General features: G+C 36.5%; 11 protein-coding genes across 18 annotated transcripts; 5 read left to right on the top strand and 6 right to left on the bottom strand.

Moving 5' to 3' along the window:
• Positions 1-14,476: 14,476 nt before the first annotated feature.
• Positions 14,477-16,516, bottom strand: LOC132040885 (L-ascorbate oxidase homolog). Its single transcript, XM_059431577.1, has one exon. It carries the CDS (start codon positions 16,356-16,358, stop codon positions 14,682-14,684), a length of 1,677 nt encoding a protein of 558 aa, XP_059287560.1. The 5' UTR covers positions 16,359-16,516; the 3' UTR covers positions 14,477-14,681.
• Positions 16,517-21,820: 5,304 nt separating this feature from the next.
• LOC132041116 (calpain-type cysteine protease DEK1) lies at positions 21,821-52,198 on the top strand. Of its 2 annotated transcripts, XR_009410907.1 has the most exons (32): positions 21,821-22,060; positions 22,131-22,275; positions 23,901-24,151; positions 30,867-31,049; positions 31,280-31,415; positions 33,019-33,149; positions 33,260-33,374; positions 33,508-34,486; positions 34,614-34,724; positions 36,257-36,315; positions 38,957-39,119; positions 39,581-39,854; positions 39,992-40,142; positions 40,247-40,358; positions 40,456-40,621; positions 40,723-40,793; positions 41,272-41,363; positions 41,572-41,734; positions 41,983-42,054; positions 42,873-43,247; positions 43,358-43,473; positions 43,563-43,860; positions 44,491-44,807; positions 45,073-45,424; positions 45,706-46,026; positions 46,129-46,233; positions 46,388-46,516; positions 48,036-48,416; positions 48,506-48,643; positions 50,860-51,096; positions 51,191-51,635; positions 51,744-52,198. XR_009410907.1 is itself a non-coding variant. In XM_059431909.1 (31 exons), the coding sequence occupies exons 2-31, from the start codon at positions 22,151-22,153 to the stop codon at positions 51,494-51,496; spliced, it is 6,429 nt and encodes a 2,142-aa protein (XP_059287892.1). In that variant the 5' UTR covers positions 21,821-22,060; positions 22,131-22,150; the 3' UTR covers positions 51,497-51,636. The 2 variants fall into 2 exon arrangements, 1 of the variants encoding a protein (XP_059287892.1); XM_059431909.1 differs by lacking the exon at positions 51,744-52,198 and having other exon boundaries at positions 51,191-51,636.
• A 3,536-nt stretch (positions 52,199-55,734) lies between these two features.
• LOC132040370 (tubulin alpha-5 chain) lies at positions 55,735-58,089 on the top strand. Its single transcript, XM_059431001.1, has 5 exons — positions 55,735-55,926; positions 56,303-56,517; positions 56,605-56,804; positions 56,982-57,490; positions 57,608-58,089. The coding sequence occupies exons 1-5, from the start codon at positions 55,814-55,816 to the stop codon at positions 57,918-57,920; spliced, it is 1,350 nt and encodes a 449-aa protein (XP_059286984.1). The 5' UTR covers positions 55,735-55,813; the 3' UTR covers positions 57,921-58,089.
• Positions 58,090-58,618: 529 nt separating this feature from the next.
• Positions 58,619-70,165, bottom strand: LOC132040371 (uncharacterized). Of its 4 annotated transcripts, none has more exons than XM_059431005.1 (8): positions 69,870-70,165; positions 64,909-65,089; positions 62,003-62,108; positions 61,628-61,823; positions 60,819-61,192; positions 60,618-60,704; positions 60,470-60,550; positions 58,619-58,963 (listed from the first exon to the last, which is right to left on the bottom strand). In XM_059431005.1, the coding sequence occupies exons 2-7, from the start codon at positions 64,954-64,956 to the stop codon at positions 60,486-60,488; spliced, it is 876 nt and encodes a 291-aa protein (XP_059286988.1). In that variant the 5' UTR covers positions 64,957-65,089; positions 69,870-70,165; the 3' UTR covers positions 58,619-58,963; positions 60,470-60,485. The 4 variants fall into 4 exon arrangements, with proteins under 4 accessions (XP_059286988.1, XP_059286986.1, XP_059286987.1 ...); XM_059431003.1 differs by having other exon boundaries at positions 60,478-60,550; positions 60,819-61,304; positions 61,692-61,823; XM_059431004.1 differs by having other exon boundaries at positions 60,819-61,274; positions 61,692-61,823.
• Positions 70,166-77,598: 7,433 nt separating this feature from the next.
• LOC132040455 (uncharacterized) lies at positions 77,599-88,997 on the bottom strand. The gene is made up of 20 exons (XM_059431094.1): positions 87,626-88,997; positions 86,028-86,231; positions 84,749-84,853; positions 84,592-84,657; positions 84,343-84,507; positions 84,054-84,128; positions 83,797-83,951; positions 83,166-83,301; positions 83,001-83,070; positions 82,782-82,909; positions 82,566-82,622; positions 80,771-80,956; positions 80,577-80,669; positions 80,393-80,478; positions 80,238-80,304; positions 80,083-80,149; positions 79,812-79,948; positions 79,353-79,444; positions 78,547-78,613; positions 77,599-78,185 (listed from the first exon to the last, which is right to left on the bottom strand). The coding sequence occupies exons 1-20, from the start codon at positions 88,841-88,843 to the stop codon at positions 78,021-78,023; spliced, it is 3,339 nt and encodes a 1,112-aa protein (XP_059287077.1). The 5' UTR covers positions 88,844-88,997; the 3' UTR covers positions 77,599-78,020.
• Positions 88,998-94,063: 5,066 nt separating this feature from the next.
• Positions 94,064-101,796, top strand: LOC132040517 (peptidyl-tRNA hydrolase, mitochondrial-like). 2 transcript variants are annotated; one of them, XM_059431172.1, is made up of 11 exons: positions 94,066-94,310; positions 94,704-94,778; positions 95,959-96,075; positions 96,199-96,283; positions 96,393-96,460; positions 97,945-97,995; positions 98,090-98,163; positions 98,580-98,638; positions 98,726-98,802; positions 100,375-100,520; positions 101,049-101,796. In XM_059431172.1, exons 2-10 carry the CDS (start codon positions 94,770-94,772, stop codon positions 100,504-100,506), a joined length of 672 nt encoding a protein of 223 aa, XP_059287155.1. In that variant the 5' UTR covers positions 94,066-94,310; positions 94,704-94,769; the 3' UTR covers positions 100,507-100,520; positions 101,049-101,796. The 2 variants fall into 2 exon arrangements, with proteins under 2 accessions (XP_059287156.1, XP_059287155.1); XM_059431173.1 differs by lacking the exon at positions 94,704-94,778 and having other exon boundaries at positions 94,064-94,310.
• A 781-nt stretch (positions 101,797-102,577) lies between these two features.
• On the bottom strand, positions 102,578-105,204 carry LOC132040516 (uncharacterized). The gene is made up of 2 exons (XM_059431171.1): positions 102,967-105,204; positions 102,578-102,796 (listed from the first exon to the last, which is right to left on the bottom strand). Exon 1 carries the CDS (start codon positions 104,694-104,696, stop codon positions 103,062-103,064), a length of 1,635 nt encoding a protein of 544 aa, XP_059287154.1. The 5' UTR covers positions 104,697-105,204; the 3' UTR covers positions 102,578-102,796; positions 102,967-103,061.
• A 3,192-nt stretch (positions 105,205-108,396) lies between these two features.
• LOC132038916 (serine/arginine-rich SC35-like splicing factor SCL30A) lies at positions 108,397-112,120 on the top strand. The gene is made up of 5 exons (XM_059429408.1): positions 108,397-108,554; positions 108,961-109,038; positions 110,020-110,184; positions 110,589-110,720; positions 111,544-112,120. The coding sequence occupies exons 1-5, from the start codon at positions 108,397-108,399 to the stop codon at positions 111,860-111,862; spliced, it is 852 nt and encodes a 283-aa protein (XP_059285391.1). The 3' UTR covers positions 111,863-112,120.
• Positions 112,121-113,022: 902 nt separating this feature from the next.
• LOC132039928 (probable CoA ligase CCL12) lies at positions 113,023-119,674 on the top strand. Of its 2 annotated transcripts, XM_059430486.1 has the most exons (14): positions 113,023-113,636; positions 114,630-114,759; positions 114,880-115,139; positions 115,410-115,611; positions 116,168-116,208; positions 116,487-116,615; positions 116,900-116,973; positions 117,066-117,286; positions 117,431-117,525; positions 117,600-117,816; positions 117,999-118,124; positions 118,642-118,740; positions 119,010-119,216; positions 119,403-119,674. In XM_059430486.1, the coding sequence occupies exons 1-14, from the start codon at positions 113,374-113,376 to the stop codon at positions 119,514-119,516; spliced, it is 2,178 nt and encodes a 725-aa protein (XP_059286469.1). In that variant the 5' UTR covers positions 113,023-113,373; the 3' UTR covers positions 119,517-119,674. The 2 variants fall into 2 exon arrangements, with proteins under 2 accessions (XP_059286469.1, XP_059286471.1); XM_059430488.1 differs by lacking the exons at positions 113,023-113,636; positions 114,630-114,759 and having other exon boundaries at positions 114,996-115,134.
• A 10,613-nt stretch (positions 119,675-130,287) lies between these two features.
• On the bottom strand, positions 130,288-134,328 carry LOC132040471 (vesicle transport protein GOT1-like). 2 transcript variants are annotated; one of them, XM_059431114.1, is made up of 7 exons: positions 134,051-134,328; positions 133,300-133,368; positions 132,381-132,472; positions 132,187-132,267; positions 131,951-132,048; positions 131,789-131,870; positions 130,288-130,493 (listed from the first exon to the last, which is right to left on the bottom strand). In XM_059431114.1, exons 2-7 carry the CDS (start codon positions 133,328-133,330, stop codon positions 130,455-130,457), a joined length of 423 nt encoding a protein of 140 aa, XP_059287097.1. In that variant the 5' UTR covers positions 133,331-133,368; positions 134,051-134,328; the 3' UTR covers positions 130,288-130,454. The 2 variants fall into 2 exon arrangements, with proteins under 2 accessions (XP_059287097.1, XP_059287096.1); XM_059431113.1 differs by having other exon boundaries at positions 134,180-134,326.
• Positions 134,329-135,690: 1,362 nt separating this feature from the next.
• On the bottom strand, positions 135,691-139,262 carry LOC132038938 (spermidine coumaroyl-CoA acyltransferase-like). Its single transcript, XM_059429437.1, has 3 exons — positions 138,891-139,262; positions 137,083-137,579; positions 135,691-136,456 (listed from the first exon to the last, which is right to left on the bottom strand). The coding sequence occupies exons 1-3, from the start codon at positions 139,200-139,202 to the stop codon at positions 135,931-135,933; spliced, it is 1,335 nt and encodes a 444-aa protein (XP_059285420.1). The 5' UTR covers positions 139,203-139,262; the 3' UTR covers positions 135,691-135,930.
• Positions 139,263-142,663: the final 3,401 nt, after the last annotated feature.

Here is a 142,663-nt window from a genome sequence, read left to right as displayed (position 1 = left end):
TTATAGATTTGACGAGATCTGATGACCGACTCTATTTGCCCTGAAATCCACCGGTCCTTACCAAATGGGCTGGGGACATATACGGATTGATTACACAAGCACGACGAATCTTATTTTTTTATTTATTTGGTCCAAACACCGAGGACTCTTTTTGGAGGCTCGTCGTGTGTATTAGCTCATAGATTTGATGAGATTTGATGACCGGCTCTGTTTGCCCTGAAAATTCACCGGTCCTTACCAAACGGGCTAGGGATATATACGGATTGGTCGTACGAGAACGGCGTAGCTTATTTTTTCATTTATTAGGTCCAAACACCGAGAACCCTCGTTTAGAGAGCCGTCGTGTGTATTAGCTCATAGATTTGGCCAGATTTATTGATCGGCTCTGTTTGTCCTGAAAATCCGTCAGTCCTTACCAAATGGTATGGGGACATATACGGATTGCTTACACGAGCACGGTGGAGCTTATTTTTTTATTTATTTGGTCCAAATACCGAGGACCCTTGTTTGGAGACCCGTTGTGTGCATAACCTCATAGATTTTGCGAGATTTTATGATTTGCTCTGTTTGCCCTGAAAATCCACCGGTCCTTACCAAACGGGTTGGGGACATATACGGATTGGTCGTACGAGAACGGCGTAGCTTATTTTTTTATTTATTTGGTCCAAACACCAAGGACCCTCGTTTGGAGGGCCGTCGTGTGTATTAGCTCATAGATTTAGCGAGATCTGATAACCTGCTCGGTTTGCCGTAAATATCCACCGGTCCTTACTAAATGGGCTGGGGACATGTACGGATTGCTTACACGAGTACGGCGAAGCTTATTTTTTTATTTATTTCGTCCAAATACCGAAGACCCTTGTTTGTAGACCCGTCGTGTGTAAATGGAATCGCTTCTAATATTATATCAAAAAAATCGAATTGAAAAAACCGAAACCGAACCGAACCAAACTTCAAAAAATTAAAATTTTCAGTTTCAGTTTCAGTATTTTATTGCTTTAGTTGCTTTACATACCAGTACAATTCAAATGTGCTGATGTCTCTTTTTATTGCTTGGGGGCCTGCATCTCGCGATGCAGGCAACGATATACAGGTTGACGACTGGCACTTTGGCCTTTTTTATTGTCTGGCTTCATCTTGATCTCCTCCTGCCTATAGACATTTTATGCAAGAACCTAGTAGGAGTAAATACATCTAGGAGGATCATGTGTAGGGGCAATTCGTAGTCTAAACTTGCCCCAAAGTGTATGCTTGTCCCTGTTTGCTTCCTCAATTCCCTTCTGTTTACTTTGTGTTGTGGATCTTTGATCATTTGATATGACTTGGTTTGTCTTAATGTCAAGTTTGTGTCTAGCATAACATAGATATGCATGTATACATTGGTATACCTATTAGTTAACACACTAATGGGGAAGTCCAATTGGCCAAAGGGATCAAGCTTGAGCCTCTCCCAATGTTTGCCATGCCTAGGGTTCATGAAACCCTTTGGATCTTGTGCGGCATTGGGTACAAAGAGGTAAAAGCTTTCCTTTTTTAGCCCTATGGGAATCCTCCAAGATGTATATGCTTAGTATATTAAGGAAGTATATGCATATATGCTTGAGTCTTCTTTTTAATATGAGATGTAGTTGAATCTGTTAGAATAAGTTTCATTTGAAGATTGGTTTTGGTTGATCAATTCATCATTTGTTATGCTCCTTGCCTACCTAATGTGTATACATGGTATTAATTTTTATCTTCTCTATGTGGGACACTTTCTTGAATTTCTGGTTTATTGCATCGCCAATACAAGGGTTAGGCTGAGGCCCAAGCCCATTTTCTGACCGAGTCCAGTTCATGTTTGGAAAGGGAAGCAAATATTGTTTGAAGGCCCAGCTATGGATGAAAATAGCACTAATGGGGCGGGTAACCCATTAGTAAAGTGATCCTTTTCCTCCCCCTTTGGTCTAATTTATTTGTATGATTTTGTAAAAATGTGAACCTTATTATTAACAAAAACCTTGGTGGATATAGAATTAGGATTGTCACCTAGTTTAATTTAGGTAACCAAGATAAAATAAGTTCAAGATGTCGCAAAGTTCAGTTTCCCATAATTGATGTCTAAGAGGAATATTTCTCAAATATCACGAGTTTGGGGCAGGAACAACGAGCTGGCCTTTTTAAAAATGGAACTCACGTATTTCTTCAATGATAGAGTCGTCCATAAATTTTGTATGAGCAAAAATCATTTGGGAACTAAAATGGATTAGTGCCCTTTTTTCAGAAAAGAAAATAATGACCCGCTTTGTGATAAATTTTTGAGATAAAAGAGTATTGGACCTGGAAGTCCTCTAAAAAAAAAAACTGGACCAAATCAATCATTTTTTTATCCTTTGAAAGAATACATTTTCTAGACAATGTTTCATTGGGAAAACTGGTGGCGTATTTGAAAACTTTGGACTTAATGAGTTTGGGCCGATAAATGGACTCTACCTATGGGCTGAAATTGGAAATTGAGATTTTACATGGATAAAAAATGACATTTTGAAGTTAGCCTTTCTTGGGCTAAAACCTCGAACTCTGATCCAGAAAGACTTTTTCTCGGTTAGAAAAACTCTTTAAACTCGATTTTTCCTAATTTTCCTTTGCTGAATAAATTAGGTGGCGACTCTTAAAAATATAAAATCCAATTAGAGCACTAACAACTTCGTAGTAACTTTTATACCTGAACCCACGTAAAAGCGAACCGTAACAGTAACTAAAAACCAATTTCAATAAATAGAACAATTTTCACAAAGCTCCATTGTAACGACCCTTCCGGTCGTTATGGGAATTTAGGACTCCATTGGGAATTTCGAGGCCGCAGGTGGATTTGTAAGGCGTCTTTTTGTATGTATTCTCTTGGGGCCGCTGTGGCCGGCCGTTGCCCGCTACGGTGATGTCGCTATAGTGGGGTGGTGACCACTATAGCGGTGAGTGGATTTATCTTAGGTCCGCTATAGCGAGACCACTGCAGCGGCGTAGTGACCGCTGCAGCGGCGTAGTGACCGCTGCAGCGGTTGACGGGAAGGAAGAATCGGGTTTTTAATGCCTTAGTTTTATATTTTCATTCATAGCACACCAACACACTTTCCCACAAGCACCTAGAGAGGATTTTCAAGCTAGGGCAAGTTAACCTTGAGAGGTAAGTCTCTTTGCTTTCCATTCTACCATTCCATTCCCTCCGTTATTGTAATCATCTTCATGGGGTCTTTAATGGTGAAAGTAAAGTAGGAACCCTAGAATATCAATAAACCTTCTAAACTTGATGGGTTGGGATTATTAACGCGTATTTATCATTTAAATGGATTGATTAGTTGCTATTTGTCATAAATTGAACATTTACAATAGTAAACTAAGTGATTGAGACCTAGGGTTCTATAAAAATGGTGTCTTTGCCATAGAAAACTGTTCGTAATGGGAATGTTTGATAGAATGTGGTATAAACTGATGGTTATGAATATTAGGGGCTTTGATAGGTTATTTATCACCTAGAAAATCATCCACCCTTAGAATGGGGAGAGGGAAGGGTATTTCTTGCTTTGGTATTTGCAAATTAAGCAATGTGACTCATTAAGCCTTCTATTTTTAGACCGTGAACGTATTAAGGCTTTGAGGAAAGGAAAGGTTGTAGCAGAGTGACAGGCATTGTTCCAGCTCTACTTTGAGGTAGGTTACGGTTTACTTAAGTTAGACTTTGGTTAGTTGATTGTATGTTTGTGATTTCCTTAGGACAAAACATGTCTAGTTTCATGCAAGACATTGTGTGGCTAAACTCTTATGTGAATGCGATTTGAGTGTTTGTGTAGGCTTCATGCCATTATTCCTGTGTGATTGAATCTGCAGTGATGTGTTGTGATGAGAAGCTAATCTAATCTTCTCGATGGTATTGTAATATGAAATGATGAGTTGAGTATTGATACTGAAAGGTAAGAAACACTATTATGTAAGAGGTATAAAAAGGCACACATGTGACCTAGATTATGGGCTCGTGGTCCAAGGATAGTTCCGAAAACGAGAGGTACATTGATTTGTCCTGCGTCCGAGGTTCGTTCCGGAGCGGAGGTTTGCACTCGGGTCCGAGTAGTATTTCGGAACGAGTGGTACATGGACACCATGGGTCACCTGCAGGTCATGACTACTGAGCTAAGACATTAGCTAGCATGTATGTGAAGTGCGTGTGGTTATTGTGGTAAATTTGTTCCCGTTGCTGACTTACGTGATTGTGATGCTCGATATCTTGGTGATTGATTGTGATTGTTCTTGGTTGAATTGTTGTGATTTACTGACGTTCCTGACCGTTGACTGGCGTGTTTTATTCTATTGATTTTACGAAATATGCATGATACTAATCTTAGTCGGCCTATGATATCTACCGGTATATAGTGTTTGTACAGATACTACCTTGTTGCATTCTTTGAGTGCAGATTTTGATACGGAGACTGTTGCTCGTCCTCACATTTAGCGTGGAGGATAATTGTTGACAGATTTTAGGGTAAGCTTCTTCCCATGCCAAGCCGCCCTAAGATCTTCTTGCTATGATGTCTTTTCGTACTCTGGACATTATGGATTACTAAATTGTACTTCAGATTCTTAGACATGTTTTTAGCTTAGAGTCCTATACGATGACTTTCGGATTTTGGGAAATTTGTAATAGTTAGACTTCCGCACTTGTTTTAGTATTTTATGGCATGACTTACTTTGTCTATTTTGATGCGTGAATGAGTACAATCGTTTGACTTGTTTAATATAAAATCAGACTTGAATGAATAGAGATCTTATGTGTTGGTTCGCCCACTAGGATTTAGTTGGGTGCCAGTCATGGCGGGTTGGGTCGTGACATCCATGTTTTCCACATAGTGAAATATTACCTGAATAAATAGCTCGAAATCGACATCTTCGTCCAAGTTTGGCTACGAATCTCTCAGAAATGATTCTCTTTCTTGCTCGGTAAGATTCTCCCGATGTGTTTTATTCTCGCCATTTTTTCTCTTTGTCGCATTGAACTACAAAAAAAAATCCTTAGAAGTCCGAACCGCTTTTGATCAGTCGATCAATACATTAAAGCAAACCACTACAGTCTTTTAAGCGATAAAATTGCAAATAATTATTTTGATATCTATGAATTCTTAGATTTTACAGTCAACTAATGAAGTTCTTTCTCCAGCGACGCATCGTTCGATTTGCGGAACTGAAGAATAAATTCATACCAAAATAATAGCAAATCTAACAAATTATGTGTATGTTTATGAGAAATCAAAATGAAATTATGGGGGGGGGGGGGGGGGGAACTTAATTATCAAGCCCTAATTCGGTTGAGGATCGATCAGGTGATTCTTCGGAGCTAAACCGTTGAAGTGTTACGATAGTTTTTTTGTGATAAAAGAGGGAAAGGTTCGGCCAAAAAAGGGGAAAGGTGGGACGTTTTGCTGCCTTGATTTTTGGCTAAAAGAATGAGAAATAATTAAAAATAATTTTATGCAACAAAGCAAATAAGATGTTGACAAAATTAAGAGTTTTACCAACGATGTAGTTATTTTTGGCAACAACGAAAGTATATTGTTGCCAATTCAATTATATTTTAAATTAATTATTTTGTCCATTGTTATAAATATTATACTAATATTGTGATGTCTATCTTTAGGAGGAATTTTAGGGTTTGTGACTTTGGCACCAAGTCAATTCTCTCCTATAAATAGAGAGGTTCTCTTCATTGTATTTCATCCCTCATAAGAAATAAGAGCTCTCTTCTCTCTTGTTCTACAAACATTCTTGCTTTAGTTTATTATTTTATAACACGTTATCAGCACGAGTCTCTAATCTTTTTATTAAAGTTTAGTTCCGCATCAATACAACCTTATCAGGAAACTTAAGAGAAATCTAGGAAAATTAAATTGATGCTATATTCGTCACGGGCGGAAGATCTGTTGTATTAACATATTACTCACTGGAGGAGAACGTACGCTTCGGTGTATGGTTTGAAGTCCGCTTGCACTTCGAGGTATGTATCCTTAGTAAATCATATTTTACGGTGGCTTGGTATTCCTTTCTAGCATACTGTTTCCTTTCTAAGTTAACAAAGTAACATGATTCCATTATTGGCTGAAACTAAGCAAAGGATATGAGAATTCTAAAGTTTTGCACTTTCAGATATTTTCAACTCTAATTATTAGTTGAATTGAGCAAATAAAAATCTGTAGCGATAAATCAGAGAATGAATTGTGGTTGGTATTGCTTTTATATTGGATGTCTTTGTCTTCTACTACTAATGATATCCACTTTGTTTGGTTTATCGTATTTGAGGGAACCTAATTGGTTCTGAATTATTTATGCCTCAAATTTGTTCCTGAAGAACAATAATGTTAAGAGGGATTATGATGTTAATTTCATATTTCTTAATGGCTAAATGAGAATTTGGAAGAAATAAATAACCACCAGAAGTGGCAATATTTCTAAAGGCTTGTGATTATGATTGAAGATATGTTTGAGAAGGATTCTCTATATTATATGCCCCGATTTGTTTCAGAAGTAACAATATTTTAAAAGAGATTATAAGAGATCATAATTTTATATGATTAGGGCACATTCACATGATTATATATGTTTCCTTCTCGAAGAACGGACGCTTTTGATGAACCGTAAAAATACATATTCAATCCCTGAAGTGAATGAGAGCACGTAGTAAGGCTTATAACTACGGACTTTTGGTTGTGAAGTTATAATGACCCATCTCCAGAAGAGATGAAAAAGAAAAAATAACCTTTCACTACCAAGTATGAACGGTTTTTCCTGTGCAAGGATAATAACGTGACTTGCTGGATACTTTCAATTCTTTAATTAGTTCAAATTATACCTTATACAAATACACATGACTATATTTTGCTGAATTAATTCTCTATGTTTAGTTTACTGGTTGTGCTCATATCTCATCTATCTACATGGCTTATGTTTTACACACATATTTATGTGTTTGAGTAGAATAGTGTTAAATCAAAACTACTCTGATGTTTTTTTTTCTCTGCCATCAATTTCTAATATCACCCAACTATATGAACTACTAATGATAATTTTAAAATCATATACCTTTTGGTGTCCTGATAGCAAAATTCATGCCTAGTTAACTGAGACATTTTTTTTTCTGTCAATCAAAATATGCTTGAGCATATTAAATTGAATATACACTTTCTGATGGGTTTTTGTGGATACCTAAAGTAATAAATCTAGAAGTATTTGGTATGACTTTTGACAAGCTGAAAAAGGTTTGAGAAATATATTGAGTGGTATTTTCTTGTGGTTGAGAGAAATAATGAGCTATTGAAAATTATGGATAAAGTTCATCTAAATGAGTCAAGTTTCATTCCCCGAAGTGAATGAAGAAATACCACAACATACCTCCTGAAGAGATAAAATAGCAAAAGATATAGATGTTATTTTGTGGTATGAAGGTCGTTGCTGCACATACCTGTCGTACGTTAAATTATCTTGGATACTTTTATTACATATCATTCCAAGGCAAATGAAAAAGATTTTATAGAATATTTTCTATTATAACCACATTGATAGCATGATTAGTTGTTATTGATTTCCCTGAAGGAAATAACAAATTCATGTATTTTTTTTATCAAGGATGTAATATTTCTCTGGTCACCGCTAAGATACAAAATATTCAGACGTTAATAGCAAATCTCCCTGAAGGAGATGTTTGAAATACTGAAGTTTAGAACTTAATCTTTAATCATTTATAAATTGTATTGTCTTTAGATGTCCAATTAATTATTATTTATTTCATGACATCAGCAGTGTCTAACTAAAACTCTTTTATGATACCAAGAAGATTCGAGCAATATTTGGTAGTTAAAAATTAATGATCAAGGTCCAAGAGCCTAATCATTTGTCTACAAGTATCATGACACCAAAAGAGTGTCCGAACAATATGTGATTATGGAGAATAAATTAAAGGCTCCTGAAGAGCTTATATACTATTATGTCATTCATTCTAGATTGTAATATTTGAAGGTGTGATGATCGAAACCAAGTTCTAGTAAACCCGAAGTTTACTAAAGTAAATGACTATCATATTGAAGATTTAAATGATTGGAGGACTAAATATCTTCAAAATATCATAGTGGAAAAGAAATATGAATATGAAAGGTTACCTGATTTGTACTACAAATATAAGCATGATGAATTGCATGCCACAATAAACCAGAAGTTTATTGGTACAAAAATAATTCATGTCATAGTAAACCAGAAGTTTACTAAAACAAATAGCACATGACATGATAAACCTGAAGTCTACTAGTATAGATAATTTTATTAGTCGGTATGAGCGGTTTGGCCATCCTAATTCAAAAATGATGTGTAACTTGAGTATTTGACATATATTGAAGAACTAGAAGATTCTGCAAGAATTTATTTTTGTTGCTTGTTCTCATGATAAATTGATTATACTGGCTAATGTTGGGATTGAGTTCCCTAAATTCTGAAAAAATATAAAAGATGAATATGGGCCCGTTCACCTGTTATGTGATGTCTTAGATAGATGCATCGATAGGATGGTCACATGTGCGTTTATTGTCAACCCGCAGCTTGACATATGCAGAGTTACTTGCTCAAAATAATTAAGTTGAGAGCACAATTTTCAGATTATGTAATCAAGATAATTCATCTTGTTAATGCTGGTTTATATCAAAGTTGGTTTGGCGTTGAATGCCTCCGATAAATAGCTAAACCATTGCTTATGAGAACAAAGCTTCATGTGCAGGTCTGAGATATTATATATTGTATACAACATCACTTGTATGCTTCAAACCAATAAATTATGATAAATTCCCCCCTCACAATTGGTTCAGGGTTAGGAACCAGATATTTCCATCTAACAGTTTTTATGTGTAGTATACGATTAATTAATCTACCATGATGCACAAAGATGGATTCCCCCAAAGAAGATGGGATATATGTTAGTTTTTCTAACATAAGGGGGAAAGAATAAGCAGCTAATGAATATGTTATGAATTATCATTAGTATGATCCTCATTCAAAAGATAATTAAACTCAAATGCTAGAAGCATTTGCTGACCCAAAATTAATTTCTAATTTCCACCGCAAAATGCTCCTATTAAATTCATGTCCCTCGAAGGATGAGTCTACAACATACATGAAGTGTGATAGACTAATCGGTTCCAAACGCAATAACCATTGAAAAGAAAGAGAAGCAAATGATCAATGATCATTATAAGGAGGCAATGTGCTTTTGAAGAGCCTACGACATAACACTTCATGAAACCTCATGAGAGGTTTAGGTACCTATAAAAATAATGGAAGTGATGAGATCTCAATAAGTTATGTTACATTGCGAACCGAGACAAATAATATATATAGTTGACGATATCTTTGGTACAATATAGCGCAATATTGTAAAAGACCATGAGGATCTAAATTCTACGTCTATTAAAGCATGGTAACGTAGAAATTATTATCAAGTGAAATGACACATCTTGGTTAGCGTAAAGCTTATTGGACCTGCTGTCCAGACACCAGAAGATGTCACATACTTAAATAGAAATAGATTTTGTCACGGCCTATATGAATTACTTGACAAAATTATATGAAAATTCCTGAAGAATTTTAAATGCTTGAAGTATATACAAGTTGTAGAAATTTGTTCATAATTCTCATATAAATTAAGTGAAGCAAGGTGAACGCGATTTTATCACCTTAATGAATATTTACTGACTAAGGGCACAAATGACTCTATTTATCCTTATGACTTTGTGAAAATCAAAATCTATCGTATTGTTGGTGCAAGTTGATTACTTGAATATTATTGAAACTCTTGAAGAGTTCTCAAAAGCAATTTATTATCTGTTAAAAGAAGTTGAAATGAGAAACTTGCAGAATTTTTTGGTCATGAAGTGCCATATCTTTATGCGCATTGATGCATTTATATATTTTGCTATGACTATGAAGGATTGTGGTCCTACGATGTTGTTTTACATGACAGTCAAATCATATAAAGATAACATCTGTTTATAAAGCAAGTCAGGAATGCACTTGGAGTGATTTCAACAATATTATATGCTAATGCAACTCTATCCAAAGACTGAAGATAGTCCAACTAAAGAGTGGATTCATAAAAGGACAAAGCTCATTTCACCAAAGTTGTTCTTCACAAACGAGCTCCAAAAGAATGATGATACCAAGGTGCAACAAATTGCTCGAGTGATAATATGACTGATTTATTCACTAAGTCTATACCAACTGCAACTCTCGAGTGAAGATGTGAAGATTCAACTTTTTGGATTAAAGTTCTCATCAGGGGGAGTTAATACGCGTTGTACTCTTTTTCCCTTTCAAGGTTTTTGTCCCAATGGGTTTTTCCTTGTAAGGTTTTTAATGAGGCAACTAAATAGCATATTATTAGAAATGTGTACTCTTTTTCCTTCACTAGATTTTTTCCCCACTGGATTTTTCTAGTAAGGTTTTAATGAGGCATATTATCTATCGAAATAGACATCAAGGGGGAGTGTTATAAATATTATTATAATATTGTGATGTCTATGTTTAGGAGAAATTTTAGGGTTTGTGACTGTCACGATCTAACCCCGTAGGCCATGACTAGTGCCCGATCTGGGCACCCAAACACTTCCTCAGATAATATCAAACACATCTAGGTATATAACGGAAGCCGACAAGGCTGTGTTTCAAATATATACAGATTTCCAAAAAAAAATTTCGGCAGAGTTTCCTTTGTTTTACTGACTATCCAAAATAACCCTGCGCACAGAAAATACCCACAAAGGCCACACGGGGCCAACGAGCAACATATATACATATGCGGGCCGGGGGGGCGCGCGGCGAATGGAATCGCCCAAGCACAACATATACAAACACAACCGTACAGAAGTAGGCACAACCCACAAACATGTCCACAGACCTCTAAACAGACAGACAGAATCATATGACGGGACAGGGCCCCGCCGTACCCCTGAACGAATATATACAATGCACGAACAAATATATATACCAAAAATATAAGCTCCGGAATGAGAGGAGCACTCCAAATAGCAGAAGAGGGTGTCCTAAACAGATGGATCACCAAACTGTGCATCTGTACCTGCGGGCATGAAACGCAGCCCCCGAAGAAAGGGGTCGAGACGAAATATGTACCGAGTATGCAAAGCGAGAAATGTAGTATACAAATGCGAGTTCAAATCGAAATAGAGATACGAAAGTAAATGCATTTCCAAAATATCAAAATGTTACTTCAAAATATAAATCATGCATAGGGCACGGGAAATATGGTCGCGCTTTGTCGATGGCACCATAACACAAAGATAACACCGAAAGTTTCAAATCTCCGAATCTCCGTCACATATCATACACGCGCATATCGCCATACACAAGATCACACCAAATATAAGTGGAACCCGGCCCTCGAGCGAGGGACTCGGTGAACCATGAACACAGCATAACACCGGAGTATATCATAATGCACACGACAACAGAACCGGCCCGGGAACCGGTGAACGATATCATAGTAGGCACGAGCAGAGTAGTGCGGAAACCATATGCATATAAATAAATAAATAAATAAATTTCTTTCAAACTCAATAGCCAAATATTTTTACAGACATCGAAGGCTCAAAAAATAAAATTCGGTCAATTGGAATTAGTATAAGAGAGTTACAAACTTTCGAAATACGGAATCCGAAAATATTTCATAAGTCGTATTTAGAAATTCGAGTACCATTTATATTAAGAAGATTTCAAATAACATTATGGAGCACTTCCAAGGGAGCTTTAGAATCATACGCGCATCTCCAAAATATACACATCCAAACTTTGGCCATATCAAATATTTTTCGGACATCATTGTGGATCACATATTCATACTAATAAACTTGCGGATAACGTTATGGATCAAATCAAATGGGGACTTTAAGACCATGTTTTCATATCGAAATATTCATCAAAGGCTTTAGTCTTCTCGTTTTCTTTCGAACAACATCTAGAACATAATAAATAGAATATTTGAACATCTTAAAATATGTACCCAGCCATATGGAATAGCTTATGGAGGTCAAAGATGTTAGCCATCCTAGTGGCTCCAAGAATAGGATCTTTTTTTTTATAAGCATACATATACATTTTGTTTCTCCCAAAACGGATCATGTCAAAAAGAAGGAACGATAGGCTTTACATACCTCGATCGCTCGCTAATCAATTTCCGAATCAAGTCTCGGTCTCTCCAATATCTACAATAATATTATCAATTACCCATAAATTAGCTACTAGTACTTAGAATTTTAAATCCCAACTAGCACTTGTCTGTTTAAATTTCACATTTATATATATTCGCCTATCAGAATTTTCAATTGTTCTCCGTTGACACAGAAATACCAACAATAACATATGGACACAACCATATCTTCAATTCTTTTATTTCAACAAGAACAACAACATATCAAAACAGCCCCCAACTATAACATAGCGATGCCGAAATTCTAACGAACACTTACAATACACCAAGCAGCCCATATACACTTCTTATACCTTATTCCATGCAATCTTTTCAGCAAAGTTTAATGAAATACTACAGCAGCTACACCACAACTACATCATCTATCCATATGCAAGTAAATCACATTATTATCATTATAATCCCTACAACAACCCACAACAAATTTAACTCCAACTCTAACCATTAAATTCCTTCATTCTCATCACATAATCCATGATAACAACAACAATAATCATATGAACATAATCATACCCTCAATCCTTTCAATTCAAAGACAAGGATAACAACATGTCCATAAAACAACACAACTTTAAATTTAACCATCTAATTCCTCCATAATGCTACTAAAATCAATTCATCATTCTTACTCGAAACACCCCCCTTACACGGCTCAATTTATAATTCAACATCAACATACATAACCCTTTTGTATTTAACACACATCTACCAAGCTATACAAGTCTAAACTACCTCCAAAACATGTAGAAAAGAATTAAATCTTACCTTAGAGACAAGCTCTAATTTTCACCATGTAATGTCTTCAAGAAAGCCATGACCTCCATATTTTTCCTCCTCTTGATCTTCAAATCTCTCCAATTAATTGTGTAGAAGGGGGCAAAAATGGGCTGGCCGTGAACGGTGGGCGCCGTGAACGAGGTGCCGTGAACGGTGGCGCGCGTGAAAAGATGGCCGTGAACTTCTCTCTCTTTAAGTTCGAGAGCTTCTCTCACTAAGACCTAACTTGCAAGATTAATTTGTGGTATAAGTGATGACTTAGTCATCACTTATGCTTATATATCATCTTTGAAAGTGGACATGTGTCAACTTTTTATTCAACCACCAATCAAATTCGGCCATGTGTTGTGGGCCCACTTGATCCCACTAATGACTTAATAATCTAATCATGGTAAATTAATCTCAAATTTCCATTAATATTTTCATACCAAATAAAATTGCAAGCAAGTCGTGCACTTACTAAAATCAGGGATTAAAATCCTTGTCTCATATCCAACAATAATCTTGTCATTGGATTTATGTTGATTTACTTACGAATAATCCGTGGTATAAAAATACGGGGTCTAACAGTGACTTTGGCACCAAGTCAATTCTCTCCTATAAATAGAGAGGTTCTCTTCATTGCATTTCATCCCTCATAAGAAATAAGAACTCTCTTCTCTCTTGTTCTACAAATATTCTTGCTTTAGTTTATTATTTTATAACAGCCATAATATTTTGGCAACAAGATTCAAATATATCCCAACAAGAAAAAACTTGTGGCTAAAAGTTTTATGTTATAACAGCAATTAAATGAAGTTGTTGCCATTTCTTGGTATTTGTCAACAATATCACTATTGTTGGGAAAACATTGTTGCTAATTATACACTTTCTTGAAGTGATCGTATTCACGAATTTCAATTTTTTTAATGTTACTTTATAACTTGACACGTTTTTAGTTGTATTTATGTGATTTATATATATATATAAATAAAACTGCTTGTAATTGCTTAACTCGTGAATAAGAATTCCCTCGGCCATCTGTTGATTAAATAAATAAAACTGCACACATCTTAATCAAGAACGAACCACCAAACATTTTAATGTTTCTCTTTTCTTTTGCTTGCAAAGTAACATTTTATTTTGGCGATGTGCAAAGAAACTCCATCTTTAATGTTTTTTTTTGACTTTTTAGTTGGCTTGAGATTTTAAAACTATAATAAACACGACAATACGTCAACAACAAAAAAAGAGGAATAAAGTGTTGAGCAGTTCAAGCAATCTGAATATAAAACTTTAAATAGAAATCGGACTTACAAGTGAGTTAATAAATGCATGAAGGTTCAAATAGCTTTATGCATGTCATAATTAATTAAAATGATATTGGATAATTAACTAAAAAAAATAAAGAGGTAAAGGGAAAGAATGAAAGAAGCAATAGAATATCCAAATTTTAAAAGAAAAGAGCATTAATTTCATTCGTCAAAATAAATTGTGGAGAAGGGAGAGAAACAGTACAAAACCTTTTTTTTTATCTTCTTGTCTTATTATATTTTGAAAGGAAGACAAGTGCATCAATTTAAGAATTCAAGCTCATTTCTTTCCATCCCTCCTCTCTGATGCTAATTAATTATCATATTACACTCTATGGTGTGTATGGAGCTGGCATGGGCATACTCTTGACAATACCACAAAGAGGTTGATTGTCTGGAAGGTTATACTCATCCCTTAAGGAGCGTGAAGGGGAGAGGATGCTAAAGTATAATTGCTGTCCTAAGTAGAACCTCTCCCACATCTCTGATCGCAAGTTCCACATTCCTGCATTGTCCAAGGTTGTCATCACAGCTGCCCACGAGTTTGGATAGACTTGGATGCTATGTCTGCTCACTGCGTCCACTAAGTTGTAGTTCTTCCTCTTCTCAGGACTCCACTTCCCGGGCTCGATGGCCACAGCAAAAAAGGAATACCCATCCAAGTGATAAGTCTGGATAGTCTTCTCTTGGTTCTCAAAGATAATCTCCACGAAATTACGGAAGGTAGCATTCTTTACATTCGGGGCAATGGTCACTTTGCTCAAGTCACTTGGGGGCTCATCAGCCATCAGATCATACCTGAATGTCTTTTCAGGGACTCCAAAGAATTCAACTAACTTGAATGGTGTGTCAGTATCCATATGGGAGATACCATTCAAGCTGAATCGAAGCTTGCTGCCTACTTGGCTCCTGGAGTTGACGATCTTGATGGTGCGAGTGATGTTGATTTTTCCGTAGTGGTAGGATCCCTGAGGGTTGGGACGGGCAGCGCTAGCAGTGAGGTTCCATCTGAATGAGCGGAATTGGTTCATGGACCATGCAATACCTTCAGTGTTATTCGGTGGAGGTGCTGGTAGCTCGGATGATGCCGCACCCATACCATTTGCATAACGAAGGATAGCTACGGAGGAGATGGCCTGCTTCAAAAACCTGCTAGAAACAACCATGTAATAGTCCTTAGGCTCCTGATCAGCAGTGACCAAGACCGAAAGACACTGACCAACGTGGATGTCAAGGGAGTCATAGATATTCTGCACGGTATGGGATCCCTCCATCTCTACCAGTTTCATGGCATGGCCTTGGATCCTGACATTAACTGAGGTTCTCATGCCAACATTGCACATCCTGTACCTGTAGGTCTTGCCAGGCTCCATGGTGAATAGTGGCTCTGTTGCTTTGTCACCAACCTTGTTGGACTTTCCATTAATGTGAATTCCATCAGGCCTCCCAATGGTGCGCCCTCCATCTAAGATCTTCTTTAAGGTTTTATGTCCCTTATTATACCAATCGCCCAAAAAAACGTTGTACTCATCGGCGGGTTTGTCAAAGGGAACGGGAATAAGGTTACGACTATGGACATCGAGGGCACCAAAGCCACCGGCTGCACGATGCAAGCCTGTGGTAGGGAAGTAGAAGAAGCTACCAATTTGGTCCTTCACTTGGAAATGGTATGTAAAGTTTGTGCCAGGCATGATGGGGCACATGGTTCCTGGGGTACCATCCTGCCACGAGTTCTTCCTCTGTTGGATACCATTCCAAGTAAGGAGCAAAGGCTCATCCAGGTTATTATAGACATTGACAACGATGTTATTGTTTGATGTGCAATTGATCCTGGGCCCTGGAAGTTGTCCGTTGATAAGGATTCCTTGTTGGGGGACACCCAACGGAGCAATTGTTCCATAGGTGACATTCCACTCGAAGAAGAGGTAAGGGTCCTCAGCTTTTACCACTATAGCTCCAATGGAGAGGCAAAGTAGCAAAGCCATAATTTTTACACTGGCTCTCTCCATGCCTCCTCTCTCTCTCTTCACAATTCCAAATCTCACTTTTTTTTTTGGAATTTTCTTAGATATTTTTTTTGGGAATTTTATTATATATATATTTTTTTTTTACTAAGAAGAAGAGGGGAATGTCTTCTTCTCCTTCCTGCTATAGCTTGCATTCTTACCCATCTCCCTGAGACCTTTTATAGCAAAAATTTCTTCTCTTGGAACCATTCATTAACTCCCGTAATGATATCTGTGGCTCACTTTTTATGATTGCCCCCATTAATGCGTTTCCTCTAATTGTGTTTTGCTTCTCCTTTTGTTTCTCACTTTTCTGCCTCCCTTTTCCTCGCATTCTAATTCTCGTTTTCGGACCTTGACTTATTCTTTATAGAATTTGAGAAATGTTCCAAGGACACTATATATATAGTTTAAATTTCTCCTTATCAATTAACGTAATAAATTAAAGTATCTTGTTTTTTCTTTCATCGAAAATCCTGCAAAAATGTTGACATATAAATAGACTTGTTCAAGATAAAAGCATGTTTTTTCATTAATGTCTTTTGTAGTTATTTTTATTATTATATTTTCTTTTATGGGAAACTTAGTAAAATTTTCATATTAACTTAACTATTTATTACTATCATGAAACAAAATGCTAACCTCTAAATTTGCAGCTAAATAATTATATATTCTCAGACAAAGAATGCACTGCACGTTATGATTATTTTTTTTCTACTAGCATTTAAGACTATAACATAGTTCAACAAACTAAGTACTATAATAAAAATAAAGAGTATGATAACTTGTCTAAAAATCACACATTGTATGATAACTAAAATATGTTCTTCTTTTAAAACATTTAATATGGTTATCAAGTTCGTGAATTATTAGGTGGTAAGGAACTATTTTCTATTGACCTAACTGTCTTAGTGGTTATACGGTCCTGAAGAATATAATTAAGTGCATAAAATACATTGTAATCTTTTGTAAGATTGTCGAAAATATTTAATTTTTGTTGTTAATTTGTCGCTTAAATTGGTTGGTCATTTTAAAGTATAAGAATATTCTTAGTGGGATTAACCCATTATATAAGTGTATAATACCCATTATTTAACGGGAATGAGACTACTCAAACTGTAATATAGTAAATGAAAGTATTCCAAGTGTCGAACCCACAGGGAGCAAAATGTAAACGGGGGTTGTTACCTTCTTAACCTAAATCAAATAAATAAAGAGTTGATTGTTAATTAAGACTAATTTAATTGATTGGATAGTAATCAATAATTTAAAGATAATCGAGGTCATTAATCTTCATAACTATGGATAATTAATATGTGTTGTCGTGAATCCCCTCAGGTTATAATCTCAACACCTACTTAACTGAATCACATTTTCGGCTTGTTGTAATATTCTTTCGTAACTCAGTTTGTTGTTAAGATGTATTTTAATTAGCCTAATCTTGTTGTAGACAACTGTGTTACCGCTCGACCTCAACTAAGTTGCCTGTCAATTACTTCTCTACTAGTGCACGTGCCCGCGCGGCTTGAATTTACAGAATAAATTTTCATCTCTGATGTCCGAAAAGCATCAAATAAGTCAAATTTCTTAACAAATTTTATATGATTTTTCTATTGTACGTGTAATATTCTAACATAGATTTTTTTCCATTAAGGAGTTTAGTTTGAATTGATAACTTTCCTCTTGTTTTATTTATGCAATATTGGATTGAGATAAACTTAAAAAGAGTTACTTTGTTTGTCTTTGAAGCAAAACTATTATTGTTGTTACTTTGTTTTTTAATTGCAGTTGTTGTTGTTTAAAACTAAAAATAAGTTAAAAGACAAAAAACAAAAATAAAGAAGCACGGAAAAGGGGAAAGTTTTGTAGTCCTCACAAAACTTTCCAAAAAATATCAAACTTTTTAATTAATTACTTGTAGGTCCTGATCTTATTTTTTAAAGTCAAATTTATTTTTTGTTCTTATGGTTTACGTTTTAAAAGCTATTGAACATTCTGCCTTATTTACCTATTTTCTATCCGGTACGCGTATTGGAGCTCGCCTAATCCAGATTCGCGTCGCATAGGGCCCAATCGGGGGAAGCGCTCCCTACCAAGGATTTTTTCATACTCAGGCTTGAACCTGAGACCCCTGATTAATGGAGGAACAGCCCCATCCGCTGCACTTTATTTTCCCTGTTGCTTTCTTCTATTAACCTAAAAAATAGTCAATTCTTCACTAGATATTCTTGCTTCTTGTTGCTCTTTGTTTTCTTCTTTTTCATTTGTTGCTTATTATAGATTTTTCATGTAAGCATTTCTTTTACTTTATATTTGTATTATGAAATTTGAGAATTTCTGAAAATTCTTTTACTCATATGTAGGCATTTCTTTTACTTTATATTTATACTTTAATGAGCTCATATGTGTTTACCAAGATTAGTACAAAAATAATTTTCAGATAGTTTTAAAAATTATTAAATGATGCCATATAATGTTGAAAATGAAGACAATATTATCAGTCAAGATCGGGTTATCTTTAAAATCTCTTGTTTGGTTAACTAAAATTAATCTTTTAAACATAAAATGAGTTTGAAGTAGGGCGGAATTAGAGTGTCAGCTACCGATTTGATCGGATTCGGTAGCACTTTGGTTCAAATTCTGTATTTGTCTTAAAAGTTCATTAAATATGTACAAATTATTAATTTAGAACTAAATAACTTAAAAAATTAGGATTCGAAACTCATATATTTCAAATTATGGCTCCGCATTTAATTTGAAGCAAAATAATTCATCAAAATGAAAGTTAAAATATTAAAGGAGTGAAATGAAAGTTTTGCTTTTGTATATTGAAAATATACTTATTTGAAGTTTAATTATTACCAACATAAATTATATTTCTTTAATTAAAATATTACTTTTTATATCTGGAGTGGGGCCCGAGCTTAGCACGGGTCTCGTGAGACTAGCTAGGTATATGTAGGAAAACAAGAATAATAGCTCTTAAAGTTCAACACAAGAACGATTACATTGATTTAATTCATAATAAGGTTCATCAATCCATAAATTATAGAGTCCTATAACCATAGCACAACATAAGAACACGTGAAATATATAACGGAACAACATGATTAAAGAGAATAGAAAGAATTACTCCAACCCAAAAATACTAGACTTCTTCCACGGTCTACTCCAAAGTACAGTGAATGTAATTATCTACTCAAACTGGTAAATAAATTGTAGAACGAATTACTTACGTGAGAGAAAATAAAAATGACAAAGTTATGTAACTACTCTATTATATTTTGTCATACGTACCTCTACTTGTTTCCCTCTATTTTCCCACTGAAAAATGTGATATAATCAACATTTATGTGTAAGGGTTAAAATTTGGGCTTTAGATTAACTTGGGTCGAAACTGCTGCAACATACAGGACCATGCATGCAATCATAGTGTGCGATTTAGACGCACGCATGGGTCTTGAGTCTTCTAGATTTGGATGTAACAACTCAACTCCCCCCCCCCCCTCTTTTTTGTATATTTACGTCTTATTACATGACTTGAGGCTTCACATATGTATATTATTTTTTTGGACTTGTTGGCATGCTCTGGGTGGAACCCGAGGAGCTCAGTGATGTTTCAATACCATCAGAACCATGTTTGAAATTGTAGATTTTCTGGTATTGATAGTTTCTTCGTGAACGCGGTGCTGATGGCTGCGACACGCAACCCTTCCCTAAGTCCAAAAATGCTAATTTTCTTCGTTCTTCTCATTTCCAAGTCTCTCCAACATCTCCAATTAGTTATATGACGTCTCACATGCCTGTTGACACGTCTTGAAGGTGTCCTTAACTCCAAATGGACTTCTATAATTGCATTCATGCAATGTTTTAAAATTATCTAAGTCATAACTAATCCAAGATACATTAAGAAACTTACGGAGTCTTTTGAACAAGGGTTCTAAAATATCGGTGAAATGAACTTGAACTGTAGCTGTTGGAAGAAAAACCTCAATCGTGACCACAAATCATCAACTATGACCTGCTTTCAAACGAACACATTTAAAGAACATGAACAACATTTGGAGTTCAACTGCGGTTATGGTTACCGAATCGTTGCCATGCCTTAGACGGATAACGTTTCAAAGAATGTCTGAAGTGTTAAGATAGTACACAAGCAAGCACCCGACGAGAGTGTCGTCATAGTTTATCAATCACTGTCATGCATTGACGCGAAATTTGGACAACCGAACGTAGGAAGAAAGAGACGAATCATTGCCATAGATGGCCCGATATGAGCATTTTTGTAGATATTAAAGTATAAGTAATATTTTAAGGTTATTTTTAGCAGCTTATTGGTGCAATGAACACTAGCATTATCATCTTGAGGAGTTTTTGAGGATTCCCTACCATCGTGTTTAGATTTTCTTACTCCCTACTATCGTGTTTAGATTTTCTTACTCTTTGTGCCTTTTTTATGTCTAGTGGTCTAATTTTCATAATAATTTCTTTCTTTATTATGGGTAGCTAAGTATATTAATACCAATCTTAGGTTGTGAACCTTATAGGTTATGTTTATATGATTGTTTATAACTGACTTTAATGAGATTTATTTTGTTTCATATTTTTATTGAGAATTGGTGGTTGCAAATATTATTCTAGCCTTATTTATCTTGATTTTCACTTGAGAAAGTGAATTTAAGAGTGAGTAAATAAGATAACAAGAATTTATCATCTTGGCCACTAATCAATTGTGTACATGTAATCTTATTTACTTTAGAAAGTTCTAATGGGATTAAACCATTCAATACACAATCCTAGGTCTTTAATCGAATTGAAAATAACTTAATTTTATTTCTCGCATCCTAAGTGTTTGAGTAATCACTACTAGTCTTAATAATCATTCACCTATTACTAGGAGAATAAATTTAGTTAGGTAATCTCAGGTACATTACTTTAGTCTTGACGTTTTAACTTTCTTTGGATTTGATCCCAACTGATTAAATAAATCATAATATTTGCATATGTGAGCGATATACCAATTAATTAACACATTCATTTCGCCTCCTAAAAGAAGAATATCTTTTTCAATTGCCTTCAGTCTAACTACGGAGTAAAGGTGCTTCCATTTTTCTCCTCAACGGATTTTTACCCTAAATAAAATAAAGAAAAGTGAAGTAATTGCACATAAATAGTTTAAGTAATACTAATAGTTATTAATCATGTATATAGTAGAAAAATACTAGGGAGAAATTCTTAACTAGCAAAGCATGTCTTTTTATCCTCAGGCAAGTTAGAGAATAATCTCACACTCCTGTCCGGAAAATAATTTCCCTCCCACTCCCGAAACATATTAAGTGATACCACGCGCACGCAGAAGGAAAACAGGATTGGTACGTGATGTTACCCTCGCAGTATAAGCGAGCCAGGAAATAATCTTATAAGACAAAAAACCCAGCTGTTATTTTATTATTTACAACCACTGACGTTTCGGAGTTTTATATCCACACTCACTTGTACCTTTACTCTTCTCTCCAAGAAGACTTGTTAGGGTTTTGATTTTTCTTCAACAATTTTGACCCACATGACAAGATAGATTGGTAATTTTTGGGCACAAGGAAGAAATCGTAGCCGTACTCTTTACTATGGTCTGCCAAACCCTAGTTTTCGGAAGATGAATTCTGTGTGGGAATGTATCACTGTTAGTTTTGGAGGCTTCTGTTGAGGTATGTAAAACGTTCAACTTTGATTCTTCATCATTTTAGCTGAATGCATGAACGGAATTATTGGATGCAGTTGACAGAGAAAGGAGGAAAATGGAAGGAAATGAGCATGAATTGATGTTGGCATGTGTGATTTCGGGGACCCTTTTCTCTGTGCTGGGTTCTGCTTCTTTTGCTATACTTTGGGCTGTTAATTGGCGCCCATGGCGGATTTATAGGTAATTTACTTCATTTGTGATATGTCTTTCTTATTCCTTTTTTTCATATACTATATAGTAAGCATTCAACTGCGCATCCTGGCACTCGCAGAAGTTTATCTTTCTGCTTATTTTAAATGTGGCTCAAATGTGAGTAATGAAGGTCATCTATACGGTTCTTAGTGCTGTAGAAAACTGTATTTCTATTTTTTTTTTTTTGGTGCTTTGTAGCTAAAACTGCAGCACCAGGAGAGAACCTGCGAGGAGGAATAATAATGCCACCTAGAACCTAGAAGAGGAGGGAAAATAATTAGAACACATATACAATATTTTTTTGTAAATGTGCAAAAGTGGGTATCAAAGAGCACGTACCTGCTAAGCGAAGATGAATGCCTAACATTTAGAACCCAAAATATTTTTAATAGTTCCTGGTTTTTAGATGTAAGACAATATTTATTCTATAACTCTGGTTCCCTAACTAGCTTACAAACATCTTGATTAATTCACCGGGCAGTCTATCTAGCCCATAATACAGGTTGTTAAGGTAATCCCTGCACGCTTATGCTGGAGGTCTGCAAGTTGTTACTCCCATGCCTCAGCTTTCAGGAAATCCCCTCGTGGACAATATTGTAGTGATTTGAGATGAATAATAGGACTTGCATCTGCTGCTTTTGAACCTTGGCATTTGTTTTATATGCTGCCCTACAATCTTTTTAATGTAATAGACGCTTACAGTGTCTCCCCTGTTTTTGTGTTCCTAAATCTATCTCTGGTCAGTCTCAAGTCCAAATATGTATCCATTTGTGGTGCTGAAGAAGTTGAAGTTCAAGCTACATCATCTTTGCTTTTATGCTCCACATTAGCACTTTGCAATCAATAGGCTTCCCGTGCTGTCGCCTAATTATTTTGAGAAATTTTAAACCACAAGTTCGCAGTTATGTCACGTGACACTTGTTGGGTTTGCAACCCCATAGGCTTAGTATGAGTTACGTACTCTGTGAGTAATTTAAGTTACCTTATTATTGGTCATTGTGAGAAACTTTATTGTAAGGTAGCATTCATTCTTTGTCTTTTCCAAAGTGTCCAATCCCTTGTTAGAGAAATAACTCTAAAAGGTGTTTCACATATCTAGATATTCCTGTTCAGTTCAGAGGAAAATCCTTTTAATTTCTGGTCTTTTATTTTAATTGGTTAACAAAATTAGCCTGAGGTCTTACCCTTCTAAAGGAATATATGTATCCATTGCTGTATGTATAGTTCTAGAGGACCTCTGTGGCCATAAACTTTTTAGATTTAGTATCTCGGGCATCATTCTATACTCTGTTTTACATGGGATGTGACCTATGACACTTTCTAATAACAGTACTACATATTAAAGGCTTCAAAACAAAGATATGCTGTTTAACTGCAGTGTTTGGTGTTTTCTTTGATTGCCTTTGGTACCTCATCCATGAGACTGTCTATTCACCCAATTTTGCTGTCCAACTATATTTGTTTTTTTATTGTTTGATTTGACAGATCTGTCTAGCTACTTCTATACCATACATTATAGTTCATGTATCTGTTCAGATATATCAATGAATTGCCTTTCATGGATGAAAAATGTGCTTCTTTGTTGCTAATATCTCTATTTTTTGCTCTTACAGTTGGATCTTTGCTCGAAAATGGCCGGGATTCTTACAAGGGCCCCAGCTGGGAATTATATGTAGTTTCTTCTCGCTGTCTGCATGGATAATTGTGATCTCTCCGGTTGTGGTTCTTGTTACATGGGGATGCTGGTTAATGTTGATATTGGGGCGAGATATAGTTGGTCTAGCTGTAATAATGGCTGGAAGTTCTCTGCTTTTGGCATTCTACTCAATAATGCTTTGGTGGAGAACTCAGTGGCAAAGTTCAAGTATGTATTACTTCTTTACTGCTGGGAGAAAAAACCTATTTTTCCGTGAGGAAGAAAAAGAATGCACTCAATCATGTTGGTTACACACACACATATACATTTACATAATATTTCAACTACCATCATATGTCTAAGCTTAAGAAATTTTTCTGTCGAAACTGGCATGGGCGAAGACACTTATTTTGTGTTTTTTTAACTATTCAATTACCATCATCCCGGTTGAGAAGATAATAGAAATTAGTTAACTTTGGGGATTCACAACTGATTTTGATCTGTAAGTCAAATTTCTTTGCCGGTGATCTTGTACACTTGAATAGAATCAAATTTGAGCAGATTTATGATTTCAAGATTCATCAACACATTACTCAGACTTATTGAGGTTTGGTTGCTACATATTTTGGGATCTGAAATGATTGAAATTTGTTTATTACCGTCTTAGTGGGAAGAGAATTCTTGATAAGTTGACATTAGACGGGAAGAGCATCCTTGTAGATTCTCTACTTCTTAATATGCTTCTTGTATATTGGAATTTCTCGCCATAATAATATTACATATCCAAATTACACCAAAAAGAAATTAAAAGGAGACAATGACTTTCAGTAGGGAACTCTCTTGTCCTTTGAAAATTCGACTGTTGCTCTCGTTCCAATAGGGGTGTGCATAATGTGGTATATACTGAATTATTGAGCCAAAACCAAAAATTTCAGTATTCAGTACAATGTTTTGTATTTAGATAAAAAGAACCAAAATACCGATACTATCTTGTATGGGCAGGGTATACCGGACAATAGATTGGATGTATGGAGACGGAGAGAGAGTAGAGATGGTTTATTCACTCTTAAATCTTGCTACAAGAGTTTATTAAGGAGAGATGAATGTATTTTCTTTGGAGGTTGCCATCATACCCTAAATGCCGAGGAATACAAGGTTACCAATTTAAACAATAAGGAGAGTTGGAAGTTATTTTCTCTGATTGCTCTATCTGGGTTCGTGGGGATTTGAAGGTTTGTTTCTTTGCGTGGTTGACATCAATGAGAGTTATCTTGACGGTGGAATTCTTATTTGTAAATGATCATTTCCTATAGGGTTAATCGATTTTGGAGGGTGATTCTCAACTGGTTTGGGTTGCAATGGGTGATGCTGAGCGCGGTGAAGGAGGCATTGTATAACTGGGCTTACAGGAGGGGAAAGAGAAGTCCAAGGACATGTAACGTTGCCCCTTTAGCAAATATGTGGGTTATTTGGAAAAAGAGAAATAGGAGGGCGTTTGAAGGGATTAAACAATATATTACTAAACTGCAAAGCAGTCTTTTGTTTCTAGTTTTCTTTTGGTGTTCCCATGTGATCCCTGTTTGTATAGAAGATTGGGTTTATTTTGTTGAGAACCATATGTTAATGTAGGTTTTTTGGTATACTGCCTGTGTCACGACCCAAATTACCCCTTAGTTGTGAGTGACACCCAATAATCCTATTATTCGTTGGGAGAACCAAACAACAGGAAAGAATAGCAAATATCACCCAAAAAAATATGATGGAGTCTCAAATAACCCATGTCATAGATAACAAAGTTAGTGGAAATAGTTAAAGAGGAAATATCTCAACAACTCAACTAAAGCCAAAATAAACATAGTCCAAAGCGTTTATAAGAATCAGGACAAGTATCTGGTGCCGGGTGTGCAAATCCCATTAAACCTAAGAAAATAAGAAGATAGATAGACGGGTGGCCTCTGTGGATCTGGCGGATGACTTACCTCAAAGATGGTAAGGACTCAGTGTTAGACTCACTCGTTAATCGAAGTGTCAGCTAAAACAACTGCATGTGTATCGGATGGGGTTAGTCACAAAGACCAAGTAAGGTCTAGATCCGCTCACCAGAAGAGAGATACAAGTCATGTCAAGAAAGATGAGATGATAATATGCTAACTGGCATATTTCTGTAATACACAACAATCTTTGCAGAGGGTAACTTTGGGCCAATCGTCTTACCATTTCGGCTTCGAAGGGTGGCTATGGTCCGACGTCTTATGCGGAGTCTCATCGGGATGAAGAGGGGGGCTCTAGCCAAACCGTCTTGTACGCCTGAGGACAAGAACATACAGTGTAGTCCCATAAGTGGGGTCTGGAAGGGTAGTATGTACACTGACCTTACCCCTACCTTAGTAGGTAGAGAGGCTATTTCCGCTAGTCCTTAGGCTCAAAGAAAGCCATGGCAAATACTAAGGAAAGCATGACAAAGCACGTGCAAAAGAGACAATAACAACAACAAAAGAATATGATAACCGTAGTACAAGAAACAACCGATAGTAGCAAAAATTATACATCTGAGGACAACATGTGAAATCAAGTAAATACACCACAAGGCTAAATAGCCATAAATAATTATACAATGCGAGTAACATTCGAACTATGGCGTATCTTGAAGATATCACCACCAAATCTCAGAAAAGTAAAGGAATTATGATATTAACAAGTGGAATTATGATATTAACAAGTCTGTTAGCACATACTCACTTCACACATGCGCAAGAATAGTCGAAAATAAATATGCAAGCAAAGGTCAGTCAAGCTCAGAATAGCGGCATTCAGAAGTTAAGATCTTTCCTTACCTGGATTCGCGGTACAAGTAAGCTTAACAACAACATACCCAGTGAAATTTCACATAGTGGGTTCTGGGGAGGGTAGAGTGTACGCAGACCTTACCCCTACCTTGGGAGGTAGGGAGGCTGTTTCTAGTAGACCCTTGGCACAAGGACAAGCAGTTCAAAGCAGTATAAAAGATATGAAAAAATACTGTAAAGAGCATGAAAAAGAAGCAGCAATAACTACCACAAAATAATACAATAATCAAATTACAAGAAAAAACAGATAGTAGCAGAAATCGAACGACAAAAGAACTATAAGAATACTACTACGGCTAAGTAGGACAACGCTCAACTACCTGCTAGCCTTCCACCCTAATCCGTGTCCTCCATAACCTCCTATCTAAGGTCATGTCCTCGGTAAGCTGGAACTGCTCCATATCCTGTCTAATCACCTCTTCCCAATACTTTTTAGACCTACCTCTGCCTCTCATAAAACCATCCATAGCCAACTTCACACTTCCGCACTGGGACATCCGTGCGTCTCCTCTGCACATGCCCGAACCATCTTAGCCTCGATTCCCACATCTTATCCTCTACCGAGGCCACTCCCACCTTCTCCCTAATATCCTCATTTCTAATCCTATCTCTCCTAGTATGACCACACATCCATCCAACATGCTCATCTCCGCAACCTTCATCTTCTGAACGTGAGAATTCTTGACTGGCCAAAACTCCTCCCCATACAACATAGTTGGTCTAACCACCACTCACTCTGTAGAATTTGCCTTTAAGTTTTGGTGGCACCTTCTTATCACACAAGACTCCGGATGCGAGTTTCCGTTTCATCCACCCTGCACCAATATGGCGTGTGGCATCCTCGTCAATCTCACCATTTCCTTGGATAATAAACCCAAGATACTTGAAACTTCTTTTCCTTTGGATTGGATGACCTGAGTATCAAGCCTCACTTCCACACCATTTTCTTTGGTACAAGTAAGCTCACACTATCCAAAACTGTGTTCTCAGGCCTCCAAAGCAACTGTATCTACGCGAAAACATCAATAAGGGGAAACTAATCCCATAATTTTATGACACCCCGGAATCAAAGTCAACTCTTCGTCAACTCAAACTTGTCCCTCGAGTCAGCCATCCGAAATCCGAAATTGATTGTATGAACCTGTTACCCATAAATGTTAGAGTCCATTTTTATAATCAAGTTTCAATCTTGAGGTCAATTCATGGGTCAAATCTCATGTAACCTAAATTTCAAGCTTATAACTAAATCTCAATTTCTTTTGAGCCGAGGGTCTTTCGGAAACAGCCTCCCTACCTTCCAAGGTGGGGGTAAGGTCTGCGTACACTTTACCCTCTCCAGACCCCACATTGTGGGATTCAACTGGGTATGTTGTTGTTGTTGTAAATAAATCTCAACGTTCTATACGTTAACCCATGAATTTAAAGGTGAAAACATATCCCAATACCAACTTAATGATTCAGTATCATACCAATATATTAATATTCACATCCCAAACATATTAAACAAAGAATTAATGCACCTTCATATAAGAAGGGGCCGATAATATTAAAGTTGAATCAACAATTATTACATGAATTGAGTTTATTTGAAATTATAAAGAATGGATCTTGGGCCTAACTCAACCTCAAAAGCCAGATCATGAAGGGAAGATTGTCCAAGACCATATAAGGAGACCAAGTAACTTATCCACAACCGATGTTGGAGAATCAACCCCACCGCACGCCCAAGACTAAACATCTGGAGCATGGACAATATAAGATGGGGCCCAGCATCAGGTTAAACAAGAATTGGGTGGGCCTGAGTTTGATACCATGTAAAGAACGGATCTTGGGCCTAACTCAACTCCAAAATCTTGGGCCTAACTCAACTCCAAAAGCTAGCTCATGAGGGGAGGATTGTCCAAGACTATATAAAGATACCAAGTAACCCATCCACAACCGATGTGAGAGAATCAATAAAAATCACATTCCAAGTCTTCACTAATTAAGCAATGATTGCCCCATGATTTGCCCCTGTCATTACCTCATCAATGATTCATCATATTCTTATTCTAATCCCTAATACTTGACAAGGTATATTTACAATATCACTTAAAGTATGGAATAAAATTTTCAATACTTGATGCGTTCTTCACCGTGCTACTCTTCTTTGAGATGCCACCTTTCCTCTCTTTTCCGCCCCCTTCCGTTCTTTCTTTAAGTTAGAAATATGATTTCCTTGTTTCCAACATTTGTCCTACCCTTCTCTAGATGCGAACAAGTAAATGTTGGGCTTGGCCCATTAACTACACCTTAAATAGCCACAAAGGTCCGACTAATTATCAATTATCATACCATCCTATGTAGTGAGAGCTTGGCCCACAACTTCATCCTCTAGTTACCCACTTCGATGTGTCATCTATGAAAATTAGTGAACTACAATCAAAGGAATAATTCCAAAGTCCACTTTGAAAAAATAATAAAATAAACCGGGTTGTTACAGCTTGTATACGGGATTTCCCCCAATTATTAATAAAATTATTCACCTTTTAAACAAAAAATGCAAATCTTCGAATTCTCTTAGCAATGTCTTCTCATCAGCAACAGCAACAACAACAACATACCCAGTGTAATCCTACACTACAGAGTGGGGTCTGGGGAGGGTAGAGTGCCTCTACCTTGGGAGGTAGAGAGGCGGTTTCCAATAGACCCTCAGCACAAGGACAAGCAACTCAAAGCAGTATAGAATGTCAGGGCAAAATACTATAAATTATAAAAGAATGATAAGGCAGTATGAAAAAAAAAAAAGCAGTAGCTATTACAAATTAATACGATAATCAAAATACAAGAAACAACATAAAGTAGCCGAAATCAAAGGACAAGAAACTATAAGAGTAATACTACGATTACAAATCATATTTTAACTCATGAACGATTACACTGCTCACCAGTCTGGAGAGATGGAAACAGAGCTTCCTTAGATGTTGAACTCTTGTGTTACCGAGTATTCGTATGGTTGTTATTTGATTCCATTTCTTGTACTCCCTCCGTCCCGATTTAAGTGTCTTACTTTCCTTTTTGGTATGTCCAAAAAAGTGTCTCTTTTTATATTTAGTAAGTTGACAATTCAAACATCCTACATGACAAGTTTATAACCACACGATTCAAAAGTCATTATACAAATCTTTAATTTATGACCAGAAGATGCAAAAGCCTCTCTTTATTTCTTAAACTTTGTATCTAGTCAAACTAAGGCACCTTTTTGTGTGGGAACCCGTAGCGGCTATCCTTCAGGTGCTCACAGGGTAAACTTCGCTTCTATGTAATAGCCCGCAAACCACATAGGTGAGATAACCCGCACTAGGCAAGCCCTGTGCGATGAGCTCAACCCAAAAGGCAAATCTCCTGCCGTCATAGATAGGGGGTTTCGAATTTGAGACCTCCATTATGGAAGCCCCATGCTCAACCAACTGAGCCACCCTTGCGGGTTCTAGTCAAACTAAGACACTTAAATTGGGACGGAGGGAGTATTTGTAAAATGTGCTCTATGAAGCTGCTAACTCATTTGACATCCCCACAGTAGCATCCTTCTGTGCTCAAGTTTCCCGCGACTGGTGTTACTGTTGGATTGATATACTACTCGAATATGTGCATTTAAATTTGGCCTCTGTGCTTTATAGATGAATTTATTATGATCTTAAAATCTTTTACCTTTTAGTAAAGTTTAAGCCAGAACACAGATGATTTCTTGTTAAAGGATGATAATTTTTTTTCTTCTAAAAAAAAAGGATGATAATTTTAGCAATTAAAATTTAACACTATGGTCATTGTTTTGTCAATCGAAAACAACTTCTCTACCCCACACAAGGGGTTAGGTATGCGTACACTCCACCCTCCCCAAACCCCACTTGTAGGATCACACTGGGTATGTTGTTGTTGTTGTTGCTGCTGCTATGGTCATTGCTTTTGTATGTAAGGACTAAGTAGAAGTCCTTATGTATGGATCTATAGCTGAAAAAAGAGAAAGAAGCTTCTTTTACATCTGTTCTCTTGCTTATCTTGAAGTTCTTTCACTCCCTTCACTTCACGTTTGAATCGTCATGTTATGTATGCTGCAGGGGCTGTAGCTGTTCTCCTCCTACTAGCTGTTGGATTGCTTTGCGCATATGAACTTTGTGCTGTGTATGTCACAGCTGGTGCTAGGGCATCTGAAAGATACTCACCTTCAGGGTTCTTTTTTGGTGTGTCGGCAATCTCCCTGGCAATTAATATGCTATTTATTTGCAGGATGGTCTTCAATGGTATGATGATGTGTTTCTTTGTCATGATTTCTATATGTGTTTTTTGAAGGTTGATCAGCAAATTGTCGTGAGCATCTTTGCTCTATCTTCTGGCTCAACGTAGGACAGATATTTAGAGAATTTTGTTGGTTATTGTTTCCCATTCAGGGTCCATTGAAATCTCTACAGAACTCTTGTTCTCCTTGTGTTTTTTTCTCCTTTCAAAATTCTTGTTCTACCAATCCTGGCAGGTAACGGCTTAGATGTTGATGAGTACGTACGGAGGGCATATAAATTTGCTTATTCTGATTGTATTGAAGTGGGTCCCGTTGCTTGCTTGCAAGAGCCACCTGATCCCAATGAGTTATATCCTCGACAATCTAGAAGGTAAGCTATACATAGCTTGCTATAAAGTCATGCTGCTTCATTGTAGCTATTGTTTTTTGTATTATAATTCTTTCTCTTCTGGGAGCTTTTAAATCTTATGATTAACCCCCTCATAAGTAGGATAATTTATTGGATTTCCAGCAACAAGAGAATGCTGGTAGGCATTTACAGCAAAAATAAAGCAGCATTACATGTCATGCAATGTTTACAAAGAATCAACCATGGCCTCTATCATTAACTGTAGCCATATTGCACCACAAAAATAACAAAGCAATACATTTGCATTTGTCATTTATTACAGATTCTTTTTTGTTCTCAATAGTTGTATTCTCCTCCCACCACTCCCACCCCCCCCCCCCCCCCCCCACAAACACACACTCTTCCCCCTCCATATGGACCACCAGATCGCTGCTGGGATGGAGTTCTGGACCTACACATGTTGTTTCCTTAGGCCCTTCATGTGCCAACACTGTAATAAGTTCATTGTTGATTATGGAATTGTTCAGCTGATCCGGTAATATTTAAGAGATGATTCCAAAGCTGTGAAGCGAAGGTGCAATCCAAAGGAAGATGATTGACATCTTCTCTGTAATCATTGTTTGGATCCTTATATTTTATGACTATCTCATCTAAATGCTTGAGCGGCTAGAGAGAGCATACATTTATTTACTTAATTATGTTCGTTTTACGGCGCTCACGTGCGGGCTTAATTTTTTTCAATGAGCCAAATACGTGGATTTTTTTTTCTTTTTTGATAATGAGGGTAAACCTAGGACCTCTGCCTGCACTAATATCATGTTTTGTGTTACTATAGCATCTAAAAGGTTAAGCTGTTAGAGAGAGCTCCATTTTACTTACTTAATTATGTTATAACAATTTCGGGGGTCTATCGAAAACAGCCTCTCTACCCTACAAAGGTAGGAGTAAGGTTTGCGTACGTACATCTTACCCTCCCTAGACTCCACACTTGCGATTATACTGGGTATATTGTTATTGTTTTGTTGTTGTAATTATGTTATAACAATGTTTGTACACAACTTCCATGAACCACTGCAAACATATCCGACCATCTAAAAGGTTTCAGACACGAAATTATTGAGACCGAGACCCCTTACTCTTTAGGATGCTCCAAACAGACCAAAACAAAGAAGACACTCTTTCCCCATCTCATCAAAGGAATTCATGAATATGAGTCATTCTTGTTGGCTCTATATAAAAGGACATGATGACCAATATGACTTCTTCTCGTTTTTTTTTTTTGGTTGGGGAGGAGGGGGACAACATTATTGTTATAACAGATGGAAGAATATGAAGAGAGGCCAAGGTCTTAACTAAACAATTGGTGTAACTCAAATCTCTTTGAATAGAAGGAATACTAACTCTGAGAGAATAAAGCACGCTCTCCAGTAAATAGAGTAGATCTAAAATCCACTGTTAATCAAATAAAATTAAATGCTACTTTAGTTTAGAACATTATCCTGTTATATCATGTGATCAGTAGGTTCTCATCTATACTGCTCATCATATTTCCAGAACTATGTTCTCAACATATTCTCTGAAACCAATAATTTAATCATCGTCATGCTGAACTTGGGCTCTGCAGGGCTCTGCATCTTGGACTTCTCTATGTTGGTTCACTTGTAGTACTTCTTGTGTATTCTATCCTGTATGGTCTGACAGCAAAGGAATCAAACTGGCTTGGGGCTACAACATCAGCTGCTGTGATAATCCTTGGTAGTTCATTTCCTGCGTATATCTTTCTCCTTTTCTGATTCCGTAATGGGAAATAGTTTAAAATTTCTCTGTGGTAAGTAATGAATTCACTAGCTTTTCATTCTAATCAGATTGGAACTTGGGAGCATGCTTGTATGGCTTTCGACTTCTGAAAAGTCGAGTCGTTGTGCTTTTTGTTGCTGGTACATCTCGGGTGTTCCTGATCTGTTTTGGAGTTCATTACTGGTTTGTTGTTAACCTTTGCTAATTAATTTCCTTCCTTAATCAAGTCTTCTTATACTTGTGGGCAAATATATACCTTTTAATATAATTGATAGAATAGAACTTTTAATCTTTTACTGCAACAACTTCATTTCAGGTACCTTGGACATTGTATTAGTTATGCAGTTGTAGCATCTGTGCTGTTGGGCGCTGCTGTTTCACGGCATTTATCAGTTACAGACCCATTAGCTGCTAGGCGAGATGCCTTACAGAGCACAGTTATCCGCCTTCGAGAAGGTTTCCGTAGAAAAGACCAAAATAGCTCTGCAAGCTCTTCTGAGGGTTGTGGCTCAAGTGTGAAACGCAGTAGTAGTGCTGATGCTGGTCATCTTGGTAATGCAACTGTGCCTTGCACTGGTGATGGCAGTACCTGGCATAACATTGAGGGGATTAATAGTGATAAGAGCATAGACAGTGGAAGGCCAAGTTTAGCTCTGCGTAGTAGTTCCTGTCGTTCAGTAGTTCAAGAGCCTGAAGTAGGATCGTCTTATGTTGACAGAAATTTAGAGCATAATAGTTCATTGGTTGTATGTTCTAGTAGTGGCCTTGAAAGCCAAGGCGGTGATTCTAGTACATCCACTTCTGCAAATCAACAGATATTGGACTTGAATTTGGCACTTGCATTTCAAGAAAAGTTGAGTGATCCCAGGATTACATCTATGTTAAAGAGGAAAGGAAGACACAGAGATCGTGAATTAGCTAATTTGTTGCAAGATAAAGGGCTTGATCCTAATTTTGCTGTGATGCTGAAGGAGAATGGACTGGACCCAATGATTCTAGCCTTGTTGCAGAGAAGTAGTTTGGACGCTGATCGAGAACATCGTGACAATAACCCTCCTGTCACTGATTCAAACGATGTTGACAATGTGTTACCTAATCAAATTTCATTCTCGGAAGAACTTAGACTCCAAGGACTGGGAAGGTGGCTTCAACGTTGTAGAGTAATGTTGCATCATATAGCAGGAACTCCAGAGCGAGCATGGCTTCTTTTCAGTTTAGTGTTCATACTTGAAACCGTCATTGTGGCTATCTTCCGACCAAATACAATAAAACTTTTGAATGCTACACACCAACAGGTAAGAAATGCATTGGTACTTTAAAAGTTTAGTTTATAGTGTACTTGGAGTACGATGCAGCTAAAATATTCTCCACATAGTTGTATTTTCCATTTTCTAACAAAATTTGGTTAACGATTGTCTGCAGTTTGAATTTGGCATCGCGGTTCTCCTTTTGTCTCCTGTTGTCTGTTCTATTTTGGCCTTCCTTCGGTCTTTGCAAGCTGAAGATTTATCCATGACTTCAAAACCCCGGAAGGTACTTATTTTTGGTTCTTTGCCTACGAGTATCTGTTTCTATTTGTTTTTTCCACTAAGTATGTTGTTGCTATTTGAGGTTTTGGTTTTGATAACTTTACGCCATTGTTACTGCTGGTATTTTGTCGTTTCATCACTTATTTGCCTGGAGATCTTGTTTTCAAGTGTATTGTTGTCTCCGTGCAGTGTTCTAATGTTCGTTGATGTCGATTTTCAAAGCTCTTGTATATTTTGATGCTATCTACGTTGGTTTCTATGGTATTAAGTTTGTGGCTCAGCCTCTTTTCTTCTGCAAGGGTGATTTTCTTTAGGTACTGGGGTTTCAGCACTAGTCCAGTTCCTCTCTCTCTGTCTCTCTCTCTCTCGCATTCTAAATATTCATCTTAATTCTTTATGTGTTCACCTGTGATGTGAGGGCCAATGTTTTGTTCTATGGTTAGGTACTGGGGTTTCAGCACTAGTCCGGCTCCTCTCTCTCTGTGTCTCTCTCTCTCGCATTCTAAATATTCATCTTAATTCTTTATGTGTTCACCTGTGATGTGAGGGCCAATGTTTTGTTCTATGGTTTTCATTGCACAAGAATGATAAGGCCGCTAGAACCCAGACCAAAGGTTTTTGTGCCAGCCAATCTTTTGAATCCAGTTAATGGGGTAGGTTCTGCTGGGACCTGTTAAGCAATTGAATTATGGATACAATAACATACCCAGTGAAATCCCAAAGTGAAGGGTAGAGTGTACGCAGACCTTACCCCTACCTTGGGAGGTAGAGAGGCTGTTTCCGGTAGACCCTCGGCACAAGAACAAGCAGTTCAAAGTAGTACGAAAAAAGAAATAATGGAAACGAATAAGACATGTCAAATTCTTTAAAAAGCATGATAAAGCAGTCTGTAAAAAGGAGCAGAACTACCACAAATCAATAAGATAATTGAAGTGCAAGAAACATCAGGTTGTAGCATAAATAATTGAATTATGGGTATAGCTTCAAATAAATGTTCAAGGTCAGCTGATGTTATTCCTGACAGAGGTCAGGTGAAATAAGAGAAGACGAGATGTTAATAGTACCAGTTAAAAAAAAAAAAAAAAAAAAAAAAAGAAGAAGAAGAGGAGATGCTTTGATAATTTGACAATTGATGATTCCTCACGTTTATAGTTATCAAACACAAGAAACATATGATATTTGTCTAATATGGGACAATATCTCACTTAAGAACTTAGCACTTCAGATATTCTAACGTCTAACATAACACTTCATGTTCTTGCAGTGACCTTTATCTCTGTGCACATAAATATGTTCTCTCTAGTATAGCTGTCTGACTAGTGGACATACAATTTTTACTTAATGATGGATTTACCATTATTAACTAGTGGACATCCAATTTTCTTTTTGATGGATTTACCAGCGTAGCACTATAAAAATTGAGATGCACTTTGGCATAGCACCTTCAGAAGGCAATCTGACCTGTCATCTCCTTGAATTAGATGCTCAGTGTTTCCACTCTTAATTTTTTGGCTAAAATTTGCTATGTTCTTGCAGTATGGCTTTATCGCTTGGATGCTGAGCACTTGTGTTGGTCTGCTGCTTTCATTCTTGAGGTAAATCCTTCTTTATTATAAACTTTTAAGTTTCAATCTCAGTTAAGTTTCGAAAGAAACATATATTGCATATATTCTATCAAAGGGAACTCATTGCAAACATTTAGAATAGTGTGAAGAAGCTTCCTTAAGACACACCAAGTCCAGTTTGTGAGTGTCACGACTCAAATCTCCTAAGACATGATGGCACCTAACCCTACCAATCAGGCGAGCCAATCTAAAAGTAACCACGATATCAAGAACTAGTGGAACTTTCACTACAACCCGCAAGAACTAGTGTCGCAAGTCATGAGCTACTGTGAGTGAAAAAATACAACTTTGAGTATGAAAGGTACAAAATTTGTTTGGAAAACAACAAAAGACTCTAAGCTTCCAAGAACTAAATGGCAACTCAACTCTAGAATGCTGGTATGATCTCCTATGCTCTTCCACGAATACCGCAACAGTTCAACTCAAACCTGTACGTAAAGGTTCAGCAAGTGTAGCATGAGCACAAAATCAACGTATGCTCAATAATTATCACTAACTGACCCTAACAAGGTAGTGGCGAGGGTTGACTTTCAAAACACCTATCTTAACCTGAACAGTTAATATGTTGATCAACAGAAGGAAATAAAAGTACAAGTAAATCAATCAAATCAACACCCAATGGTGTGGGCAATGAAGTGGGTTGAGCACTGTTGGGAGGTGGCAGGTATCCCTTGGAATTAGTTGAGGTGCGCGCAAGCTGGCCCAGACACCACGGTTATTAAAAAAAAAAAAAAAATCAATCAAATCAAGATAGTAATTTATGCACAAATAATGCATATGCAGTGATATGCATAGATAGAGCACTATCTCAACAGGTCAAATATTGCACGTAAAGAATGCACCAAAAACAACATTTATAATGATAAGCATATAAGTCAATGAATCAAATGCACATGATGCTGATTCTCAAATATCAGTACCTCCAACACAACCGTGCACAAACTGTCCTGCTAGGGTTGCTTGAACAATGGCACATGGGGGGCCACTGTGTTGTCCATGTGCCGCACGGAATGTCTCATCGTGCCATAACCATATCAATCCGCACAGAGTGTTCCATCGTGCCATAACCATATCAATCCACACGGAATGTCTCGTCGTGCCATAACCTCAGTCTATATCAGAGTATCCACTACATATCTCATAACCGCTCGCACTCAAGTCCGTAGACTCATCAACACATATATCATAACCACTAACACCCAAGTCCTTAGACTCATCTACGTATCTCGTGAAATAAGCTTGAATCACGTATGCAGTCAATGTCATATAAACAGTGCATGAATGGAATCTACACAACCTATGTAGTATGAAGTACATGAAACATTCGAGATGGAAAATCGTAGCATGTGAATCAAAACTAACAATATGCTCTTAAGCTGTAAAGCATACTCAGGAAATCTTGTATCCAATAGTCAAGAATCATAGAAGAAAACAACATGACAACTATTTACCTCAACATGTCAGCCATTACCCACACAAATGCTCATCACCTCCCCTATACGATACCCCCCTATATTTAGGTTTCAATTATCATTTAGTTGGGAAAAATTACCCATCGAAACCAAAATCTTGAGTTACCTCGGTCCGAAGCCTCTTAACCACCACTAACGGCCTTTGCTTTCCTCAAAGCCTTTGAATACGCCCAACTTACTCAAAAGTGTATTCTACAAGGATAAACGAGAACAATACCCATAATGCAATATGAAATGAGATTGGACCAAAAGTGAAACAAAAAGTCAAACTCGAGCCCCCCGCTCAAAATCTAAAATTTAATATAATTTCATGTTACCCATAACCTTCCGAGTCCAAATTCATAATTAGATTTCCAATCCGAGTTCAATTTGGTATTAAATCACCAAAATACACTTCCTTGAGTTAAGGTCTAGAACGCCCAATTTCACCTCTTTAATCCGCGTTTAGGTGTTAAAAAATCCATGGATAATCAAGATATCACCGAAGTCAAGTGTAGATTACTTACTCGTACCCTCAAGATGTAGGAGAAGACCCTGTCCAAAATCGCCTCAATCTGAGCCCCCAAGCTCCAAAAATGGAAGAAAATAACATGCTGTCCTGAAAACCTGATGTTTATACCTGATGCTTTATCGCTACGCAATGGCGAAGCATTGCCAGGACATGCCTACGCGACTGTGACCAAGGCCACACGACCGCGAAGGTTACTCACCAGACTTGCCTCTCGCGGTAAAGCTTGCACCAGCAGAAATAACCCAAGTGCGCTGAAATACACCCGAGCCCCTCGGGTCCAATGCAAACATGCCCGCAAGTCCCAAAACATAATACCAACCTGTAGGAAGTCTCGAAACATGAAAAGGAGCGTAAAATCTCCAAACCAGGGGTTGGGTTGTTACAATGATCCATTCCTTATGTATGTTTTATCTCTTATTTGTATATTAAATACAACATCCATATCTTCTACTGGTTTCTGTTTCTTGAATGCTTGATCATTGCCTTGTTTAGTCGGTTAAATCCTTGGCACCAGGCAACACGATATGCTCTTGGCTGGATTCGGGTTCTTTTACATCCTTAATTATGTAATATGTTCTTTCCTTAAAAACTTTTGGTTGATAGTTCAGTTGTCATAATGGATTTGCAGCAAATCATCAGTTCTTCTGGGATTATCATTGACAGTACCCTTAATGGTAGCGTGCCTATCTATTGCAATTCCTATATGGATTCGTAATGGGTACCAGTTTTGGTCTTCAAGAGCTGAGAATGCAGGCCGTGCAGGAAGCCATCTAACACTGGGGATGAAAGAGGTTAGTGTGTTTCGTAATTTTCTCCTATTTGTATACTGTTAATATCGCTGTGGTCCTCCGCACTTTCGCTGTTTATTTGGATCTGCTTTTTCTTAATTTTTTTTAAGCATTACATTTGCCGATCAATTTTTTGTTGTCTGTCAAACTCCAACTTCAACTAGTTTGAATTGTGGTGTTTGATTGACTGAGCAGTGAGCTGTACACTTTTATGCTTGAGGAGATGTATTTCTATCGTTGAAGTCAATTCCCTAACTTTCTCATTACATCACTGGTTTTAGATGTAAGAACCAAAAGACTCTCGTATGTGTAGGCATTGTAGTTGATAGGATTTCTTTTTATTGCACCTTTCCTCTCTAGGACCTCATCTATATGAGGGATGTGACATTACTTGCAAAGGATTCACGCTTATACATTCTTCTATGACTTGCTATAAGAATCATAATGGCCAATTCTGTTTCCAGGGTGTTATTCTTTTCATTTCCATCTCCTTATTTGCTGGGTCCATTTTAGCTCTTGGAGCAATAGTGTCTGCAAAGCCTTTGGATGATTTAGATTATAGGGGGTGGACTGGTGGTCGGAATGGTGTTACATCTCCTTATGCATCATCTGTTTACCTTGGCTGGGCAATGGCTTCTGCAATTGCTTTGGTAGTTACTGGTGTGCTGCCAATTATATCCTGGTTCGCAACTTATCGGTTTTCTGTCTCATCTGCTATTTGTATTGCCATATTTGCAGGTAATCCTTCCACTTTAATCTCTCCTCTTCCCTTTCTTAAACTACGAAATACACTACTGGTTTGCAATTTCTTTTTTGGTAGTTCATTCTCTATGACAAGCCTTTCACTAATAATTTCTTCTCTTTCATCTTCGAAGCTGTTATTGTGGCCTTTTGTAGCGTATCCTACTTTGAAGTTGTTGGCTCTAGAACCGACCAGATTCCAACAAAAGCTGATTTCCTCGCTTCTTTGCTTCCATTGATATGCATTCCAGCAGTATTGTCTCTTGGTGCCGGTTTGTTCAAGTGGTATGTGATATTTATTTAGAAACTGCTTATGCATTTTTAGAAATGCTGTCTTATAGATGATCAGTGTTTTTTTTTCAGAATCATAATATCTGTAACATTTTCAGGAAAGATGACAATTGGAAGCTCTCTCGAGGTGCTTATATGTTCATAATCATTGGTCTTCTTCTTTTGCTTGGAGCCATTTCAGCTATTATAGTTACAATTAAACCCTGGGCGGTAAGTGATCATCCCATGTGCTGTAGTTTCCGTTTTCAAAACACTTATTTGACATTGTTTGTATGTTTTTCTTTTTTCCTTTGTTGTGTTTCAACAGATAGGGGCTGCATTCCTTCTGGTGCTTCTCCTGCTTGTTCTAGCTATTGGTGTTATTCACTATTGGGCGTCAAATAATTTTTATTTGACAAGGATACAAATGTTACTTGTTTGTTTTCTTGCATTCCTTTTAGCTCTAGCAGCATTTCTTGTTGGATGGTTTCAGGGTAAATACGCTTCTCCTGTCTTAAGATGCTCAGATAGTTTAATCTAATGTATCATATCGTGGTTCTTGATAATTGATGTCAAATGCTTGTTTCTGTTTCAGATAAGGCTTTTGTGGGTGCATCTGTTGGTTATTTCTCGTTTCTTTTTCTGGTAGCTGGAAGGGCATTAACAGTAAGTTATACTTAATAACGACAAATGAAGTATTTAAGCGTGTTAGAGAAATTTGTGCTTTTAGGCCCTAGTATATTGACAAATTCTGATTTTGATCCATGTGATATCTGGCTAAGCATATTTAACATTCAATTAATTGAAATGTACACTTTTGATCCATCTGCTTGTGAGTCCACAAATTTGACAAATTATTAATTATTGAACTATTTGAAGGTAACACAGTTCTATGATTAATCTAAATATTAAATATTTTCAATTAAGGTACCAAAGACACACATTTCTATTAATTCAAGGTTAAATATGCTTAGTGAGATATCAGAAGGACGAACCATAATAACTAATGATTGAGGGATAAAAGGAGCAATTGTCCCAAGCGTGTTATATATGTTTATTGTTTGTTGATTAGAGTTGTTTTATCTTTGCTTGTTGTCTTGCTTGCTTGTAATCGTCTTTTGTTCCCAACACCCTTTTCTTTCAGGTCCTTCTTTCACCTCCTATAGTAGTTTATTCCCCAAGGGTGTTGCCTGTTTATGTTTATGATGCTCACGCGGACTCTGGCAAAAATGTCAGGTTTGTCAATTTCCTCTACTTGTTTAAGATTTACAGTGTGTATAGCAGCTTGAAATGCATAGTTAAAGTAAATTGTCTACTCTTTAACTTTAGAGGTAAACCAGTTCCTTTCCGATGTAATTTTATTTATAAGCATTTCATCGTTCAAGTTTCTATCTGAAGTTGCACGACTTGACATCTAATTCTACCTGAAATCATTTGTTGACAGTGCTGCATTTCTTGTGCTCTATGGCATCGCGTTGGCTATTGAGGGCTGGGGTGTGGTTGCCAGTTTGAAAATTTATCCACCATTTGCTGGTGCGGCTATATCAGCAATTACACTCGTTGTGGCCTTTGGCTTTGCTGTCTCTCGTCCATGTTTAACACTTGAGGTTTGCTTCTGTATCTTGGAATAGATATTCGATTGAGCTGTATAGACTTCCTCTTTTTGTGTATTTGGTGTCTTTATGATGAACTCTCTACACTATAGTCAATGTGATAACTTTGGAGATGAGTTTTCATAAAAAACTTGTGCTTGAAATCTCATTAAAAAGTTTATTATCAAAAACAAAAAACACTTCTGCTTGAACTACTTCCTAAAATATTCTGCTTTACTTTCTAACATTTTATCTAAAATTAGATGGTGGAAGATGCTGTTCATTTTCTTAGCAAAGAAACCACAGTCCAGGCAATTGCTCGATCTGCCACGAAGGTACGATCACTTTTTATTACAGCTGGCAGCTCTTTCATTGCTTGTTTTTGCTCCTAGGTTACTTAGTGTTCTTTGTTTCAACTGTCGTTTACTGTCTCAACCTATCTGAAGGTGATCCTTGTTTGCAATTGAAAACAAATAACGTTGTGCCACTTAAGTGGTGAGTGACTTATCGCAATGGCCCCACCTTCATAAGAATTGGATGTGGAAGCCCTATACTGGCTTAAAAATAATATGGTGCTGTTAGAATGATGTACTATTTGAACCTAAATCTTGGAAATATTGGTGATTTCTATTTTTTGTTCGCGATTTTAAAATTCTAAATCTCGAATTTGCAATTCCCTTTTGTACCGTTATTCATGTCATCGACGTGTTATGTATTTCAGTTTGATAAGTGTTCTGGGGTTGTTCTTTCTTATCTTGCTTGAATGCATCAGTGCTTTACAGGTTTTTCATTCCATTCATATTGTATTTTAGTTATCAATTATTTCTCATTAAAGTTTTGTGTTATCTGGCTGGTTCCAATTGTAAATGTCAAATGGCCCCAATGCATCCAAAGAGGTCTGCATATAGAGAGACGTTAATATCGTCTAGACACTACATGAACTTCGATGTGCTTAATGGTATATAAGCATTAACACAAGGTTCGCTTGTTTTGGTGATAGTTTAAATTGGTCTTGAGAGTAATAATGATATAAATCAAGAAACTTCAATGGTGATTGGTGTCTTCTGACTCTTCTACCTGTAAATTCTAGATAAACTTCTTGTTTTATTATTGATTTTCTCATTGAATCTCAATTCTGTTAATGGTTGCTCAGACCAGAAATGCTTTATCTGGAACATACTCTGCCCCCCAGAGGTCGGCTAGCTCAGCTGCTCTATTGGTTGGTGATCCAACAATGATGAGGGATAGGGGAGGCAATTTTGTGCTTCCACGAGCTGATGTCATGAAATTAAGAGATCGTCTCAGAAATGAAGAACTGGCCGCTGGGTCAATTTTCTGCAGATTAAGACATAGGACACTGAGGCATGAAGCAACTAGTGATGTAGGTCACCGAAGAGAAATGTGTGCTCATGCTCGAATTCTGGCTTTAGAGGAAGCAATTGATACTGAATGGGTTTACATGTGGGACAAGTTCGGTGGTTACTTGCTTCTTTTGCTTGGTTTGACGGCTAAAGCTGAGAGGGTACAGGTAATTATACGTTACAAACTACTCGTCTGCTTTAAAGCTTCTCTATTTTCTTCTTCTCGTTTTTCTCTTTTCTTTTCCCCCCTTATCCTGAACATAGCGTGCTTTTCCAGGATGAGGTTCGTCTCCGACTTTTCCTTGACAGCATAGGGTTTTCGGATCTTAGTGCCAAAGACATAAAAAAATGGCTCCCAGAAGATCGTAGACGATTTGAAATCATACAGGAGAGGTAAACGTATTCTCAGAACTGTTCTGGTAATTCTGGTGCACTTATGAGAGTTAGAGCTCTTCTAAATTTTGTTTAATTGGTGCTTGCAGTTATATGAGGGAGAAGGAGATGGAAGAGGAAATCCTGATGCAGAGACGTGAAGAGGAGGGAAGGGGTAAAGAAAGGAGGAAAGCTCTCCTTGAGAAGGAGGAGCGTAAATGGAAGGAAATAGAGGCGTCGCTAATATCATCTATTCCTAATGCTGGGAATAGAGAGGCAGCGGCGATGGCAGCTGCAGTCCGTGCAGTGGGAGGAGATTCTGTTCTTGATGACTCTTTTGCACGGGAAAGAGTTTCAAGCATTGCACGTCGTATTCGTGCTGCTCAACTATCTCGTCGGGCACTTCAGGTCATCCCTATACTCTATTTAAAGCGCAACTGACAGCACGAAATATGATGCTGAAATTCTACCTTATGCCTTAACCAAGTTTGTCACGACCTAAACTAGGGAGCCGTGACCGGTGCCCGCCTGTTCCTAGCACCTACCAACGGCCCTAACTCTGTCGTAATAACCATCAGTAAAACATGTGTTGGGCGGCCCTTTGCCATCATTCAGTTCTTTAATAAAAAACATCAAATACCATGCAAAGGCCCAAATGCATAACATGTCTAAAATAAGTATCAACGCGAGGCATCATTACATTTCGAAACTGTATATACTTATCCACAGTGAGTCCTTGGAGCTTCTATGAGATACATTACATATATAGAAATGGGAAATAACCTGACATGTGATAATAACGGAAGAAAATGACAAGGGAAACCTCTGGAACTCTAATATGCGCTTACCACCTTAAGTTATGAAACCCCCTCTAGTATCTGCTAGAATAGGTCTGAAACTGAATTTATCTTCTTCCTGTTACTCTTTTTATGATGATCCATCAAAGCAATCACAAGCTTATCCACAGTTTTTTTTTGATAGGTACTTAACCCAAATTCCTGTATGTTGATTTTCCTGCTTTTAAATATTCTGTTGTAGACTGGACTTGCTGGTGCTGTGTGTATACTTGATGATGAACCCACCACTAGTGGCAGACAGTGCGGTCAGATTGATCCCACTGTATGTCAACGTCAAAAAATTAGCTGCTCCCTTGCTGTAATGGTCCAGCCTGAATCTGGACCTGTTTGTTTGTTCGGCACTGAATTCCAGAAGAATATTTGCTGGGAATTTCTTGTGGCTGGCGCTGAGCAAGGCATTGAAGCAGGACAAGTTGGGCTTAGATTAATTACTAAAACTGACAAGCAGACTACTGTAAAGGAGTGGAGTATAAGTGCCACCAGTATCGCAGATGGAAGGTGTGTGAGCTTTTCCTCTTTATTTCGTGTGAATTGCTGTGTAAACATGGTTGCTGTAGTTGCTTAGGACTTCTGTCTTGTTCTTCTTTTCTGATAAATCAATGTAAATTTTATTAGCACACACCAAGATGATGTTAAATATGCAAGAAACAATTCCCTAAAATAAAAATAGAGGCGTCTGTCTTATTTCTTGCCTGTCCACTTCATTCTTGAGTCTTTAGTGGAATCAGATGGGTGTCTCACATGTAAATGCATTATTTTGCAGGTGGCATATCATAACATTGACTATTGATGCTGAATTGGGTGAAGCAACTTGCTACCTAGATGGAAATTTTGATGGCTACCAGACTGGGCTACCACTAAGAGTGGCTGGTTGCATATGGGAGCTGGGAACGGATGTTTGGGTGGGCATAAGGCCACCTATTGATGTTGATTCATTTGGGAGATCCGATAGTGAAGGAGCTGAATCAAAGGTGCTCATAATGGATGTATTTCTTTGGGGAAGGTGCTTGACAGAAGATGAGATTGCGGCTCTTCCCGCGGCTATGGGTTCTGCTGAGTACAGCATGATTGATCTGCCGGATGATAATTGGCAATGGGCAGATTCTCCAACTAGGGTCTGTGTTTTTTAGTTCAAATGATTTGTTTCCAGCAATACATCTAATAGTAGTCATTTGTAGATAAAATGGTCTGTAGGTCTTTGTCCTTTTATTTTGTAGATGCTCAAGTTCTAGATATTTTAAGGAGATCTTACTATCAAATTGTTTAAGAAACAGGATTGATGGAGTTGATTGATAGTTCGCTGTTACTAATTCAACATATCAGGCAAACATAAAAGGAATAGTTGCTTGTCTTTTGGAATTTGTCTCATGGTTGCTACTTGGTTCTTCTTGCTTAGGTTGATGGGTGGGACAGTGATCCTGCGGATGTAGATCTTTATGACAGAGATGATGTAGATTGGGATGGGCAGTATTCAAGTGGGAGGAAGAGAAGGTCAGAACGTGATGGGGTTGTGTTGGACGTGGATTCTTTTACTCGAAGGTTGAGGAAGCCTCGAGTAGACACACAGAAGGAAATCAATCAACACATGCTTTCAGTGGAAATGGCTGTGAAGGAGGCTCTCTTAGCAAGAGGAGAATCACACTTTACTGATCAAGAGTTTCCTCCCATTGACCGCTCATTATTTATGGATCCCGACAATCCCCCATCTAAATTGCAGGTGAGTCCATCGGCAGCGCTTTGCTCATAGTTATATTGGTCGTCTGGTTCTCTAGGTTCAATTATGATGTGTGGTACATTAGTTGATATTAGTTCATCCCAGGTTGTTTCTGAATGGATGAGGCCTACTGATATAGTGAAAGAGAAGCATCTGGATTCTCACCCATGCTTATTTTCTGGAGTAGCAAATTCTTCAGATGTTTGTCAGGTTGTGCTACTCTTGCTTCATACTGTTTGCTCAAAGTGTCCCCTCCCGCCTCCTCTTTTCTTTTGCTTTTTTTGGGGAGGCAGGCCTCAAGTTGGTAGCTAGAATTGTTTTTAAAGATCCAGTTGCTCACTGTGATGCTGTACTATTTAATCAGGGACGACTGGGTGATTGTTGGTTTCTAAGTGCTGTTGCTGTGCTAACTGAGGTTTCACGAATATCAGAAGTCATAATTACACCAGAATACAATCAAGAAGGAATATATACAGTTCGCTTCTGCATTCAGGTTAGGCTCTTTATTTGTATAGTTACTTGTGCCTGCAATATGTTATTCAAAAGGGAATTGAATCATCTTAGTGCCCTCCAGACATGAACATGCTGAATTTTTTCAATTGATCAAATAAGTTTTTTAAGGTGTCTCTAGAAATCTGAACGGAAAGGAACATTAGAGCAATACCTTGGAAGCAATACATTTCCTGTGTTCAAAATTTAGGATCTATGAATTGATAGAGATGAACCACTAGTCACTATGATTATGGAGGGGTAAATCATCAGAAGAAAAAGAAAGAGAACATTTGGAAGTGGAGAGTGGGAGACATTGGACTTCTTCATTAACTCTTTTTTTTTTTTTTTGGTTAAACTGGTAAATTTGTAGTCCTCGGCATTAAGGATATGCTGGCTACCTCCAAAAAGTTACAGAGCTCCTAAAAAACCTACAATTTGATCTAGATCTTCTATACGTTGTTTACACCAAGAAAATCAAGATATAATACAATTCTATTTAACTTTTTGGATGGAATTGGATTTTATCTTAAAAGCATCTTCCATTTCTCTCCTTCCACACTGTCCACCAGATGCATGAAGGACTTTTGCATTAATTTGCTGCTCTCTCTAGTAGATCATGAATTATTCCAAGATCAGTAAACATCTGCACCAAATAGTGTGCATGTATTGGCATTTTCTCTGATAGAATCTAGATCTTTCCAAATTGGCTCTATTTTACTGGTGTGCTTAGGATATAAGTTATGGATATAGGGTCCTTTTGGTGCAGTTTCTGCCACAAAAGGTGATGTAGAAGGTGAACCAAAGTGCTCATATTCATGCTTCCCCTTTGAGTTAATTTATGTCATCTACGTTTGATTCTTTTGTTAGTCAGTATTATGGTGTTTTGGAATTTTAACCTCTTCCTTTCCTTTTTTTGGGGAAAAAATTAAAAACTTCGTCAGTCAATTAGGATGACAAGGACTAAATTTTTTGCCTTCTTCTTTCCTGGATCCAGAGTGATCCTTCCTGTGCATAATTCTGGATATGGGACTCAATCTGGCCATTGCCCTAAATTTCCATTTTCCTTACTTTTTATACATTGTACACCTACGTGAAAAATCATTTTTCCCTCCTTAGAATTGCAAGTATGTAACTAATAGTGTCATTAAATTCAGCAATAACTAATAGTGTCATTAAATTCAGCAATACTGCAACTTTTATTTATTACTGCTGCTGGGCTTGGGGAAAAGCACAACTATTTCCAGAGTCATGACTTCTCCCATCAATTGTGCAATGAATCCATGTACAGTATTTTCCACTGAATTTTGTACTTGGCATGTTGACGTCAAAGTCATGCTCGATTAAATTTCCAGATGGAATAATGCTGTCTTTCTATATTAATCTCGTTGAAGTTGTATTCTGAACTGATGAGAGGATCTCAGTCGTTTTATGTACTGGTTCCTGTGAGAAGCAAAAATATGATTGCCTTTTCTGTAATAGATCATTAAATCAAGTTAATCCTGTGGCTGTATTTATTATAGGGGGAATGGGTCCCTGTTGTGGTAGATGATTGGATTCCATGCGAGTCACCTGGTAAACCAGCATTTGCCACCAGTAGGAAGGGTAATGAAATGTGGGTCTCCTTGTTAGAAAAAGCTTATGCGAAGCTTCATGGCTCATATGAGGCATTAGAGGGTGGACTTGTGCAAGATGCTCTTGTAGACCTCACTGGAGGTGCTGGTGAGGAGATTGACATGAGAAGTGCTGAAGCACAGATTGATCTTGCAAGTGGAAGACTCTGGTCTCAGCTGCTGCGCTTCAAACAAGAGGGTTTCTTACTAGGTGCTGGTAGCCCTTCAGGTTCAGATGTACATATCTCTTCCAGTGGTATTGTCCAAGGTCATGCCTACTCGATATTACAGGTAGAAATCCAATCCTTATATCTTATGACTTATAACCAGCGAAGAAAAATTCAGTCACGTGATCATCTTTTGCATGATGTACTGCTCAGGTACGAGAAGTTGATGGCCACAAGCTTGTTCAGATCCGGAATCCATGGGCAAATGAAGTTGAATGGAATGGCCCTTGGTCAGATCCATCACCTGAATGGACCGACAGGATGAGATACAAGCTTAAGCACGTCCCACAGGTTGCTCCCCGTCCCTCCTTTTCCAAGTTACTGTTTTTTGGCATTGACTTTGATTTTACCTAATGAATTCTTTGGTTAAAACCCAGAGTTTAGGGAAGGATCCAGATTTTCCTTCCTAAATTCCACTTTTGGAATACCTCCGGAGTTAGTAACTCCTGATAATTTATCGAGAGACCCCAGCTTATTTGGGGGGTGGAGAGGTGGAATTATCATTCCTAATTGTTGTTCAATCGTACTCTGTTACTCTTGGTAGCGCACCTTCCTAATCTCTTCCTTTGCATGACCCCGCACTCTGTACTGCTCAGGTCGCACAGTAAAGGAAAACCTTCCTTTACTGTGCGACCTAGCTACTCCCGTTTCCTTACCTAGCAAGCCTGACATTGCTCTTCTTCCTTCCCGTAACTATCTCCTTTCTCTCGTCCCCTCCAGTCCAATTTCAAGCCCATGTTCTCTTCTCCTGTGTCACTGCAAGAATCCCATGACCTCCTGCATCATGTCTTCCTCTCTGGATAAAAGATGATGCTGTAAAACTACTGAACCTCCGTGTCTCCTTCAGGTTTCCCTTCTCTCCCCAAGCACTCAGTCAAGCAACCGACTATGCGTTATTCCCAAATATTTGGGGTGCCAATATGAATCCTCTACAGTAGTTATTCCATTTTATTCAGATCCATCTTTTTCCAATATTATATATTTTTCCTTTTAGGCAAAAATAATTGTCTCCCTAAATCTCTCATTGCTACACTACTTAGCAAACTGCTGTTTCACTGTGTCGTGAACTTTAATTTCGTTGCCTCCCTCCATTATAGTAGAAAATTCCTTGAGATATTGTGGCACAAGAAATCTCAATAGTGGCATAGAGATATTTCATAAAACTCTGTATGGATCCTCAATCACCAATCCTTGCATGAATATGGGTTGTGCTCGAGAGGCTATGAATCGATTGGACCTGCCAATCGAATGAATTGTAACACTCGTAATGATCGACTTTACGAAGATTCCATTGGATTCCGGAAGCTCGTAGCATTGGTCCGGCACAATTCCCAAACTTAAGAAGCTGGGGGCGTGCCCGCCGGCCCCTGACCTGCCTCCGATTACTGAAAGTGAATTCGTTTTCCATTATCCTAAGCCGGCCTATCATTCATGTTTGCAAAATAAGCCGCCCTCCACTGGATAACAATGCTTTCATCTCCTACCACTTTATTTTATACTCTATCCAGAAGATGAGAAATTTGGCTTTTTTTCGATTTAAATAGAGGTAGTCCTAGATCAAAATATTAGGAATCAAAGCAAGGAAAGTAGCATTGATGGACCGGGGGATCGCACCTTCAGCGAAGAAATAAGGTGACCAGCTGGAAGTTTTTGAAATCCCAACAATATTTTCTATATAAAAAGAATCCGGAAAGCCATCAGGCTTTAAAGGATAGGGGAGACCGATCGACACTCGCTCGCAAGTTTTAAGAAGTGGTAAGCGCAAGGACAAGTTGATTCAGAAAGGGGAAGAGGAGTAGCCTAGCGCAGACGAGTACAGACTTTACTTGATGACTAGAGCTGGCTTTAAACTACCTGGAAACCAATATCCAACTAGCTCTCTCTCTCTACGGGTCCCTCAAACGCTAGACAGGGCTGAATGGGATCAATGATGGAATCTTGGATCATGAGCGGAACAGCGAAGGATGTTCCATTCAGCTGGGTATTTAGAAGATGGAAGAGGAGAAACATGGCGTGGGATGTTGCTCCATTAACTCTTATATGGGTAGTTGGAGATAAGAGTGAAATATGAGAGCTTTTGAAGGAAACAAACTTGATTTTGTACATTTGAAGAATAGTATCTTACCTATAATTTTGTTTTGGTGCACCCATTAGGTTCCTATTTGTATTGAGGATTGGTTATTTTTTGTGGATGTTCATAGGCTCTATAATTTTTTGGTGTACCTCTTGTATATGGGAGTTTTCTCATTGTTGATGAATAAATCCTTACTAGATCCAAAAAAAAAAAAAGAAAAAAAGAATCTAATGTGCCAAATGAAAGACATTGTTCATAATCCCTTCTGGACGGATAAGAGAACCCCTTATCCGGTTCTGCGTGCAAAATGGCTCCTCACTGTTTCCTTGGGTTTACCACATTGTGATGTTCATCAAGAAAAGGAGTGAAGGATTATGCTTATACAGCTTTTTACGGGTTGACCCTAATTTTTTTTTTTTTTTTTTTAAACCAGGCAAACGATGGAATTTTCTGGATGTCCTGGCAAGATTTCCAGATACATTTTAGGTCTATATATGTTTGTCGTGTCTACCCACCAGAAATGCGCTACTCGATCCATGGTCAATGGAGAGGTTACAGTGCTGGAGGCTGCCAGGATTATGACACATGGCATCAGAACCCCCAATATCGACTAAGAGCAAGTGGTCCTGATGCTTCCTTGCCGATTCACGTTTTTATCACCTTAACTCAGGTGCCCTATTGTGATTAACCTGGAACAGAATTATTACTTATTGACATTATTATCTTTTGTTGATCAAATAGACTTAACCAGAATGTCATTTTAGGGTGTGAGCTTCTCAAGGACAACAGCTGGTTTCAGGAATTATCAGTCAAGCCATGATTCAATGATGTTCTACATTGGGATGAGGATACTGAAAACTCGTGGTAGACGTGCTGCATATAACATCTATTTGCATGAATCTGTTGGTGGGACAGACTACGTAAATTCTCGAGAAATATCGTGTGAGATGGTCCTAGATCCTGATCCAAAGGGTTACACAATAGTGCCTACTACAATACATCCTGGTGAAGAGGCGCCTTTTGTTCTCTCAGTTTTTACCAAAGCTTCGATAAGTCTTGAAACTTTATAGTTTTGCATTGTGAGGACCCATTTGATTTGGGTTTGATTACTACTTGAGCATCTCTAAAGAGAATCTGCGTGGACCATCCCCGATCATTCATATCTGTCTAAGAGCTTATTGAGTGGTAAATTTACATAAGAAATGCTCGGTAAGTTCCTTCATCTAACTTTTTACAATCTCCTCTTAAGATTCTGTCTAATCTTGGATATTTGTTTCGTTAAGTATACTTAATTTTTTCCCTCTCTACCTTTAACAGGCATAGAAAAATGAGAAAGGATGTTCTGTCCTTCGCAAGCTCTACCTTATTCTCAGGAAGTCGTCCATGGTCGCTAATCTCATTCATGTATGGTGGGGGTGCTGGAAGTCTCTAAGCCAATAGAAGGAAGAAGGTCCATTGAACGTGGTCTCGAAGAGGGTTCTCGGGGATCAAACACGCTGTACATGAGTAGATGTTGTAAGAAAATAGGATTAAGTAAATGTAAATGAGGGTTAAAAAAAAAAAAAAGGAATAGATGAAAAGAATAGAAATAGGTGTTAGGGATGCCCTGTTGGATGGGTTATAGTTTAGCATGATGGAGTGTCCCCCATATGGCTGAAAAATCGATTGAAGTTTCAGCCTCAGTTTTGAAGCACTTACTTGTAGACATCATTAATTGTAAAAATGTAACATTTTTTCCCATTAATAGAATTAACTATATCTTCTTTCTACAATCTTGAAGCATTTCGAGCATTGTTCTGCATGCAAGGAAGTAGCTAAATCCTTGTATATATCTCAATGAATAATAAAAGAGCGCTTTGGAATATTTATAAAGGCAAAGAGGAAGTTAATTCACAACCTGACGTAATTTTGTTTAAATTATCAACTTATCTTTTTTTTTTCTTTTTTTTTCTGATTTTGGTCCAAATCAACTTATCTTTATTAATAAGACTGTTAGTTTATAGCCGCCAGTCTGCATGAACTGATTAAACCCGAGCACTAGTTCAATAGTGATGATATGTAATATTCCTTTATGGGTGATTGAAAGGAATATAATAAGTGAAAATGCCAACTAAATAATATATATTGTCAATTGCCAGTAAATGTGAATTTATATTTTGTTTGTCCAACGACAGGCAACAGATCAATCAATATGAAGTTGTATATGAACAATACTAGGACCGCCATTATTTAAAGGCCCTCGTCTGAGTTGGCACACCTGCTTTTCTTTCATTTTCCTCTGATCATCTATATATTTTTATATAACACTATCATCTTACTACTATTATATACTAATTTTTTTTCTATCTTTGTTCCGTCTACATTTGCTTAACTTGCACCATTGTCCTGCATGTTGTGTTGAGCTGTTTGTCCCCAACTAGAAGTGTAGTTTATTCTAAGTTTATATGATGATTTTCTACCATTATGGGTAGTACATATCATAATAATCTTTATTTCCTAAATGTCGTCCCATGCCCTAATTAGAAATCACTGTATCATGGGAATTTATCTAATTAAATAGATACACAAATTAACAATGAATAACTAGCTAGCTAAAGAATAAGACTGATGCGAATTTTTATTACCTCGTACAACAAAAAAAAATGATGTAATTTTAATTACCTCATACCATATTATATTTATATTATCCACGCTCCAATTGGCTGGTCTGGACGTGCGGGGAGCGTTGAGTTCCTACATCTGCTCTTTAGGAATGAGATGAACTAATGATGGTCAGTTGAACACCTTCGTCAGAAAGTTATATTATGCATATTGAAAATAATATTGTGTATATAAGTCCAAAAATACATAGATATACATTAAATTTTTAAACACCCTTAAAAAATTCTTAACTTCGCCACCGACTAAACAACCGATAAAGTCCAGTGCAGCAACACAGACCTCTCTAGTGGCATGTACAGTTGTACACCATGGTCGACAATTTTTTCACATAAGTTCGTTTCTACCCCTCTCAATTTGCATCCTTCTTTGGCAAGTATCACTTTATTTTCTAGATTGTGTGACCTACGTACTTCGAATTTCGAAGGTTAACTGATCAGTTTTTCTACCAAATAATATCATTTTTTTGCGCGGATTGTCCTTCTTTTGGGGTGGTCTTTAAATTTTGCCCCTCATATTTGTGGTCTTTAAATTATACCTCTCATATTGCTGGTCTTTAATTTTTGCCCTTCGCTTTGAAACCCTGAGCGTTCACGCAGAAATCATGAGGTTCTGAGTTCGAACCCCCGCTCAAGCATAAATTAAAATTACAAAGTGCAAGGTTTGGGTCGCGTGTATGCCGTGTCCTTGTTAAGGACTACCAAATTTATCTGGGGCCGGCATGCTATACCTATGCCTTATGGGCAAGCTTGGCATAAGTATGCGGGTCGGCATAACTTTGGTAATTCCTTAACAAGTTTATGCTGATGGGGGCATACTTATGGGCAAACTTTTAATGGGTAAACTTTTGTTTGGGACCCGACATAAACTTGTGAGAATTACCAAAGTTATGCGGACCTTGATCTTATGCCAAGTTCCGCCCATAAGGCATAAGTATCTTGAGTCGGCATAACTTTTGTAATTCTTCATAAGTGTATCTTGGGGGTAGGGAGCATAGCGAAATTTAAACTATTTTGTCTTCGAATTTTTTAAAATTTTATTTGACAGGGTTCGAAGCATGAACCCATGAATTTTAACCGAAAGGCAAAATTTAAAGATTTCAAATTTGAGGGGCAAAATTTAAAGACCACCCCAAAAGAAGGGCAATTCTGCGAATTGCCCAATAATATCACTAAGTTAACATAACTTTACCCGGTTTTGGAATAAGCAAAATTTACCATAAAAATAATGATAATTACACTACATTCTAAATGCATGAGAGCTGTGCCGAATTAATTTTAGACCTGCACTCCTTAATACTAATAGTGTAGTTGCTTTCTAAAACAATTCACGACGTACATATGTAAAATAAATTTGTGTGCATGAGAGTTGTACAAAGACAAACAAAAGGAATAAGATTAAAAGCTTCAAATCATCTCATTTTTATTGTACAATTATTCTGCACCGTTTTTAGGTTAAAAAATTGTAACGAGGTCTGGCAAACCATTACTTTTTTTTATCTCACATAATTAATAGATAGAGTAAAAGAAAATTCAGCACGGTGTGCCTCAAATAATGATTTTAGCGACTAAGTTGCTCTTTTTCTCTTACGTAATTAACAATACGTTGTAAAAAAGAATAATATAATATTAAAAGCTGAAAATCATCCCATATTTCTAGCTAGCTAGTTGTATTTATTTTTCCATTTAGATAGAAAAAGATGCAAATGGGCTATCCAGAAACGGCTTACTTTCACATAACTAACTAGGGGTTCATGCTTGTACGGTAAAGGGTTGTACACGACCTCATAAGAAAAGAATGAAAAAAAAAAAAAAATGATATTCTGAGCTTCTAGTCTTTGAAATGAAGAAATGAGAAATTTTCAAATTATCTCCTAGCTAATGGAACAAGAAAGACATGAATGGTTTACTCACGCTAAAATCGATCACAAGACGGGATCAACTACATAATCTTTTCCAAAGTTCTCTAACAAGCAAGGAAAGATCCACAAGACATTTTTGCGCACGAGCTATAGGTGATTGACCAGTCGAGGTAGAGTGATCTCAGAGTTAAGGGTGCTTCTCTTGTTGAGACAAAAATTTAATAAGAAAATCTAATTTTCTTTTCTGGATAAATGTTTAATTATGAACACCAAGTAGTCCAGTGAATAATTAAGCCATTAATTATATCATAGGTCAAGAAAAAAACCTCTGAGCAAATCTTACAGAGAGGGCATGCTTAGGACTAAAAAATCAAGAATACTAGTAATTAGTTATTCTTTAATATATAAAGATAGAGTTATTTTAATAAAAATAAAAAATCAGAATTTTTCAAAAGTAAAAAGTGAGTTGGAAAAGAAGGTTAGAGTTGTTTTTCAAATTTCGGAATCCAATTCCAAATTGAATTTGGAAAAAAAAAACTGGACAATTTCATAACCAAACAGACTTTCGAAAATAAAAAAAAGCGAAAACTTATTCGAGAAAGAAGTAATACTATAAGTTATGGAGAAAAAAATTATTAAATAATAGATGGAAGTGGGAAAATATGAGAAGGGGTAAAAAGGGGTGAAATGAATATGGGCGGCAGAAAGGGCCCGTGAAAAGGCTGGCAACCAAATGGCGGGCCAACTTACGGATTCCAAACACACCTTATATGTATATAATAAAGGACCAACGAGAGAGAGAGAGAGAGAGAGAAAGTTGTTCTTCGCAATCACAAACCAAACCTAGATCGGTGATTGTGAAGGAAGGATGAGAGAAATAATAAGCATACACATAGGTCAAGCTGGTATTCAGGTCGGCAATTCATGCTGGGAGCTTTATTGCCTTGAACATGGCATCCAGCCTGATGGCATGATGCCTAGGTATCAATTCCCCAAGCCTTTTCTTTTACCTCTTTATCAAATATATTATTCACTTTGCATCTTACCCCATGCCATGAATATTATGTATTCTACCTTCTCTCTACAGACTAGAGGGTGTATCTTGTCTTTTCTAATATGTAATTTGTGATAACAATTATTTGGCTTTGTGAATGGGTATAGGGAAATCATTTACGTGACCTAACGATTTTGGAATTGATAAATGGTATTGCTCATTTCATTTGTCACGTATTTGGTTTCTTTTATCCAGCTTTTATGGTTCAATGTTTTCCTGGTAATGATAATAGTGACAGAGAATCAATTTTATGATCCTGAATTGGATTGGGAGTTGATGACTAACTTGTTTCTTTTCTTGCAGTGACACCACACCAGGTGCAGCACATGATGCTTTCAACACCTTCTTTAGCGAAACCGGTGCTGGGAAGCATGTCCCAAGAGCTATATTTGTTGATCTTGAACCCACTGTTATTGATGAGGTTAGAACTGGCACTTATCGCCAGCTTTTCCATCCCGAGCAGCTCATTTCAGGAAAGGAAGATGCTGCGAATAATTTTGCCAGAGGCCATTATACAGGTGGCTACTTCAGACAACTCTGGAGCCATTCCTTCATTTACTTTTGTTAATGTACCTAATTTTTGGTTTATTCAACTTTCTTCACAGTTGGGAAGGAGATTGTCGATCTTTGCCTTGATCGAGTAAGGAAATTGGCTGATAACTGCACAGGTTTGCAAGGATTCTTGGTGTTTAATGCTGTTGGTGGTGGTACTGGTTCTGGATTGGGGTCATTGTTGCTGGAACGCCTATCTGTGGACTATGGAAAAAAGTCGAAGCTTGGGTTTACTATCTATCCTTCTCCCCAGGTGCATAGACATACTCATGTTTTAGCAAAGCACTAGTACATTTGTTTTAGTATTGCAATAAAGGACAAGGTTTAGACTTAATTTTTAGATGACACTTATCCATATAGGTTGTTATCTAGTAGCTTTCATGATAATGGCATTATTACGGCTAATTGTTTGGTCTTTTGTTAATTTCAGGTATCCACTGCTGTTGTAGAGCCTTATAACAGTGTTCTTTCAACTCATTCCCTTCTAGAACACACTGATGTGGTTGTGATGTTGGACAACGAAGCCATTTATGATATCTGTCGGAGATCCCTCGACATTGAGAGGCCTACATATACTAATTTGAACCGACTGATCTCTCAAATCATTTCATCGTTGACCACTTCCTTGCGGTTTGATGGAGCCATCAATGTGGACATTACTGAATTCCAGACAAACCTGGTACCATATCCGCGCATCCATTTTATGCTTTCATCATATGCCCCTGTGATCTCGGCTGAAAAGGCATACCATGAGCAATTATCTGTACCTGAGATAACAAATGCAGTTTTTGAGCCCTCAAGCATGATGGCTAAATGTGACCCAAGGCATGGAAAATATATGGCTTGCTGCCTGATGTACCGTGGAGATGTTGTTCCCAAGGATGTCAATGCTGCTGTGGCTACTATTAAAACGAAGAGGACGGTTCAGTTTGTTGACTGGTAAGTATTTTGCACTAGTTGCAAGCATGCGCCTTTCTTAATTGAACAAACTACATAACACTTTCTAATGTGGATGACACCAGATCATAAATTTTTTGGTTTTGGGATTTTGAGCAGGTGCCCAACTGGTTTTAAATGTGGAATAAACTATCAGCCTCCAACAGTAGTACCTGGGGGTGATCTTGCCAAGGTGCAACGAGCTGTTTGCATGATCAGTAACAATACTGCAGTTGCTGAGGTGTTCTCACGCATTGACCACAAATTTGATCTCATGTATGCTAAGAGGGCATTTGTCCACTGGTATGTTGGAGAAGGCATGGAAGAGGGAGAGTTTTCAGAGGCCCGTGAAGATTTAGCTGCACTTGAAAAAGATTACGAGGAAGTTGGTGCTGAAGGAGTTGATGACGAGGAAGACGGTGAAGAATATTGATGTAGACCACCATCTTTGAAGGCAGTGTTGGCCTAGTGCCATGCATATGTTTTTGTTGTTTTTGGCTATTTGTATAACTTCTCATATCAGTTGTCTACATTGTAATTTGACATTCCTTTGCATTCATGTCTGAATATTTCCAACTATTCTGAACAGTGATTGTTCATAATATCGTATGATCTCTACATTGTGATACTTGATCAAGTAACTTGTAGATGTTAAACAAAGAAAGATACATGATTCTTGACTCGACAACTGTGAAACCCGAAAAGCTCAATTCTTGATCATGAAGTATCAAGGTGTGATTTTGTTGGGTAGTTTTCTCGGATAGGAGAGTAAACAGGCAGAGGTACCATCAAACATTAGTGAATGTCAAATTACACAATCCAAAACAGACCAAAGAGCACCTAATCTCATATTAAAAAGGTACAGACATCTATTCTCACATTGAAAATTTACACATAGTATCCCCCCGATATATAGACAACGCAGAAGGATCATCTACTTCTAACGTGACATTACCTGATGACTACTGACTTCATAATTAAATTCAACCAAAAAAAATTAACTGTCAACCCTACAGATAACTCAATTTTACCTGAGCCAGGAAACAATTTATTCACATCAGTTTTCTTCGTAGTCGTTAAATTTTGTTTTGGGAACATTTAATAGGCCACTGACTGATGGATTCCAGACAATACAACGACCAAACTTCATTCTCATCATAAGAAGCAAATAAGAGAATGTAATAAGTGCGCTTTATTACTATACATTACCTTCATCATCAAACAATGAAAGCAAAAACCTCATAATCAAGTCATAACTAAGACTGTAATGGGCAATTTGATGATATCTATACTACATTATCACTTGCTAAAGTTCAACCTGCTAAATCACATTCACCTTTGTACAACATTTCTCATGAAACTAATCATTTTGAACGAAAATCTCTGAAAATCTCAACCAACACCAGAAAGTATATAATCCTGAACTACTTCAGATGCATTCACAATGCTTATTGTCCTGAACGTGTAAGACTGGATCTGCAGCAACAACATAAAGAACAGTCAAAATTATAGAGAAGTCGCACATTATTGAAATATCAGAGAATCCTAGAAAGTCCTGCTGAAGTAGTATCTCCACTCCCTCCCTCTCACACAACCAAAAAAAAAAAAGGAGAAAATCAGACAACCCCAAAAGAAAATTCTAAGGGATCTCTTTAATCATCTATGAATGTAATGAAGATTCTGTTCAGACCGACCTAATTCTGTTAGTATCATGTAACATAGGTAGTGTTCTTTATATTTGTGGCTTTTGCAGCCTAATTTTAGTCATTCATTACATGTAAGTTACTTCAACCTTCTTGTTTTATCACTTAAAAATCCGATGTTTACAAATGTTGAAGCGTGTGCCCATCTCATCTAAAACCTTATGACCGAGCTTTTAGATGAGATGGTCACACGCTGCAACATGATATCGGGGCAGGCAGAGGTCCTGATTTCGAGTCTCACCGCCACCCATTATCAAAAGAATTTTCACGTGTTAGGCCCACATAAAAGAACTAGGCCCGCATGTGAAGGGGCATGTGAAAACATAATTAAGTTAAATAAAAGTTTGATCACTCTTAACAGATTAAGCTTTTAGATGAGATAACTGTTATACCCCTTGGAGAGAGAGAGAAATAGGAGAGCTTTCGAAGTAGAGTCAAGCTTCTACCAGTTGAGGAGTAGCCTGAGCTTCTACCAGTTGAGGTGCACTCAGAGAGTCCCCTGTTGTATAGACGATTGGGTGGATTTTGTAGATAATCATATGGTTTTGTAGAGTCTTTACCTTTTGGTATACCACTTGTACACGGCCGGTTATGGCCTTGTTTATGAATGAAATACTTTTACTTGATTAAAAAAAAAAACATTATACCCCATAATTTTTTTCTTATTTGGCTTCTTTTTCACAGTTCTGTCCATAGCTCCTCTCTATAAAACTTGTACAGAACCAAAAAAAAAAAAAAAAATTAGGGGGAAAATGGATATTCCATGGAAGCAACGCTAGCGTATTGGACATTAGGGTCGTGGATGATTACATGGTTGTTTGTATAATTTAGCTATAGTAGATTCCTATGACGTCTACTTTCTACCTGATTTTTGAGTGTGTGAAGGCTTGCAGATGATTTTCCTAGAAAAACCGTTATTTCCTAAGTTAGATATTAGTTACTTTTTATCTTCAATTTAGACTAATTTACTAACAAACCAAACCAACCCACGCACCCACCCCCTAAAAAGAACCAAATATTAAAGAAAATGAAACTTTAAATACGAAGTATCAATATTTCAAGACTGAACACATTCTCTTCCCATACGGTTACACCAACAGAACTAAACTGTAAGAGGAGAAATGATAACGCTCAGCTATTCATTCTTCAGGAAACAGAAGTGTATGCAATCCCCACTGGATAGCAAGGGTATCATACAACAGATCAGTGAGGCTTTCATGCAGGCTGAGATCCAAAAGTAAATTTAATGAATGAATTCGAAGAGATGAAAAGAGGATACCAAACTACCAATAGAATCAATCCCCAGCAAAACCTTCATACTGCAAGCTGTCAGATGCAGTGGTTAACCTCTCTCTGCCTCCTGAAAACAAGACATATAGCATTAATTACAAAATTAAAAACAATAAATATAATACCGGCAGTCTGACCTTGATGTTGTCCCCTATCATTTGGATGAAGGAAGTTGCCTGTGTCTGCTGCTAGAAAGGGAGGCCTAGAGTAGCTCTCGAGTATATCTGAACATGGTGGAACGAGATCAAGATGAATAGACCCAGAAGTTGGCAAACAGAAACAAAAAGTCCAAAAAGTGATTGGAAAAGTTTCAAAGAGCAGGGGAGAAGTAGATGTACCAGAACTATTAAAGTCAGTTGACAAGTCTGACAGACCAAAATTTTGAGGAATTTCCTCTAAAAATCCAAATGAAGTGGTTTCGGCATCCAGAAGAGGTCTGTTGAGAAGCTGTGAATTCGATTCCACACTAGTAAATGACGGAAAAGACGGATCGCCCAGTGCAGAACGTGACTCCAAGAAACTGCTATGAGCACCAAAAGTGAAATGAGAATTGTTAGCATAGTTCGGTTCTGTCTTGATAATCTTCCCGTCCATTGTTCGTCTCATCCCCATATTTGAGGATTGGGCCAACAAAGTATTTGGAGCAACATCAATCTTCCTGCTTTGAGCAGAAATATCGTCCGTTGTTTGCATGCAAGAAAGAACTGCTGAGCTGCAATTACTGAGAGCATTGGGTAAACTGGTAGGAATTGACCCATGCATGCGCTCAGGTCTTGGAGCATATCCAACATTTTCTACAGCACAGCATGCCAAATTTTGATGAACTGTAGTAAGGCGGGAATAATTTAAACATTAGTGGGAGACTAGCTACTTAAATCCAGATTTTAGATAGAACACATCTAGCAGCAAAAATAAGCAAAAAAGTATATACATAATGGACATCTTGGATATGTTTAGTATTCATCTATTTAAAAGAAAATCAACTTGGACATTTTTCAGCAGGAACAGAAACTGTCCACTCCAATTGAGAACAGTAATCCACCATCCTAAACCTATGGGAGAGATTCAAAATCTTAAAGCAGAAAAGAGTTGAGATGTTCAAGGGTAGTTTTCAAAAAAAAAAAAATCAATATTTCCAAATAGCAACCTTGTAAAATGACTACATCCATGAATATGATACCCATTATTCATAGGTAGAGAAGGAATTGTACTCGGAGATTCATGGGTCATCTTCACCTGTTCTGCAAGCAACCTATTGAATTCCATTATTTGTTCTTTCACCATCAGTTTCAGGTGATATGCCTGGAAAAATTCCTGATTTTCTTCTTCCAGTTTCTGCCAAACTGCAAGTCAGGCAAGTGATTGTAATGATAGAGTAAGAGATGATTACATAACCTGTGAAATTTGTAGATATACTGATAATAAAAAATAGCAGAACCCCTAACCTAACTTCCCTATTTTTCAATGGTATAAGAAGCCAAGATAGAGGAAGAATGTATTCCCTGAAATTTAGATAACATACCAAGTGCAGTCAATCTAGGCTCTATCTTGTCCTGGATGAAAAGAGTGTTCACAGCTTCTTTCCGACTCATATAATGCCGAAGACACAGCTCTACTCGATTTTGCACCTGAAATAAGCAACAATAACTCATAAATATGTTCCCCCGCAGTTGTGCACCTATCATGATTGTAACTCACTTAGACACTGATTTAAGATGACAATGAACAAAATTCAGTTAAGTAACAAATGAGATTGAATCTAAATTTTCCTCAGTGTAACACCCTTATCCGTGTACTTGAAATATAGTTATTTGCATTTGCTCCATTCAAAGACCACGATCACAAGGATTTTAAACAAACAAGCAGATTGAAGGAAAAGGTTGGGCTGAGAAAAAGAAACACTTGGCAAAACACAGTCAAGTTAGCTGGGTAGCTAAGGAACACAGTCAAGTTAGCTGGGTAGCTAAGGAACACAGTCAAGTTAGCTGTCATCAAATAATAATAAATTGTTTAAAACAGTCGGTCTCTAGTAATTGATAACTGAGAGAAATAAGTTTTTTTCTTTTTTGGAATGAACCCCACCCAAATGATCATTTGACCGATTAATGACATCACCTAGGGTTTGTCTAATTTATGAATTTATTTCTGCTTTTCAAATTCCACTTGCATTTTCTCAAAAAGCATTTCACATTTTCTTATCTGCAACTACAATGTGTATTTTACAATGGAACTTTTTTAGTAGCCGAAACAATTTCCTTCCATTTAGAACATTCACATGCAATTCCTTTGAGTAGTCTTATATCCAAAGCTTCAATCTGAAGTGTTAGAATGTCCAAAATTGGTTTAGGGAACGGGTTACTGTTTCCTAGGTGGTTTTGGTCAGTCCTCACACCATGAACCACTTTTCGAGGTTGAGTTAGGCCCAAAGTCTATTTTCTTAACATGGTATTAAAGCCAGACCCATCCATATTTTTGGTTTATTCAACGTTGTACCCTCAAGTTATATTGTCCATGCTCCAAATGTCCAGCCCCGAGCGTGTAAAGGGGAAGGTGTTAGAATATCCCACATTGGTTGAGAGAATGAGAATTGTCTCCTTGTATGGTCTTAAACGATTCTCACATTATAAACTAACTTTTGGAGTTGAGTTAGGCCTAAAATCTATTTCCTTAACCTAAATAGAATAAAGGGCAGCACGGTGCACAAAGCATCCCGCGTTAGTGGGGTCCAAGGAAGGGCCACACCTCAAGGGGAGTGACGTAGACAACCTAACCTAATGCAAGCATTAACCTAAATAGAATAAGGAAATTAAAGCGGAACACAAAATCTGGTATTTCTAATAGAGGGTTCATAAAATGTGTATAAGAGAGGAGGTGTGTGTGTTGGGGTGGGGGTTGGGGGGCGTTCTCAAAGAGACATTAAAATCCTTTATGGAAAAAAAGAGAAATCTAAATTGCTGTGGACGAAGTAGTGAGGGGAACTATTTTGGGGGGAGGGGGAGGGTGTGAGCGAGAGAGGTCGAATTCTCTCATTAGGGTCTGAATAGAACCTAATTTCCCTGAATTACTAGCTTTTTTTTTTTTTTTTTTGGGGGGGGGGGGGGGGGGGGGGTTGGGGGGGGGGCAGCGGGGAAGAATAAGTACAATGAAACACAACAATAAAACAACTCATGGAATCTTTACTCTTTTGAACATTCATCACATCAGGCATGCAACTGGGGAAGAGATCGGAAAAACTTGGAATAATTGTTTCCAATGAAGCTTGCTTAACATAGGAATAGAAGTGTCTTTCAGCAAGTGAATAGATGCTATAAGTTCCAGCAGAACCAAGCGACCATTATTATCTCTATTTTTTACTACACTTGGTCATGCCACAGAATATCAAAGAGGCATATACAAGTTGGTGCCTATGGAGAATTGATAAAACCATCCAGAAAATATGATTGATGATCCTAGCAGTTATCTTTTGGTGCGTGTGGACTGAAAGGAAACGAAAGATGTTTTGACAGAATATCAACTCCAAATCACTTCCTTAAAACTAGATGTTTGCTTAATTTATTTAGTTGGACAAACCTAACTTCTATTACTAGTACGATCAATGTTTGGACATTGTTAGCTCCCTAATCTTAGCATGATCTGTTGTAGTGGGGCTTATATTAGTACTTTTATATCCTTGCATCTCCTCGATGCCTTCTAATGAAATACCTTAATCAAAAGAAAAAAGTGGCAACATTAGTTCATACTCCAATTTATCAAAAAAGACATCAGATCAAACTCCAATTTCATTTATAAAGGTACAAATAAAACATAAAAGCACATGTTAATTTTCTCTCCAGAAAACAACCTTTTAGATGGGTCTTGTCAAAAACAGATTCTACGCAAAAGAGAAATCTAAATTGCTGCGAAGGGGGTAATAGGGGGAACCTTTTTTTTTTTTTTTTTTTTTGTGAGTGGGTGTGGGTGTTGGTTTTTTTTTTTTTTTGGGCGGCCGGGGGGGGGGGGGCACTAGGGTTCGTTTGCGCACCATGTTTCTAATTAATCCTAGACTTTGCAAGGTCAACAAACCAAAATAGATTGAATTTTTGGCAAGTGAATAGAACCTAATTGTTGAGGTATTGATTATCAGACCACTTCCAGGATTCTATTACTTAGGGAAGTATATTCACATATATCATGTATTCGTGTTGAACGCTAAAGGATCTGGAATACATTCCCTTTAAGACAAATTACTCTTTAGTATTGGAAATGAAATGGGCCAGAACATAATGGAATATATAGAAGATCCATAGCGCAAACCGCAACTAGTTCAGGATTGAACCGTACAATAGATTGGACGACTTGTACAAAATCGTGTGAAAAGCTCTTCCTTTTTCTGATAATAATACCAGAAAATTGTTTAGAGAGAGGTAAACAAAAAGATCAAAAGCATACCATTTCTATATCTTCAGAAGAGGCTATTCTTCCATCTCCACTGGACATCTTTTTAGGCACCAAACTTAAAGTTATTGCAATACAGGATTTGTGGGAATTTCCCTGTAGTAGTCTACACCATAGTGCTTCTGCGGATCGTCACTCGGTATCTCAAAGGTAGTCAATGGCACCTAATATCAAACTTCGAAAAGAAAATACTTTCAATCAGCATATCGTGTTTCGACACACAGAGAGAAATTGAAAAAGGGGAACTGGGAGCAGTTATTCACCAATCAGACCAATAAGCAGTCATACAGAAAAAAGTCATTGGGAAAAGAAAAATATGGGGCTATAAATGAGATAAAAACATAAAAAGTTTTAGTAGTATCAAAGATTCTTCATCGATATCCCTGATTCTTTTGAGAGCCTTGATGGCTCTGGCTGTCAGAACGAATAGAGAGCATGGACAACTCCAACTTACAAGATACAGTAATGTGTGTTGTTACAATTTCTCTTTACTTTTATTGGGTAGGAACTATGCTTACAAGCAATGAGCAAAAAATCAGTCCCCTCCCCCACCAAACCAAAAAAAAAAAAAAAAACACACACACACACATACAACCAAAAAGGAAAATACTACACAGCCTAGCCTACTCAATTCAGGACGGCACCAAAGCCCCCATAATCCCACACTTTAGTCATATGAAGCAGAATAACTGGTTAGGCAATTGTGCCTCGGAGCTTAATTAAAAGCATAACCTACTCGTCACGCATAATGACCTTGCAAAATGCATTAACAAATAGTGGCATATTTTGATATTTTAAGTGCAAGAACTTCTCAGCCTCCGGAACAGAGAAAAAAACCCGTTCTAAGGAGGAAGATTTGTAATATCACTCAGTTACCCTCTTCAAGGACTACATCTATATGATGTATTGAAAGTAAATAAACGTATGCTCTCTCTAAGAGTTAAGCTATGAAATTGTCACAACTTCAACATGGAATCAGAGTAGGTAGAGTCCTGGATCAAATCTCACCGCCACCCATTATCAAAAAAAACATCCATGTGCTTGGCCCATTAAAAAAAAACCAGGCCCACAAGTGAAGTGTCGTGTTGAGAAATATAATTAAGTAAATAAAAGTGTGCTCTCTCTAAGAGCTTAAGCTTTTAGATAAGATGGTCACACACTTCAACATGATGATTTTCAGCTCTCTTCTAACATTTTCTCAGATCAATGTGTGGAAACAACAGATATAAATAGTAGGCCTATGAGCTAATTTACAAATCTTGAGAAAAAATGAGTTGAAGAGGTTAAAGGAGACCAAAAAACCAGCCCAAATGCATGGAGGCAAACAAAGTTTGGATTTATTGTATTTGATAGGAAAAGCAGGAGCTACACACTATTCTCCATAATTAGAAGCTTATGCAAGAGAAAAGATGAAAAAGCAAAATAGGAGAGGTATGCTGACTGTTTTTCTTGAAGGGGAGCCTTGGAGCAACGGTAAAGTTGTCTCAATGTGACCTATAGGTCACGGGTTTGAGCCATTGAAGCAGCCACTAATGCTTGCATTAGGGTAGGCTGCCTACATCACACCTCTTGGTGGTGGTTTTTTTTTGTGTGTGTGTGTGTGTGGGGGGGGGGGGGGCCTTCCAAGACACTGCTAAGGCGGAATGCTTTGTGCACCGGGCTGCCCCCTTTTTTTTTTCTATGCTGACTGTTTATCTTATGAAGAAAGATAATTTCATTGCAGGGGCATCAGGAAGATGCCAAATTATAAAGACAGCATGTTAGCTCCAGTACAAAAGAAAAAAAATTAGCACCAGTACAAGTATGCCCGCCTATGCAAGAACTTGGGAGCTAACAAAGTCCACAAACAGATCAATACTATTAACAAGTGTAAGAATACCAACTGAACAAGCTAACTAAACATCTAGCTTTTAGAGAATGTGAAGGAGTTGATATTCCATCAAAGCATCTGTGATTTCTTTCATTCCAGATCACCCAAAAAACGATTGTTGGGATCATCCTCCAGATTCTTTTGATGGCTTTGTCAACTCTCCAAAAAGACTGGTTGATAAACGATTCCCCAATGGACTTAGGAATGCTCCAAAATAGGCCAAAGAGAAAGGAAAAAATTCCAGATATCAGCAGTAATAGGGCAGTGCAGAAACACAGTGTTAGCACGTTATGACTTCTGTTGACTAGAACAATGCTCCTTCTACTGAGATTGTCTTGTGTTAGACAGATTTCATTGAGGGCTATCTATGTTTAGCATGATACTTTGAGTGGTAGTCTGGTCCTCCAAACTTGTTTCCTAGCATTCCACTCTATGAGCACATAACCCCACTTTCTTTGTTTGTCTCCTTTACTTCTTTAGATTTCTCCCATATGATTCTGTCTGGTCGTTGTTCTACAGTGGTGAAGTCAACCAGTGTAGCTAGAAGAGCAATTAGGTCATTGATTTCCAATCATGAAGATTCCTTCTGAACCGCGTATTCTAGATGTTGTTCTCTCTGTTTTGAGCAATGTTAGAATCCTTACTGTAGGCAACAGGTATAGACCAGGATATGAAACCTTTTAGTGCTTGTGTCCAAGCCATCTATTTTTCCAAACTTTTACATGAAAACCATTGCCAACTTTGAAAGAAGTCATTCTGAAAGCTACACGTGCTTCCATAGACCCATCCCATGTGAACCTGTGGTTTGCTTGGGGCTCCAGTGGTTCAGAGAACCACATTTGGCATCACTTATCTCCTTCCAATAACCTGCTTCATTTTGTCCATTCCTCAATAGCCACTTCATTAGCATACATTTATTATGAAGCTTAAGAGACCAGACCCCCTTCTCAACTTTTTTTTTTTTTTTTTTTTAAATTCAAACGAGTCATGATTTTATAGCCACTTGAACTCAAGATTTGAGGAGGAGGCTGTAGCCTTACCTTCTTACAACAGCGTAGGCTGCATAGAATAGATCTAAAATAAACCTATTCTATTAACCAAACACCAAAACAAAGTGGCAATAAAGCTGTCATTTCAAGGAGGCTCATAGATTAGCAAACTTGCTTTCCTCTTCTTGACTCGAAAGGATGGTAGATTCCATCTAACTACATTTAGAAGACCTTTAATTTGTCTTGGTAAGGAAGCAAAATCAGTGTGTATGCCCACTTCGTTAGTTGAGTGATCTTCTCAACTTTTTCAATGACTCCATTCCAAATTATTATTATTATTATTACTAGCGAATTGCCCTTCTTTTGGGGTGGTCTTTAAATTTTGCCCCTCATATTTGAAATCTTTAAATTTTTCCCTTCGGCTAAAACCCATGAGTTCCAGGTTCGAACCCCCATTCAGTCAAAAATTAAAAAAAAATTCGCAAGGCGAGTTTAAATTTCGCTATGCCCCCGCAAGATACACTTGTTAAAAAATTACCAAAGTTATTAATACTTATGCCTTATGGGGAACTTAGCATAAGTATCGATCCAAGATAATCCTTTGGTAATTCCTTCAGTTTATCTCGGATTCGGCATACTTATGGGCAAACTTTTAGTTAAGCCTTAACTAAAAATCTTTTCCTAGTTATGCCTTTATGGGGCAAAAGTACTTTTAGTTAAGGCATAACTAAAAAATTAAAAAAAAAGTATGCCAATAGAAATAACTTTTCATTAAGGACTTTGTCTTATAAGGCAAATTTTTAATTATGCCTTAAGGAAAAGTTCCGTCTTATGGGGCATACTTTTAGTTATGCCTTATAGGGCATACTTTTAGTTGTGCTTTAACTAAAAGTACGCCGTAGTATATATAACTAGGAAAAGACTTTTAGTTAAAAACAACTAAAAGTTTGCCCGTTAAAAGTTTTCGTAAGTATCTCGGACCGGTATAAACTTGTTAAGGAATTACCAAAGTTATGCGGGCAAGGCATCTACTTAGTATCTTGGGTCCGTATGCTTTGGTAATTCATTGACAAGTGTATAGAAAGTCCGACATACACGCGACAAAACCTTGCCTTGCGATTTTTTTTTTTTAATTTATGCTTGAGTGGGGGTTCGAACCGGAGCCTGCATGATTTTGCGTGAACGCTCGGGGTTACGCGGACAAAAATTAAAGACCGGCCATGATATGAGGCATAATTTAAAGACCGAATATGAGGGAGCGAAATTTAAAGACCACCCAAAGAAGGGCAATCCGCGCGAAAAAATGTTATTACTACTCCATCCGTCCCAATTTATGTGACACTCTTTCCTTTTTAGTCAATTCCAAAAAGAATGACACTTTTCTATACTTAGGTAAAAATTTAACTTAAAAATGCTCATTTTACCCTTAATGAGATGATTTATAGTCGCACGAATATCTATAGCTTATTTTAAATCACAAATTTCAGAAGTCTTTCTTTCTTTCTTTCTTAAACTACGTGTCCAATCATACACCATCACATAAATTGGGACGGATGAAGTATTATATATATAACATTTTGTTTACCTTCGTTTTTATTTGGTATGATAGTGATGTGACTTAAATGAAAATGTGAGGATTCATATGTGACCTTTTAAGAACCATACAATGTCTTGGGCAAAGAAAACAAACAAAAGAATACCAACAAAGGCTTGAAAACTCAGCCATAAAAACTAATCCTTTTTTTAATAATTAATTTTCGAGAACCGGTGGCACAAACCCTTCTCCCCTTAAATACCCAGGCTTTTGTACGTATGTCGGGTCCGAGAGACGAAAAAGTCCTTTCTTATATCTGAGCTCATAATAACCAAGAATCAAATCATCAATATGAGGGCAAATCACTAATTTTTTTTTATTTTGTAAAGAAGCATAAATCACTACTAAGGTCTAATCAGAATCAACATGCAAAACCCTGATGATCATAAACAATAAAAATAAAATAAATAAAATAATTGTCCATCGCCAATATGTCATCATATTTTCTGCATATAGTCTGACTACACATGAATAGAAACAGTTTCTCAATTTCTTAGCGTACCAGCTCCGAAAACCTAGTCCTGACTCAAAATAACATACAAAACTTGAGGATGAGAAACCCATCCAAAGGCATAATAGCTTAGAGTTTTTGAGATTAGTCATAAAGACTAATTAATAATACTTATATGTGAGCTCATAATTTTGGGACAATAAAACCAAATGGAGAGAGAAAAGCAAAGTTAGGGTAGTAAAATGAACCATAATTACTAATTCTTTCTTGTATTTAAGCTTGTAGTCTTAGGCCAAGAAACCAAAGGGAGAGAGAAGCAGATTAGAGTTGTAAAACCATATATACTACTACCGTTGTCCCATTATTAAGAAAACATTAGCTACAAGGTATAGTTAACTAAGATACCCCTGATTTTGAGCTAAAACGACACTTAAAATGGAACGGAGGGAGTAATTTTTTCTTATTAATTTGAGCAAACAGAAAGTGCCTAAAAGCAACGACGAAATCTTTGTCATAAAAGAAAAGCATCAGTTAGGATCTCATAATAATAATAATAATATTAATACATCAACTCGGAACAGATAAAGCAAACTCCACACCCAAGTGCCAAACAGAAAAAGGAAAACTGAAATCAGTTGAACATCCAATCTAATTAACATAGTTAGAGTTCAAAATCAGAAATATCCTCTTACTTGAATGATGCGATTGGAGTGGCTACACTTCCCCCACTATTTGATATCCGATTCTGCTTCTCTCCCAATTTACATGACTATACAATAATTTAAAATGCTCCGTCCCACATTTTTATACATTAATAATCTAGTAAGTAATTTTAAAATGAAGTAATAATCTAGTAAGTAATTTTAAAATGATCATTTTAACGCTTAATGATATATATATATAACTTATTTTAGTCCATGATGGGGGAGTAACTTTTCACAGTATATTTGGTGATTTTAGAAAAAGAAATAATAGTCACAAAATGCAACAAGAGAATTTTTCCTCTTTTACCAAGTTATAGAATAATTGAAAGTTATTGCTATTAGACACCTAAAACGCATTTAAAATGTAACTATCACAATCGGTTTAGAAAATTAAAATGGGTATCATTCACACGCGAATGAAGCGGTAAAATGACAAATGAAACGAAGATATATCAAATTTGGGTCTAAATAACTATAAGAAAATGGACTTTGTGAACATATACATATACTAATTTCTAGGCACGTGTAACTACTTTAAAATAAAATAGTTAATATTAAACATGTAAGTAATGAGTTATTAAAGTTTTGAAAGAAAGTACTTTAATTTGTGGCTATCTACAATCAATTGAATTGGTATAACTTTTTTCTTATGTATATCAAATATTCTGGGTGACATTTTCCTTGTCTTTTGATATTTCAACAACACGTATTTTAAATCTGAACATAAACCACATTAGCATATTTGCAAATGCCTCACGTCTTAATGTTTTTGTCTTCTCTTTAAGAAATTGTAGCCTTTTTTTTATAGTAGCATACATATCAAGAAGGTGTTGACGAATGAAAGGCTTGATATTTTGTAGACTTTGTACATAAATTTGAACATATGTCTTTCTTAAGATCGTTAGTATGTTGTGGACAATTTCATGGTCTACACCTGCACTAAGAAAAACAGTAATAGTTATTTGTTACAGAAATAGTTAATTAATAACTACTGACATCAGAAAATTTAATAGATATATATATAAATCTTAGTTGCACGTGCATGGACTCTTTGTTTGATTCAAGATTATGAATCATTTCATCTGAATTTGACCGAAGATCATTCGTTGAATTGTATAATATAATCACATTACGAAATATAATAAAAATTGATCACCATGTGTAAAAAATCAAAAAATCAAAGGACTAATAATCGTGTATGTATCTAAAGTCTATATCTTTTATAATTCTCAAAATATCATACATATATCACGTTTTCCTACAAACTGCATTATATTTTTGTGAAACAATAATTGAAAAAACAGATATAAATTACAATTTCATATTTGTTATGTACCTGATGATGTGATTCAGAAGTGAAGAGTGCACAATTCCGAAGTAAAATCTGAAATTAAGATAAACAAATAAGAACTAATTAGTTAGCAAACTAAACTCAAGAAAATGTCCGCAAATCCGAAAAAGAAAACTACTGAGAGCAAAAAAGGTAAAGAAATGATAACTGATCCACATCCACAATATATATAAAGGAATTAGTCATCTAAATTTGTAACAGAAGAGAGCTGAAGGATCAGGGGGTTCTTTTGTTTTTATTGCTTCATTCAATTCAGTTTGATGATTAAAAAACTTGAAATGATAACCACGTACATTTTTTAAATACTTGAAGTTTTAGGGTTGTGGAACATGGATTAAGCCATTAAAGAGACCCAAACAATTGAATAAGAAAAGATGAACGTGACAAACATGCTTTGGTTGCATAGTTAAGAGACTTAAACATGTAAAACTAATGACGGTCTACAAAATTAAGGGAATAACTCTTTATTCACCCGGTTAATTAAAAATAACAAAAAGTAATCAGTAAAAGTCATTTTTGGCTCAAGAATAAAATGCTCACTTAGCATTTAAAGAATAATATTTTGGTGAATTAAATTTTTAAATAGGACGTTTCCACATGATTTTATAATTCCCACAAATTCAACCCAAATAATAATTTTATTATAATCTTTTAATCTTCACAAACCAAAACAATGAATAGACATGTAAATGGTACCTTTGCCATAAATACTGGAAGATAAAAATCTTCAAGAAAGTGATTAGACTACAACAACAACAACAACAACAAGCCCAGTATAATCCCACTGTATTGAGGTGCGAGAGGGTAAATGTCGCGGATCCCTGGCACAGCAAAAGGTAGGGCGGTGCATTCCGAAAGACCCTCGGCTCGAGAGAGAGAGAGGAAGATAAGAGGAAAACAAGACAAAAAGGTCGGATAGGGAGACGAGCATATCGAAAACAATATGATAACACGAATATCAAAAAGCGAGGAAGTCATGGTAGAACGATCGGAAATAAAGGAGCATTAACTATTATAGATAAATAAAATAATCAAAGTACAACGGCCCAACAAATATAAGCGACAATCGGATGCATAAACCAAAGGTAATAAACAAATAAGCGGAGCTCGCAACTACTATGGTGAAAGAAAAAGGGTAAGCCACCTAACTTATCCTAATGCGGGTCCTCCACAACCTCCTATCTAAGGTCATGTCCTCGGTGGTGAACTGTGTCATATCTGTCTAATCACCTCTCCCCAATACTTCATGTTACACCTCGGAAATTTCCCTTAGTATATAGGTGAGTAGGCTCGCGAAGGACATGTCGTATACGAGGTTGGATGAGCGAAAGTAGTAATTGATAGACCCAATTAAGATTCCAAAGACATTAGACTTGAAAGAGAAAGTTGTTAAGGGAATCGAGTTATAAGTTAGTGTGTTGGATGCAAACTATGAGTATCGAGTTAATGATGCCTTAAGTTTATTGTGGAGGAGAGTCATAACGTCCTTAGATTGTTAATGAAGTGATAAACGAGGTGGTAAGAAGGTTTCATAAGGATTGGAGATCGAACGAAACGACGGGAACAATTTTGGTGAAGCGATGATTTCCACGACCACTTCCATGGCCCATATAATATTCCACGGACCGTGGATGGGTCGTGGAACTGCCGACGAAGGAGGCGGTGCTGGTCGTGAACCGTGGACCGGTTCCACGGACGGCACTTGGTTCCACGGACCGTGGAACGATCGTGGAACTCCCGACGAAGTGAACTTGGTTCAATTATATAAATGAGTTCCCACTTCATTTCTCTCATTCCATACACTCCTCCACCTCTCTCAAACCCTCTAGAACCTTCCACACATTTCATCCACAAGAAAAACCAAGGAAAAACAAGGATCAACAACAAGATTTGAGGTGAATCGAAGCTTGCAAAGCCCTCCAAAGTCATCTAAACCAAGAAAATCCAAGAAAGGGTGAAATAGGGTTTTGGAGAAAAAGGTGCACTATCATCCAAGGCTTGTTGCTCCATCATATAAGGTATGTTTTATGGTATTTTTATGATGTCAGAAGTATTATTAAGTTGAAACACTTGGATTACAAAAGAATATATGAGATGGGTCATAAATGTGACAATAGTGTTGTTTAGGAATAGAAGTTGGCTTGAGTTGTGAATATTGATATGTTGAGATTATGAATATGTTATAAATGACATTTAGAACATGGAATAGGTGTTGTATGTGAAAGAACATGAAAGTGAGTTTCGGTCATGAATATGGAGAATTTGGAGTGAAATTCCTAAGTGTGGATAATGCGAATGGATTATGCTTATTGTTATGGTATTGTGATCGTTGGTATGAATGTTGAGGGTTGATGTAGAATATGGTGGAAAGTAGTATAAACAAAGGAAACATTTGCCCAATTTTCTATAGCTTTAATAAGTGCGCTCTCATGATTGGTTAACTAATGTTGATGCGAATCCTCTTGAAGGTAAACGCGAGTATTTAAAAGAGGACGAGCAAGCAATAAAGTAGCTAAACGACAAAGGTATGTAAGGTTCAACCTTTCTTTCTAAGGCATGATTCTATGGTATGCACCCTCCTATCCCTCTATGATCTTTCTACACATATGTGTGTATCGGGAATGATGAATCTACATTATAAAGAGCTCGCATGAGATGAAGTAAGAAGTAGGATATGAATGTGATGATGAACCGAGTCTAGAGATCCTAAAGTTACAATACAAGATTTTTATAAAGTTAATGACCCTCATATGACTCCTCGCTATTAATCCTTGTTGATAAACCAATCTTATGATGATTAGTCTCTTTCCCCTTCCAAGGCATGACTTTTCCTCCGTCTCCACGAATCTCCTAAATTAGAAGAACTAAGAGCCTACGTTCATAAGTAGCCACCCGAGAAAGAGATAAGAGATATACATTATGAGTACGATAGTAGTGACAATGAGCCTACGATTATAAGGAGCTACACATATGTAAGATAGAGAAGAGAGATAAGGCACGGGCACGATAATTGACGAGGATAAGTTAAATCTAAAGAGTCCTAGAGTGAGAAATGACGCCCGTGAAGTCAACGACTCTAAAAATGATTCCATTGGTACTTTCCTTACGAACACTCACCTTAACAATGTTAGTCCCTCCAAGGTGAGATGTGATAATCGACTACTCCATCGTGTGTTGGGGTTTCACGACCTTACGTCACCCGAGCATGACTATAGATGCCTATGAGTCCCAGTGTATGATGTGACGATATATGCATGTATGTACGTACGTAATGATACTAACCTATGATATAGCCACAATATGTCTATGGAATATATGTTATGATTGATGATGATGTGATTCTCCCGGGCCTAGTTGGCCGGACATGTCACCGCTACGGCGGGCTGCTATGATTCCACCGCACCGAGAAAAGGGCGGACATGTCACCACCGGTGGGGTTGCGTGCGACCACACGTCGTACCGAGAAAAGGGCGGATATGTCACCACGGTGGGCTGCACGTACGATGGTGCCGGACGTGAATGATGATGGTGATGTGTGTATGGTATGATAATGTATGTATGATATGGTAATGCATGTATGCTATGACGAGGTATATATATATGATATGGAAATGCATGTATGATATAATGATGCTTATACGACATGGTAGCTTATATGACATGCTATATGTAACATATGTATAAAATGTATCTAGTCGAAGGTTATATCTCGTCTCGTGCCATTATGATTTCCCCATTATATTCATTTCACTCATGCCTTACATACTCGATACAATATTCGTGCGCGTCCCTTTCTTTTGGACGCGTGTTCATGCCCACGGGTAGAACGGCGAGACGGTACGGATCCATAGGAGCTATCGGCGAGTTGCGAAGCCTCGCTTTATTGGGAGGTGCTATTTTGAGATGTTATTTTGTGTACATATGTATATATATTTTGGGCATGACGGGGTCTGTCCCGTCCATGTGTCTAGTACTCAGTAGAGGCTCGTAGATACATATGTGTGGGTAGTATGGTCCCATAGACTTCATGTATATGCAAGTATATGTATTATTATTATTATTATTATTATTATTATTATTATTATTTTGATAGCCTAAAGGGCCTATGTTTATATAAGTGAATGTGTTTTAAATGAAAAATCGTTTTCTATGATTATTAAGGATAGGATTGTGAATGAAGGCAGGATAAGACATAGAATAAGTGGTGCTCGGTGGTCAGCCTCGGGTACCAGCCGCGGCCCTAGTCGGGTCGTGACATCTTCGGCCTCCCTTTACCTCGCCTGAAACCATCCATAGCCAACCTCTCACACCTCCGCGGCAAAGATTCGTCTCGTCTCTCCTCTTCACATGACCAAACCATCTCGGCCTCGCTTCCCGCGTCTTGTCCTCCACCGATGCCACTCCCACCTTGTCTCGGATATCTTCATTCCTAATTCTATCTCTCTAGTGTGTCCACACATCCACCGCGAAAGCATTCACGTTTGCGACTTTCATCTTCCGAATGTGGCATTTCTTTGGCCAACACTCGCTCCGTACAATAAAGTCGGTCTAACCACCACTTTGTAGAACTTGCCTTTAAGTTTTGGAGGCACTTTCTTATTACACAAAGACTCCGGAGAGCGAGTCTCCATTTCATCCACCACCGCACCAATACGATGTGAAACATCGTCGTCGATATCCCCATCTTCCCTGTATAATAGACCCAAGGTACCAGAAACTTCCTTTCTTTTGAATGGCCTGGGTACCAAGCCTCACTTCCTCATCCCCTCACGCGGTACGCCACTGAACCTGCACTCCAAGTATTCTGTCTTGGTCCTACTCAATTTAAATCCTTTAGACTCCAACGTCTGTCTCCAGCCCTCCAGCTTATCGTGATTAGACTACACTATGCTTTAATTGACAATCCCTGAGCTTCACGGCATGCATTATTCCCCTTTTAGTTAGTTCATTTATCATTTATTGAAAGATACTAAGTTTACTATTTTGTACAAAAATATCATAGGTGTTTTTTTTTAAATTACATAGGGGTAGGGTAAGGGGAAATAGTACTCGCCAACAAGGTGAAAGTTAGGTAGCCAACCAACTGAACTACTATATCCCTGCAAATGTCATAGGTGTGTTGTTTAAATGGGGTAAAAGTGTTTTATTTTTTATTTTTAATTGACATTTTAGTAATTCAACTTTACACTTAGATTATTTCCACTTTAGTATAACATGATGAGTGTGTCGTATAAATTTCCCTCTTCCGGTTGCCCCTTCTTCACCACTAACTTCAACCATAGATACATTGAAGAAAATTATCAATGAGGGGACTAATGGTAATATCTCTTTGGGACCTCAGAATAAATGGTAAAATAAAGGGATCCTAGTGATTTTACATTTGAGAAGCTAACTAAACCTTTCCCCACCTGTTTGGGACAGAAAGGCTGCTTCCGACAGAAAACGCAAGAACTTAAGTTGAGAAGCCTAAAATGAATCACAGGTTCTGAAAGCAACCAGAACTTTACAGGCAATAACATACCAGGAGAATCTCTTGAATTGTTTGAGCGAAGAAAGAATAGGTGAATGCGTATAAAGTCACACTGAATAAGGCGAAGGATTTGATGGAACGACGCAATGAGTGGAAAGGGATTTAAAACTCAAAAGAGTACAACTAGTATAGTATTCACATAAAACCTTAAAAAGAATAAACAAAAAGATAAAAGGCATGAAATAATCACAATCATAGCAACAAATGAACCACCATTTAAATAATGTACTCTTTTATAATTATCAAAATGTATAAAGAAAACAAGACGATGACTGGACCAAAACTGTGACAAGAGCCGTCACCCTGACAACCCTTGAACCTTAACATATTTGACCAACAAAACCTCTCGCAAACCATGACCATCGATGCTCCTATCCTTACTGAAGCAAGACTCAACCGCAAAACTTTTGATATACACAAAAAAAAAAAACAAAAAAAAAAGTGGTTTCCACCCTTGCTCGCATACTTTGCCAAAACCAACAGCAGGCCGGCACAGACTCAAAGTCCAAATGAACGACATTAATGAGAATGAATGGAGTATCAAACATTTGATTCACACATAGCTACAGGTCGGGCAGCTTCATTGCATTGGAGAAAAGACATTAGCTTCCACAGCATTATGATGATAGCATTGATTGAAGTGCTACCTGCTGTTGAGGCTGCAGGGATGACCATATTGAAGCCAGGGTGGCTGGTGGTAGTGTTTGCTGAAGCTGCCTCAACAGAGTAATCATCCTACTAGCAGTCTGCTCTGTCACCAGATCCTTACCGGCACATAGAACCTACAGAAAAGCAATTCTGTGTTTCAAGATGGCAGTGGCTATGTATATTATCCGATGACACAATTCGAGATTTTCAATCAACTATCTTAGAAGGGGGATGAAGAGGGTGAAAGACAAATGTCAGCTAAGTACCAAGAGAGAGATTGTAGAGTAGATGTTTCCATCGCTCTACCGTCAACCCAAACAAAGAAAAATAAGAATCCAAAAGAGAAAAGCAAAACAAACTGAGATAAGCCTCACATCCTTGAATTTCAAAGGAACAATTGGATCCTACAAATACTGGTTCAGAATTGGGGATTGTTTCAAGACTGCTACCTTTCGGTGACAAGTATCAACCTAAAGTGGTAGCGAAAGAGCTAACCTCAGCAAAAACTTGAACAACTTTTGGAAGGTACTCATTGTTGGGACCCAGAAGTTCTCTGTCTGACCTGCAAGCAGGAAAATAGAATTAAAACATAGAGACTCAGAAGACAAGCTACCTGACACAGAGAACATCACTAGAATAACTGCTGTCAAAGCAGGCAAGATGATCATGACAGATAAAACAGCCACACCACATAGAGATCAACAAATGTTACAAACAATGGGTTAAACACTCCCACTTTATTATATTCTCTTAATAAAACTAAGCATTTCAAGAAAAAATGGTCTCAAGTGTCCCTGGATTGAATCCTTAGTTAGAGAGAGGCTAAGCTAAGCCTACGTAACAATATGGGAACAACTATTTTTGTCCGCTTTCAACCATGTTGTATAATAGATGGGCTACCTAGTGAAATAAAAGATCATACATAAGTAAGTAGCATCTAGAATAGAATCCAGAGCAGCTAAGGGAAAAAAATCGAGTGAAGCTATCTTCAATGAGTTTAGAAGCTTCATCGAACCTAAACAAAGTAACATCAAACCAAAACTATGTTTGCAGCTCCATTAGAATGCTATAAACTCCTAACCAAGTTAAAAGTACACTAAATGCCGCTCAAATAATTTTATTGACAATTGGGGAAACTCCATATACAAGCCATATAACAAAAGAAGAGAACATACATTAGCCATATACATGACCTATTCATAAAACCACCCCTCCCCCAATCCAAAAAGGGCTCATCTAATCCAGCCTTTGACACCATCCTAAGTTACGAAGATACAAGTTACAGTAAACCGGTCCAATACCTTTCAACCATTGAACAAAGTTGGTCGTGAACAACCTTGGCTTCAATCAGGTCACCTTTTATAGGCAGGCAATTCAGCCAAGCAGGAATAACCTGCCAAAAAGTCTCGGATATGAGAATCGAAGATATCAAAACAAGGTTATGTTATAGCAAAATCAAAGACATTTGTATAAAATAAGTGAGTAACACTCAAGAAACTATAAAGCATGTGATTAATAAAACGTCAAGTTAATTGCTTTCCATTCTCACTAAAAGGCAATCATACGAATTGTTCATATAAAAAGTCCTGTGCCAGTCCAATCACCAACGAGATTAGATACATTGACACTTGAAAATGTAATAGTAACGCAACGCTCTCTTAGCCATTCAAGCACAATTTACCTCACGTGTATCCTAGCTAAAAACGTGGAATTTGTACACACATTGACAAAATAGAAGTTAGGATTTACAAAAATAGTACCTGGGCCGAGTCAATGCTGTCACGATGAAAACTGCAAATTTTCCCTAATGCTGAAACAGCATTATCATATGCCATTACGTTCTCAGGTTGTATGGCACTTGGATGCCTTAAAACAACATTGAGCCTTGACAGAGCCTCTGAATTAATGGAATGAAATGAAGTTAAATTTAGGAACCCATTACACCTTGCCCCCTCCTACTGCTCCAGACTTTTATTGTATAAAAAAAAAAAAAAAATAGGAAAAGGAAAGGTTTCCAACACCATACAATACCTCCCACTAGAGATTTGAAAACCGAACCACCATGTTCTGCACATACACCAAGTCCATAAACAGCAGCCTGGATATGACATTAGTGGGGTTCAGATAAATGGAATAGCATGTCCAAATTGTCTAAAATAAGCCGCAACCATTTAGCATGTACAAACCTGTCTGACATCCGGGCTCTCATCATTGCAAGCTTCCAAGAGGAAAGGAAGATATGTGTCATAATACCTAGATTGCAAAGGAAGAAACAGTTACATCTAAATTCATATCATAATAGCGCCCCAATTAAAGACAAGCATGTACAGAATAAACCTACTTTAAAGCCGCTTCTCGGCACTGCTCTGCAACATCATCAAAGATGCAAATTGCTATTCTACGTTCTTCAGCTGTTTTATCCTTACCCTTAATAGATGCAGGTGGGAAAGGTAATAAGAATGAGATATATGACAAATTAAAAGAACTTACTTGCAAGAGTTACATTAGAAACCGTGCGGACTTACCCACATAGGCATTATATATGATGAGAGCTCGTCGAAGAAGGGCAAGAAAGCTGCCTTGAATGTTTTGATCAGTGTACCCAATATTTCACCAACCTATAAAGATTTCAGAAGGATAAGCCTGATAATGATAAACATGTTTAGTGATAAACTGATCTACCGCTCATTCTTGAGCAACAATCTTATGTTAAACATACTTGGTCAAACACTTCTTCTTCTTGCTCATTTTCCTCCCTGAGCAACTCACTTTCCTCAGCATCAAAATCTTCAGCTTTTGCTCTCTCTGCTCGTTCTCTCTTTCGGCTTGAACTGGCAGTGATGACCTGCTTTATCTCATCCACAATGCTTCGGACCTGACCTTCATCCAAGAGAGGTCCACATATCTGAAGTCCAGAAAAGAATTCATGATAAGATTAAAATATCAAAGGCCCGGAAAGGAGTAACAGTAAAATCGCACTATATGTTTTCAAGACGTAATTAAGACCTTGAAGTGCAAGTTCAACAATCATTCGCATCTCTAGTGATTACTTGTCCCCCAAGACATGTTATGGCTCTCCCATGTTTTATATCCAACTAATTTTTTTCAATAACATGGTTCCGGGTAAGCTTGTTGCGCGCACCTCGACTAATTCCACGGGGTACCTGCTACCTCCCACTAGCACAGGTACCGGGTAACTCTATGTCCAACTCATATAAACCATAACTCAGTCTATACAAGTAGACTATCAAATAGACAAGAATTATGTAAGTGTAGTATCACTCTTGATAAACCAGAATCTTTCATTAATCAGACGCCAAAATGGTGTCAAAGCTATGTACGTACAGATTGAGATGGTTCAACCTGAGTCATTCATCAGATCAACCTAACTATCTGTGCAAACAAGTGGTTCTCTCTTTACAACAAAAGTATATATGGAATGAAGATGATCTTTTAATGAATGATACCTCTGTGTATCAGATAACCTTTTTTTTTTTTTTTTTGTGGGGGGTTAAGGTAAGTATATGGACAAATGGGGAAGTCCCCGTATACAAGCCGCATACCAAAAGAAGAGAATCTACACCAAAATATGATTCTCAACAAAAGAGATCCAATCCTCTATTTCTTCCATTCCAAATAATCCAGAAAAAAACAGTCCACTTTCATTATTCCACCAAGTCTTCTGCTCTACACTAAACTAAACTTAGTTTCCAAGTGCAACAGCTTTTCTGCTAGCCTGCTAGTAGAGTCCAGATTTACTGAAAAAAAGGCTCTGCTGGAACAGAAGCCTCTTCTTTATGTAGGAGTTGAAGTGGTTATCTTTTGCTTGAAGTAGAACATCTCGATTAAACCTTGCTAATTGTCTTGTTTAGATCTCTGGGAAAGGTGTATTAGTAGGTTAAAACGATATACAATCAATAACTAGTTTACTGTATGAGCACCAAGTTAAAAAACGAATGAGATTAATAACAACAACAACAACAATACATCCAATATAATCCCACAAAGTGGGGTCTGGGGAGGGCAGAGTGTACACAGACCTTACCCCTACCTCGGGAGGCAGAGAGGCTGTTTCCGATAGACCCTCGGCTGGAGAAAAGCAATTCGGCTGGAGAAAAGCAATTCAAAGCAGTCCAGGAAAGGAAATACCAAAAACTGAAGAGGCCATAACAAAAAACAGATGAGATTATGGAAAAAATAAATATCCTTGCATTTATTGCTACTGCACTATTTGTTCTAGTTCACATTGCTTTTCTAATTTTTATTTACGTAAAAACAACCAGTCAAAACGATAATTATTAACTAATTTGAATGAAACTGGACTTCTGGGATTTTCTTAAAGTCACTGAAATCGAAAATAAGAAAAAGACTATCAACCATGGATCTGTTGAGAATGTAAACAGTAACAGTTAATTATTTTAGTATATTGAGTATTTAAGGAAAAATGAAAGCAAACCAATAACTCTACAGAACTTACAGTTACCAGCACCCAAAAGAACTTAAAAATAACTGACCTGTAGGCACTCATTCAATGCATCCAACATACTTGCACATATTTCAGTATCAGGCTCCTGTGATGGATAGCAGCAGAAATGTTACTAACTAGCAATCCAAAAATTAAAGTACTATAATAAATAATCTTTCATACACCCCCCCCCCCCCCCCCCCAAAAAAAAAAAAAAAAAGCAAAAAACAGCAACTCAATAAATAATTGACCAGTTCAAGTCAACCTTATGCAAAGCTTCCACCAAAGCTGGTACTATGTAGTCAGATAACTGCTTGACGTAGGCCTCGTTTCGGCCCTGAGCAATCCCTTTCTCTACAGCCAGTTTGGCAGACCGTAACAGCTCTGGCATGGCTATAACCAACATACAGTAAAATATCAGTAATTTGCAAAATTACAGAAAAACAAACTAGAGGAGAATAATATAGACATAACAGAAATCCACCTGAAACCGCAGCTTTCCTGACTTCCTCATGGAAATAGAATTTCAGAAGGGGAACTAATGTTGGAGCGACCTGTTTCAAGAATTAGCATACTTGTTCAACTCGAAATGCAATCCAAGATTTCACTCAATAGCAAATAAAACACGCAAGTAACTAGTGATGCCGACCTGGTCAATCCATGGGTAGAAACCTTCCTTTAGCTCGTCCGCATAGCAGCATAGCATATTACAGGCAGTAGCCTTCTCCTCTAGGACACTTGTTTTGATGCCTATCCTTTTATCCCCAAGAGTTATGGTCTCCATACTGCATCACATAAAACTTAGACAAGTTATGTATGGTGGCCATACATAACCAAAGTCCTAACATAGCAGACTATGTCCTCAAAGTTTATTCTATATGAAAACTCATGAAAGAAAGAAAAGGTTACAGTTTTATTGAATTCCATAAGAGAACATCAGTTGTTGATGCAAAAGAAGCGAGCACTAGCATCACGTCTTAGAATTGTAGCGACTCTCCGTCCTCATCACAAACGGATGTGAATAACCCTCTATGCAACAACACTAAACATGGGAGCATGTACATACCATATCGAGTGGCATGGGGAAGTAATTAGCAATTTTGTATGAGAAAGCCGTCAGCCCAAAAATATCACATGGCAATCTATTTGCCAATTCTGACTTCTACCCTCCTTTCAACTTCCAATACAAGATTGAATATAAACAATTACCGCAACTTAGACGAATGCCAAAAGTGTTCTCAATTAAATATTGAAGGAAAATTTTATTCTAAAGCGTTTACCTATCGTCATCTGAATCATCAAGTTCATTGTCTGAATCTGCAGACGATATGGTCACATCAGGCTTTAGTTGAGCAGATTGAAGCAAAGGAGGCATGACCACACTCATGTATGGAAGGAAATCCTGTCCCAAACACTTGCAAAGTCTGGCCCAAGCCTACAGTGTAACAAATAATGTAGTGTGATCAGGTCGAAAAAAATATACTGTGATCATGTCGAAATGAAGCTCCCAGGTTTATATTAAAGGATGCACCCACACCTGTAGCATGTAACTAGTAGTTGGGTCATCTGTCTCCATTTGTGATCCTTGCAATGACATAAGCACTTCCATAACCTTAATCACAACAAAGTTTCAAGAATAAGCTCTATGATATAATGCTCTGAGAATTGGACCAATCTGGATGAAAAAATGAATGAAGCCACATATCTATAAAGGCACTACCAGATGTGTCCGACCATATAAAACTAGAAAGTTATAGATTAAATTAAAACTGGAGAAAACTGGCACGAAGTATACCATAGCTATATCTTTCTATTCTCATACTGACCTGCTTTGCATCGTCTCTGAATTTATCTTTGCCAACAGCCATCCCTACCAAACTTATGCACTCCATGGCTTTGGCTCGAAGCATGCGATTAGATTTATCAGTTGCATTTACAAGGATAGTTTTCAAATACGGCATTACAGCATCATAGTACTTTTGGAATTGCTCCTGTTAAAACATCACATTAGCCATTATCCTCCAAAGTAGACTCGAGATATTGTTGAGTCAGAATCACTGCAAACAAGGTAATACCTGGGATGAATCAGCGACAGAAGCCAAAGCAGTTAGTGCTCCCTCTTGAACCATTTGTTTGCCATTCTGCATTTCAGAAGATATAATAAGTAGGGCAAGAAACCATGAATCTCTTGCACCAGTCAGTGAATTTATAATATGTTCTCTCACGTCATACCTGCAGGAGCACAAGAAGTTTGCTAACTATTCCATCTAGATAAGGTGTCAGAATTTCTGGCGTGCAGTTCTCGCTGAAGTTGAGGACAGCTGATGCAGCATGTGCCTGTGAATATCCCAAATGGAAAAAGAAAAATTACTGCTGATGTTGCATGCATCTGAGCCAAATATTTAATATAGTTCCTCAAACACCCTTGTTACTTTAGAGCAACAAATATCCTAATAAATAGAAGTGCAGTGTACCAATCAAAAGCCAAGACAAAAAGACTACATTATCTCAAGAGGCTTATTTTAAAAGCATTATCTAACATTCTACATATTGCATCTTAATATTACACACATTATGCCCAAAAAGTTATGTCCAACTAGACATAAGTTACAATTATTGAAGGGAAAAATTAAAGACCGGTCATTTTTGGAAGCCAAATCGTGCAATTTCTGAGTGAGCAAGTAAATTGGAGCCCAGAGCCGTCGATTCGGGGACAATCTCGGCCCAACTAGTCTATCGATATACACGTCACAAAAGTTGAATGATTGATCCACATTTCCCATAGTTGAATCTAGGAAGATATATTTTTGAGCAAAAAGTTACCATCCTCATTAATTAATCATATATGTTAACATATACTCCCTCCTGTCCATATTAAGTGGTGCTTTTAGCCGGCACACCCCTTAAGAAATGTTCTCTCTCCTAGAAAGTAAGAAGTGTTTTTACTAACTTATCCTTAATCAAATAGTACCTATTTAATATAGTTTCTTGGTTACATAAAAATCGACTTATCTAAATAGGGAAAAATTTGGAAGAAAACAATTAATACCTTCTTGATTAGGTGAAACACCATTTATTTTGGACCAAAATGAAAGGGGGAAAACACCAACTTAATATGGAAGGAGGGAGTAAATAACAAAGAAATCTTTCATTCTTAATATGATCAAACCAAAAAAAATGACCAGCTAATGGTCAACCAAATATACTAAAGTAATATCTCTTTCTTTTTTCTTTCTTTTTTCTGATAACCAAGAAATCCCCCACAGCACATGGTTCGACAGTCGATAGATAACGATCCAACCATCTATCCTTCTGCCTTAAATACCATGCTTTTGTTTGTGGAAGGATTCGAACTCGTGGCATGGGTCGAACCCATGCATCACATGATACACTCTTAGCACCACACCAATGCCCTGGGGGATAAAGTAACATTATCTTCTGCTACTGTTTAAAACACATTTTCACGAAGCTACAGCATCTAATATGGGTTCACCATGCCACCAGGACAAACCTGTACTCGGGGACTTTGGAAATCATCCATCGCTGCCGCTAGTGCCGGCAATACACAGCTGTGATATTGAACTTGCAAATCTGGACCCAAGTCAGTTGACAGCTGGCCAATTGCATTAATAGCTGCCCACCTCACTCGAGGATGAGGATCCTGGAAAGAATTGAGAACCATGTTGACCACTTGCTCCAAATTCTTAATCATGACCTGTTATAGGAAACAAGGCACAGTGTCATCAAAGATAACTAGTTAAAAATCATAGAAAAGTAAACAGAAATGTTAAATTCCACAAACAAACATTGGTTGAGTATACAATCCAGCAATCGGAATTAAACGCTTGGACAAGCACAACCGCAGAAATGGCTCAACAAACCAAAAGTAGTTATTTGAACAAATACTCCACCCATCCCAAAAAAAGAATGGCAGGCTTTGGAGTACAAGGTCAACACTCTGTGATTTAAGACATTATTCTTTGACTTCTCTTTTTCCTTTAAAGAAAGGGGTTAGATTTCTGGAAACTACATTAGAAATACTTCAAAGCATAACTTTTTATAGCTGAAAACAATTTAAAATGATTTTAAAAAGTAGTAGTCATGGGTAAACTATCTTGACCCCCGAAGTACAGTGCGCTTCCTTTTTGGACTAACTTTTAGGCAGTAACCCAATGCAATAAATGACATGCAGCAAAACATTCAGTTATGATAAATAGGGTATGTAGGACAACAAAAATATAAAAAGTGCATGCATATAATTAGGTAAAAAAGCAGCAAACCTCCTAAACAAATACAGTGAAAATGTTTTTAAGTTCCTAAAGACAAGGTCATCCATAAATATAAATCAACTAGTTCGCTATAAGAATCTATCTGTCCTTTATCAACCCTCAATACTGTGCTTTCATCCTTTGAGATAGTAAATATTTTTCAGAATGTGGAGTACATATTCGGGCCCATTTCATTAACCGGGTCGGCTCAAGGGGCAAGAAATGAAATACTTGCTTTAGGGCCCCTCAAAACTTGAGGCCCCAAAAAATTGTTATTTATTTTTATGACTTATATTAAATCCTGTAAAAAAAGAACAAAGAGCTTGTGAAAAAGAAAGAATTACTTACGGAAAAGGACAACTTAAAGGAGGAAGAAAGAATTACTTACGGAAAAGGACAACTTAAAGGAGGAGACATTGGCATAATGAGCCTTTAAGTGTAAGGAAAATATATAATTTAATGGCAAGGCACATTTCCTTCGTCAGGTCAGCTCTTCCAAATTTATATTTGTACTTATGCTATTTTCTTCTTCTTATGCATATATATTCTGTCAAAAAATACAATGTATTAAATAATTTTAAAAGCACATTGATTTTCATTCCTTCTTCTGCTTTCAAGCTTGAAGTAAGCAAATTGAAGCAACTCACGCATTAATTTATTTTAATATCAATCATCAAGTTATCAATTTTACAATTCTAACAATTCTATATATATATATATATATATATATGTCTCTCAATAAAATTTGGCTTTACGCCACAAATATCAGTCAGCCGCTCCTGTTCATTAAGACTTACACTTTAACATAAATAAACAATGGAAACAAATGTGTCATGAGTACCTTTGAGCAACCTTCCGCAATCTGAGCAAGGGCAATGAGAGCGGCATGGTGCTTCTGCCACTCGGGTGCAGCCAAGTAAGCAGGCAACTGCTCTGAAGCAACAGGAACAATAGTGTTACCACCCAATGCAATAGCTAACCTATCCAAACACTCCTGCCCTACACTATAATTACTTGTTTCCCCTGCATCCTCATGCTCAACTTCAGCACTATGCCAAACAGCTTCATCCTCAACATCTAACAACATCTTCATCAAAATAGCAAACAACCTACTAATAAACTGAGGCAACTTCCTCAACATTCCTGGGGCACGTTCCCTAGCCTCGGCCAATGTAATCACAAATTCAATTGCCAAATGCCTGGTCCCCTCTTCTAGAGACTCTGCTTCGGCTACCTGCAACATCGCCCCTATGACATCCACTAACTGTCTCCTCAAGAACCTAGGCTCGGTCCCTGCTAACTCAATCAACAATTCCAATGCTTCTTGTGCAGTAGCTTCTTGACCACTGTTCAAGGCCTCGGTCAAGGTCCTCATCATGGCAGGCAATAGATCCTGAAACCTATCCCTCTCGCTAGAGCTGGATAAACACTGTATGAAATTGATGACAGCACTTAACGCCGCGATCCTCACATCAGGATTGGGGGAATTATTCAGCGTTTGCAGGAAAACGGAATGCAAATCCTTTATATAGGGGACCAAAATCTCACCAATATACTGTGCTAATTGAGCAAATATCAAGAATGCAGATTCCTGTAACTTTGGTGAATCGCTAGTAACACACTGAAACATGAAGGGCAGTATCTCAGGCCACTGATTTTCCGGTAAAATCGAAGAAGCGAGCTCGGAAACAGTATCACATAACTTCTTAATAATGGATTTGGATTCTTCACGTTGGATACAAGTAAGGAGGAGCGACTTAATACCAGACTGAGTAGACTGAGTGAGTTTAGGCCAAATGAAGGAGTCATCGCGAGTAAGCAACTTACGAAGGAGGATAGCAGACATAGCACGGGACTCAGTATGTGGAGAAGTGGTGAGAAGGTTAGCGAGTTTGAGAGAGAGTGAATTGGGATCGTTCTGTTTGATGAGATTGTAGATTGACTCAGCTTGAGATCGTTGCTCGTTGGAGGTTGACATGAGATGGGAGATTAGAGTTTCGAATGGTGCTGGGTCGGCACCCAGTATGGCCGCCAGTTGAGCTTGACTAGTTGACTCCATCGATTAGGGTTTATCTCAGTGTGCGAGAGAGCTGTGGCTATAACTATGGAGGGCAGCGGTGGCGCTCTTCTTTCTCTCTCACACACGCACACCTCTAAATGTGCGTGTCGCAATGGATATATAGCGGCGAACACCACCTAGATGGACACGGAGAATTTGCAAGGTTTTTGACCCCTTTGAAAATTTTTACCACTACTTAGTACTTCCTTTTTATGCTTTTTGGAGAGATCAAAGATTCGAAAATATTTCATTTAAAAAAAAAAGGATAAAGTTAGGGTCAAATTGATACTTATACAACTAAAGTTGTTACAACTTATCATTGAGACATCTCAATTAAGGTAATTTCTATTTGATAATTTATACTTTGAGATCCTAAAGTTATTCTAACTTTTTATTTAGTCATCTCAATTAAAATTAGCCCTATTCAATACTTGATTTCTATACTCAATATGTGTTTATATATCGCACAATTTAAATCTGTGAATGTATTATATCATATTTAATTAAAAACGTTTTTGAATTTTTTTTTCTCTTTCTCCTTTCCTAACCATCACCCTCCTCACTTTCCTTTCACCTCCCTTCTTCTCTTTCCCTCGAACCATTGTTGTTATCATTCTTTACCCTTTCCCTTTCTCTTCTTTTTTCTCTATCTCAAATTGTCATCGTTATCATTGCCGCCATCCTTTTCTATTCTAACATCCATCGTCTGAACAATTTTACCTTCATACTAAAATAATTGACTTCCTCATTTTAAAACCCACAAGCCTACAATTAACTTTTTAAATTTTTCAAATTTTATGTGACCATTGAAAAGCATAAAAATAAGTGGACGCAGATCGTGACAAAACATTATTTTGTTTAAAAGAAATAATGTTATGCCAACTTTCATCACCAAATTTGATGGCGATGTTGTAGTGATTTGGCGAAATTGTAGCATTCGACATATGTTAAGCATCTTTCTTTTGTTCCATTTTAGTTTAAGTGCCCGCTTCATCTTTTCATTGTGGCAAATTACATTGACTTTCTTTTTGGAAACATGTCAAGTAAAACTCTAAATTTATTAATTCAGATGATTAAGATTTTTTGTCAACTCCGTATATGGTAAAATTATGGATAAAGTTGGTCATTTTTGTCATTTTTCATCTATTTTAACTTGTTGTTTCTATTATGCATTTAACTGAAGTAATGCATTCTAACATTTATTTTAGGGGAAGAAAAGGGTGGGTGAGAGTGGAATTTTGAAAGAAAATGAGGGGTGGGTCGGGGTGGGGGGTATATATTGTGGGAGATGACGGTGAGTGGGGGATTTATTAGAAAAAATAAGATTCTTTTTTCGCTTAAAACATTTTTATTGGTTTTTGACAATAAGTCGCGTTCGATTTGTTGTTTTGTACGTCGTCACGTGTGAAATTCACACAGTCTCTTCATACTTTTTTAACAGCGAGACAAAAGGGTTTAATTTGTACATTTTAGACACACGTTTCGCATTTATCAAGCTTATCTTATTGAGAGGTTACGACATTTGACAATTTTAAGGTGTTTTTTTTTTTTTTGTGTGTGTGTATTTGGCTTAAAAATAAATTGATGAATAAATGATTTTATTTAAATCAAAAGTGCTAGCCAACCAGAATCAACTTACATGAGGGACCTAACTACAACATACTACTTTCACAATAGTTAAACAGAAAACACACTAAATAAATCTAAGCAACATAAGACCTCTAAAACAGAATTACAGCAACAGCAACAATGTGATACATTAGCGAATGAAATTAAGCTGGTTCAGCAAAGCTTGCCACTTTTTCAGGTCCTTGCCTATTATGTGGATATGTAAAGCTATTTCTCTGCAGATTCAATCAGCTTGAAAGTGTCCATTTTGGGATCTCATCAAGTTTATTTCTCTACATACAACAGAAACTAGCATGGTAAAAATACTGGTAATGATAGCCCCCTGTCTAGATCTCTTCTTAGTCCAGCTTGTCACCCATTGTACCTTTTCTTGCCAATCCCCCACAACTATTTGAAAATCTAGCCACATATCGAGTATCTGCCACAAGACTTTGATAGTAACACACTTGAAAAAAATAGGTGGCTAAGTGTTTCATCAACAGCATCACGGAAAACACATGTAGGTGACACTTGAATTCTAATCCCGAGCAATCTATCGACGGTAGCTAGCCTTCTCATCATTACTAACCATACTATAAATTTGTATCTAGGATGAACACTATGGAGCGGTGTGATATTCTTCTAGGGAGCCATGGAATGAGGTGGGATCATTGAAACATACATCTTTTTAATTGACAAAATTTTGAATGAACCAACACTATTGCAAATTTTGTAGATCACCCTGGAGAAAAAGGTGCTTCTAATATGAATTTCCTAGCCTTCCTTACTGCCCACGTAGCAGAACCTGGAATAATGCAAGAATCCACGGTACAATTCTCCATATAATAGATGTGGATCCATCTTATCCACAAGTAATCCTTCTTTTCAGAGACTGCCCGCTGTTGCTTTATAATTGTAGCTTTATTCCAAAGACACAAGTTCATAACATTCTGGCCACCAGCAACTTTTGGTAAACATATAGTTGCATCACCAGTCCACAAGAAAGATCTACAAACACTGTCAATTAACATCATGATTCTCTTGGGTAGGATGAATATATGTGTCCAATAGGTTTGATTGCCAAATATCACAAATTTGATAAGTTAGAGTCTTCCAGCACAGGATAATAGCTTAGCAAACCAACATTTGATTCTTGTTGTGATTTTTTCCACAAGAGGAAGGCATTGAGTAATAGATGACTTCTATGAGGATAGAGACGCTTCAAGGTACTTAAAAGGTAGATATCCTTCGTAAAATCCCAAACCACTAAGAATTTCCAGCTTAAGTTCACAAACAAAAAGACCTTTTTTATTAGCAAATAATTGATCAAGTTAAGGACGAAATCTAAATATATGCATTTCACTACTGAGTGCATAATATTGTATGTTTACATTTGTTTTGATCGTTTCATTATTAATTGAGAGTATTTTTTGGTCCTATCACTTGTGACCTTAGAAAAATTATTGTTTCATTTGCAATATTTGTAAACTATTTGACGTAAAGATCATGCTTTATAAAAAGCCGTATCGTGTAAATGTTTTGAGCTGGAAGGTAATAGGCTCATATTACAAAGCACATGAAAGAAACATAACATTTTATATTAGCAATCTTATAAGAGATTATCTTTTACCTTTCAAACAATTTTTTCTTTTTTATGATGTTTTTTAGGCCATTGTTAAATTACTAGAAGATCTCTTTATCTATTATTTGGTTATGTTTATATTAAAAAAGATTAAAAAAAATTCTTTCACCAACAAATATTTTAAAGAAAGACGAAAGACACTGATGAAAGAGAAGTCTTTGTGGTATTCTTTTCTTTTGTTAGTTTTAAACAAACAACTTAGATCAGGTTGAATTGAAAATCCAATTTCCAATTCTGCCTTCTTATTTTATCACCCCCCCCCCCCCCCCACCCAAAACCCTCTCTCCTCCCAAACAAATATAAAAGGGAGGGACATAAAAAATTGATAGTTATTAATAATGATAGGTGTTTGGTAGGGGCAAAAAGGAATACATGATATGGATGATTAGCTGTTATTTGGGTGTAAAAATGTTGAGTTTTTTTTTTTTTTTTTACTTTTTTTTTTAAGAGGAATTATTTTAATGTCTTTTTTAATAAAAACAAAAGCATATGGAGGCAAATCTTTCAAGCTCATTGACGAGATTTGCTAATTTCAATAAATATAATGTTTCGTTTCTTCATGTTAATCTTGTTTTTCTTTCTTTTATATCTGGCAAAAATAGTAAAACTGACAATATTGTGTAACCAACACAAACCATTCAAACTTTAACGGGTTATGTTACTAATTAGAGAGTTGTTGAGTCATAATGGATGGAACTCAAAATGACCTAAAAGTTTGTTAAAACATGACCCAAATCAAATGGGCTATAATTAATTAACCAAATAGTGTTTCTACTTCTTCTGACCATTTTCATGTGTTTTTATAAGCTTCGTTAATTCTCATTATATATTTTGGAGTGCTTATCGGTCAGTTCGATTTAATTTTGTGAATTATTGGTTCGGTTTATCGATTTTCGGTTTGTAAATACGTCAAACCAAAACCAAACCGATAAAATATTCATTATTAGTTTTCGGTTTATTGTTTTTTGGTCCTTAACGGTTCGGTTTTTGGTTTAACCAATAAGAAAATGCTCCGCTTATTATTTTTGCTTTATCTTGTTCATGCATAAAATCTACACAAATTACAAAACAAAAACTATAAAATGCACTGCAATCTTTCAAAAACAAAACAAAGGCAGTTCTTAGTTCATTCGTTCATAAACAAGGCCAACTTCAAACGCAAGCAGTAAGACAAACCATCAAATGCAAAACAAAAACTAGAAAATGCATAAGAAAGCAGTAAGCAGCAACATCAAGCCAACAACTTCAAAGATCCAAAAGTGATAGAACTCGCAAGCCCTAGTTTCGTTTGAGAAGTGAAGGAGAAAGGCACAGAGACATTGCAACCCCTAGTTCGTATGAGAATTGAGAATCAAGAGAATATTAATTAATTAGAATAAGCGTGCATACGGTTAGTAATTTAGAAATAGGGTTTGTATTTAAAAATAAAAATTTAAAGCCACTAATAAATAATTAGGGGTAAAAATATAATTTTAATATAAGTTTATTGGATTATTGGTTTAACCATTAACCAAATTCATAAAATTGAAAACCGAACCAATAACCCAATAAAAAAAATTACAAAATCATTTACAAACTGTTAACCCAATAACCCGATGTCGATAAATCAATAGCGTTTTTATTGGTTAAACTGGTTTTTACATACCTCTAATATATTTGATGGATTATTTTCTTTCTTTATTGAAAGGAGCTAAAGATAACATAGAGCTTATTTGGACGAGCTTATAACACATGACTTATAAGTATAAATCATAAGCCTTATAGCTTTTGGCTTAAAAATAAATATTTAAAGCATTTTTTATCTTATAAAAATTATTTTGACTTAAAAATATCTAAAATAAGCCAATTCAAACGGGTTCATAGTTTAAATCTTAGAAAATACGCATGGAAAAAAAAAATGATGCTTATTTAATTATTCGAAACAAAACCTTGATAGAAAGTATGAGTATTTAAGCTTTACATGGAAGGGATGGGACGGTAAACATTTCTTTTGACTAGAAAGCCTCTATTTCATTGGATTATTGTTTTGCAGATTGAATCATGGGTATGTTGACCCAACTTACTGTGACTGACACACTGGCGGGTCGGGTCGTAAAGTGATAATTGGGTTGACCCGTTCAACTTTAACCACCTCAGCCGTCATTCCTCTTGTTCCTATGGTCTCTCTGTTTCTTCCTCGAATTAGGAATTTGACAGATTGAAATCTTCTGTGAACTGGTTAGTATTCTCTTTTATTTTACGTATTCGAAATAAGGAAGGATCTGTAATTTTTGCAGTGCATAGCTATTTGTCCAATAGTCATAAGAACACACAAATGTTATTTTGACTTACTATAGATGTTCAGTTGCTTACTGCTGCATCTGCAGATGCAAATATGTTTCAGATAATTATTCTTCTGATGCTATTTTTTTTTTCCTTGAGTAACAATTTTGAGCTACTGCCAGTCAGTGACGTGTTACATAAATTTAGTATGTGAAATTGTTCTGTTGAGAAGAATAATCAATTATGCTGTTGCCTTCTCTTGTATGCGGAGTTTAGAAAGGTTTGTGGTTTCTACCACTCACCTTACGTAGATATTCTGAGGTGCTATATCCTATTATGTTCTCGTAGGTCGCTGCTGCAATTGTCAACATAGTTGAAAACCATGGGAAAACATTAGTATAAACGGCCAACAACATGAACATGGTAAACCTTTTGCTTTACGACAGAATATGTTACTTACTTCCTATGTTACTCGGACTCTTCAAAAATGGACACGGGTGCGTGTTGGATCCTCCAAAAGTAGTGCATTTTTGAAGGATCTGACACGGGTGCGGCATCATTTTTGGAGAGTCCGAGCAACATAGCTTACTTTCATACTGAAGTTTCCCCTCCCTTTTGAATTGATATTACTTTCCATATATTAAGAAAATTAATTCATATTTAAAAATGCATAGAGTCCAAGTAAAGCTGGAAAATCCTATGTCTCTTTTGGACTAGAATAACAGTATTTCATAGGGCATATGCTACTTTCATGCTACATATCTCTTTTTTCTCTTTTCTACGGTTGATATGAAAATGGAGAATTGACAATTCTTTGCAACTTTTAGCATCTGCTTGATGCTCTTTTTCTAACGAAATTTCTTACCTATAAATGGAGAATTGACAATACAAAACAATCTGTCTTAGGTGGGGTGTGAGATTGATGGGGTAGCCAAGAAGGTATCTTGGACGAGGAATGCATGTCATTTGTACACAAACAGCAGGGGGTAAATATGGGGAGACGCTTAGATTTAAAGTGCAAGTGGGTAAAACAGAAAATTAAACTAGTGGAATGCAACTGGGGCTAAAATGAATTGCAGAAATCAGCACCCGGTATTTTCTCATTAAAAGAAAAGACAGAAGAAATCAGCACCCAATGTTTATATCTTCCCAATTTGTCTTCAGGTTTCTTTAATAGCACAAGTTCTAATCCTACAGCACATGCAAAATAGGGTTTATAGCTAATCCATGAACTTGGATTTATTTTACCTTCTTATGGCTTTACTTAACATGGACTTTAATCCTACTTATCATGGATAATAGTTTTTATACTCTTTCAGAGTATAACTTAAATCAACTTGCTCATTCAGCTGTCTCTTATGTTCCTCAATAATATAAATGTCTGCATAGCTAAAGTTTTTAAATTTTAAGTGAGTTCCTTAAACAGCTAACGTTGCTAAAGTTTTTGAATTTAAATTGAACTTGTTTTTGCATAGGAGGGATTATGGAAATAATGAAGTGCTTGAGTATTTTTATTATGATCTGAAACTAAAAATCCCGAATTCCGCCTCAAATGTTTGTGCTGTCGTTTTTCTTTATCTAGCCTTGTTGATGTTTATTGTAGATGAACGGGGTGCTTAGAAGGATTTGTAGGCGCAACTTCTGCACCTGTTCTCCTCGGCCGTGGCTCTTTGTTGGGTTGGGCAATCCTGGGGATAAATACTGCGGAACGAGACACAATGTAACCTTTATTTCTGGACTAAAATTAATTTCTTAGAAACATTGCTATAAACCTAATCTATTACGGGTTCCATCTCACTCAAGCGTTCTTCATTAAGAGCTTTATATTTTGTTTCAACTATAGGTTGGCTTTGAAATGCTTGATGCATTCGCAGAGTCGCAAGGAATTCATATGGAGACAGTACATTGTAAAGCTATGTTTGGGAAAGGTCTCTTTAGTTAAACTTTGATTTCTGCCTTTTAAGCGTTCAATTACATCTTCATGTTCACTTGTTTATACTCTTGTCTAAAATTTTGTTGATACATACCACTTCTCAGGTTTTGTCAATGGCATTCCAGTTCTCCTTGCAAAGCCACTCACTTACATGAATTTGAGTGGTGAATCTGTAAGCAATTAAATATTTCTAACTTATTTAGTAAAGCTTTTCTTTTTTATGCTTATGATGGTTGCTGCTTGTATTCTATCTTAAAGAAGGATGTGTCTGAATGAAAACTGGTATTCTAAATGACTGTATTCTGTCGCATAGTGAAAGTGGGGTTACTTGTAAATTTTTCATTTCGCCTGAGAAGGATCTAGCTGATCTTGTTTATAAATTGCCCAGAGTTAACACTTAACTCCTCTCTTTGAATTGGTGGTTATATTGGCTGTTCTAGATATATTCATCCAGCCATATATAGCGATATGTTGTGTGGGGGAAATGGTTAATGGTGGGCGGTGAAGCTGTAGATCACTAAAAAAGTTTTTACTACTGGAAGCTTCTAGTGCCAGCTATTTGTCTGTGAGAAGTAAAATGCTAACCTTGCTGTTTTCAAGTCTTCGCTCATATTTCTCTCTGTTAACCTTGAATAATGTTGGATTAGTTTTCTCTGTTAGTTTCAAGAACAGTAAGGGCATGAAGTTTGTTATTACTGGTTATAGTCAGCCTCTGACCACCGAATAGTTACCATGGAATGGAAGTCCAGCAGTGACATTGCAAATTGGTAGGATTTTTGTCAAAAGTGAACAAGAGACACTAAATGGAAGCCAAATTAGTAGCTTTGTCTCATGATTTATCTAACCAAACTCTTGCCAAAACTATCCTCACCTGATAAAACTCTTGTGCATTTGTTCTTTTAATTGTTATTTTTTGTAAGTTTCTTTGAAAAATTGAGATAAAACTATCTTTTAGCTAAGATTCTTGTAATTTTATTACTGAAATAATCTAAAAGAAGTTTCCAAGCAATTTGTCTATGTAGTTAGGTAGTGAATTGCAGGTCATTTTTGTTCCATGAACTAAAGCAACCCGGATAGCAGCCTTGTTCTGCCAGAAAGTAGTGGTAATTCATAAGCAAGCATTCAAACGGAAAAATGACATTATTCAAGGACCTTAGCACACACTGGATTAGCTTTTCCAATGGACTAAGGGAGCATGTTTTTGAATGGAAATATCTATCATCTTTGTGCAACATGTTTGGCTATTTGTCAAGAATTGACCTTTCACCATTTAAATGAAAATGCAAGCCTGGTCAGTGGTTACGTTGTTTTATCCAGGTTTAGTTCCCCTACAATCAGGTTAAGGGCATGGCCCAGCCATTGCTTCCCCTAGTTTTCAAGGCAGGTTATTAGACTCTCATCAGACAAGTTAAACTGATTATTCCCTCTGCTTAAATAAGTGAACTTTTATTTGAGAACTCTTAAGAATGGACAATAGCACATGTCTTTGTGCAACTTATATCATTCAAACTCCAGTTTACATGTGAAAACTTCAGTAAATTTCTACTCGATGTTTTCTGATGTTTTTAATGAGGAATGGAGATGTATCGTGCTTTTCATTGATACTTTGATCTAAGCTGATCAATACCTCTGATCACTCCCTTTTCTATTTCCCAGACTGGCCCACTTGCAGCATATTACAAGCTCCCTCTCAATCGCGTGGTTGTGGTACAATATACTAGCTGTTCATATTTTTAAGGATCTAATTGGACATGGTGATTATGTTTTGTTATTGCTTTTCAACAATTGTCTTTTTCTCCAGTTTCATGATGACATGGATTTACCATGTGGAATTCTTCGTCTTCACCCCAAGGGAGGTCATCACAGACATAACGGGTATGAACAGAATTCTGCCTATATAAATCTACTTAAAAAACCCTCTAATCCTGTACCTTGAAACTATTCATCTGTTCATTTTCAATCCTGTGAATTGTCTAATAATGTCTATATAGGTTCATAGCTGGAATTGTAATGAAAATATTGAAAATTGATGGCTATGTCAAAGTACCTAAAACAAAACATATCAAGTAATTTCTTACCTGAATCTAAGCATAATATTTTGTTTGGAAGACCATGACATGCGTCCAGACCTCTTTTTGACTTGTGAATAGAGTATCCGTCACAGTTTGCTATGTCAGGGTTTTCATGTTTTTGCTAGTTATTTAGTACCAGAAGACTTCTGTGTCTCTTCATGTATTGTGCATTTTCAGTCGCTGTTAAACTGTATATGATCCAGTTCTCTGTGTTTATAGGTTGAAGAGTGTGATTTATCATTTTCGTGGAAATCGAGAGTTTCCTCGGTTAAGGATAGGTTTGTGGAAAGTCTGAAATACCTAAATGTTCTCTTTTTGGCGATTTGAGTTTCAGTACAGAAGATTTAACATAGTTCTCTTGCTAGGTATTGGAAGACCTCCTGGTCAGATGGATCCCAAAGCATTCAAGCTTCAAAAGTTTAATTCAACTGCAAGAGAACGAGTAAGTTTATCTCATTGAGTTCTTACATAAAATTGGCTTTTTAATGTTCCTGTTCTTGTTATTGAACTTCTTTACTGGTATAATGAACTTGTACAGCCTCTGAGTTTTGCAGGAACGGCTCATTGTGTATTAGAACAGTATAGGCGTCTTATTTTCTGTTCTACGAGCTTTTCTTGAATATCTTTTTGACAATGGTATAAATTTTTTTATTCAAATATCAGTACTAAGAGGCTAGTGTAAAAGTTACAGAAAACTGGACTTGTCAAGGTTACACGCATAAAGATTCTTGCAAGTCCACAAAAACCAACATATCAGCAGCCAAAAAACCTCTATGCCAGAACAGTAAATTCTGAACGCATTTGAACTTCACAACAGCTATGATCTCCTTCTTCCGATCAAATCATCTTCGACTTCTTTCTAGCCAAATTGACAATGCAATACTTAAAGGAATTGTCTCCCAAATCTTCTTCAATCTCTTGTTGATGCTCCGTGTCTACCAAATTTTGCGTAGCCCTTTGAGGCTTAGTGGCATTACTCAGTCAATTCCAAAATTATTCAGAAATAAGGACCATAACTATAATGCAAACAGATGTATATACATGAAATTCATACACGTGAAACTAGTCAAATAAACTTATGTTGATTAGATATAACAGAGGTGACCAGAAAGGTCCTTAGAGAATCTTTTTTTTTCCCCCTTATTGAAAGACAGCCATTAGATTTTGATGCTTATATGTGGAGAACAAGAATCTAAAATGGCATACAGTCGTACAAATATACTACTCCCTATGTTTCAATTATGTGGTTTGCTTTGGAGTACTAGGTCAAACTAACTAATGTTCGGACATAGAATCTTCAATTTTTTTGGATGAAATTTACATATTTAGAAACTACATAAAAAGTACTGTAAGTTACAATAGTTAATAATTCATAATATTTTAGAAAGTATTTGAAAAAATTATGGTCAAAGAAAATATCCTTTAACTGTCCAAATAGTAATTAACCCAAACAAATTGAAACGGAGGGAGTATAAATTAAGGTCAACTGTTTTTGCTATATATGATTTAGATAAAGTTTAAGAGTAGATGTTCAGTATAATATAGCTATCAATAGAGTTATTTGTTCACTATTACAAATGTACAATCTGTTCTGATAGGCATAGGTTGTGTTGTTCTAACGCATCTTTGATCAACCTTCTTCCTTTTGTATTTTTCGTAATCAATTTGGATAATTTTCATCTTCCTTTTGTCAATTTAACTGTGGCAAAAAAGAAAAGTTCATTAGACATGTTGAAACACGTCAAAGACATGCATATGACATGTTTTGTAGAATTCAACCAATGAAAAAATATTTGAACCCAGTCAAAATTTTGGTAGACATGTTCCCTAGAGTCAAATGTATGTCATATCAGATGGAAATACCACATCGTTTTAGAAGTACCCATGCTCCAGACACTGAAGCCACATTAGTATTGGAGAGATCTTCGCTTGATAAACTAATATATTTGAAAATTGACATCAATGAAGGAATTCCAACTTTGAGTTGTTGAAGATTCATACATTATACTTGCAGATTGATGCTGCATTACGGGAAGGAGCACATGCACTGGAGCAAGTCTTATCCAAAGGCTTCTCCGAAAGTTCTAAATGCTTCAATACAACACAGAAGTACAAGCACATAAGATTGCAGACATTGCCAACATGACGTTATGCTTCAAGGTTTCTAGATCTTGTTGTTGCTGTGTCTTCTTTTAGTTTCCGTTGATTGCTTAAATTAAAAAAGAAAAAGTGTTTCTACTGTGACCATTCTTATTAGCTAACATAAGGGAATGAACATTTCATGACCCCATCCCCCGCAACCAATAGTATGCTGTTGGTATTCTTGAACTATTTCATGCCTGCAGTCTGCAAAGAGCTGGCAGTTATGCTTATTGTTCAAGCTTTCCTGTTGCTTTTGCTCCATCGGAATCACTTGTACTTGGACACAAGAAGCAATTAGACCTAGCTGCCTAGTGCTCATAAGATCAATATCCACGATAAAGTGAAATAAGGAATATTTGGAAGTTGGAACTACCTAACTCTAGTTGGTGTGATGTGATTTTGACGCCACTCATAAAATCCACAATAGCATCACTTTCTTCGCCAGTGATTTCCCTTCTGCTACTTTAATTTTCATGCACAAGTTCTGTTAATTGTAAGCTCCTAAACTTAATTAGCTAACTTGTGGGTGTTTGGATTGGTGTGCAGCTGGGCGTTCCATAGCCATCGATGCATCCCTTTACTCAAAATAACTAGCCTTTCCTCTTTAACGCTTCAAAGAAGTCAGGTGTAATCACATACCAAAATCCATGGCAGATCATTTTGCCTAAGCAACCGCCGCCGGAGATTCTAATGTAAATATACTATTTAGGTGACTGTACTGGGCTTGCAACAGATAGAAGATGATTCTGCTCAAGTGGAAGGTCAAAGTTGACCTGGCCCATAGTGATTGCTGGGATGCAGGAATCTCAACTGTTCCCATCTCTCCTGATTCTCTAATATGGTCTTGATGTTTTCCTTTGTAGATTAAACTTGCATACTGCAAGCGTAATCTCCTGTACCAAATATAACCCTCCTGCATCCCCTGCCGCTCCTAGAAGAAATTTTAGTGGCTCTTTATTAGAAAGGATGTCTGTATCTATATACCTGTTTTACTGATGTCTCCCTTGCTAATGCTCATTCTTGGGTTGAGGAGGTCAGCCAGGATGATATATTATTGACTACAGAGATTTCTCACCAGTCGCACATTTTATTACTTATCATGTACAATATCCAGGATATGAAAATTTCAAGAATCTTGGATGAAAATTTGGGGAAGACTATTTTTTACTTGATCAAAGATTATGGAGAGGCTGCTGCATTATTAGTGCTTACACTTGATTGCTTCTTCTATGAGATGCTTATGTGTCTTCAGCATTGTACTGTTTCCAGCAATCCTTTCTGGAAAGATTACAAATAACTCAAACAGAAAAAATGAGTAGCGATCTGTAAGTGAAAGAGATGCATTGTATGACACAGTTTGGGCTCTTGGACATTGATGGATATTATGATTGTTCATTTGACAAAGTTGTAAGAATTCTTCATCAGGCCCTTTGGTAGAAACAGTGTCATATCAATTTCAACAGCCAGGGAGCTTTTACGAAAATGGAGGTGTTCCCTTCACATGCATTTTCAATATTTTCTCTCTTGCTGCGTCAAAATTTGAATATTCATATCTCCTTTTAGGCCGTTGCAAAATAATGTTTATGGTAACGTTACAAGAAAAACAAAATCTCGATGATTTACCTGTAAAGTTAAGCTAAAGATTTAAATTCAGATATAATGCATTTGAAAGACCTTATTTATAGTGCATAATGTAGTTTTCTTTTGCTTATAGTAGGAAGAAGTATGGTAGGAAGAACAATGATTCGTGATCCTTAGCCAGATTTGCCCCAAGTGTGAAGATTGTATTTTGCATTGTTTGCAAACACTTTGTCAGTATTCCTCAAATGAGAGATGTAAGTGAAGGAAAACACACTGGAGAAGTACTTTGGTTTTGGAAGAACAAGAAATGTTGATTCCACGACGCCTGTATTAGTACTGATCATATATTCATCTGAATTAGGATGAGATTAAGCTTAGCTTTGCACTGCCCCTTAAGCCATTGGGACATGCCCACCACAGCTCGAACTTATTTTAGAAAAATCATCCGGAAAACTTACGACTTAAGGGCCTGAAAGCACAGTTACACCACAAGATAATACTTGAAGCAAAACGGTAGGTAAAGGGAAAAAGTTATCTGCTGGTAAACCAGTTAGTTAGAATTCTCGCAATGATAATACCATCTATCTTCAGATTAAACTCTAAACATACAGTTGAAACTTTGACACATATATACATACACATATATATTCCATGAAAGATGAACATTAGGCTCCCTTTCCAAGATAATATCATCTTTTGGGAATCCCAAGCTGGTAATTGCAAGAACTCATTCATTTTAGGTTTGGGAGACAAATAATTTTATTTTTCACTGCTGCATTTCCTGAATCATTGTTCTAACAAGAAAAACTTTAATCTCCTGCCCTTACGGGCTCCACAATGGAAAAGCAAATATAGAAGAATAGTGAGATCTCGGAGACAAAAGGAGGATGCACTTCTTCAGAACTGAATAAATTGTAAAAAGACAGGCAAAAAGATGTTTGAATCAACGTATAAACCGCAGTAAATATCTTAAGTTTTTTAACACGTGTTAATCCCATCCTTACAGTCCTTTGTCAAGTTATAAAATGTCTCCACCTGAGTCTTTGCTCTATAGAGAACCTCGGTGTCCACTTCAACCCTCATATATCCGTCGAATTCAACAGGGCGTCCGCTATTCAGTTGTGTTGTTTCATTGTACCACTCACTTGTATTACTCCATAAATACTTGTAATCGTCAAGCAAATGTACCTTGTAGTGAGATCTAAGTTTGTCAAAATAATTATAGAAGGGTTCATTTGTGGCAACATACAAGTTCCTCCAAGGTGTTATCATTCCTTGAAGCTTTGTGGCAAGGGAATCTGGAGATGTATCAGCATCCAGATTGGGCCATAACTCCTTATTCAGAGCTTTCTCTCCACGAACAACATGAACAGCGTCATAATCCCAGTCCATACTTCCACTAATCTCAGTAACTATATTCATCAATCTCTTTGATTTCCATAAAGAGTGCCATGGCCTCTGGATGTATTTACCAGCAGGCCCTTCACAAACACGATACCAATAGTTCTCTGGCTCAGGGCCATCAAACTGCCTCCATATAATTGTGCTCTTGTCCTTCCTTAGTTGCATGGGTGACACTTTATAGTTTGCAACTTTTCTTACAGAGATTCTCTTCTTATGAGTTTTATCCCATCTCTTCCAATCTTTAATGAAGTCTTCTTCCTCGACAATGGATGCAACCTCTTTCAAATGCTCAAAATCAAAATAGAACCTAAAGTCTTTCCCTTCCTCATCCGTATGACTCTGAGTGTATGAGGATGCCAAACACACACTCAAGTCCATCACAAACGTCCGATTCAAGTACTGAGCCTCACCCAAAGCACATAAAAAACTCCATAGATATTGGTTCATTCCTTTACAGTAATCACCACCACGAGAATAGTATAAGTATCTCCCGTCTCTAAAAGCTGAATCTGATCCGATGACTGGAAGTGTATCATTGATATCCTCGTCTCGAACGGGTGGAGCAATTCTGTTAACTCGGATTCTTGGACGCCGTGCATTTACCCCTGAATGCCAACGACCTGCATGAACTACTTTGTAACTACAATCATCAGTAAACCCAATCCTAAACCTCCTGAAATCCCTGTACTTCCTCCAAGATTTCTCTTTCTTGTTTCTAAACCTCCATGCCACATCACACTCATCGCGTTTCGACCCATTCACGGGAGTTTGATAATCCAAAAAGGCAATGGACTTGAAAGCCCTCAAATTGAATTTCTCAATGGTGATCAACACCCTTGGATCTGAACAATTAACAACTAAATTCTCATCACATCCTGATTTTAGAATCTCAGCTGGCAGCTTCTCTTCAGATTTCTCAATAGAAGCTTCAGTTATTGGCACTAAAGAAAAAGCCCCTACAGGTGGAGCATTATCAACATCCTCACCGGTTTTGAGGACAGAATTGTCACCTTTGAAAGTGGCATTTTCAACTTGAGTGAAGACCATAGTTAGGGCTCTAGATGATTCCCATGGATCAGGAGGTTGATATGTGATAGCAACTATAGTAAATACAAGCACTGAGAAAACAAAAACTGAGAAGCACACATTGCTTATACTCTTTATTAAGTTTTGCCCAATTGGGTCTGTTGTTGAATTCAATTCCTTCATGTAGACAATTAATAACAAGAAGCTAAATTTGGAAGTGAAAGTGAAAAAATAGGAGAGAACTAATGTTAGGGTTCACGCACCTCTGATCTGAGATTTACCCTTAAGTAACAAATAAAAATTGAATCTTGAAGTTGATGAGTAACCAAAAAGAATGTCTGGCTGCAGAAAAGAATATAGATGAAATCGAAAGGAACAAAGGGTAGCTAGGAAAAATTGTATATTGATATTATCTGAGGGAACAAGGACAAGATTTGAAGAAAAGATTGGATCTTGATGAAGTTTTATGAAGAAAGCTAAAAAGGATTGATTAATGGAGTTTCAGCAAAAACAGTACTAGGAAATTAGGACAAACCTCAGCAGATTTGATGTGAATAGGTTCTGTATCTTTATTGGCTAGAAGAACTAGAGTTTTGATTTTACACTAATCACACTGTGCTTTGCGGCTGTTTAGGTTCCGAAGAAGAGTCTAGTGAGCTGTCACAAGCTCCTTCTGTGGTCATCATCGGAGGAAGAGTATAGGAAATTAGTTTATCATATTTTATATAGCATCACTTATTTTATATTAAAAGAGAAAAATCTTGTGGATTTATCCCTCTTTGATCCGAGTTTCGTTCGAGCATTGAGTATGAAAATATAATCACGCAAATATAGTACAGCTTGTTGGCATGGTTGTTACTATTATATTATACTGTATTGTTAGTTTAAATATAATATTTATTTTGATTGTTACTTTAATTTTAATGTATTGTATTGTTAAATTCATCATTACATAATAACGAAAAGTCATATTTATGTAATGACTGATTGGTGTTATCGCGTCGTTACCTTTTTTTTTCTCATTTTATTATTTCGGGGACCGGGGATAAGAAGAGACAGGCATGGGTACCGAGTCTTTCCTTCAGACTGGTGGAATTGCACCATCTGCGGTTGATCTAAGAAAAGTGAAGCAAATCTGTTTGGTCCGGTATCTCCGGCCCAAACTCTGCATCACAGTCAGTCCGGTTTTTCCATGATCGAGTTGATCGTGGTCGTTAGTCCGGTTTCTCCATGACCGAGTTGATCGTGGCCGTTAGTCTGGTTTCACCATGACCGAGTTGACCGTGGCCGTTAGTCTTGTTAATCAGTTACAAAATGGCCACGCGTCAAGATCGTTCTGTCACATTGTACCGACAACCACATACGGGTGTCGAGGCATCTTTACCAACCTTATCCTTTTGGTTTTCTTATTCTAAAAGGCTTTATGTTATATGCTGAACCATATAAGGGGCAAAAAGGGTTATAAATAAGATCTAGAATATTGTAATAGCAAAAAATACATTAAAGCATTGTCTTTCTTTCTAATCGGGGTTGACAATATCATAAGCTCTAATCATCAACGTTTACATCTTAATAGTTGTTGATAAATATATATTCATATACATATTTTTATACATTAAAGCATATTAGCCCAAAATAGATTAAAATTTGTCTTTCTTTCTCAAATTCAATTGATTACCTAAATCGGGATAAACATTTGTTAATCCTTTCAATATCATATTAGCTCAATATAATCATATATTATGAAACAAATATATAATAAAAACCAACCAAACAAAGTTGTTGATACCAAATATATATTCATATTACATATTTTTATCTTTACACACGAATTCTTATACGTTCATATTAGCCAAAACTTATTTAAAATGGAATAATTTAAAGATTTACCTCTTTGAGAGACATATCCTAAAAAGGGAAAACTTAATTTTTTTTTCTTAAAAATCAATTTTCTTAAAATTTGAAAATAAATCTAGTCTTCCACATTTAGTTTTAAAAAAGGGTTTTCCATGTTAAGAAAATAATTAATTTTTTCAAAATTTTATAAAAATTCAGCTTTTTCACATTTTAACAAGAAAAACACTTTTCGGATTTTATTTGAAAAATAAAAGTGTCCTAAGAAAATGAAATCATGAAAATCAAGATTTTTTAAGACATTTTAAAAAAATAATCGTTTTCCATATTTTTAACAAATTTTTCCATATTTAAAAAAAAATCATATTTTTCTTTTCAAAAACGGTTTTTAAAAAAAAAACAAACAAAGTGTTTAAAAATCCTTTTTTTAAAAGAAAATTCAGTTTTTAATCCATGGTTTTTTTTTTTTTTTAAATGGTTTAAAAAAAATCAAATTTTCAAATTAAAAAAAGATTTGTTTTAAAACTCATTTTTTTTAATGAAAATTCAATTTTTTATTTTTATTTAAAAAAAATTGAAAAAATTAAAAAAAGGTAGAGAGTGGGCGTCAGGCACTTTTTTGGGGGTAATTGGGAAAACGAAAAGGTTAGCCAGGTATTAAAAAAAATGGAGTAAGAAAAAAGTGAAAATAGATATATAGGGTTCTAGTTTGGCAGCGTTTGCCCTAATAATAAACCTCCCTCCAATCAATCTTTTTACTCTCTCACCGCCGTCTCTCTCTCTTTCTCTCTCAGGTATATCATCTCTTATGTATATTATATAGTCGCATATATTCTAGTTGAAATTGATCTTCCAGGTCGTCTCTTTAGTTGTATTCCTATTTCGTCTTTGTTTGGTGTTGTGGGTTTGCTGAAAAAACATTGGGGTGGATCTGCCACATGCTATGCTGTTTCAATCCCCTTTTTACGACTGCTTTTTCTGCAATTATTATTGATATGTTGCAACTACTTACCAATTTGACATTGATTTTTTTTTTTTTTGAGCCCTTAGATTTAGTCCTGGAGTTATTGTGAGAGATCTATTGCTGTGTTGGAGTTATTTCAGTAAAAAAATAAAAATGGAAGCATCAAAAAACTATCTTTATGATTAAGGACCAAAACAAATCTTTCTTTTCTAAATTACAGCACAGTAGTATTCATACTTTATGGGGATTTGAACAACGGGATGACACCCAGACTTTATGACCATTTCTTCTTCCTATTTTGCTTCTTTATTTGTATTTCCAAAACTCCATTTCTATGCTTTATTCAACTTTACTTTTTCAATAGAATAGTGCCTGCGGTGGTCTTCTTTATAGTAAAATTGGCCCTTTTATTACTTTTCCTCGTTTTTAGTTGAAAAATGCATTATGGGGTTGGGATGATACGACTACCATAGTCCCTTGCAACTATGACTGCTGAGATGTCAGCAAATTATCAAGTATTCATATTGGCTGATCGTTTCTTCACATTATCGATTATTCAGTCAATGGTGTGGTGTGTCAGTCCGACTACTTGTGGTCTGCTATATGATTCCTCTATATTCATTCTGTTCTATCCGGGCCAATCACATTCCAATACTGAATTACCTTCCCTAAACGCAAATGCTTTATCTGTGGATTTTTTTGTGATAGATGATGAATGGCTATACCATTTTATTTTTGATATACTGGTATTATATCGTGTGTTGTTCTTTTAGTTTGTGCTTTTCCAACTTAATTATATTTGGAACCCATAATTAGGAAGAAAATGCTTCGTCTCCCTCTTGTTCTTGTTCAAGTAGAGCGATACTGGCTATTCATATGCCTATGGTAACATGTTATAATGAAAGGTTGGGGCATACATGCTTCTCAGGAACAAAGCTTCTTTTCCCTGATTATGAAAAAAAAAAAAAAATCAAACTGAGTATGTTTTGATTGCTATTATTTTTGTCTGTATATTAGTCTTCTCATTCTATGAACTTATGATAGATCTCGACGAAGTTGGTGCAAATGAGGGGAAGAAGTTACAGCCCATCACCCCCAAGAGGTTATGGAAGGAGAGGAAGGAGCCCAAGCCCCAGGGGGGGTCGCTATGGTGGTGGTGGTGGTGGTCGTAGCAGAGATGATCCAACTACTCTATTAGTGCGCAATCTTCGCCATGACTGTCGGTATGCATTTTGTCAACATTTTATTCTCGGATCATACGAGGCTCATTTTCTTTTAGCTTAACCCATTAAGCTGTTTTTCCTTTGTGGACAAGTGATTGATTACATATTTGTAGTGGATACAATGTGCACTAAATTAGAAAACATGCATAGGATAATTGTTTTGAGGCCACAATGTGGGGCCGAAATAAGATTGAAGAATGTTAATCGTATGAAATCTATCCTCTCTTTGGAGCCATCTGTAGAAGCTACTTACCTTCTTCTTGTCTTTCTGAGTAGGAGCTAACATCGGTCGTAATACACAGTTATAATTCCTATGACTAATTCAGTTACATTATGTTAGGTTTAGGTGTTCCATGAATTTATGCATGTAGCTTGGCGTGTCATTTACTTTGCTGCTTGTGTGCAGGCCAGAAGACCTCAAAAAGCCATTTGGGCAAATTGGTCCTGTCAAAGATATTTACTTGCCGAGAGACTATTACACTCGGTGAGCTTGTTTTGCATTGTAGTTATCTACACAATTCTCCTGCCTCCTTAAAAGAAGACAAAGAAAGGAAGGAAGAGAGAATGAACAATTGAGGGAGTTATTACTTTCATACATATCATATCTTAGATACTTTGTCCTATACAGTCCAATATATGCCCTATCATCTTCCGGAGCTAGATATTTTATATTTTAGTTTTTGATAGTCAGTTCATTACATCAATTTTTTTAATTTTTATTTTCAAGTTTGACAGAAATCTTTGCTGGTGTTTGCCTACTTTTTATTTTATATTGGGTTCTGTTGTTTACTCTTTGTTATGTCATGTTGGGTAACACTTTATTAAAATTGTTGAGATGTAGCAGTGATACTAAAGAGTTTTGGAGCTTTCAATCAAGTAGTAAGAGTTCTGTTGACACTTTCAAGTAGTAAGAGAGCTCTTGACAATCAATCGAGTAGTAAGAGTTCAAGGTGATGTTAATGGTAGTGAAGATTGGAAGGAATATGGATATCAATAGAATGTGAAGATTTCAAGATTTCACGTCTTGAAGAATTTCAAGTCATCTTTAAACTGATACACGCAAGGTCAGCAGCCATGTGCTTGCTTCTGTGCTTATCAAGACGTTCCGATTTATGGGGATTATTTAGTTTTGTTGTTTTCGGGCTGTTTGGAAATATTGGAAGTCTTTAGGCAAGTCTCTTCTTACTGCACACTTTTTTCTCTTAGAAGCTAATTTGATTTTGGCTCCAAATATATTGGTTTTAATTCTAATTGTTGGGGTAAGTTTACCCATCAGAGTTGCCTTACAATTCTGAAGCTTAAATTTGCTCGCTGTCGTATTCTATCTAGGATATTCAAACAGCCCTCGAGTTCTATAGATTGGATTAACACCCACTTGCTGAAGCATACTGTAATTTGACGTTGTCTTAACACAGTTTCTTGTGTTCCCTCTACTCTTGCTTGTCCTTTCTCTTTTACTTCACAGTGAACCACGTGGCTTTGGATTTATCCAATATCTGGATCCTGCTGATGCAGCAGAAGCTAAGTATCAGATGGATGGTCAGGTTTTCCAAGGTCGGCAACTTACGGTAGTTTTTGCTGAGGAGAACAGGAAAAAGCCCCAAGAAATGAGAGCTAGGGAGCGTGGAAGGTATCTTTGTAATATTTTTCTCATTCGTGAATTCTCCGTTTATCTGTGTCTGCTTGAACAGTAGTTTCATGTGGTTTAGTACCAAAGTTTGGTTTGTGAATTATCATCTCAAAGGATGAATTTGTTTGTGTTTTGGATGTTTTCTTTTAGCCAGTCGTTTCTGTTGCTCTTTCAAATTCTTGGACAATAGAGTTGTAAAGTCTCTGTTACATTTTACTGTATTCTTCTCGCTATTAAGTCCTTGTTTTTGCAAATCATGAATTGTAACGAAGATTGATGTTAAGTTTTCCAAATGGCTGGTTTGATAGTCATGAATGTATGTTTTTGTTCTATTTTAGTGCCTATAAGGATTGTCATATTTGTTCTTTCTTGATATGTTAACACTATAATGTTTCATCTTGTAGTGGTAGGGGTAGCCGCAATTATGATCGAAGAGGTACTCCCCCTAGGTACCATAACTCTCCTCGGTATTCACGATCTCCACCTCCCCGCGGCCGTGATTACTACTCTCCACCTAAGAGAAGGCAATACTCAAGGTATGCTAAGTCTTCTGATACTTATTAGACACAAATGTGATATAATTGAAATTTTGTGGGGATTGATGGAAAATGGATGCTTTAAGATCATTCTGAATGACAGCGACTAGGTCTTAATCACTTAATGCATCACTTAGGAATTTCAATCTCAAAAAAATCAGTTGAAGCATCTCTTAGGAATCAAAATTCTGGTTTGTGTGTCATGATAGACATCCCAATTAATTTGCCTGAAGAATATGTTGGCCTCTCGTTTCTTCATACGTTGTGATTTCTTTTGGTTTTATCTTTACTCAACTTTATGCATGTTTGACTCAAGGATGTCAATCTGATAGCGCGATAGATCAAGGTGAGAAGAAATTAAAAGCTTCTGTATTTCCCTGGTCTGCTACAGCTATCATGAACTCAAGCATTAATACCCCTTCCAGTTCAATTTGTCAAAGTGTGAGGGAATAGCCTTTGGATCTTGAGAATGAGAATGTTGGGAACATTGTCTTGGGTAAATAAAACCTGCTTTATTGATTTCTTGGGTGGGATCTGCACTCAATTCCTTTTCAAAAAGTTTTCAGAACTCGTCTTTCCTTCCCCCCCCGCCTCATTTTCTATACTTGGTTCGAGTGATTGGGCAGATTCTTTGCTTAATCCTATCCATGGCAGAGAAACTTGCTGAAACTAAAAGCTGTAGTTGCAACTTCTAAACATGTGGCATTTCACATGAGTACTTGGAGTCCCTTGGTTTAGTAATTTGGTCCAAATGTAGTTGCTCCCTCTTTACGCCCTGGTGGTGAACTAACTCTGATTCGCAATATATCTCCTTCTGTTGCAGGTCTGTTTCGCCTGAAGAGAAAAGATACAGCCGCGAGAGATCATATTCTCCTCGTGGGGGTCAGGGGAGGTCATACTCGCAATCCCCTCCAAGGGAGCAATCTCCACCCAATGGGTCAAGAAGCCACAGTCAAAGTCCAGTCAGGGAGCATTCTCCACCATATAATGGGTCAAGGAGTCCAGTTGGGGCAAGATCTCCGGTGAGAGCACGTTCTCCAGTTAGGAGTCACAGCAGGAGGCGGAGCCCTAGCCATAGCAGGAGCCCTGATGCTGTTCATTATTCCAGGAATCCTGACCGCGACGTGTCCCCGAGGCATTGAACTCTTCTTTTGGGCATGGATGGTGTAGTTTGAAGAACATGATGTGATTTTCTGTTCGTTAATTAGTTTTCTCATGGGATTCAGCAATTGCCAGTAGTGACGATCCATATGGATCGTTTTCTCAACTTGCTTCTTTTGCTTGTTTGTACTTTATTAGTACTCATGGATTGGATAACATTGTGGAGTTGCTCTTTCTTCATTGTGTGGCAGTTGACTAATGTTCGTTAGACGGGTTATTGTGAGACTGCGTGTATTGCTGTTGGTGCCTCTCTTCACTTCGATCATGCGCTTACAATCTGTGTTTGGTTTGACCAAATATTTCACCCCTAATTTATTCTTGGTTAACTCGTTTTTTCAGATTAGTTTAATGATTTCCGATATACATCTATTTATTTGATTTGTTTTCTTTTTTTGAGCTTTGTGGATAATATTATTTTGAAAGCTCACATTATGGATATATTAAAGGGGTCAAATTCATCAACACCCTTTAAACTTGCTAGTAGATTTCATGTAGGCACCAAGTATGGCCTCTTTCAATTGCGTAATTAAACACTTGATAATGTGTTCCTAAATTGTATTTTACGAAAATAAGTTAATTACTCCTATATTTATGCACATCAGTATCAATTGAAATATGCATGACGTTTTATGTGTATAATATCAATTGAGTTTTATGTATACACATCAGCATATTAGCTACATGGCTTATTGAAATTTATTATGTTTTACGGCTTATTGAGTTTTATGTGTACTCATTAGTATCAATTGAAATATGCATGACGTTTTATGGATTATTGAGTTTTATTGATTTATGCATGACGTTTTATGGATTATTGAGTTTTATTGATTTATGTAATGGATGCTTAAAAACAGATATAATTTTTTTTTTTTTGAGTGCAGTGTTGAATAAAAACACTCTATTAGATGTTTAGGTGCTCAATTGGAATATATGAAGATTTGATGATCTAAACTAACCCCCGATTTAGCATAGCCACGTTTCTCCATTTAAAATCACATGCTCCAACTAACTTTTACGTACACTTACCTACCCCCTTTTTATATCTAGGTGCCAAATCCTCTACCTATTAACAGTAAAAACAAAAATATTAAGGTTGACCCGAAGTTACACTAATAATAAAACTTAAAGCACAGGCAGCACCTATATTTGGAAACTATTGCAAATTACAAGTCATAAAATGAAATGGAATAAATATTATCACTAATATATGGATAATATAAACAAGGGAAAATAATTTTTTGGACTAATAGCACCATGAAAATAAGTGCTTTGCCATGTAACTGATTTATTGGAATAAATATAGGATGTTTTCCATAGTGACATCTGAAAGTGTCGAATGAAATGGCGTTAAACAAAAAGAGTAAAATATTTTGCCTGTAAAGTAGATACAATTTGAGAAAGTCAGGTGAAAGAACATTTAAAGTGAGAGGGGTAAAGACATATGACAGTTGCGTAGCTATCTGCATATTTGTCCATTGCTTTCTAGTGAGAGATGGGAAAGAAGAGCATAAGTGAAGTTGGTTTGGATGATTTAGTAAGAGCAGGATTAGGAGAGGAGGAAGCAAAATGGTTGATGGGAGAGGTGAAAGCAGCAATAGCTAAAGTGGGTTTGGATGGAAAGGATGTATGGCGTGAGATCACTGCAGCTCGGAAATTGCTGAAACCAACACACCCACATGGCCTGCATCAGCTGCTTTACTACTCTGTTTACCATAACTATGATAATGGACCTCCTCTCTATTGGTTCCCTTCTCTGTAATCTCTCTCTCTCTATCATGTATATATATGTTTTCCTTTATGGGTTTTCACGGAATGCTAAAGCAGACCATCTTTTCATTCAAAATTGGATCTTTTTCATGATCTAGGATTATTGAGTTCGTGGTAGCTAATTTCTTGGACTAAGAGCTATTAATTGTTCTCTTTCTGTTGTTTTCATTTTGACAAAATATAGAGTGATGCCTGCATGTGAGATTTTTAGTTCAAAACGGAGCTGAATGTATGTTGAAGATCCGTATACCCAATTCTAACTAGTTTGGAATTGAGACTAGTTGTTAATTAACTAGTTTGGAATTGAGACTAGTTGTTATTCTACCTGCATGTTGAATGTTGTGAAGATGACATAGGTTTACTCTCCCTCGTTCTCTCTTTATATATGTTTTCCTCTATGGGTTTTCATGGGATGCTAGAGCAGACGATCTTTTCATTAAAAAAATTTGATCTTTTTGATGGTCTATGATTGTTGAGTTTGTGGTAGCTAATTTCTTGGACTAAGAGCTGTAAATTGTTCTCTTTCTGTTGTCGTCATTTTGATTTCATTGGCAAAATTTATAGTGATGCCTGCATGTGAGTTATTTAGTTGAAACGACTCAAAAATGGAGCTGAATATATGTTTTGAGGATACATATATCCAATTCCAACTAGTTTGGAATTGAGACTAGTTGTTGTCATTGTACCTGCATGTAGAATATTGTGAAGATGACATAGTCAAATTGACTCTCGAGAAGCAAAAGTGCCACATAAATTGGGAGGGATGGAGTATATTTTACACATAATTTTAGCAATGGCACACTTGAGTATATTTTACACATAATTTTAGCAATGGTACACTTTTTGTTTCTGAAAACTTTTACATTGCTGCTTGAAAGTGTTTACAGTTAGGAAAACTTAGTTTTTAGAGTTGCGTATTAGTTAAATCTCACCTGAACCTTCTTGCCCTTGATCAGCTAATTAACTGCTCTCTCAATGCAGGAAAGAATCTCGACGCACAAATTTGGGCCGCATAATGGAAACTCATTGTCCGAAGCTTTTAGGAACATCATACAAGGATCCGATCTCAAGTTTTAAAGAATTTCAGAGGTTTTGTGTTCAGCATCCTGAGGCATGTTCTTGTTTCAGTATTGACCTTGAATTTCTGGTTGCTGAGTGTGATTCCACATTCTATTCTTATTCCACATTCTATTCTTACTTGGAGCTTATAATTTGGATTTTTTTTTTTCAGATTTACTGGTCAATTGTATTAAAGGAACTTCCAATTCACTTTTTGGAAACCCCTAGATGCATACTGGATACATCTGACAAATCAAAACGTGGAGGAAACTGGCTTCCTGGTTCAGTTCTGAATATAGCCGAGAGTTGTGTGCGTTCGAGCGATTACTGTAACAGGCAGGATGATAGTGTGGCCATTGTATGGAGGGCAGAAGGGAATGATGATAAAGAAGTTAATTGCATGACATTGAAACAGCTGAGAGAACAAGTAATGTAGGCTCCCACTCCGCATTTAATATCTGTTGATTCTGTTCATATTTGGTTGAATGAAGTTCGTGTTCTCTAACTGATCCTGGTGAAAGTAAAGCCATTTGCTGATTAAATTGTTGTTGTGGTTCATCTCACTATACTGTTGTCTTGCAAATGATCATGAGTTGTCTTTTCGTATACGTAACTTGCCTTTAAACCCCCCTTCATGCTCCCTTCTTGTCATAATCACTCTTTTCATAATTGAGGAGACATTACTCATCGCCTCTTCCACAGGATGGTGGCAAATGCACTGGATAACATGTTCTCAAAGGGAGATGCGATTGCCATTGACATGCCAATGACTGCCACAGCAGTTGTTATATACTTGGCCATTGTTCTTGCTGGATTTGTTGTAGTATCAATTGCTGATAGCTTTGCTGCACAGGAAATTGCAGTCCGTTTACGAGTGTCTAATGCTAAGGCTGTATTTACACAGGTAATTTGGTTTTCTAGTGAACATATACGGGGACACATTTCCCGAATATTTTCTGCATTGCAGTGTTAATAATATGAATCCACCAAGAGATGGTTTTGGTCTACCTATAAAACAACCAGTCCTAGATATCTTCAACTAGATTGGCCTTTTCCATATATTTGTTTTTTTCCTCTGGGCTGCAATCTCTAAAATTCTTCCTTAACTAGTTTTCAAGGACATGATATTTATCTTTATCTCTATATCATGTCAGGTCAGTAATCCCCTAAATGTTTGTTAATGGCTTACATCCCCGGTGTGATTATTCCCTTTTAGGTAATGATCAATCAGACAATATTACGGGATTTGAAGTTTTGCAGGACATACGAATAAGAAATAGCTGCCTTCCAATTTATGTCATAGAAAGAGACATTCAAATTTAGAGGACCTTATTTTGATTGGATATTCACCTTTATTGTCTATTAGTCTGTATAGCTGATGACGTTAATCTTAATATCAGCAGAGCTACATTTAAATTGTGTATGATTATTTCTAACATCAAAGCTTTATGCAAATTTAGGATTCCATAGTGCGAGGAGGCCGAAGATTCCCCTTGTATAGGTAAGTGACTAATGTTATCTTCCTCCCAACCAAAAATTACACGTTCTTCACCACGCAAGAAAAGAACAAAAAGGAAAAAAGAAGACAAAAACACCAAGATACTGTCAGTCAAAAGTTCCAACGAAAAAGTAAATTTAAATAAGGAGAAAAATAAAAAGAAGGATTGATGTATCATTTCCCCTTAGCGAAAGAAATATATTTCCTCTTGAACTATGGCAGAGACATAATTTTTTCATGAACATAGTGAATACATGGTTCATGCTCTCTAACTCTTGCAGTCGAGTTAAAGAAGCTGCTCCACTTAAAGCTATTGTAATTCCTGCAATTGGGGAGGATTTACAAGTTCAATTAAGGAACCAGGATCTATCATGGAAGGATTTTCTGGCCAGTGTCAGTCATCTTCCCAGGTAATCTAATGACTTTTTTTCTCCAACAACATTTATGGTGAATATGTTCCCCAATTGATAAATTCTGGTACTAGTCTGTATGACCCTGACAATAGTTTAAAATCAGTGAATCTATCATGGCAATATATAGCACTTTTAGTGGCAATCCAGGATTATGCTCAATTTGGTCTTTTATTCCCAATCTCATCCATTCTCCAAGGATTTATAAAGAATTGCTGTGACTATCGAATTATTTTCTCTTGCTGTAAAAATTTAAGCTTTGATAATATTTTCTTCTTTGGCAGGCCAAATTATTATTTTCCAGTTTATCTATCCATAGACTCTGTTACCAACATACTATTTTCATCAGGAACCACCGGTAAATTATCCTTGCTGAGACTACATAATGTATTTTTGGCTGTGGCATCTTGTGCAACTTGTTGATTCTGTTGTTCTTTTTGCCTTCGTCAGGAGATCCAAAAGCAATACCTTGGACTCACCTGTCTCCCATCCGATGTGCTTCTGATTCATGGACTCATCTTGATATTCAAGCTGGAGATGTTTTTTGCTATCCCACAAACTTGGGATGGGTGATGGGACCCGTTCTAATCTACTCCTGCTTTCTAGCTGGTGCAACTCTAGCTCTGTATCACGGATCTCCTCTAGACCATGGTTTTGGGAAATTTGTGCAGGTGATCTCCTATGTGTGTAGAGAAATTTTTATCTTCATGTTCATTTTAGGTGTCTAAGAGACCTATACAAAAATCTTTATCTTTTGCAGCCAAACTTGCATTTCTAAATTTTATTTATTCTCTCTACCCTCCATGTGTTAGTAGAATGCAGGAGTTACTGTCTTGGGGACTGTTCCTGGCTTAGTGAAGACTTGGAAAAGTACTGGGTGTATGGAAGGCCTTGATTGGACAAAGATAAGGTACTCCTTGAGTTCAAGTACTGAAGATAAGACCAATTTGTTAGTGGGAAAATCTAACATGAAAGCATCTGCAGGACGTTTGCTAGTACTGGAGAAGCCTCTAATGTTGATGATGACCTTTGGCTTTCTTCAAGGGTGTACTATAAACCCATTATTGAATGCTGTGGAGGCACAGAGCTAGCGTCATGTTACATTATGGGAAATCTTCTTCAACCACAAGCTTTTGGAGCATTTAGCTCTGCAACAATGTCCACAGGTTTTGTCATCTTAGATGAAGATGGGCGCCCTTATGTAAGAGAGCTTTCTACAGCATTTTAAATATCTTCAGTTTATTGAGAACTCATGTGTTTTTTGAATCATTTGTCATTTTAATTCCTGGATGTTCTATTCATAAATGAGAAAAAAAGATTCATGTGAAATGTTAAAGCATAGATTTTGGCTTTAATAAAAGTTGATATTTAACCTGTTTCCAGCCAGATGATCAAGCTTGTGTTGGTGAAGTTGGCTTGTTTCCTACCTCTATGGGAGCTAGTGATAGATTGCTGAATGCTGATCATGAGAAAGTGTACTTCAAGGGAATGCCAATATACAAAGATATGGTAAGCACATGTCGTAGAAAAGTAGTGTTCTTTGTTGGGTTTTCCCTACAACTCTTAGCATTTTACTATTGAACTATGTGAAATTGAATTTTGGATTACCTGGAGACTGCCTCAATCTTTACTTCCTAGCTTCGGATATGGAATTTAAGCTAATAAGGTTCCTTTCTAGAGAGTGAAACTGTTTGATCAACTAGTTCTGACTGCTGACTCTCAAATTGATAAATTCCTTGTCCAAAAACTAATCCCCCACCCCCCCAAAAAAAAAAAAAAAAAAAAAAAAGAAGAAGAAGAAGAAGAAGAAAAAATAATGTCTTTGTGCTATGCTTTTTGCTTCTTCTTCTGCTGATTTTGGACGACCAAGTTCTTCGGCTAGATAATAGGGTATGATCATTGACTGTAGATTCCGGATGATAGACTCAAAACTCAAGCCTTTTTTTTGGGGATACTGCTGAGTAGCTATTAAGTAACTGGATTGCTGCCATTGCTTCTATAATTAATGCTGCGGTTTTATTTCCAGCAACTAAGGAGACATGGTGATATCCTAAAGCGAACTGTTGGAGGTTATATTGTTGTTCACGGCAGAGCCGATGACACCATGAATCTTGGAGGTATAAAGGTACTATTATCAGTCCACCACTATCAATCCAAGTTTTCTAGTCTGTGTGCTTATATTCTACTGATATTCCTTTCCACTCGTAGATATTCAAGCTAGTGGCGAGATAATATAAAGTTCATATAATTTCATATGCACTTGAAGATCAGAGCACAACACAAATTTCTATCTCCGTCCATGTGTTTGAATTTATTAGATAGCTGAAACATTTATGGTGTGCGCTTATTGATTCTGGCATCAATACTCAAATCGAATCTTTTTTCTCTCTGCAGACAAGTTCAATAGAAATTGAGCGTGTATGTGATCGGGCTGATGAGAGTGTCCTGGAAACTGCTGCAGTCAGTGCTGCCCCGCCAAATGGTGGCCCAGAACAGCTAGTTATATTTGTGGTTCTCAAGGAGGGGATAATTATTTCATCAGACACACTGAAGAAAAGATTCTCGAGAGCCATTCAAAGCAATCTTAATCCTTTATTCAAGGTTTGTACCTCTTCAAGGTTTAAGCACATAAGGTTACATTCAATTAGAGATTATAAACAATTTGTCAGTTAGGAAAGAAAGATATACAAACAATCACTTCTTGTCTAAGTAAACAGACCTCAAAAATTTATAAGATAATATATACAGTATGGAGATATAAGCACTTTCCTTTTTTATCGTTATTAGGTGAGCTCCGTGAAGATAGTTCCAATGTTCCCTCGAACAGCTTCAAATAAGTTGTTGAGGAGAGTTCTTAGGGACCAGTGGAAGCAAGATCTTCAGATACAAAGTAAACTTTAGCTAAAACCTCAAGTCTTGGTATGTCATCTGTAATATGCTTATATACATATATGCAAAAAAGGATCAGGGCAAGCAAGAAGATACGATGTTGTCATTATTTTGTCCCATGTAATATAATACTACTATGCTAGTGACATATTATCCCACTGTGTTTTTTTCCCCTTTCGTTTTCGAACTTCTTTGATATGCTTTTACTTGAGCTGAGGGTCTATCGGAAACAACCTCTCTACCTCTCAAGGTAGGGGTAAGGTCTGTGTACACTCTACCCTCCCCAGATCCCACTTGTGGGATTACACTAGGTATGTTGTTGTTGCAGCTAGTGTCGTATCATGTTAGCCATCACTCGATCATTCCTGCTTAACAAATCAAGGATTCTTCAGTCACTGTGTGGTTCTTCAGAGGTTTACTATTGGTTACCTCATGTCGTGGGGCTTTTTTTTTTTTTTTTGGTTCATAATTATGTATCTGTATGCTTACTTTAACTCCAATATTTGCTAGCAGTCTCTTAATCTTGCCAGGAATGATATGCCAGCAGAAATTGTAAAGAACTTCTAGGTTAGAGAATCTAAATTATTAAAATTATAGACAACTTCTCACAGGAAGGAGTTAATCAGGTTTAAAAGGAAGCTAGTTGATACTTGATAGAGCACCTTGAGAAGATAGAATGTAATATTTAATGACTGCGCCAAAGAGTAATATAACAAACTCTAATACTTCACTACTTTAATAAATTAATTATTACCAGAGAAACTTTGTAGGAAAGACCTCCACACCATAAAATATGAAGACAATCCTAACTTGTAAACGTCAAAATCAAGCATTAGGTCTCCTTTCCTCCTTTCAGATCAGCATCTTCCACCTTCAACTCTTGTGCACTGTTGATACCCAGCAACTCGCGGAATTTATTCAAAACAGAAAACATGCTATCATCACTGCTCGATTTCTTGTCATCATCAATCTTTTGCATCTTAATTTACTGCATATGAAGGCTGAAGGCAGAAGAAGGATGATTAATCTATGACCAAAGTACGGAAAAAGTGTGATAATTTAAAAAAAAAAAAAAAAAGACAACCAAAAAATGACACCAAAATAATGCGTTATTGGACTTAACGGTTAAGTCCAATAATGCAGTATTTTACTGCGTTAAAGTTATTTTGGTACTAATATTTTTTTTTTTAGGGTCATTTTGGTTCCGGACTCGCATATGAAGGCAGAAGAAGGATAGGGGAAGCGTAAATATATGGATCAGCTAGAAAAATAAAAACAGAGATAGGTGTGTTTGCTACCTTGAGCTTGGAAATCTCCAGGATTCATCACAATCTGTTCCAAATCGTGAAAAACTTTTCGGTGTCCGGTGAGGAGTTTCATTTTGGTAGTTATGGTGTCCAGTAATAGTTGGAGTTGTTTGATTTCCTTCTCAACTCCTTCAAGAACTGGGTGAATCCGGGATTTAACGAACTGCATTCTCGCAGCCATTACTTCACCATCCTCAGCCATCTCAATGACATCATCACAACGATTCAGATTCAGATTTTCTTCTCCAGTATGCTCAGCCATTGAAGTTAAATTGATAATTTGAAGACAAGACACCTTCAATTTTTGCTTTGTCGAGGAGAATAAAGCTCCTATTTATAATAGTAAAAAAACCTACTTTAACTGAACTAGAAAACCTATTCTTGTATACTTCTAATTACAAATCCTATTTAGATAATAATTAGCAAATATCAAATCCTAAACAGTTTTGGTTTCAAAAAATAGTTTAGTTAATTACTCACGATCTGTTACACTCTGTTAGTTTATTGGAAGGCCTTGAATTCTACCACCAAATACTATCTTTCAAATGATGTTCATTTATTCATCTAATAATAATGTAGTAGTTTACAAATTCTCTTTCTTTTTAATTGACTTGATGATACTGCTTTTGAAAGGCATGAGAAAGTTAAAAATTTGGTCATTTAATGGACGTTTCTAGAGCGAATTTGAATGCGAATTAATCCAGCCAGGACTTTGAAAACCCGAAGATTAAAGGGGGAAAAAAAATCAAGCACAAAAGTTAACAATAAACAATGATAAAAACTAACAGATTTCTTGATAGATTTAGACAGTACTTGTTATAAAAATTGATATTATTGAGTATGAAGGGGGCTTTCACAAATATTTGTCCCTGAAACCTTGATCTACCTTAGGAGTTCATATTCGTGAATATTCTTTGATGACCGCCTTAGGAGTGTTATACTAATTAACCCATGCTTCAAAAGAGAAGAATTCGATGAATAATGATAGTGCGAGGATATGAACAAGAAACTAGTGATAAATCGTTCAAATCGTGCGAGGATTTGAACAAGAAACTAGTGATTAATGGAGAACATGAAACACTCTTTGACCTTAGAGGAAAAGAGTAAGCAATTGACATTATGGACATCCCAACGAGCCATGTAGGATATCAAGCAGAAAGTATGTTAAAAATATATATTCTTACAACTATTTAGTTATGTTAGTAAAGTTAACTAAACGCATCAAAAACCCTTTTGGTTTTACCTCTTATATTACTCTTTTTATCTCATACAGTATGAAAATAAAATGGACACTCAGATTTAAATATAGACTTTTAGTATGAAAAATGAATGTGTTCGTTTTACTAATTGTCAGTTCATGCATTAATAAAATTTGTGGCAAGCCCCTAGGGAGGACGCTACTTAACGAAATTAATCCATACTAACTAATTTAAATATTAGTCCCGAAACTATTTTTGCAAAATAAACTAATAACTAAATTTAAGGACAAAATTTATTTGACAACATGTTCACGAGTAGAACAAAATTATAAATACATATGTAATTCGAGTGTAACACAAAATTTAGAAGAAACAAATTTAAAACAATGACTTTATCATGTGGTAGCGGAAATAGGCCCATATTAATAAGGTTCAAAATACAACATCTCAACGTAGTAGAGTCTCATAAAAACCCCCTTAAAATGTAAATATTCAATTATAACAAAAATGGAAAGCACCTACTTTGCCTTCCTTCAATACTTTGGAATTCATTAAACACTCAGTAAAGGAATATTTTTCATGCTACAACCTCCAAGACTCAGACCAAGCATGCAATTCAACTCTCAATCTCAAAAACAAATTAGTTAAGTTCTCCAACTTCAATGCGAGCACCAAATTTAAAATATTACAAGACTTGGGCTTGTACACTCCCAAAATAGTCAAATCATTCATCAAAATCAGAGAAAAGGACATAAATGGTCCCTTAACTATGAAAGTAGGTTCAAAATAGTCCCTTAACTATGCACTTAACGGTTTTGGTCCTTTAAGTTTGCCATAAGTTAACAAATATGGCCCTTAACTATGAGAGTAGGTTCAAAATAATCCCTTAACTATGCACTTAACGGTTTTGGTCCTTTAAGTTTGCCATAAGTTAACAAAAATGGTCCCTTAACTATGAGGGTTGGTTAAAAATAGTCCCTTAAGTATGCATTTAAGTTTAACAAAAGTTAACACTTTTAGTCTCCGACAAACTATTCATCAAACTCTGTTTGTTAGATTTGACGAGAACGTAAAAAAGGAAAAAAATTAGCGAGAACTCACATCTAGAGGTACACATTATTAAAGAAACTCAAATACCTCAGATGAAATCGACTGGACATCTCTGTTATAGAAAAACCTACAGACTTGATAATGTCCGGAAGTGGTGTCTCGAAACACAAAGACCGAACTCGTCGATTAAAAAACCGAGGGAATCCATCGGCTAAATAAAATACACTAGACTTTACAAATAAATTAGAAATAGCGTAAAACTAAAAAAAGTTGTCACTACCAAAAACAAGCGAAAAACGATGGACGGAAACCGATGGATAAAATCGAGGGACACTATTTTTTTAATTTTTATTATTTTTTACGAAAACCAACGGAAGTCCATCATTTATTTTTGAGGAAAAAGTGAAACTATTTTTTTTTCAAAAAAGAATCACTATACCGGAGGTATTTATTTTTCTCGAGTTTCTCAAGAAAACGAATCTAGTGTATTTTACTTAACGAATGGATCATTTAAATCGACAAAGTCCGTCGGTCTTTGTGTTCCGAGTTCGACATTATCAAGTATGTAGTTTTTTCCTCGCCTTTTTCCTATGACCGACCAACAGTTAATCTAGAGTTCTCGCTAATTTTTTCCTTTATTTTCATAGTTCTCGTCAAATCTAACAAATAGAGTTCGATGAATATTTTGTCGAGACTAAAATCGTTAACTTTTGGCGAACTTAAAGGACCTTCAAGTGCGTACTTAAGGGACTATGTTTAACCAACCCTCATAGTTAAGGGACCATTTTTGTTAACTCGTGGCAAACTTAAAGGACCAAAATCGTTATGCATAGTTAAGGGACTATTTTCAACCTACTATCATAGTTAAGGGACTATTTTTATCCTTTTCTCTCAAAATCAAGTTACAAAGTATTAGCATCATGACCCAAATTTCATTCAAAAGTGAATATCTAAGTGTAACCCATGGATCATATGTACAAGTCCCCCAAAAGTCCACAAAATAAACATGCTTATGCAAATCTGATCTTCATCTAGAATTCCAATGAGTCTACTTCAAATGGCCATCCTCAAGTCTCTTTGGTACATCACCTACGATAGTAACAAACTATCGCTAAGCATATAGTGACACATAAACTTAAATAACATTTCATATCAAAATGTATGCTATGTAATGAGTACAAAAATAAATTCTAGAAATGAGCATATCAAAATCACCATCAAGTACTTAATGAAGGTATAATTGTTTCAAGAGAATCAACTATCAAATAATAAAATAGTTCGATATATAAATATTCAAAATCTCAAATGTCAAGAAGCTTTCCAAAGCTAATTCAAAAAGGTTCACCAATTAGTTAATTAAATAGTGAGCTATGTGTCAAATATGAGTGCAAAAAGTAAATTCAAGACATAAGCTTATTCGATTTATCATCAAGTACTTAATCAATGTACGACATTTCAAGAGGACCACCAAATCATAAGATAGTTCAAGATACTAATATTTCAAATACCAAGTGTCAAGAAAGCTTTCGAAGCTAATTCAAGAAATGTCATTCAATTAGTTAATTTAATAGTGAGCTACGTATTAAAAATGAGTACAAGAACTAAATTCAAGGAATAGACTTATCAAACTAAGCTATGTACGATATTCAAGAGAATCAAATATCAACCCAAGAAGTAGTTCCAAATAGCAATGTTCATATCTCTAGTGTCAAGAAAGCTTCCCAAGCTAATTAGAGAAAGTCATTCAGTTAATTAATTTCGCCCAACACATACGTCATGCCATCACATCAAGCATAATCAAATAACAAGAAGGACCGAAGCCCAAATCAAGAAGGTTCGTCACCCAATAATCAAGAGAATCATGAGCCATGTTGAAAGTGGCTTTCCACTCATACTCGAAAATGGACAAAAGTCCATCATCAAGACGAAATGTAAATCCAAAGTCAAGATGGGCAAGATCCGAAATCAAGAAGGGTCGTCACCCAATAATCAAGAGAATCAAGAGTCATGTTGAAAGTGGCTTTCCACTCATACTTGAAAATGGACAAAAGTCCATCGTCAAGATGAAATGTAAATCCAAAGATGGGCAAGGTCACGAGGTATGTCATTATAAGTGACAAGGTCACTATCACAAGAAGGACAATGTCCCGACAAGAATGCAATAATGCTCAAGCAATCCGTATATGTGGGCGAATTAAGTTGTCTTACAAAAATACTTCACATAACACCAATGTGATTTTAACATACTCATAACTCAATTATACCCTCAATGATAACGTTATCATATTGAAGTGTCTCAAGATATTCTTTCTCAACCAACAAAGCAAGTAAACTATTAAAGTAGCAACAAAATCAATATGACAATAATTTAAAGTCGATACTATTTCACCAAAATTCAAGCTTCTCACAATATCTCAAACTAAATAAATTGAAAGAAAAGTTTAAGTTTAGGTGCAAGTCTTGGAGCTTTGGTGCTTCTAAAGCTCAAACAAACATCAAGAAGTTATAAGTCCTCAAAGCAACGATCAAGCAATTATGTCGCCTTCCTTAGATTTTACAAGTGTCTCTTGTACTTCTATTGCTAGTTTTTAAGTAGAAAAAAAAAATCTGGACAGCAGCTATGTGCTGCATTGCACCCCATTTTTGACATAGTAAACAGAGGAATTAGAATTTTTGTAAAACACGAAAGTTGACCACAATATCAAGGGACCAATCATTATTTTCATTTAGCGGCATCCTCACGCCGTACTTTTCAATGCTGAAACTCTTGACGACCTCGTCAATGGAAGGTCTATTGGGATCGGTGGCAATACTAGAAGACTCAAGCATATTGACATCCACATTATGTTTCTTCTTTTTTCTTAACTCAGCCAAGGTCGTCGAGATGTGATCTATAGATTCTTCTTCTTCTTCTTCTTCTTCTTCTTCATTACCCTTTTCAGTTTCTTCATCTTCTTCACCTTCTTCATCTCCTTCATCATTTTCTTCATCTCCTTCAACAGATTTTTCATTATCTTTTTCATTTTCTTCATCTTTGTCTACTTCATCATCTCCTTCATATTCTTTATCTTCTTGTTGTTCTTCACTTTGTTAATTTTTATCTCTTTCTTCTTCATGCCCAATAGAAACTTCCACTTGAGAGGTTTCGGGGGTTTCCTCTATTTCTGAAGCCCCAGTTTCACTAACTCTTTCCTCTAGATTTGTTGATTGACAAATATCACTCACAAGTTCATCTAATGGTGTTTGCACCTTGGCTCTTTTACTTTCTCCCTTAGTTGGTTTCTCTCATTTTCTTTTAACTGGAGCCATTTTATCTACACATAGGAGAACAAAAAATAATTTTAATTGATTAGTGCAACATTCAAAGTAAAAAGGGAAAAAGAATATGTTGCAATAAGTAATCAGTTGTTGCAACAACAATAGATTAAGAATATGTTGCAACAACTTATTACTTATTGCAGCAGATTCTTAAGCTGTTGGAAATAAAAAAAAAGTAGCAATACCTTAGCAACTGTTTTGATTTTTTACAACAACTTGTTAATATGCTGCAACAACTGCTTCAGTTGCTGCAAAAACCTCAGCAATTGTTTTGATTTTATCCAACAGCTGTTGGATAAAATCAAAACTTTTCCTAAACCATACCATGACAGCAAAAACATCTAATTTTAACTACAAAACATCTATATTTCACTACAAACACACAACCATCACAAATCTCACTCACAAGTTAAACAAAATACACCAAATAGGGGTTTTTTAACCATGCAACCTCAGCAGATGTTTGTAACTGTCAAATAAGTGCTGAATTTGCTGCAATAGGTAACTTCAGTTATTGGAAAACATCAACAAAATTGCAAGCCTTTTTTTCGAAACAATAAGGAGAACAAGAACAAAAATAGCACCAAAAACCATAATTTTACAACCACAACCACTATTTACAAGCTCACAAACCCTAGCAAGTGCAACAAATACCCCAAACTACAACAAAACAAATAACATTCAAGATAAACCCATGTTCTTCTTCATCTTCTTTAATCAAAATCATCATTTTCACACTTTGATTTCAAAACCCTAACTTTTGAATCAAGCTTGAAAATGAATAGAGAAGCAGCAGCAATGGAGAGAGAGAAACGAGCAGCAGCAGCGACGAGGAAGAACAAATTGCTTGATTTTGAAGAGGAAAAACGAGATGAAGGCAGTGGCGATGGTGGGGGTGGCCGCCGGTTTCCTTTGCCGCCTAGAGGAACTGGTTTTTTTTTTTTTAAATAATGAAGTTGGGGTCGTGGGGGTGGGTTGGAAGATTTAGTATAATGTGTGTGGGCTTTTGTATATTTTGTAAAAGATTAATAAGTTTTAAAAATTATAATTCAATCCCATTTTAACTTAATCACATTTTTAAGACAAGTTGGTGTGTGTGAGCTGACCCATATACGAATGTTATTAAAAAAACCAGGTATATGAAAACTTCAATGTGATAATTTTGTCTTAAAAAAAAAAAAGAATCTTTAGCTTTAGAAGTTAGATCATCAATAGAATTGGGTAGTTAAAAAAAAAAAAATAGAATTTTTAAGTTTTGTATATGTCTTGAACACGGCACAAATCTAAAGAAGTATTTCTTATTTAGATGAGGAGACAATCATGTCTGATATTTGATGGGCAAAAGTTAGAGAAGCACATGACAAACTATGAGACTCTCATGGAGAAGACAACGCACCATATTTCTATAAAAATATTGGTTTATGGTTTTCTGTGATGCTTCTTCATTCACCATTTCTAATTAGTGAACTTTGTTGTCACCTTTAGTTTATTTTTCCAAGACACTTGACAGTTGCTCAGCTATCTGCATACTTGTCCTTTACTTTCTAGATGGGAAACAAGAGCATAAGTGAAGTTGGGGTTGAAGATTTAGTAAAAGCAGGTGTAGCAGATGAAGAGGCTAAATGGTTGATGGCTGAGCTGAAATCTGCAATAGCAAAATTGGGTTTGGATGGAAAGGATGTATGGCGTGAGATCACTGCAGCTAGGAAATTGCTGAAACCAACACACTCACATGGGGTGCATCAGCTGCTTTACAACTCTGTTTACCATAACTATGATAATGGCCCTCCTCTCTATTGGTTCCCTTCTCTGTAATCTCTCTCTCTCTTTTCATATATGTTTTCCTCTATGTGGCCTTGCTGCCACGATTCACTGAGATTTAGTCCTTTGTCGCTCCGATTTGTGCTAAAAAAAAAAAAAGTTTTCCTCTATGGGTTTTCATAGGATGCTAAAGCAGATGATCTTTTCATTAAAACTTTGATCTTTTTGATGGTCTATGATTATTGAGTTTGTGGTAGCTAATTTCTTGGACTGAGAGCTGTAAATTGTTCTCTTTCTGTTGTTGTCATTTTGATTTCATTGGCAAAATTTATGGTGATGCCTGCATGTGAGGTATTTAGTTGAAACGACAACGGAGCTGAATATACGTTGAGGATCCATATATCCAATTCCAACTAGTTTGGAATTGAGATTAGTTGTTGTGATTGTACCTGCATGTAGAATATTGTGAAGATGACATAGTCAAATACTCTCGAGAAGCAAAAGTGCCACATAAATTGGGAAGGAGGGAGTATATTTTACACATAATTTTAGCAATGGTTCACTTTTTGTTTCTGAAAACTTTTACATTGTTGCTTGAAACTGTTTATAGTTAGGAAAACTTTGTTTTTAGAGTTGCGTACTATTAGTTAAATCTCACCTGAACCTTCTTGCCCTTGATCCTAAGTAACTGCTCTCTCAATGCAGGAAAGAATCTCGACGCACAAAATTTGGGCCGCATAATGGAAACTTATTGTCCGAAGCTTTTAGGAGCATCATACAAGGATCCGATCTCAAGTTTTAAAGAATTTCAGAGGTTTTCTGTTCAGCATCCTGAGGCAAGTTCTTGTTTCAGTCTTGACCTTGAATTTCTGGTTGCTGAGTTTTATTCCACTTTCTATTCTTACTTGGCGCTTATAATTTGGATTTTTTTTTCCAGATTTACTGGTCAATTGTTTTGAAGGAACTTCCAATTCACTTTTTGGAAACCCCTAGATGCATACTGGATACCTCTGACAAATCAAAACATGGAGGAAACTGGCTTCCTGGTTCGGTTCTGAATATAGCTGAGAGTTTGTGTACGTTCGAGCAATTACTGCAACAAGCAGGATAATAGCGTGGCCATTGTATGGAGGGCAGAAGGGAATGATGATAAAGAAGTCAATTGCATGACACTGAAACAGCTGAGAGAACAAGTAATGTAGGCTCCCGCTCTGCATTTAATATCTATTAATTCTGTTCATATTTGGTTGAATGAAGTTTCTGTTCTCTAATTGATCCTGGTGAAAGTAAAGCCATCTACTGATTAAATTGTTCTTGTGGTTCATCTCACGCACTAAACTGTTGTTTATCTTTATATCATGTCAGGTCAGTAATCCTCCAACTGTTTGTTATTGGCTTACATCCATGGTGTGATTGTTATCGTTCTTTCTGGATTTGTGGTAGTATCAATTGCTGATAGCTTTGTTGCAATGATCAATCAGACAAAATTACAGATAATTCTGTTTTCTAGTGAACATAAAATGAAGTTTTAGGAGACAGAAGGGACATACAAATGTTAAGAAATTTTGCTGTACCTTCCAACTTATGTTATAGAAAAAGACATTCAAATATATAAGACCTTATTTTGATTCCCTTTTGGGATATTCAGACAAAATTTATTGTTTATAAGAAATATCTTCCTTCCAACTTATGGTGAGTTCAAATATATGTAATTTGCTTTATTGTGAGTCTTCTAGGGTGAGTTAATATTGTAATTTGACAACCAATAAAGAAAAGTAAATTTTGTATAGTTGGTAACATTAATCTTAATATCAGTAGAGCTATATTTAAATTGTGTATGATTGTTTCTAACATCTAAGCTTAATGCAAATTTAGGATTCCATAGTGCGAGGAGGCCGAAGATTCCCCTTGTACAGGTAAGTGACTAATGTTATGCTGGATGCTAAAACTGTGATAATGCACACAATTACCTCCCACACAAAAGTTGTACATTCTTCACCACGCAAGAAAAGAACAAAAAGTTGAAGTAAAAAAGGAAAAAGAAGACAGTAACACCAAAATACTATCAGTCAAAAAGTTCCAAAGCTCTCCTTCGAACTTGAATAAGACCACTTTGAAAAATTAACACAGGAATAGCTACTAAAAGGAGAGCAAAAAAGAACTTCATTAGGCGCTAAAAACGCCAATCTCAATGTTGGAGAACAAACTGTACTGATCATCACCTTCCTAAATGTAAATTCTAGAAAAATCTTACTATACAGTTCTTACAAGTGGGCTAAACCAGTGTCATTCCATTTGAAACATTTCCACCAGGATTAAACAGGAACGCGTTTTCCACGGTAGCGGTCAAAGAACTGCAGACAAAAAAACAATCTCAGACAAAAAGAAATTCAACAATAACTGCAGCATATATTTTTTCTGTTTTCTGTCTCCACTCTCCCAGTTTCCTTTTATTACTTCTACACGACGGAGGGTGAGTAACGATGATAAGTTTAACAGGGGCATTAGATTAGAACTGCAGTTATTTTTCATCTGAGATATGACGTTTTTAATGTAAACTTAAGATAAGACGTGTCATTTTAGTAAATTAAGTGCACTTATCTTCTGCAAAGCTACCGCAATGTAGTACCTCCAACATCTTTTCGACATATTAGACATTCGCAAGAAGACAAAACTATATGACCCAAATATATATCACTTTTTTAAACAAGACCGAAATATATATCATCCACAACAACAATCACCTGAATGTAGCTGTCTAGCAACTAATTAACATAAAGGATATACCTGTCTAACAATTAGGTAGAAATTATTTTATTTTATTTACGGCATAGTAATGGATGACTGATAAAAGAATAGAGAAATTGAACACACTGTATCACATAACTTGATAGGATTGAAGCAAAAGATAAATACCGTTGTAGAACCATATAGCAAAGCCTGAAGAAACTAGTTGCATTCTGTATTCTACCAAAGCATTAATAAAAGAAATGCATTCTACAAATTGATCTATATAAACTAACTGGGAATACAACCAGCGGGCTCATCACTAATTGTGGTTTATTATCACGATCGAAGTGAAAAAGCTAGTAATTGATTTCCTGGTTTTGAAATGGAAGTCCGAAAATAGGGGGAAAACAAATAAAGAAAAAAAGTCACATAGGTAACGATTTCTAATAGAATGACAATGTGGTGGGCATTGGGGGGGAGAGAGGGAGAGAGAACATGTGGTCCGTGAGAGTCCTGATGGAGACTAGAAATGTTGAACTATGTGCTAGTTAGTGGGGGAAAGGAATGATAATTTCATTTAGTTCCTTTTGGGATTCTAATATTTATTGTATAGCATAGTCGTAATATGACAAAACTTTGGAGAGTTAAAAGTACTTCCCGGTTTTCTTTGTGTTAATTCCAAGGATTACCTACTACACCATGAATCAACAATTTATTCCTCTTCTAATCTTAGTAACGTTCAGCATAGAATTATATCGTCTACCAACCATGAGCAGAAGTGCAGAACCATGGATCAGATGCTATGACAAACACTAACTTTGGAGGTAATCAATGTTAATTCTATGAAATACACTTATAAAAATCCCTTCCCTGCACAGAATATAACAAAGTTGATAGCAATTGACTGGGGAAAACATACCGATCTGACAAAAGGCTGCTGGAAGATCCAACCTAAAATAGGTATCTTTTGCAGGAAAACTGCAAGTGTTGGCCAGAAACCACTGTCCAAAACTATTATTAGCAACCCGAGGAAAAAGTATAAGGACTGTAGGACCATCAATAATTTATGAACCCAATTTACCTAAAGAGTACGACAAATCCATAGGCCTCAAGAATCATTCCCACTATAGGCCAACCAATGACGACAAAGAAAAAGCCAACACCAAATGAAATGGTTCCCTGTGGAACACGCAAAACAAGTACGCAAGATAGCTAAGCATAATAACAAATGATAAACCACCAGATCATCAATTTGAGAGAGTAAGAGGAAGGGAGGGAGAGAAAAGAAGGAAAAGAGATACATAAAAGAAAGCAAACCTTGTAATTACTACGTTTCATAAAGAACTGTAGTGATGACTTAAGACCAATGGTTAGAGCCACCCCTGAGATGAAGAGGATCTGATTCAGTAAAATAACACTATGTCAACTGGCAGAAAAGTGAGGTAAGCTGGTAAAAGAAAATCAAAGAAAACCGGAGAAATATTATGATCATGGAAAGACATCGAACTTACATTTCCCATTGCAATTAGTCCCTTATCGAAGAAGAAAACGATCCCCAGGAATGAGAAGAACACTCCAAACCCCGTCAGTCCTAGCCCAATCTCTGTTTCAACAAGAATCCCAAGCTTAACAGACATAATATATCAAATACCAGAGTTGCATTTTTTTTTTTTTTTTTTAATTTCTCATCTTGCAAATAGAATAGAACTAAGCAGCACACATATAATATCTGGTAAAAGAAACAATACATAAGAATGCTGACATTTCACAAATCAAAATAGGACGCGGGAATCCATAATGTGATAATCGACCAAACTATACACAACATGGATATTCATGCTTCCCGAATGATAGACTAGGTACGCTTTAAGGTTCAGCATTACATAAACTGAATTCTTATGCAACATATACATAATCGATATTACTATCCCATGTATAGGCCAGACCATAGCTATAACATAGTCCACCAAAATAGATATAACAATATAAATTTGGGTAAATTTCACAGATGGTATCGGAAAGTGAGATTAAGGTTCCAGTCAGTGACAAGGTGGGAGAGAGGGAGGACATGGTCTTCAGTGGAAGGCGGCTTAGAAGGGTAGAGTGTGGTGGTTTCATGGATGGTTACTTCCATTTTTTCCGATGGTTGTGATAGGCCAGACCATAGCTATAACATAGTGCACCAAAATAGATATACCAATATAAATTTACATCATTTCTTGCATACGGCAGCACAAATCAAACTCTCAACCGGGACCCCCAACCTCAAAGTTGGAAGTGGAGGCTCCTTTTCATTGCACTATCCCTCACTTGTCACATTCTACATTTCCATTTAGGTCAATAAAGCTAACGTTCAACAACGCCTTGTTAAAGGAAAAAATTCTAACGAAAAGCAACATTAAATTAGTAGTAATCAACTAAACAACTTACTCTTCCGATCGTTCATTTCAAAGGACATCATTTTTCACCAATTCAGATAAATCCAAATCCAAGCGTCATCTACAATGCAGAAAACACCACCAAGATAATCACTAAACACTGCTATGAATCACATAGAAAAATATCAAGAAAAGAGCTCAAATGAGTCCACATCATACAAATCAATGTAAAGCAACTTAGCTAGGGTTCTAACACATATAAAGTTATTCAATCTGTGTTCAAAATCAGTAAACCAGAAACATGAATTAATCTTGAAAAACGTAAAATGCATAAAATTGAAAATATCCAAGTCCACAAAATTCACTGTGTGTCCTTAAGGAATTTAATCCCCTCACTGTACCTGAGGTTATGGATTACTTCCTCCCAGGATAAAACGTCTATACCTATTGATGGCGTAGCGGTACCTCAAACCCCACTAACTTCGTCGAACGCAAATTCGGCAACGAATCACACAAAGACTCGATATTAGTTTGTAAGAAAATATGTAGAAGAAGTGCAGAATTTTTCTGTGTAGAAAACTGAGGCTAGTCCTCTAAATTTATAGGCAATGAAAAGGTGAGATGGAGAGGTGCAATCCAAAAGGTGCCTTTTGGGTGCACTCCAAAAGGTACCTTTTCTCATTTCCCATTCACACTCCAAAAAACCCAACATATAATATAAATCCTAACAAATGAAAACACATTCCACATAAATCACTATAACAATGAACACATAGAGTGCAGGTGAAGTGGCCATATCGAACCTGGATTACAAATACATAACATACATGAAAACATATAAGAAATTAGAGATACACATTAAATTATGCATCCACTGGATTCAAACTGTAGATCGGTCTTGGAGAAAATAAATTAGAAGAAAGAGAACGTACGAAATGAGAGATAAGCGATTTAATGGAGCTGAAGTGATGAAGAGGGGTGGAAATGGGGGATTATGTTATGTAGTTTAGGGGACCGTCTTTGGTGTTAAGCAAGCTAATGCTATTGGTGTGATGGTGTCAATGGGGAGCTCTATTTCCCCCTTTTTTAACTGAAAGCACCACAAAATTAGTTATTACCCGGTTGATTAATTAAGCCCACTTGATTCATGGGCCTGTCAAGCAGTCTGCACTTTGTAACGGGTTTAAGGCCCAATGTAACATGTGGTTTAGAACTTTCAAGTTCTTTTTTTTTTGCGCAGATTGTCCTTCATTTGGGATGGTCTTTAGTTTTTTGTCCTTCAAATTGATGGTCTTTAAGTTTTGTCCTTCGCCTAATATCCCGAAGTTGTGGGTTCGAACCTCAGCTCAGTAAAAATAAAAATAAAAATCGCAAGGCAGAAAAGGCAGAATTTGCAAATCTCTCCATGCAGAATTTGGGCCTTAAGGATAAAAGTTAAAGACCACCAATTTGAGGGACAAAAATTAAAGATCAACCCCAGCGAAGGGCAATCCTGCAAATTGCCCTTGAAGTTTAAACAAAATACTCCCTTCGTCTCAATTTATGTGGCACCTTTTGACTAGGTACGGAGTTTAAAAAAGAAGGGAGACTTTTGATACTTTGTCTAAAACAAGCCTCAGATAATTGTGTGGCTATTAATCATCTCATAAAGTTAGATTGTTTCTAAATTTAGAAAGGCGACATTCTTTTTGAGACAGGCTAAAAAGGAATATGTGCCACATAAATTGGGACGAAGGAGTAACAATGTAAACTTTCCTTATACCTATGCACTTATTCAGAAATGGTTCCTAGGTCAGTCACTTTTTCAATTTCTTCTTCCTACATAAACTTTCTTATTTGTTAAGATAAGGTAACAAGTAAGGTCAAAGGTATTGCATTTTACCGTTTTCATTTTCTTGTTAGAACAATATGGAAGGATTTTTTCTTACTTGTTTAGTGAAGTCTTACTTTTTTTAGAAATATTCTAGTTCTAGGCAATAGCCAAGTTAAAATGTCATTTCCAAACGAGAATGTGAAAGTCGAAGCTAAAATGCCATTTGTAAATGAGAGAGGGTCAAAGTCAAGCTAAAACGCTGTTTAGAAATGAGAAGGTGAAGCTAAAATGCCATATGTAAACGAGAGGGTCAACGTCCGATATTTTAGGAAAGGCATCAACATGGCGTCAAGTCAGCAGTGGATATTAGTATTATATATATTTTGTACAATACATGTTACTCTCCAGTAAAGAAGCCACTTGTATTCCTTAAATAATCCACGGTAGCAATTAATTTAAGTAAAAACATATCATAATTAACTAATCCATATGTAATAAAACTAAAAAAATAGGTGAGAAAAAGTCTAATAAGCTCAGTAAATCATGGGTGGATCTTGCAACCCCATATACCTGCTTACATTGGCAAGGGATGAGGTAGGACTAATGCAAACTTTATACATATACTCCATAAGACATTAAACAAGTTCATTGCAATATGATTGTGAAAGCTTTGCTACTGCAAAGAAAATGAAACCATAATACAAAGTCCCAATTATTGTCTCAGTTTATTGCCCTGTCTCCCCTCCATAGATTTTATGCTCATAGTTTCTTTATATCCTTCACACAACACAGTTGCTCTTACAGAGCAACAAATATTACATTTATCATTTCATAATTACCCTAAAGGGGACCTGCATATATATTGAAAAATCAAGAAAGCCCATGCTCCAACTTTTCCATCTCTTCCTTGAAAACAGGCATGGCTTCTTCTTGCAGACAAACCAAAACTTTGAAACCATCTTTCTTACCTTCAGTAGCAGAAGAATAAGGCAAGAAAAAGCACGGATCAACACTCCCAACTAAGTGCCTAGACAGAGGGAAGACAGTCACAGGGCCACCCCACCCAAAATCAACCGTCTCGTGGCCTACATGCCTCCAATCTGTAAATGCACTCACCCTATTCCCTGATGTGATCCCTTCATCATAATGCAACTCCTGGAAATCAATGAACGAACGAACATACTCATCCGTGATGATGTTCTTGCTCTTCTTGATCGCGTCTGCTGTTTTCCAGATTGGTTGATCGATGAGGTCTTTCGCAAGGAGCTGAACGTATATTGGCACGCAGCCGTTACCCCAATAGCCTGCTGGCAATGGTGGCTTCACTTTTCTTCTGATATTGGTTAGATAGGCATACTTCACTGTCTCATCATCTGGGATTTTAGAGGCCTTAGCCCTGTTTCAAGCTAACAGATCAGTCCCTAGCCTAGACATTAACACATGAAAACTATTACTACCAGTTTCTTCAGATGACACTAATTTTGTGAGTGAATCCTGCCAAGATCAGCTAACCTTTCATAATGTCAAAGGTCTGCAAATAAAATGTCTGGCAAGTACAAAATGGCAATGATAAAGGATGAAAAAGTGAAGGAACAATCTTTAAGCATTTGTGGTGATAGTTATCACTAGTTTTAGTGTTCCAGCAAATTATTTTAGTAAAATACACTACTTCCTTTTGTCGAAGGAGATTTTACCAATACTAATTATGTTTAAGAATTTGGAATGGATCACTATAACCTAAACAAAGTCTTCAACTTTAAGTACCTTCACACCTCAAAAATATTAAAATGTCGAGTATTCAATGTATTTTCATCTGTATTTACTTAATCAAACAACTAAGCTTATTTAACATATACAACCTGTATGTTTCTATTCAAACTTGAGCTATGGCTTTCATCTATATGTACTAACAAAAAGAAAATGATTCAGCCTCCTAAATTTCATGACAAAAAGTCGAATAAAAAGCATAAGTATTACTAGTAAAACTACTAAACAAGTTGGTATTAAGTGAAAAGAACATACTTTGCTCGCCATATGAAAGCTCCCAAAGCTTCAAAAGTTGTATAACTTGAACCAGACTGCTCATGAAGAAACCCCTTAAGCCGATCCAGCCACTCATCCTTCACCTCAAAGCACTCTCGGACAGTAGCTTTACCTGACTCCAAGTAAGGCGACGAATTCCTGTCCAAACTAAGAACCTCATGAACCGGGAACTCAACTCGTGGTGGATTCCTCGGTCCAAGCAAACTCGACCGGTCCCACACCGGTTCAATATCCATCCCACTTCCTCCCTTAGCAATCTCAGCCATAGCATGGAAAAACAACGTGGACCCCATTCCATCACACATGGCATGGTGAACCGCTGTTCCAAAAACCCACCCACCACACTTAAACCGGGTTAGTTGTAGAATCAAGGGTCGGGTCAATGCTTCCTCCTCACTCGGGTCGGGTACCAGCTTCTCAGCAAAGTTATAATCTGGATCATCCAGGTAGTTAATAGAGGCCAGGGTACAATCTACCTGTTCCAATCGAAATTAAGCTAATAACTATGAAAATTGAAAAACAATAAATCATAAACAAAGAGAAGTATACTAAAATAGGCATAATAAATGTAATTAATATAGTTTGGTCAATTGACTTAAATATGAAAAAGCTTAATACTCCCTCAGTCTAATTTTACTTGTCTATCATGTATTGACTTGACATATCCGAAGCTATAATAGAATGACAATTTATATCACTCTAATTATTACTAAGAGCCCGTTTGAATTGGCTTATAAGTTGGTCAAACCAGCTTATAAGCCATTTTTAACTTATTTGAGTGTTTGGCAATAAATAGAAAACAGCTTAAACTTGTTCTTTTTTTTTTTCATTTTGGCACTTCAACTAAGTGTTGTTCCTATTGAACCCCTGAACTCGTCCTGAAGTGTGTCTATCAAATCCCCTAAATCTGATTTTCTGCTCTTCTACTGTCAGCTTAATTAAGAGCTACTTTTTTTTGCCCTCTCAATTGCTACTAATCTTAACTAAAAAATGGCATAATTAAATTAGAATATACATTAACATGTTGCTACATTGAAGATGGAATACTATATAAGTCAGATTGTATTTGATAGACACACTTGAGGACAAATTGAAGGGTTCAATAGGAACAACACTTACTTCAGGTGTCAAACTGAAAAAAAGGGACAAGTTTAGAGGGGCCGCATATGCATTAAGCCTTAAGTTAAAAAGTACTTAAAATAAGCCAAAACTAGAAGTTGCTCAACCCAACTTATTTTTTTTTGGCTTAAAAGCCATTTTAGTTTAACCAACAACTTTACTCTTTTATCCCTTATATTTTCTGTTAATTTCAATACTACCCTTACTTAAAGACTTTAAGACTTTTATCCAAACACGAATCGCTATTTATAAAATAACTTTCAGCACTTAAAAAATACTTTAAGCACTTATACTTAAAAAGCTACTTTTTTTTCAGCTATCCAAACGGGCTCTAAGTATTGAAATCACTAAAACATACTTTAAATGTTATGCAACCACTATTTTCCAACCCAATAATTGATAATAAGGGTAAAATAGATATGAAATGATAAATTATCTTTTGATTTTCCAAACTAGATAAGTAAAAATGGACAATTATTTTTAATATATAGGACAAATAAAAATGAACGGAGGGATTATACAACTATTAAAAGAATAATCTTCCCTAAACAAAACTCTATTAAGAACAACGTTACTGATTCTGTTGTGTTTTTGTATGACCAGAAAAAATCTTTTGAAGTAGACACAATTATGACGTAGAAATTAAATAAGGTATGAAATTCAGTAACCTTGGACAGAATTACGGGAACGCCATTTCCTACTTGACAGTGAAGTTCTAGACGATTATCCGACGTACGACGTCGGAGACAACCTGCGAATTGGTAGTAGTGGACAAGAGCGGCTGAGAGAGACGATTTGAGAACTTGATATGGATCCAATTGGCTTTCTTGCGTGGTGTGGTTGAGGTAGACACGTAGGTATCGGAAAGTGATATTCATGTTCCGGTCAGTGTCAAGGTGGGAGAGAGGAAGGACATGATCTTCAGTGAAAGGCTGCTTAGAAGGGTAAATTGCGCTGGTTTCTTCGATGGTTACTTCCATTTTTCCCTATGGTTGTGCTCGGAAAATGGTTGCTGCTTTTTATTTTTTGTTCGTTTATAAATAAAAGTTAGGGAAAAGGGTCACAAATACCCCTCTACTTTAGAAAAAAAGCTAAAAATATCCTCCAAACTTATTTTGGCCAAAAATACCTCCCATCCTTAAAGCTTTCAAATATACTTTTTGTCTTGTAAAATTATCCTCAAAAATAACATAAAATTATTTTTTAAATTGTTCCATCATTTAAATCCGACCCAACTAAATAATAAACCGCAAGATCCCCTTATTCCCCCAAATTGACAGGTATGAAGTTTGAGGGAATTGGGAGAATAAGGAGATCGTATGGGTTATTGTTTAGTTAGATCAGATTTAAATGATGGAGCGGATTTAAAAAATGATTTCAAATTATTTTGGGGGATAATTTCTATCAATATAAGGGTATATTTGAAAACTTTAAGGATGAAAAGGGTATTTTTAACTCAAAATAAATTCAAAGGATATTTTTAATCCTTTTTTCAAGGTAGAAGGATATTTTTGACCCTTTTCCCTAAAAGTTAATTAAACAAGTGTGATAAGAGATGGTAGGCGGCTAAACGTGGAAACAAAGTCAACAACCAAGTCGTTGATGTTTTTTTCCTTTTCTTTTTGTTTTGGTAACTACATGACTTTAATTTAATTTCTTACTCCCTCTCTCTCAATCTATCACAAAGTTCAAATTTCGAAAATCAAACAACAAAATTTTTTGACTGCACTTATTCATATGCTCTTTAAATGTTTTAAATGATTGATTATTGTAATTTGGAGCACTTTTTATGCAGTTTCTGAATATGTAAATTATTTTTCAAAAGATTTAAAGGTTGATCTCCGAATTCACGATCAAAATAAAAAGATTCGACTCTCAAAATTCGAACTTTGTCATATAAATTAAGACGGAGAAAATATGTAAGTTGCTAAATTATTTCTTATATAAGTTCCTAAATTATTTTTATTACTATAAAGTCATTCAGTTATAGATGTTCCCTGAGAAAATAATTATGACGGGAAACACAATTAAATTTCACTAAAAAATCACACAAACAAGTCAAAAAACCATTTTAGCTCAAATTACTTAACAGAAGCAAGAAAAAAGAAATAAAATAGAAGATATATAGAATGGAAATGAATATCGAGTTGTGATTCAAATTGTGATATTTTGATCAACAAATTAGTCTTATTGAATCTAAAAAGAATAACAAATTAGAAGATAAATAATGCTTTAAAAAGGGAAATCAGGATTACATTTATTGGTCCTGCTTTACTTCCATGAAATTATAATCGTGATGAACACTGCAAATAGTTTTATGATATAAACTTAAAATTTTGACTTTACACGTACTAAGAATTACTCGCTCCATCCCAATTTATGTGGCGCCATTTGACTAGGTATGATGTTTAAGAAAGAAATGAATACTGTACTTTTGAAATTTATGGTCTAAAACAAACTTTAGCTAAGTATGTGGTTGTAAATTATTTTATAAAGTTAAATTTTTTCTAAATATAAAAAGATAATATTCTTTTTTGGATAGAAAAAAAAGAAGGTGTTCCACGAAAATTGAGATAGAGTTATCACTACATTTATTATTTAACAATATTAATGTGCTGCAAAAAATGGTTAATATGTCTTGTATAAATTAAAGTTGAAAATCGAGATGGTAGGTGGCCAAAAGGAAGGGAGTGAGAACCATGCTGCCGATGCCTCTTTTTTTTTTTTTTTTTTTTTTTTTAATTTTATTTTATTTTAATCTTTCTCTTTTGACAATTCGTTGATGGCTTTTTTTGAAGTTGTTGTGTCTATTCGTCCTATTACTGGAAAGGTCAAGAAAACAAATGAATGAGAAACAAACAAACAAACAAAAAAAACTGAAAGAACAAAAATCATGAAACAACAATAATTAGACGAAGGCAATTAAACGGAACTTTCTATCCTGGGGCAAGTGGACAACTAGCCCTTTTTACGACCTTTATTTCAAATAAAGAATAGCTTAAATTACTAAATTTTTAAGGTTGAATAGTCTTAAATTAAATTTAGATTTGTGAATCTGAAATTAAAATCACGAGATTTAAGATGTCATATATAAAATTGAATTGATTGAGGTTCGAAGTTCAAACTATCTTCTGTCACAAGTTATGCTCTTCTATTTTATGATAATCGACAGGAAAAAGATAGCTAAACTCAAAACCTCTTTTAGATTGTGGTATGCATTTCTAACAAAAATTTATAAAGTATGGAAACCAAATGTGATTTCTCGAATGTCATATGATTATTTTATCTTTTGTAGTTAATGCACAAATAATTCCAAAAACACATTAAAAAATCTCTCTGTTCAAAACCTTACGACAATTCGCTCGAATGTCTCCATCTTGGGGTGGTCTTTAATTTTTGTCCCTCAAATTGCTGGTCATTAATTTTTACCTTTCGGCAATGGTCGAAAATATTCCTGATATCGAAAAAACAAGAAATTCAAATTTATGACCTAATTTCGCAAGGCAAAGTTTCATTACTTTACGTGAAACTTGCTTCGTCGTAAAAGTTACGTAAAAACCATCTCGTCCGCATAGTTCTGTAGAAATTAAGTTATCCGACATAACTTCATTTCTATAGAACTTATGCCGGACAAGACAAAGTTTTTATAAACTTATGTCGAGCGAATTAGTTACAACACAATTTACGCCGGAGAACTTTATTTCTATAAAACTATGTTGGACAAGACATAGTTACATACTTTGCCCGACAAGGCATTGTTTTTATGAAACTTTGCCTTGTGATTATCTTTTTGACTCTGCTAGGGATCGAACCCAAAATCTTAGTACTAATTTTTAAATCAACCTCCCTATGCCTTACCCATGATACATCCATATTGCAGTCTTGGTGGAGTTGAAATTAGAAATAAGGCAGAAAGTTCGATCAAATTGGCTAAGAATATCCCACGTGGCAGCGTGGTCCATCATCTTTCCAGAAATACTCCAACATCTGTCCATTGTCTTCTTTCCAGAAATACTCCAACATCTGTCCATTGTCTTTTCACCAGAGACTCCAACACCACATGAACTTCAAGGGACCCAATTAGCACATTACTTAGAATTAGTCTTGTACTCAAAAGTATTCAAGGAAGGATCATACCATCGTAAATAAAACTAGCTAGCATCTGATAAAATGATACTATTCGTCATCTCTTTACTTTCTTATATTTCGATTACAATTTGTCATTTCAGTTATTCTATGAATATCGTTTAGTGCCCCGTACAATACCCAACACATCGATAGAAATGTCTGGTACACCAACAATATATGGTGAAAATATATGTCCACAAAAAGTTAAAGAATGCCAGTGATATTTCTGAAAGAGAAAAAGAAAGGCTAGTTGGCACTATAGGGATATCCATCGAATAGAGTCTTGATGTGTCTTCAGTTAAGAAACAAGTTG

This window comes from Lycium ferocissimum, chromosome 12 (assembly GCF_029784015.1).
Source record: "Lycium ferocissimum isolate CSIRO_LF1 chromosome 12, AGI_CSIRO_Lferr_CH_V1, whole genome shotgun sequence".
Classification (NCBI taxonomy): domain Eukaryota; kingdom Viridiplantae; phylum Streptophyta; class Magnoliopsida; order Solanales; family Solanaceae; genus Lycium; species Lycium ferocissimum.
The sequence above is the reverse complement of the archived record's forward strand: the minus strand, read 5'-3'. Positions and strand labels throughout refer to the sequence as shown.

Excerpts from the sequence above, each read along its gene's own strand:
- LOC132040370 (XM_059431001.1), top strand. The coding sequence starts at position 55,814 with ATGAGAGAAATAATAAGCATACACATAGGTCAAGCTGGTATTCAGGTC. Across the intron at positions 56,518-56,604 it reads TGCCAGAGGCCATTATACAG|TTGGGAAGGAGATTGTCGAT; the intron begins GTGGCTACTTCA and ends CTTTCTTCACAG. Across the intron at positions 57,491-57,607 it reads ACGGTTCAGTTTGTTGACTG|GTGCCCAACTGGTTTTAAAT; the intron begins GTAAGTATTTTG and ends GATTTTGAGCAG.
- LOC132040455 (XM_059431094.1), bottom strand. The coding sequence starts at position 88,843 with ATGGAGTCAACTAGTCAAGCTCAACTGGCGGCCATACTGGGTGCCGAC. Across the intron at positions 83,952-84,053 it reads CTACTAGTTACATGCTACAG|GCTTGGGCCAGACTTTGCAA; the intron begins GTGTGGGTGCAT and ends GTTACACTGTAG. Across the intron at positions 80,479-80,576 it reads CATATATAATGCCTATGTGG|GGTAAGGATAAAACAGCTGA; the intron begins GTAAGTCCGCAC and ends GCATCTATTAAG.
- LOC132041116 (XM_059431909.1), top strand. The coding sequence starts at position 22,151 with ATGGAAGGAAATGAGCATGAATTGATGTTGGCATGTGTGATTTCGGGG. Across the intron at positions 33,150-33,259 it reads AGCTGCTGTGATAATCCTTG|ATTGGAACTTGGGAGCATGC; the intron begins GTAGTTCATTTC and ends CATTCTAATCAG. Across the intron at positions 40,794-41,271 it reads TAGCTGGAAGGGCATTAACA|GTCCTTCTTTCACCTCCTAT; the intron begins GTAAGTTATACT and ends CTTTTCTTTCAG.
- LOC132040516 (XM_059431171.1), bottom strand. The coding sequence starts at position 104,696 with ATGAAGGAATTGAATTCAACAACAGACCCAATTGGGCAAAACTTAATA.
- LOC132040517 (XM_059431172.1), top strand. Across the intron at positions 96,284-96,392 it reads TAAAGCTATGTTTGGGAAAG|GTTTTGTCAATGGCATTCCA; the intron begins GTCTCTTTAGTT and ends ACCACTTCTCAG. Across the intron at positions 98,639-98,725 it reads GTTTCCTCGGTTAAGGATAG|GTATTGGAAGACCTCCTGGT; the intron begins GTTTGTGGAAAG and ends TTCTCTTGCTAG.
- LOC132038938 (XM_059429437.1), bottom strand. The coding sequence starts at position 139,202 with ATGGAAGTAACCATCGAAGAAACCAGCGCAATTTACCCTTCTAAGCAG. Across the intron at positions 137,580-138,890 it reads TTCCCGTAATTCTGTCCAAG|GTAGATTGTACCCTGGCCTC; the intron begins GTTACTGAATTT and ends CGATTGGAACAG. Across the intron at positions 136,457-137,082 it reads GCTTTCATATGGCGAGCAAA|GGCTAAGGCCTCTAAAATCC; the intron begins GTATGTTCTTTT and ends AGCTTGAAACAG.
- LOC132040471 (XM_059431114.1), bottom strand. The coding sequence starts at position 133,330 with ATGATGTCCTTTGAAATGAACGATCGGAAGA. Across the intron at positions 132,473-133,299 it reads TGAAATGAACGATCGGAAGA|AGATTGGGCTAGGACTGACG; the intron begins GTAAGTTGTTTA and ends TTGTTGAAACAG. Across the intron at positions 130,494-131,788 it reads AGCAGCCTTTTGTCAGATCG|TTCTTTGACCGCTACCGTGG; the intron begins GTATGTTTTCCC and ends TTTTGTCTGCAG.
- LOC132039928 (XM_059430486.1), top strand. The coding sequence starts at position 113,374 with ATGGGAAAGAAGAGCATAAGTGAAGTTGGTTTGGATGATTTAGTAAGA. Across the intron at positions 113,637-114,629 it reads CTCTATTGGTTCCCTTCTCT|GAAAGAATCTCGACGCACAA; the intron begins GTAATCTCTCTC and ends CTCTCAATGCAG. Across the intron at positions 117,526-117,599 it reads CTTGATTGGACAAAGATAAG|GACGTTTGCTAGTACTGGAG; the intron begins GTACTCCTTGAG and ends AAGCATCTGCAG.
- LOC132040371 (XM_059431003.1), bottom strand. The coding sequence starts at position 64,956 with ATGTCCAGTGGAGATGGAAGAATAGCCTCTTCTGAAGATATAGAAATG. Across the intron at positions 61,305-61,691 it reads GATGACCCATGAATCTCCGA|TTCATCAAAATTTGGCATGC; the intron begins GTACAATTCCTT and ends GCCTTACTACAG. Across the intron at positions 60,551-60,617 it reads TGATAGGGGACAACATCAAG|GAGGCAGAGAGAGGTTAACC; the intron begins GTCAGACTGCCG and ends TCTTGTTTTCAG.
- LOC132040885 (XM_059431577.1), bottom strand. The coding sequence starts at position 16,358 with ATGGAGAGAGCCAGTGTAAAAATTATGGCTTTGCTACTTTGCCTCTCC.
- LOC132038916 (XM_059429408.1), top strand. The coding sequence starts at position 108,397 with ATGAGGGGAAGAAGTTACAGCCCATCACCCCCAAGAGGTTATGGAAGG. Across the intron at positions 108,555-108,960 it reads AATCTTCGCCATGACTGTCG|GCCAGAAGACCTCAAAAAGC; the intron begins GTATGCATTTTG and ends GCTTGTGTGCAG. Across the intron at positions 110,721-111,543 it reads AAGAGAAGGCAATACTCAAG|GTCTGTTTCGCCTGAAGAGA; the intron begins GTATGCTAAGTC and ends CTTCTGTTGCAG.